Below are 125,868 nucleotides of genomic sequence, written 5' to 3'. Positions count from 1 at the left end.
ATTCTGTAATATAAACTGATGTTTTAAATTTAAATCGAAAAATTTTAATAATTTAAATTGAAAATAATGGGTCTTATCGTCTCGACCGCGCGATTATCTAGCAATCTTGACGACCGAATGGCGTAGTGGTTAGTAACCCTGACTACTGAGCCGAAGGTCCCGGGTTCGATTCCCGGCTGGGGCAGATATTTGTTTAAACACAGATATTTGTTCTTGGGTCTTGGTTGTTGATATTTATATTTAGTATCTATCTATCTATGTATTTGTGTAAATATATCAGCTGTCCGACACCCATAACACAGGTTCTGCCTAGCTTGGGGTTGGATGGCCGTGTGTGAGATGTCCCCACATATTTATTTATTTATTTATTTATTAATCTTTATTATCATTATCTTTTTCGTTTCAAAACAGTTTACAGTTAGTACCCATATAGCAAATACGGTACGGAAAGCTTCATACATTTTTGCCTTGTCAAACTAACATACCGTATAAGTAGTATACCACCAACTCCAACTACCTATAGCTATTTATGGTGCTCACTGTACTTGTGAAAATTGATTACCGTCGTCTAGAGTAGAGGCCATACTCGAATACGAAAACAATATACGAGATAAGAGGACTGATGACACTCAAGGGTGGGGGGTGGTTTAAGTCGAGAGACACTCAAATTGTGTGTTTTGGCAGTTCTTGGAAAGCTAGGCCTAACTATGTCTACCAGAGACCGTTTGTTTGGGGAAGCTGCTGCTTACGTAAAATAACGAATGTAGGCCTATCAGAATACGAAAAAACGTTCTGAATTTAGATGAAAACAAGGTTGTGTTATCTCCTATCGAATCCTTATCCGACCCACACAGTGTAGATAGGTCCTGAATATTCTATTCCCACGAACAAACACAACACCTACGTCTACGTGAGTGAGTAAAGTACGGGAATGAAAAACGCTTACCGCGTGGAATTAGCATTTTAAAGCCATTTCCTCCGGTAAGAGCCGGCGCTCGGTAAACACTGATCGTATCTCGACTACAACGCGGATTGAATATAATTAATACATCTACTTGCATTATTCAGAACGTAACATACAGAGGGGTTTGTATTTTTGACAGTAATGTAGGCAAAGCATAGTAATAACCAGTAATAACTATCTCATAATTCCATGAGGCAAGGTATACTTATGTTTAAATTTCTTGAATGTACAAAATAATGTACCTATCTACATGTGCAGGTACTAAAATGGGAATTTGGAAGCGAAGTTTGGCTGAAGGCTGAGGAAAAGGCATTATGGCAGTCTTTGATAATACGTATATACGTTTACGCTTCTGTCTATAACTCACTGGGCGCAACTAACTATTACGAAACTAACCAACATCATAAATTGACGAAACGTATTGAGTGTACCGCGCGCCATAAAACGACAATTAAAACCAAAAACATCACAGATTAACAAGTAAGAAGAAAGATTAATTGGTACAGATGCCGTATGCTCGTGAGATCCCGAGGGACTTCCGGCTATAATGCCGGCGCGCTGTCTAATTGAGATGTAAATTATTAACTTGTTTTACACGAAAGGGTTGGGTGAGTTAAATAGAAATAGCTATATTTGTATCACGTAAATATTAGTTAACAGTGGACTAGGTTATCTGCCTTGGTGTAGTGGAGTCTACATTGCAATATTCTACCTCCGAGAACACTAATAAGGTAAAATTAGACCTGAAAATTGATTGTGGGACGTACGACTGAGGGGTTTATCGTTAACTAAAAACGGGTTCCGCTCATCTCGCATAATCTTTATTGACCAAAACTCATTTCGCATAACTCGTATGGTCTAAACTTTTTTGGCCGAACCATCACTTTGCCAAGACTTATGTGGCATAAGGCTCGTTTCGTCTAAAACTCTTTAGGCACAATCTTTAAACACCTAAGTTTCGTTTGCTTAAATTTATGTTCGTCTATACGTATGTATAATCTTGTTTCTCGTAATGTTATCTTAATAAATTATATATGAATTATGTAGTAAATGTACAAATTGTAGTATTTTTCTCCTACATCCCGAAAATCACGATATTGTATGATCAAAAAATCGAAAGTTAACGACCAATATAATTATTACAAACCCCATGAGATCGAAACCTAAAAATAGGTGCGACGACGAGCAAAGCGAGGAGGAGCGTGTTAGGTGCACATGTTCATCAAAACCAAAGCGGAGCGCAGCGAAGCGGAGCGGAGCGTTTTCCAAACAGCGGAAACAATACAAGGCACCAGTTTGCGCTATGTAGGGAGACGCTCCGTCAAAGTTAAAGCCAAACGAATATTATTACTTTGTATAAACCTAATAAACCTATGCCATAGCATTATTAGACTATTCAAGATTTGGCCATACCATTATTAGGCTAAACAATGTTATGCGAAATAACTTTTTACTAAACGAGATTTATGCCATACGATTTTCGGCGTAACGAGACTTTGACCAAACCAAGATTAGGCAAATAAATCTTATGCCAAAAAAGGTAGAACCACTAAAAACACTGACACTTACGAAAGTACCTAGTAGTATAGTTCTATCCGGGTAGTTTTTACAGAATATTCTTCATAAATTAAAGTGTAGTGATGTCCAATTACTTAAATATATCAGAGGTCGGCTGGAATCACCAATTTACTTATAAATAGACCAGCTTAAACCACAATATCCTATATTGCATCCAGATAGACTCTTGCCAAGAGATCTGTATCGCTATCGCCATACAGGGAACTCAACATGATATTGTAAAGTGTGGTACAGGGTGATTTAGGAGATCAATCTGAAGAACTTTTGTTATGTACTTATATAATTTGTTAAATATTTTTAACTAAGCTAACCTATAAAAAAATCTAGAATTTCCAAAAGCCGTAAGAGTAGAAAGGTTATTCAGAATAACAAGGCGACTCATCTTTCGCTTAGGTACTGTAATAATATACGGCTTATGCTGTATATCGATCAAATACTCAGACGAGTTGTTACATTTATCTTAAATCTAGGGAACAATGCATGGGAAAATTCGTTCCAAGGGGCCAATATAATGGGCTAAAAGTTTACCCCAAAAATGCCCCAAATAGCCCCAAAATCAGTGATGGGGTGAATGACAGCACGTGCGCGTGATCTGTGCAATTTATGGCTTTCAATGTTGTAAATTTACACGGATTTACAATGTTGCAGTTTAAATTGTTGTATAGTGCCACAAACTTGTCTGTTCCGGTGACAGCGAACTAAATTGATCCATATCTCATTACTTACTTATGAATTTTATATTTTAAAACATTAGATGGGTTTATTAACACCGCAAGAGCGAAATAACAATACGAGCAAACTTAAAATCTTATAGGATTTAGAAATATTAGAGATTTATTTGAGCTGTCACCGGAACAGATAAGTTTGTGGCACTATACTTCATTTATTTTATCCGTGTTGATATCCCGCGGGCATAAATAATTGATGAGATTGCTTTTGTTTTAAAATTACGTACAGATTTTTCAATAGTGTAGCTCTATTTAGTAGTGTAGAACAATATTACAAATATTTTAGTAATTGGACGGGACGTGATAAAAAAATAATTAAAAAGAGCAATAAAAATATGCTCAACATTGAACAACACTACTTATATAAAATACATATATTATTCATGAAAAAAAATTGCCTTGTAATCTCGTCTATTCACTGCCATGACCTTTCAGACCTGCCTTTATATGGCTTCATAAACGCATTAACATTAATATTTACGGACGCTATTTTAGTGATATTACCGTCGTATATTAATAAAACCAATACTTTATGGAAACAAGTACAATGAGGGTGAATTGTAATACAATACCGCTAACTGTACTCGTAGTATCGCTTTTGTTATAATATTCCGAAAATACTATTATTTTTCGATATTACACATATTACTAACGTATATATTCAGACTCACCGAAACATCGCTATATCTACATTGAACATCGAAAATGAACATATTTTATACAGGGTGTCATTTTATCAGTCAATGTATCCTGAGTTGCAAAAAAATAATATCAAGCTATTCAAAAGGGGGAGTGTGAGATAGCAAGCGAGCCACAGTTTTCGCGCGACATCGTACAGTAAAGATCCAGAAAATTTATTTCCTTTAAAAAAAGGAAAAAGAAGAGTTTCCTCAATACTGAAATTCCTGAATCACAATAATGATACACTATTCTCAATTTTCCTCCTCAATGAAACTCGCGTAAACAAAAGTGCAAGTTGCATCGCACAACACAAGCTGTAAATTTTCCGGCTCCAACAAAATTCAATATAGCACGGTTTTCCCTACATTGCTACGCGCCTACGGGCTACGAGCCATAGACAACTGCTACAACACTCGTAGCGAAGCGAATTCCGAATTTGAATCAGTCACACACCGACCGTCAGCGAAGACGCACGTCGATTTTTCCCGTCGCGTTTTCACGCACGTGCGTCCAGCCGCTGTCATTGAACTTTTTAATTAAATTATTCCAATTCAGTAAAAAATATACAATGTGAGTGAGTACCAACAGGATAAAGAGCAGGTGATCCACAATTAATCGGATAGCTATGAAATGCGCCTGTCGGTTTCGGGTTACTCGTAGTGTTTGGTGGTGAAAGTGTGGGTTTGTGCGGAAAATGAGCGGGGTTCGACCGGTGGAGGAAGGACAATGGTGAGGGGGGGATGGCTGCACGCCGGTCTAGTGTGGTGGGGGCTGGTGGCCGTCGGCGGGATCATCGGTAAATTATATAGATGGATTTTTATTTATTTTCCTGTTTACCTTTGTCATTGTAGCATTTTTGAACGTCAGGGATTTTGGCGGCCTCACGTCTATACTATGATGACATAAATGACGAATGGCATTTTTACCCTCAGATTTAATCCCTGCAATTTAGAATGTTTGTTGATCGAGACTAGAACTGGGTGCGACTTCAGGGATGAGCCCTATATTTCTGGACGACTATTAGTGATGTCGTAGTTATTGTGATGCTGCAGCTTTTTACTAGGAAGTTCTATCTTAATCTAATTAGCGTAAGCATATATTTTATTTTTTTATGATTTCTTTGGCGTTAACGTGGCTTAAATTAATTCGCAAACTCAAATAAACACAACAGACTGCACTGTACACCTGTACTGATACCTACTACTGACTGACCACTTTAAAAATACAAAAGATACAAAGCCGAAACTTCTTTAAAAATCATGAAGTATAACGGGTACAACATAATTCTAGCGAAGATTATAATCCAACGCTGCATTCTTATAACTTACTCCCATTGTGATCTAAATCCCGGGGTTTTTTTTAGAATAGCGCATGAATAGGAGCGGTATTAGTGAATATGATCGATTTATTTGTAGGGTGCGGACGCAAATCTGTATGATTATTGGATTGCGCATTTCATTCAAAGGTACTAAAGTTAGGTTACAACAGACTATAATGTTCTCTAAACATTTACATAGGTATGAGGTAAATAAATTGTAAATTTTCAGTGGTTACTATTGTCCTCTCCACAAGACAGTCAAGACAGAATGATAGTGTAAACATGAACTAACATAATTTACAGTTTTGTATGTAACTAATAAATGATCGGTTTCCCAACAGAAAATATCAAGTTCTCTATGTTAGGTTTATAAATTCAGCGTGAAAAAATGCACCAAACCAATGTAGCTAAGTACCTAGCTATACTTGTATTTTATTTGCACATTGCATTCAGAAAGCTTTTAAACACTTTTTCTTTCTAAACCTGCAAAGTGCAATCGCAGTACACCGGCAGCGAGCTTTAGACCGATTAATCAAAGCTTTCTTTATCCTTTGTTTCTGCACCACCGTTTTCTGTTTTTCTCCCTTTTTAAAATCGATAAATCACGATAGTATCCAATGGCTTACTTTTCTTGTTAAAGGAACAAAGCTCTACTTCTCACACCTATACAAATAAACAATGCATATTATTATCTAAGTGAAATCCATTTTACTTACACACAGATTGAAATTAACTCTGCAATGGGTAATTTTCTTTCTTAACAGTATGTTTTCGCATGGCGACAGCTTTCTTGCGTCCTTGGTTTTACTGTGTATTAAAATCTGTGTTCCGTGACGGAACGCCACTTCCGGTGGTCGTTTCCGGAAGTCGCGAATGTCTTTCGACGGATAGAGCGATAAATAACCCTGCAGTTATATGACTGCGGGGGATAAATAAGCTGGTTTTGTTTGATAGAGAAGTTTCTATAAGGTCGCGAATCGCAGTTGTGCTAAAGGCCGGAAGGTTCGTACGATAGTGCATTTACTTTCGAGAGACATCGGCTAGGTTCTCGAAAAAAAGCTTCAGGTGTTCTATATAGTGCAAAAGTGTTACTATGTAGTAAGCCAAAACTATTATACTCGTACTATATTGGTTGTTTTACAGGTGAATTGATCCGATTGATACAATTCTAAAGGTTTATGAACTAGGTCAAGGTCTAATAGGAGGCACTAATTGTGATTCCGTGCCGACCTTCCTATCTCACACCCTCACCCGATGGAACAAGAAGGGGGTTATTATCTGCCATCGTGAAATAACTTCGGGTACAGAAGTCGAGTCTGATTATCATTAATCATATCAACGAATTAGTTGCTGCTAGTAACTAGGGTTTAGATTGCAATGGCAGCGTGAGTCGACTGATTAGTTTGAGTTATAATGTTGGCAGATGTAAAAAAAGTTTGACATGTTGTAGAGTTCTTTATGTCAAGTCAAATTAGATGAAAATTTTATATATATATATATATAAAATTTTGCTGGAATAATACAACATACATACATACATACATATGCTCACGCCTGTCTCCCAGAGGGGTAGGCAGAGACTATGGATCTCCACGTGCCACGATCCTGACATACTTCTTTCGCTTCCTCCACATTCATAAGTCTCTTCATACACGCTCGTCGGTTTCGGAAACTCCTAATTTGGCTACTATACAAATGTTTCAATATTTTGGATGTTACATCGAATATAAGTTGCCAACACCGCAACCTAGGTCATGGTTCAGAGGGTCAGAGGGCGTCCCACCCTAAAACGCTCTAGATCATGTAGGTAGGTACTAAGGCAATGTGAAAAGCTATTGAGTGCTGCCCACACCCGACCCTACCCTTACAAAAACCCCACACTTTATAATGACTTTCAATAACAAATCGTAACTCTGAACCATCAATAGCTTGTCAGCTCAGCTCAGCAGGGTTACTCTATACTGACGAAAAACGAATAACGAGAGCTGTCGTGCAATCGGCAAGTATAATACAACGATATAGAGTCGTAGCTCACGAACTTCGTTTCTCGTCATATATAAAGTGACCCCCAGGAGCTTTTCTCCAGATGATGATTGATGATAACCGCTCGTGTAGGGTTTGAATGGCGATGTAATGGCGGTCCCATTGATAAGGCAAAGGTGTTATAAATGAGGGGATGGCCTGTACATGGGGTCACGTAGTAAGGGCTGTTAAAAGATATGTTAACTTTAATTAAGTAGGTAGTCAATATTAATTAAACTGCGCGTGTTTAAGTCGTTGTAAAGCTTTATTTTGCAGTGAGGTAGGGCTCGTTATGTGGAAAATATGCCGAGATTTTTATTTAGGGGTATGGCTAATAATTATATTCTTAGAAAGCTTTAGGGATAAAATTTAACTCAAGGTACCATGCAAAAAATACAATGATAGTTGTATGTATTTGTATATTGTGTCTGAATTAAATTGTGCTTAATAATTTATAGATTAAGTACTTATAAATATTCAATGTTCTATAAATCGTTTTAACTATCTCTAACTATCTATCTTTTGCATCTGCAAAGATTACACAAGAGCACATTTTAGTTTCTGAAGAGTTTCAGAGTGCACAGCTGTTGTTTCACGCCGAACTTTGGGGGTAGAGTTGAAAATTGTCCGCAATCCTTGCATGTGTTTGGAGATGGGACTCGGGAGATAGGACCAACTTCAGACAGTTTCTTCACAATGCCGGACTGTTAATAATAAAGTTTTTAACGTTAGTTGTTGGCAAAGAAAATATTACAATATTTAATGTAATAATAAATGTAAGTGACCGTATAGATGCCGCTGTTTCTTATAATAACGTCAACAAACACAAACGAAAAATAACATTATAAACAACGGAGTACAGTAAAATCTTTTAAAGACAGCAATGAAAATTGGTAAAATAAACCAATAAATCATTAATATTTTACGATAGTTTAAAGTGTTTTCGTGGCTTGTGGCGGCGCGGCGGCAGCGGCGGCGGCGGTGGCGGTGGGACAATTTCACGGCAATAAACTTTCAGAACAGATTAAAAAGAACACCAGAACATAAGATTTGCATTTAAATGGCTTGCGCAGATGGGTTTTCAGGAATTAAAAAGTGTAATATCCATATTTTTCAAGTATTTTCAGTAGGTTTATAGCGTTTTACCGGGTGCCGTTTGTTATGATTATGTTGATGCTGTAATAAAGATTAATATGTGCAAACAAGGAGCCTCCCTGAGTGTACGTATCAACTGTACATACACAAACCTTATCTTACTACATGCCCAGTGTGGCGCACCCTGGGGCCCGGGATAGTCAGCCACTGACAACATCTGACTTCTTCCCTCTAGGCTTGTGTTGTGACCACGGAAGTAATAAGTATATACTTCCATGGTTGTGATAAAACACAGTTTAGCTTTAGTGTTTGTCTTAGCTAAGAAGAAAAAAACTAATGTAATATCCAATAATATCAAGTCATGCCCCGAGCTGCGACAAATAAAAGTTTTTTTTTAGCTTCAGACGACATTCAAATACTCTTGCGTTGGTGGAATGCACTTTGCTCCGGCTGTCCGCTTTTGCATTGCATTAGAAATTCATGCGATAGCGCCGCCGCCGCTTCTACAAGACATTTCTAAAGCTATCGTGACTTCACGTCGGATTCGATGTCCGATTCACAAGTAGATAACAATATGGACAGGGTTCAGTCGTCTCTTTAGATAGATTTCTTCCAGACAACTTTTTGGTGTGAGTATAAGGTAAATTGAGGTCAGTCTACACTTGCAGTGAAATTTCATTACATTACAAGTACTATTTATTTATTTATAAACTGTTTATTGTACACATACAAAGTTACAAACAAACAATATACAAAACAGTTACAAATTTAAAACATAGGAATAGGACGTATACAAAGGAGGGCTTATTGCACAAAAAGCAACCAACCTTTTCTTCTTTTCTTCCAGCCAACCTACGACTATTACGATTACTTTTACGAAAAGCACGCATACATTTTATGCAAAATCATACAAGTAAAACGTTCGATTAAATCTCCATACCCTAAGATTTTATCATCACATGCCTAGATAAACATTATACATATAGGTACGTTAAAAACACATGAAAACTTAAACTGAAGCATCACGGAATGTGTAACATTTTAAAATTCCTATCCGATGGTTTGGTCCGATTACGTATTCAAACAATGCGCTGCCAGAATATTATTATTTTGTATGGAAACGTTACACAGGGTGACACTAACGAATGTCCGGGGAAGTATCGTACTTGGGGTCGGATAGCCGTATGAGACCGTGTGTGATATTTTATTACCATCACCACGTATATATACTTAAGTTAGTAAATTTTGCAAAGTGGAAACCAACTGGCGAAAAGTGGGTGCAGCAATGCACCTCTGCCTACCCCGCAAGGGAGTACATTAGTACAAGGCGTGAGAGCGTGTTTTTTTTTTTGGAAACCAACCTTTATTATACTTGTAACTTAATAATAAAGTCGTAAATGAACGAACAACAATGTTAGTAAATTAGGACTATATTCACGAACGTTTCTTACTTTTGTTGTCAGTATAATGTGTATACTTGTATACATAATAATATATAACACGTTAAGTACCATCCTACGCGGCTTCAGACATAAACCTCTTTCCTTCGCCACTCAGAAAGCGCTAAAAATCATAACTCGACGAGACGTGATTGAAAAGAAGTCATAACAACAAGTAACAAGCTCGTGGATGTCCCCGACGGACGCGGGTCGTGCCGTATCGGCCACGGAGCGACTCACGGCGCGGGCCCATTCTACTACCGACCACGATTTTTTATTTTTATTTATTAACCTCTAGTGTCCCACTGCTGGGCAAAGGTCTCACCCAGAACTTTCCACTTATCCCTTTCTTGGGCCTGCTCACACCATTCCGTAAAATTGTCCAGGTCGTCCCGCCATCTCCTTTTTCGTCTGCCTCTGCGCCGGCGGCCGTTGTTGGGTATGGGTATCCATCCGACCACGGTATTATCATAAAATCATATATATGCACTCACGACTGTAATCCCCGAAGGGGTAGTCAGAGGTGGCTCACAAGTGATACACCCACTTTTCGCAGCACATTTGTACTCACGTGATACGAACCATGTCGCCGTTTTGGAATAAGTACAAATGAGTGTGAGAAAAGTGTCATAAAATCTATCAGCTCAATTGAACTAATATATATTATTGGTTCAAAGATTAGCTGGAAGAATTAGCACCGAACAGCGGGTATACGATCCTCGGCCGGTGTTTTTTATTTAAAGACGAAGCTAATTTTTATTTCGGTTTTTTTGCTCAGTTTAGTAGTGATCTTATTGTTATATTATTTTTAAAATTATCAAGACCGTTCATCATTAATGATTCTTCAACGACATCGCCGTACCCAGTTACCCAGTAACAATGGAGCCAGATTCTCCCAAAACAGGAGGCAACATCTTCACCCCACTGAGGGTGCTCTAGGGCTTCGCCCCCGCGCCCCGGGAGCCCCGGCGGTCTCCAGATTGATTCCCCTCTCGGCTTCTGGCACACTCTGCCAGAGACTATTGTTTATTTAAATCGCATCTTTTTCGGTTCAGCATCTTATTGTTCGATGTGTAAATGAGATAATTTGTTGATATCGTTGATTTAGTTTTTTGATTATTTTAATTTGAACGAAAGAAAAGCCCATGGTATTTGAAATAATGTAACTTGTTAAATTTTGAAATCGTAAATATAGCATTGTATATGTATATGCTTCAAATTATGTGAACCCCCAAGCTATAACTTTCTATGATTATTTTGTGGTGCTATTAAACAAATTACGGTGTCTAATCAAGAAATTCTCCCTCGAACATGACTCGAAAAAATGGAGCAATTTGTAAGTTACGTGCAGATAATTGCAACTAGTCAAACAGAACATTACGAATACCCCAAAAACCCTTCGTCCATTGTAGTACGTTCAAAACGCACCCTGTCGTAACACACATCATTAATTAATCTAAATTGCATTTTGATCCGTCCACTTAACGTTTACTTTACCTAAATAGACATCCCTTGTTAATCTCACGTCGAAGATTATTGCAACCAAAATATGTTGAGCTTTGATTTCCTACGGCTTGCAGCTAACTCCTTACATAAATGGGGGTCAAAATGAATCGGTTCGAATTGGATGTTTTGGGCGGTTGCCATGGTTACACCTGTACCAAATTGGGGTGCGTTGGAGTAGGAGAAGGATAGCTGCATGCGTTTTCAGTGCAAGTGTGAAAGGGATGAGACGAGGGGTGTGCATACTTTGTACTGTGCATGGTAAATTGCATTAGCAGAACTGAACGGATGTAGCCAGCTCACTTGACTGGTTACTTGCAATTTTTCACTAACTTTTGGCCATTCCAGAACAAAAGTTTGGCCATCTTGAATAGACGAAAGCAAATCTTTCAAAGCTTTCTTCAGAGCAAAGCCATCAATACTGGATTCGCATACCTAACTAAAATAAGTAGATATAAAAATATACTTAAGTACATGAGAAGATTTAGAAGGTCACGAATAATTAATCTTTGTTACAATATTTACAAAACCTTGAAAAGCTGAATGCTGAAATTTCGATAATCCAAATATTTAAGAACTGCGATAATCTTACATCAAAGCAATATCGGCATCTCATAAATATTTATTACATTGCAAATATCTGTTTATTCTGTTCGATATAAGATCTAAACTAGCTAAGTATATTTTTATAACATCGAGGGTTAGTTATTCTATGGCTTTCTAGGACATTTCATTTAAAATTAGTATGAATTGTAAAGAATAATTAAATGAATCTTCAAAGCACACAAAATAATACATCAACTTAAATTAACTAGACATTTAAACAACGTGCCATACAGTTAATAAAATTAACATAATTATGTATTTATTCATTCGTGACTAATACCACTAATAAAATGTTGAATGTCCCCAAAACGGTACGTGCATTAGTAATCGATTGAAGTTAAAGATATAAAAAATCTAAACTTGTATGCACTTTCGGTAACGTCACAATCTCATGGCGTGATGGAATGCTTGGAATAAAGATTACTCCGTCTACACCGACTCCCGAGCCTTTGTTGTGATGTGATTGCATTAAAGAATTACCAAAAAAACTGACTGTATTTATCACAAAAATTTTAAACTACGGTTAAATCAATCGAGCTTTCCGTTTGACAATGGGCCAGCCCAGCACTTAGGTACGAGTATTTGACTGGTAATAGCTTGTTGAACATCATAATATTATATTGGACTTACTAGGTAATCCGTTCAACTATATTATTTAGGTTCATAGGGCAACCTTTCTGAAATTACCTACTAGATTCCTTTTACTGATTCGGTGGGTATAATTGGAGCGGACAGGCTGTGTGATTGTGTGTAAGCAAATTGGATAAAAGGGTATATGTGTAGGGATAGCCTATTAGTACCCCTGTCTGGCTGCGGGTTTCGCACATTCAGTTATCCCTTTGATATACCTAGTTTATCACGTTTGATGTGTTAATTCAGGCACATACATATTTTTATAGCTTTTTTGAATAAATGTAGGTTCCGATGAAGAAATGACTTTGGTGTAGTAAAGATGCACTTTAAAGTTCAAAAGCTCTCTATGATGTTCATTCAACCAGCAGTAACTTTGCAAAAGAAATCGAAAAATATTTAACCACTTGAAATAAATTTTTCGTCACAAAAAGCAAATTCTATAAATAAAGCAGTAACACCGGCACCGTAGTCAGCGAATTTAAAATGAATTAAGTAAGTATATTTTTAAGGATCGTATTGAACATCTGTGACATTAGATATTAACTGAAAGGGTCGCTTTTATAGAGCTGTGAGCATTAATATTAATGGCGGCATAAATTGCAGTTTGTCACCCAGTAATAGGTAATTTGTGTTTTGTCGATGCCTTTGTTACCGTTTCGTCACAGTTGAATAACGAATGCCGGCATTGATGAATGGGTCTCCATGGTGGGTTATCTCATTTTCATTTGCTGACTTACCTCTAGAGAGTTAAAAAAGCTACTACACGAATAAAGTTATAATGCTAAGTTTGAGGTTTTTTATACAATTATTATGCCACAAATATTACACATTTCAACACTCAGTCATATATACTTATGCAGTTAATCTGTGAATTCAGTGCCTTGAACCTTTATAAAATTTTGTTGTTGTTTCAGAAATCGTGGAGGAGCAACAATGCTCCGACTTCCGGTTCCGGCTGACGTGCCGCGACCTGCAGGCGCACATCGCCGTGCTGCAGGCGTGGTGGACCTCAGCCGAGGACCTCACCCTCAACCGGACCTCAGAACAAACAAACGAAACAAACACCTTCCAAATTCAAACTGAATTGGAAGCCGAACTCAACCGAGTGTACGTCTATTCTAGTCCAAATAATAACGGTTTTTATGAGCCGATGAACCATTCCATTTTTGAAAATAACACGCACTGGCCGCTCACGACGAATCTGACGAGTGCAGTGAACGGGTCGTTTTATGGGAATGTGAATGAGACAGTGGAAGTGCCAGTGGAAGTGACAGTGGACAGTGAGAGTGATAATGCGACGGCGGGGTGCGGGGTGCGCGGGTTTGCTAGGAGCTATGCCAGCTGGAGAGAAGGAGATAAAGGAAAAAGAAAAGAGATAAGAGATACCTCTGTCAATTTGAGAGCACCTCTTAGTTACCGGTAAGTGTTTTAATTGCAATAAACTATTTTTTTTTGAATTTATGCGACTACAGCTGATGCACTAAGAGTGCGCTGTTAATTAAGCACTTTTTGCTGCTTTACCATACTAAACATTATACTTACATACAAAAGACTTGAAAAGACACATAACTTTTATTTTCGTCAGCAACGTAATTCAATGAATTCCCAAGTAGATAACGTTTAATGCACCCGGGAATACGGTTCCTTTGTTTTGTTCCTGCCAGGTTCCTGTTATTATTGTCTATGAATCGTATACGCTATAAATAAATCTATTAATATCTAGGTACGTTATTTAAATTTATCGGCTACAATCGATCTACAGGTTGAATATTAGATATACATACTATTATATTAGATATATATACTCGTGGAGATTTATCAGTTTATGGCGCATCATATCGACGTAATATAAAAAATAATGTCCCATTAGCATTATTTTGTCGGTATGTAGAAAGTAAATAGGTTAGAGGTTATCTCCGTACCTACTTTCACATTTAGGGCGAGTGATAAAACAAGGAATGCTTTTATTCGGACGTAAAACTGCGTCATGAGACTGAGCTATTAAAGAAATTAGGAATATTGTACTTAATCAATAAATTAAATAAGTTACTCTCTTTATGCGATTCAGTAGCCAAAATCTGACTTCTGCGGTTGTATGTTACCGACTAATGTAGGGTTCTATCAGTACACGACCAAATAGTGTGACCAACCCTTTTGTGTTCCATAAAAAATACATTGTCAAGTCCATGCTTAGGTACACAGTCAAACAAACTCTGTAATAACTCACGCTGTTTATTAGTTAGGTATAACTATAACATATTCATTATATTATGAAGAGATATCTGTACCTCAAGGGTAGAAGTTTTCGTGAATGAAAAAAGCTCATGTAAAAAAAATCCTAAAACTTCTGGTCTTATCCAATATTTCAAAAACTAATATGGAAGCCTTATACATACGTATAAGACGCATCTATCTATAATGTAGCCGTTGCAGTTATGAAAGCGAAAGGTCAGATCGCCTTTGCGATAGAGAAATGCTTTGAAAATCTTATACTTACAGCTTCTTATAGAAATATGAGTTTAAAGATTGTAGACAGTGGAGTCTCCACCTGTTTTTCTCATATCTTACTTATCCCAGATATTTCGCCTGATTTTGACTCGCGTATAAATTTTATTCCGGTATCTAGTTATACTCGTGTAACGTGATGTTTGGACGAATCCACCCTTATAATGAATAATAAGTTGTACCTACATGACGATGTAGATTGAAATTAATCACGAAGGTAAATGTAAAAAAAAAAAATGGACTGAACTAAGAATGTTTACGGTAATGTTTTAGCGTGTAATTTCAATTTATTTTACAGGTTTGCTTGCTTTTCTATAAAACTTAATGGGATTATTGTGTAGACAAGACACACCCAACTTGATTTTTTTTGTTAGGTAAGTATATATATGTCGCAGGCAACTGGTTTAATCTCCTGTTTGATTGAACCACTAGCCCGTTCATTGGATGGCGCTGTTCAGTTGTATGACTAGGCCGAACGTTGATTGTACAAGCGTCACAAAACGTCCAACTAGTTAGCTGACTTAAAATCAGTCAGGTGGTGAATAAAACAAATATGGCGTCTAACAGCTAACAGCTGACACAAAAAGCACCTATATTGTTAGTTTTTTGCAAATAAATTAGCTTTAAAGTGCGTTATTTGTGTTAAAATAGTATGAAAACATGGATTTACCTATTATTTCGCCGCGGGCGGATAGTTTCAAAGAAAAAAAGTGGCGAAACTGGATAATTATGAACAACAATATGAAGGTACGTTTATTGTTATTGTTTAGTAAATTTTTGCGATAAGAGCTTTGTAACATAGTCTTTTTGTTGACTCTTGTCTGATGATGTTCACCCTAACCAGACATTACAAAGTTGCTATACTATATCCCATTCAACGACTTCGCTGAATGACGTTCAGTCAAGACGTCGAACGTTACAATCAACGACTTGACGAGTTGTCCTTTAGTCATACAACTGAATAGCGCCATCCAATGAACGGGCTAGTGGTTCAATCAAACAGGAGATTAAACCAGTTGCCTTCGACATATACATAGGTAGGTAATTATGTATCCTCATAATTACGTTACTATATACTATATAGTATCATGCAATTTACTATATACTACATAGTAAATTGCATGATACTATATAGTATATATAGTATAGTATAGCAATTTACTATATAATAATTACGTTACTATATACTATATAGTATCATGCAATTTACTATATACTATATAGTAAATTGCATGATACTATATAGTATATATAGTATAGTATAGCAATTTACTATATAGTATATAGTAAATTGCATGATACTATATAGTATATAGTAACGTAATTATGAGGATACATAATTACCTACCTATGTATATATACTTACCTAACAAAAAAAATCAAGTTGGGTGTGTCTTGTCTACACAATAATCCCATTAAGTTTTATAGAAAAGCAAGCAAACCTGTAAAATAAATTGAAATTCTGAAAGGACAACATTCACTGAACAACAAGTAAAGTACGTAATAAAAGTGTTTTTGTCACAAAAAGATATTTACGAGTATCGCCGATTGGTCGTATTTCATGTTTGTTTTCTGAACAAACTGTTTGTTATTCGTACAAATGAAGATAAAATCGATTTTGGGGTTCATAAAAAATATGGCTCTATGAATGATTGTCTTAAAACTTTATGTTCTTATGTGGTGTTGAGTTGACCAATTAAAATAATATATAGGTACATGAATATAATGTATAGCCCCCTACGACAAACATATAGAATGTTTATCACATGTTTAGTGCAATCAAATGCCTATGCCTGACATATACGAGTATATACCTAATGTTTCAAATATCGTTTTAAATACCTTTTTGTAGTAAGTATTTATACTTATAACTTAATTTTGGTGAGATCTTGCTTTATTACACAAACACACAAGATGAACTTTTCTATTGAAGAGTAGTTTAATAACTTCCATAGCTATTTTGAGCACCAGTGTGAAGTTGGCAGCCTAAAGTTAGCAGCCTAAGTGTAGGCGACCAAATTAAGAAGGTTACGATTTGTACCACACATATTATTCAAAATTAAGGCTAATTTCATATTACTAATAAATACAAAGGTATTAAATAATTAAAATTTAAAACATCAAATGACAAAACCGCAAAATAAAAAGCAAAATATTTTTTTAAAAATCTATTCTCCATAAGTGGATGACGTTTCAACCACGAAGGAGTCGGAAAGCCACGACCAGACCTAGTTTAAATCGAAGGCTGGTTAAGTAACACCACCTGAAAGAAGTTTCATCAACATTGAAAGAGGATTACAGGTGTCAGTAAGAAGAAGAATGCTGAAATCTGGGGAAAAAATACATATTTCACAAAGTTTTTTAAAAATTTCAGCCGAAAATGCTGATAAGAACAATACGTCTGCTGCTTTATATGATCGGCAATGATGATAACTGAAAACTATTTTCAGGATTTTCAGCTCACATGAGTACCTCTTCAGTTATAGGTAAATAGGTATTTAGCGGCCCAAGTCAAAATAATACACTCATACCCTCAGATACCCTAGAAGCAGGTGGAAAGCCACGACCAGACCTAGTTTAAATCGAAGGTTGGTTAAGTACCAACAGCTGAAAGAAGTTTCATCAACATTGAAAGAGGATTACAGGTGTCAGTAAGAGGAAGAATGCTGAATTCTGGGGAAAAAATACATATTTCACAAAGTTTTTTAAAATTTTCAGCTGAAAACGCGCACAAAACCACAACGTCTGCTGGTTAATATGATCGGCACTGATAATTGCTAAAAACCATTTTTCAGGATTTTCAGCTCACATGAGTACCTTTCCAGTTATAGGTAAATAGGTATTTAGCAGCCTAAGTCGAAATATTACACTCATACCCTCAGATACCCAAGAAGCAGGTGGAAAGCCACGACCAGACCTAGTTTAAATCGAAGGTTGGTTATGTACCAACAGCTGAAAGAAGTTTCATTAACATTGAAAGAGGATTACAGGTGCCTGTAAGAAGAAGAATGCTGAATTCTGGGGCAAAATTAGACATTTCCCAAAGTTTATTGAGAATTTAGGTGGAAATCCTCATGAATCCCCTAGAAGCAGGTGGAAAGCCACGACTAGATCTAGTTTAAATCGAAGGTTGGTTAATAACCAACAGCTGAAAGAAGTTTCATCAACATTGAAAGAGGATTACAGGTGTCAGTAAGTGGAAGAATGCTGAATTCTGGGGAAAAAATACATATTTCACAAAGTTTTTTAAAATTTTCAGCTGAAAATGCTGATAAAACCAATACGTCTGCTGGTTTATATGATCGGCAATGATGATCACTGAAAACCATTTTCAGGATTTTCAGCTCACATGAGTACCTCTTCAGTTATAGGTAAATAGGTATTTAGCGGCCTAAGTCGAAATATTACTTTTATACCCTCAGATACCCAAGAAGCAGGTGGAAAGCCACGACCAGACCTAGTCTCAATCGAAGGTTGGTTATGTACAAACAGCTGAAAGAAGTTTCATCAACATTGAAAGAGGATTACAGGTGTCAGTAAGTGGAAGAATGCTGAATTCTGGGGAAAAAATAGACATTTCCCAAAGTTTATTTAGATTTTAGGTGGAAATCCTCATCAATCCCCTAGAAGCAGGTGGAAAGCCACGACTAGACCTAGTTTAAATCGAAGGTTGGTTAATAACCAACAGCAGAAAGAAGTTTCTTCAACATTGAAAGAGGATTACAGGTTCCTGTAAGAAGATGAATGCTGAATTCCGGGAAAAAAAATACACATTTAATAAAGTTTATTGACATTTTAGATGGAAACCCTCATGGATCCCCTAGAAATAGTTGGAAGTTGGAAAGCCACAACCAGACCTAGTTTAAATCTAAGGCTGGTTAAGTACCAACAGCTGAAAGAAGTTTCATCAACATTGAAAGAGGATTACAGGTGTCAGTAAGAAGAAGAATACTGAAATCTGGGGAAAAAATACATTTTTCAGAAAGTTTTTTAAAATTTTCAGCTGAAAATGCTGATAAGACCACATCGTCTGCTAGTTTTTATGATCGGCACTGATGATTGCTGAAAATCATTTTCAGGATTTTCAGCTCACATGAGTACCTCTTCAGTTATAGGTAAATAGGTATTTAGCGGCCAAAGTCGAAATATTACTTTTATACCCTCAGATACCCAAGAAGCAGGTGGAAAGCCACGACCAGACCTAGTCTCAATCGAAGGTTGGTTATGTACAAACAGCTGAAAGAAGTTTCATCAACATTGAAAGAGGATTACAGGTGTCAGTAAGTGGAAGAATGCTGAATTCTGGGGAAAAAATACATATTTCACAAAGTTTTTTAAAATTTTCAGCTGAAAATGCAGATAAAAGCAATACGTCTGCTGGTTTATATGATCGGCAATGATGATCACTGAAAACCATTTTCAGGATTTTCAGCTCACATGAGTACCTCTTCAGTTATAGGTAAATAGGTATTTAGCGGCCTAAGTCGAAATATTACACTCATACCCTCAGATACCCCAGAAGCAGGTGGAAAGCCACGACCAGACCTAGTTTAAATCGAAGGTTGGTTATGTACCAACAGCTGAAAGAAGTTTCATTAACATTGAAAGAGGATTACAGGTGCCTGTAAGAAGAAGAATGCTGAATTCTGGGGAAAAAATAGACATTTCCCAAAGTTTATTGAGATTTTAGGTGGAAATCCTCATCAATCCCCTAGAAGCAGGTGGAAAGCCACGACTAGACCTAGTTTAAATCGAAAGTTGGTTAATAACCAACAGCTGAAAGAAGTTTCGTCAACATTGAAAGAGGATTACAGGTTCCTGTAAGAAGATGAATGCTGAATTCCGGGAAAAAAAATACATATTTAATAAAGTTTATTGACATTTTAGATGGAAACCCTCATGGATCCCCTAGAAGTAGTTGGAAAGCCACGACCAGACCTAGTTTAAATCAAAGGCTGGTTAAGTACCAACAGCTGAAAGAAGTTTCATCAACATTGAAAGAGGATTACAGGTGTCAGTAAGTGGAAGAATGCTGAATTCTGGGGAAAAAATACATATTTCACAAAGTTTATTGAGATTTTAGGTGGAAATCCTCATGAATCCCCTAGAAGCAGGTGGAAAGCCACGACTAGACCTAGTTTAAATCGAAGGTTGGTTAATAACCAACAGCTGAAAGAAGTTTCATCAACATTGAAAGAGGATTACAGGTTCCTGTAAGAAGATGAATGCTGAATTCCGGGAAAAAAAATACATATTTAATAAAGTTTATTGACATTTTAGATGGAAACCCTCATGGATCCCCTAGAAGTAGTTGGAAAGCCACGACCAGACCTAGTTTAAATCAAAGGCTGGTTAAGTACCAACAGCTGAAAGAAGTTTTATCAACATTGAAAGAGGATTACAGGTGTCAGTAAGAAGAAGAATGCTGAAATCTGGGGAAAAAATACATATTTCAGAAAGTTTTTTAAAATTTTCATCTGAAAATGCTGATAAGACCACAACGTCTGCTAGTTTTTATGATCGGTACTGATGATTGCTGAAAACCATTTTCAGGATTTTCAGCTCACATGAGTACCTCTTCAGTTATAGGTAAATAGGTATTTAGCGGCCTAAGTCGAAATATTACTTTTATACCCTCAGATACCCAAGAAGCAGGTGGAGAGCCACGACCAGACCTAGTCTCAATCGAAGGTTGGTTATGTACAAACAGCTGAAAGAAGTTTCATCAACATTGAAAGAGGATTACAGGTGTCAGTAAGTGGAAGAATGCTGAATTCTGGGGAAAAAATACATATTTCACAAAGTTTTTTAAAATTTTCAGCTGAAAATGCAGATAAAACCAATACGTCTGCTGGTTTATATGATCGGCAATGATGATCACTGAAAACCATTTTCAGGATTTTCAGCTCACATGAGTACCTCTTCAGTTATAGGTAAATAGGTATTTAGCGGCCTAAGTCGAAATATTACACTCATACTCTCAGATACCAAAGAAGCAGGTGGAAAGCCACGACCAGACCTAGTTTAAATCGAAGGTTGGTTATGTACCAACAGCTGAAAGAAGTTTCATTAACATTGAAAGAGGATTACAGGTTCCTGTAAGAAGAAGAATGCTGAATTCTGGGGCAAAATTAGACATTTCCCAAAGTTTATTGAGAATTTAGGTGGAAATCCTCATGAATCCCCTAGAAGCAGGTGGAAAGCCACGACTAGACCTAGTTTAAATCGAAAGTTGGTTAATAACCAACAGCTGAAAGAAGTTTCATCAACATTGAAAGAGGATTACAGGTTCCTGTAAGGAGATGAATGCTGAATTCCGGGAAAAAAAATACATATTTAATAAAGTTTATTGACATTTTAGATGGAAACCCTCATGGATCCCCTAGAAGTAGTTGGAAAGCCACAACCAGACCTAGTTTAAATCAAAGGCTGGTTAAGTACCATCAGCTGAAAGAAGTTTCATCAACATTGAAAGAGGATTACAGGTGTCAGTAAGAAGAAGAATGTTGAAATCTGGGGAAAAAATACATATTTCAGAAAGTTTTTTAAAATTTTCAGCTGAAAATGCTGATAAGACCACAACGTCTGCTAGTTTTTATGATCGGCACTGATGATTGCTGAAAATCATTTTCAGGATTTTCAGCTCACATGAGTACCTCTTCAGTTATAGGTAAATAGGTATTTAGCGGCCTAAGTCGAAATATTACTTTTATACCCTCAGATACCCAAGAATCAGGTGGAAAGCCACGACCAGACCTAGTCTCAATCGAAGGTTGGTTATGTACAAACAGCTGAAAGAAGTTTCATCAACATTGAAAGAGGATTACAGGTGTCAGTAAGTGGAAGAATGCTGAATTCTGGGGAAAAAATACATATTTCACAAAGTTTTTTAAAATTTTCAGCTGAAAATGCAGATAAAACCAATACGTCTGCTGGTTTATATGATCGGCAATGATGATCACTGAAAACCATTTTCAGGATTTTCAGCTCACATGAGTACCTCTTCAGTTATAGGTAAATAGGTATTTAGCGGCCTAAGTCGAAATATTACTTTTATACCCTCAGATACCCAAGAAGCAGGTGGAAAGCCACGACCAGACCTAGTCTCAATCGAAGGTTGGTTATGTACAAACAGCTGAAAGAAGTTTCATCAACATTGAAAGAGGATTACAGGTGTCAGTAAGTGGAAGAATGCTGAATTCTGGGGAAAAAATAGACATTTCCCAAAGTTTATTTAGATTTTAGGTGGAAATCCTCATCAATCCCCTAGAAGCAGGTGGAAAGCCACGACTAGACCTAGTTTAAATCGAAGGTTGGTTAATAACCAACAGCAGAAAGAAGTTTCTTCAACATTGAAAGAGGATTACAGGTTCCTGTAAGAAGATGAATGCTGAATTCCGGGAAAAAAAATACACATTTAATAAAGTTTATTGACATTTTAGATGGAAACCCTCATGGATCCCCTAGAAGTAGTTGGAAAGCCACGACCAGACCTAGTTTAAATCAAAGGCTGGTTAAGTACCAACAGCTGAAAGAAGTTTCATCAACATTGAAAGAGGATTACAGGTGTCAGTAAGTGGAAGAATGCTGAATTCTGGGGAAAAAATACATATTTCACAAAGTTTATTGAGATTTTAGGTGGAAATCCTCATGAATCCCCTAGAAGCAGGTGGAAAGCCACGACTAGACCTAGTTTAAATCGAAGGTTGGTTAATAACCAACAGCTGAAAGAAGTTTCATCAACATTGAAAGAGGATTACAGGTTCCTGTAAGAAGATGAATGCTGAATTCCGGGAAAAAAAATACATATTTAATAAAGTTTATTGACATTTTAGATGGAAACCCTCATGGATCCCCTAGAAGTAGTTGGAAAGCCACGACCAGACCTAGTTTAAATCAAAGGCTGGTTAAGTACCAACAGCTGAAAGAAGTTTTATCAACATTGAAAGAGGATTACAGGTGTCAGTAAGAAGAAGAATGCTGAAATCTGGGGAAAAAATACATATTTCAGAAAGTTTTTTAAAATTTTCATCTGAAAATGCTGATAAGACCACAACGTCTGCTAGTTTTTATGATCGGTACTGATGATTGCTGAAAACCATTTTCAGGATTTTCAGCTCACATGAGTACCTCTTCAGTTATAGGTAAATAGGTATTTAGCGGCCTAAGTCGAAATATTACTTTTATACCCTCAGATACCCAAGAAGCAGGTGGAGAGCCACGACCAGACCTAGTCTCAATCGAAGGTTGGTTATGTACAAACAGCTGAAAGAAGTTTCATCAACATTGAAAGAGGATTACAGGTGTCAGTAAGTGGAAGAATGCTGAATTCTGGGGAAAAAATACATATTACACAAAGTTTTTTAAAATTTTCAGCTGAAAATGCAGATAAAACCAATACGTCTGCTGGTTTATATGATCGGCAATGATGATCACTGAAAACCATTTTCAGGATTTTCAGCTCACATGAGTACCTCTTCAGTTATAGGTAAATAGGTATTTAGCGGCCTAAGTCGAAATATTACACTCATACTCTCAGATACCAAAGAAGCAGGTGGAAAGCCACGACCAGACCTAGTTTAAATCGAAGGTTGGTTATGTACCAACAGCTGAAAGAAGTTTCATTAACATTGAAAGAGGATTACAGGTTCCTGTAAGAAGAAGAATGCTGAATTCTGGGGCAAAATTAGACATTTCCCAAAGTTTATTGAGAATTTAGGTGGAAATCCTCATGAATCCCCTAGAAGCAGGTGGAAAGCCACGACTAGACCTAGTTTAAATCGAAGGTTGGTTAATAACCAACAGCTGAAAGAAGTTTCATCAACATTGAAAGAGGATTACAGGTTCCTGTAAGAAGATGAATGCTGAATTCTGAGTATCTGAGGGTATGAGTGTATTATTTTGACTTGCGCCGCTAAATACCTATTTACCTATAACTGAAGAGGTACTCATGTGAGCTGAAAATCCTGAAAATAGTTTTCAGTTATTATCATTGCCGATCATATAAACCAGCAGACGTATTGTTCTTATCAGCATTTTCAGCTGAAAATTTTAAAAAACTTTGTGAAATATGTATTTTTTCCCCAGAATTCAGCATTCTTCCACTTACTGACACCTGTAATCCTCTTTCAATGTTGATGAAACTTCTTTCAGCTGTTTGTACATAACCAACCTTCGATTGAGACTAGGTCTGGTCGTGGCTCTCCACCTGCTTCTTGGGTATCTGAGGGTATAAAAGTAATATTTCGACTTAGGCCGCTAAATACCTATTTACCTATAACTGAAGAGGTACTCATGTGAGCTGAAAATCCTGAAAATGGTTTTCAGCAATCATCAGTACCGATCATAAAAACTAGCAGACGTTGTGGTCTTATCAGCATTTTCAGCTGAAAATTTTAAAAAACTTTCTGAAATATGTATTTTTTCCCCAGATTTCAGCATTCTTCTTCTTACTGACACCTGTAATCCTCTTTCAATGTTGATAAAACTTCTTTCAGCTGTTGGTACTTAACCAGCCTTTGATTTAAACTAGGTCTGGTCGTGGCTTTCCAACTGCTTCTAGGGGATTGATGAGGATTTCCACCTAAAATCTAAATAAACTTTGGGAAATGTCTATTTTTTCCCCAGAATTCAGCATTCTTCCACTTACTGACACCTGTAATCCTCTTTCAATGTTGATGAAACTTCTTTCAGCTGTTTGTACATAACCAACCTTCGATTGAGACTAGGTCTGGTCGTGGCTTTCCACCTGCTTCTTGGGTATCTGAGGGTATAAAAGTAATATTTCGACTTAGGCTGCTAAATACCTATTTACCTATAACTGAAGAGGTACTCATGTGAGCTGAAAATCCTGAAAATGGTTTGCAGTGATCATCATTGCCGATCATATAAACCAGCAGACGTATTGGTTTTATCTGCATTTTCAGCTGAAAATTTTAAAAAACTTTGTGAAATATGTATTTTTTCCCCAGAATTCAGCATTCTTCCACTTACTGACACCTGTAATCCTCTTTCAATGTTGATGAAACTTCTTTCAGCTGTTTGTACATAACCAACCTTCGATTGAGACTAGGTCTGGTCGTGGCTTTCCACCTGCTTCTTGGGTATCTGAGGGTATAAAAGTAATATTTCGACTTAGGCCGCTAAATACCTATTTACCTATAACTGAAGAGGTACTCATGTGAGCTGAAAATCCTGAAAATGGTTTGCAGTGATCATCATTGCCGATCATATAAACCAGCAGACGTATTGGTTTTATCTGCATTTTCAGCTGAAAATTTTAAAAAACTTTGTGAAATATGTATTTTTTCCCCAGAATTCAGCATTCTTCCACTTACTGACACCTGTAATCCTCTTTCAATGTTGATGAAACTTCTTTCAGCTGTTTGTACATAACCAACCTTCGATTGAGACTAGGTCTGGTCGTGGCTTTCCACCTGCTTCTTGTGTATCTGAGGGTATAAAAGTAATATTTCGACTTAGGCCGCTAAATACCTATTTACCTATAACTGAAGAGGTACTCATGTGAGCTGAAAATCCTGAAAATGGTTTTCAGCAATCATCAGTGCCGATCATAAAAACTAGCAGACGTTGTGGTCTTATCAGCATTTTCAGCTGAAAATTTTAAAAAACTTTCTGAAAAATGTATTTTTTCCCCAGATTTCAGCATTCTTCTTCTTACTGACACCTGTAATCCTCTTTCAATGTTGATGAAACTTCTTTCAGCTGTTGGTACTTAACCAGTCTTTGATTTAAACTAGGTCTGGTTGTGGCTTTCCAACTACTTCTAGGGGATCCATGAGGGTTTCCATCTAAAATGTCAATAAACTTTATTAAATGTGTATTTTTTTTCCCGGAATTCAGCATTCATCTTCTTACAGGAACCTGTAATCCTCTTTCAATGTTGATGAAACTTCTTTCAGCTGTTGGTTATTAACCAACCTTCGATTTAAACTAGGTCTAGTCGTGGCTTTCCACCTGCTTCTAGGGGATTCATGAGGATTTCCACCTAAATTCTCAATAAACTTTGGGAAATGTCTAATTTTGCCCCAGAATTCAGCATTCTTCTTCTTACAGGCACCTGTAATCCTCTTTCAATGTTAATGAAACTTCTTTCAGCTGTTGGTACATAACCAACCTTCGATTTAAACTAGGTCTGGTCGTGGCTTTCCACCTGCTTCTTGGGTATCTGAGGGTATGAGTGTAATATTTCGACTTAGGCTGCTAAATACCTATTTACCTATAACTGAAGAGGTACTCATGTGAGCTGAAAATCCTGAAAATGGTTTTTAGCAATTATCAGTGCCGATCATATTAACCAGCAGACGTTGTGGTTTTGTGCGCGTTTTCAGCTGAAAATTTTAAAAAACTTTGTGAAATATGTATTTTTTCCCCAGAATTCAGCATTCTTCCTCTTACTGACACCTGTAATCCTCTTTCAATGTTGATGAAACTTCTTTCAGCTGTTGGTACTTAACCAACCTTCGATTTAAACTAGGTCTGGTCGTGGCTTTTCACCTGCTTCTAGGGTATCTGAGGGTATGAGTGTATTATTTTGACTTGGGCCGCTAAATACCTATTTACCTATAACTGAAGAGGTACTCATGTGAGCTGAAAATCCTGAAAATAGTTTTCAGTTATTATCATTGCCGATCATATAAACCAGCAGACGTATTGTTCTTATCAGCATTTTCGGCTGAAATTTTTAAAAAACTTTGTGAAATATGTATTTTTTCCCCAGATTTCAGCATTCTTCTTCTTACTGACACCTGTAATCCTCTTTCAATGTTGATGAAACTTCTTTCAGGTGGTGTTACTTAACCAGCCTTCGATTTAAATTAGGTCTGGTCGTGGCTTTCCGACTCCTTCGTGGTTGAAACGTCATCCACTTATGGAGAATAGATTTTAAAAAAAATATTTTGCTTTTTATTTTGCGGTTTTGTCATTTGATGTTTTAAATTTTAATTATTTAATACATTTGTATTTATTAGTAATATGAAATTAGCCTTAATTTTGAATAATATGTGTGGTACAAATCGTAACCTTCTTAATTTGGTCGCCTACACTTAGGCTGCTAACTTTAGGCTGCCAACTTCACACTGGTATTTTGAGCTTGTATCTGCTTATCCCATTTCAAACATCACTTAGGTATTTGGTTTACCGACGAATTGAGGTCGGTTGCATAAGGTAATCCGAACATGTACATACTTAGATACTGCTGAGTGATTCTGTAAAAAAAATCATTAGCTCATCGACTATACATAAATGACTTGACTTTGAAGCGTGCTAAGGGCAAGGCCCCATTGTTGCGTTGTGCCGTCGCAGTTCTTTTGTTACGCTGATGAGGTGACGAAATACACCAATGGGGCCTAGTAGTCTATGCCGGGCTGTCATAGGTGTACCTTATTTTACCATTTCAGTTAGAAAAATATAATGATTTTTGAGTTGCTTTGTGAGCATAATCATCGCCACTCTAGCTAAGTACATAAGAAATAACCTAAAATATTGACTGGACAAAAAACCAGTAATATTCAACAGGCGTATTATCTAATGTTATGCTCTTATAGTCGAGTCCACTTAAGAATATTTTTACCTTTACTACTGAAGTCTAAAAATATTGAACCGGAACAGAAACATCATGGACCAGAATAGCATCCATTGTGTCTAAACATGCCACTGAACTGTTGACACATGGACTCAAATATCACTGTGAGTGTTGCAGGGGAATACAGGGTGTTGCAAAAAGGGTTCAGTAAACTTTTTTTTTCACGTAATTTGAAATTCAGATTTCATATTCGGGCTTAGATATAACATGCTGCACATGCTGGTTTCGGCTTAGTATACCCTTTTTGCAACACCCTGTATAGACGATTTGAATCACAGCACAAGCTTGCCTGTGTTGGGGTCCACCTTCCCGCACTAGGCCCGTGGCCTAAACCCTTCCTTCATTGGAAGGAAACCCGAGCCCCATCAGTGGGGACTTCATGGGTTGTGATGATGAATATTGGAACCCATACACGTCCGACACACCCCGAGAGGTCAATGACTGACTCTAATCTGACTGGTCAATTCTTTCATCGCTATGAAAAACCCTACTAGCTCCCGTTTCAGTGTTTGTAATCGACACGACAGAAGAATGTAAGTATAACAATTGATTGTTAAGAAAATAATACTAATTACATTTACCTAGTAGAATAAATTAAGGCCACGCTATTGTAGCTGAAAGATTTAACTATTTCTAAACGCATTTAACCTGAAGTATTTGAACAAATTGGATGTAAACAAACCGAGAAGAGATTTATCTGTTACTTATGAGGTGTTCGGTTATTTATTGTGTGTCCTTTGACTGGTCTACTCAATTAATGTTGATATATGATCGTCAATAGTTAGTTTTACCTTTGACCGACAAATAGGGGTGCTAGAAGATTTGTGTGTCTGTGGCTACAACATAGCTCATGAACAGATTACGTTCTTCTTATCATCACAGCATGAGGAGAAAAACGAAGTCTTTGCGTCTAGCTATTTTTGCGAACACAATATTCCTTTTCCATGAAGAACATCCATCACAGATGTATCAAAGCCTATCATTTAATTAAATTAACGTTATTTCGACCACACATAGATACATGCATGCATTATATATGTATATCTATAGATAAGTAATTAGCTAAATGGATGTTAGTCACGCAATCCGGAAATGGACTCCATGAATGAAAATGTTTGGATGACTCCTCATGGGTTTGTATCCAACTATTAATGTACTCCTAGCCGAATTTCGACCACGGCGGCCAATCTCATTTTTGAGATCAGCCAACTACGCAGGAGTAGATTATAGTGCCCAAGTGTGTGCGCAGTACACAGGAGCACTCTCTGTTCCATCACTCTCATAGCCCAATGGGACGGATTGACCGACACGACTGGAGAGAGCTAGGCGCAGGACCGACTGCTTTACATGTCCATCCGACAGCATGGATCGTTTCACTGTTTCGGACATCAGGTGATCAGCCTTCTATGTCCTAACCAAACTTGGAACCACAATTTAGAAATACAAATTGATGGTCCCACCCGGGAATCGAACCCGGGACCTCTGGGTCCAACTATTAACTATCTAACCGAAGTTAAAGAACCTCTGGCCATATAATAGTCATACTGCCGTACTCACAGACAATCATGGAAACAACATAACACTTACTTACCTATAATATCATGGTCAATGTAAATACAAATAAAGATAAGTAATCAGTTATTTTTAATTACGTTAAATGACGTAAATTTCTCATTGATTGAGCGGCTAAATAGAGCAGAAAAACACGAATTACGTCATAATGGCTGAAAATTCTCACGAAACTTAAAAGTTCCCATTTCACAAACCATTTACTGTCCCACTTTAATCATAAACATAGTCTTAATCCTTTCCAGCCGGTCTTACGTCTCGGTAATTAAGCTCATAATGCGTTTATAATGTCGTTACGATCCTTGTCTCCTACAGTACGTCCACTGTATCTTGGAATACTGTTTACAAATCCGATAAAAAGAGGGTGGTTATACTTTGGCCTTTATAACTATCTAAGCGTAGAATTTAAGGTTATCTCAAGGATAATTTAGCTAATCTTAGAGATGCGTTTGTTACTTAAGAGCCTCACAAACTATCAATCCCTTACGTCTAAGGGATTTAGACGTAAGGGATTGGTAGTTCGTGAGGCTCTTAAGTAACAAACGCATCTCTAAGATTAAACAAAAATAACGTCTTATTTCATCATACATTTTGATGTTATGTTACTTACCAATTTTATAAATGAGAGTATTCCCACTATCAAGATAATATTCTTATCTAGGCCTGCTGCGCCCAAATACGACACTAATTTGATCACAATACCCACTCAATAATATCATGATAAAATAACACTAAACTTATTACGAAGAATATCAGTGGCCCTAAGCTCCACAGGGGAGTAACAGGACTATACGTAAGTAGGTAGGTACTTATACTTATTACGTAGGTACTTATAACCAATTTGTTCCCACTGCTCTATCGTTGCATTATACCTAAATACTTGTGATAAATACCGATTGTATGACATATACCTATTCTCACGGGCAATGAAAAAGTTCCACTCACAAAATTCCGACACCAAAAAACTTCAATTTTTTCAAAGATTTAATTGAACATTTTAACAAAATATTGTCGTTTTTAATTTTTTATATCCTGATGCTCTGATAAATGTACTTCAATGTTGCCCAAGGTGTTATTAAGCTAGCTTTTTCCGTTTAGGAGTAATTTGGTGCTTTTATCAGTGGGACCTTTTCATTGCCCGAGAGTGTACTAAGTAATTCGATATTTGTTGTCAAGCTAGAAGGACAATCCTTGACTGAACAACTCTTAAGTAGCTTTATATCTAATAAATGTAGGTTATATGAATACTATAAGGTTCTTTACTGAACAACTAATCTGCTATAGATTGGTATGATGATTTGGGAAAGTTTGATTGAAGGGCGTGGAGGTATTCGTTTATTGAAGACAGCATTTGAAGAGTTTTTCATGTGCTTATTCGGCATAGTCGTACCCTTTTATTTGTAAAGAAAATTGGGCAATGGAAGTTTAGAACTCATTTAATAGTGACTAGAAAGTACAAAAAGGCTGTGAAATATGGCATCTCTATTTATCCGGTCAGCAGCACAAATTTTTACCCGACTTCAAAAACAGGAGGGGGTTCTCAATTCGTCGGGATCTATTTTCATACAAAATGTATACGTAAAACAGATGTTTATTACGTGGACACATAATAATATACACTTTTGTGGTATGACTGAATTAAATATCCTTTCAAAGACCATAGATCTATGTATTCTGAATACTGAATGTAGAGTAACTAAAATTATAGTTGTTGAAACTCTTCACTCAATACAATACTCCAATGGACTGTAATGGCTCTCAACCAATGTTGTTCAATATATAACAATATTAGATATCTGGCTCACAAAACTTTTCATCTACCTCTGCTCCTATTACTAGTACGAATAAGACCCATTTTTGAAATTCCAAAGGTCAAATTGCTGTTGTATGGATGACAAAAGACGATTGTGCACTTTGGCTTGTATCTTCTGGGAATAGTATCTGACAAAGAACTGTATGAGTAGAAAATAGCTACATATTTTATCATATACGATCGATCTCCTATTTATGGTTGTTGTAATATGGAGGTAGGAAATACATTATCAGCATATGGGATGCAATGTAAGATTGTAAAATTTCCTTAGAGCATGGTTTTATAGAGTTTGAAACGTAACGTAACGTAGAGACTGTAGCATGTTTATGGTGCAAATAAAGAGTATGGAATTATAATAATTATCTGTGGAGCACCGATATACAGGTGCTCCACAGATAATTATTATAATTCCATACTCTTTATTTGCACCATAAAAACAAAATACAAATAACTTATAAACTGAAAAGAAATAGTACAAAAAGGCGGCCTTATTGCTTACAGCAATCTCTACAATACAACCTTTGGATGAGGTAATACTACTTAACAAAATGTACTTACTTGTGAGGAAATAAGTATAAATAGAGAAATAAGCAGGTTGACCAATTAAATAACTAATTAACAAAGTAAACTAAATCAGTAAAGCCTCATTGACAGATGGATACAGAACGTGCCCTACATAGTCAGTGCTGGAGGCCGCGCGACCACAGACTGCGGTGCGGGTTCGATGCCTGGCCGGGTCCGAGTGACGTAACACCTACCTGAATTACTGTGCGGTTTAAAGGTACATAGGTACTTAGGTGAGCATTATATGATGGTGCAGTACAATTATACGAGTAAGCGATGAAAAAGTTCCATCCACTAGGTAAGTTGTTGCTATGTTATGTTATGATGAGTAACAATGACACGATAATAATAAATGTACTTACGTTACGTGTATTCATTTGTTTGGGCATATTCGTACACATAATATTGAAATGATCGTTTATAAGATTGCCGCTAATGATATTATTCATATTTACAAATACATCTTAGGTATGTATTTCGTAAAGCTCATCTTCACATTTTATGTCTCAAAGCTTTTAAAAGTTCTACTCAAATGTAACATTGAAGACTAAAATATTTGATAACAGTAAATCATCATCACTTCATCAAAAGAAAGGGAAAAGTAATAGAAGTTCGGTTGGTTGGTATTACTTATAACATAATTGTTTGAAAGTTTTGTTTGTCTTTAAAGTTTCAGGTGCTCAGTATTTTCGTGAATTCTGAGAACTACTTAGTTAACGTAAAGTAACTTAATATCCAGGGACCTAAGTAAATTAAACATTCTGCTCAAAAGTCTACAGTTGTGTTCCATCAAAGTTAGCCCAAAAACTTTTTGAGAAAGGGAAGCTTGGTAGGAAGCTTATTCTGAAGGTGCGAATTGAAAATAAACACTACCAAAACTTCATTATTTGTAAAAAAATCATACGAAATCGTGTATTTATAATACATAGATCTAAAGTAATGCGAGCACAATTTAAAAGGGATTCTAACAAACCTATCTAAACGAACCGCATAATGCATACCAAATGAAGAATCAAAAATGCCGCTTCTTTATAATTCACTTCCCCCTTGTAAACAGTCCAGTCATGTAGGTACTTCTAATTATGGAATATGTAGGCCAAGAGGGCTCTATGAAAGGCCACGTGCGTTGAACTGCGCAGTTTTTTTTAAATAGATTCCCGAAAGAAAACAAACAATTGTTTGGATGATTATGATAAGTTCAACAACCTTTCTTGAAGCTTTAAGTTTGAGCTACGTTTGGTATATATGCAGACAAGTCCGTTTTTGGTTCTACGTAATGAAAATAACTAGCGAGTACAATGGAACATAAAAGAGTAGAGAATAATTGAGGGCGTTGCAATCTAAGAAAGTGGCCACACTATTATAGTATAGAAAACGGACAAAAGTATCACGATACTTTAGCAGAAAAAATCAAAACGAGAAATGTTTCAAATATTTACTAATTATAAAATGCGACTTTTTGGGGAGGTTTATGTTAAGAGAAGAAATTAGTAGGGGAGAGGGGGGCAGTCTTGAATGAATTTCATTAAATCAAATCAACTGTAACTTTTATTTCATTGTGTATTTCATAATGTTTTTTTGCACTGAAACATGTGTTGGTTATCCCATTATGTAATTACTATAGGAGAAAAGTGATAGTATCACACATCGATATTTTATTACAGTTTTTTCTTGCTCAGGAAAAAGTTCAAATGTGCCCCGGCAATTCTTCTAAAACTGTGTTTACCGATTTTCCTGCAACAAATTATTTAATTGGTCAGAAAAGCAGTGACTTGCAAATTATTATGTCTGGAGAATTTATACCGACTCTTACACTGAGTTGCAGAAAGGATCTTTAAGTTAATGTCGGCATTAAATGTATTGTTGCCTTGCTTTGACAGTATACGGACAGAAAGAGACAGACATAGATTTAATGTCCACATTAGCTTAAAGTCCCTTGCTGCAACTCGGCATTACATATTCTTACACATATTTTTACAATAGGTACTCTACACGGAGAGACCGACACACATAGACACCTACAGCTGTAAAACTTATCGATACCCTTTTTGAGTCGGGGGTTAGTAAAAAAGTATCTAGACCTGATGTTTTGACAACATTAGCATCCAGACCCTGATGTCATGTAACGTTTGACACTAGTATTTTCTAACCTCTATAAGAATAACAAATACACATTGAAAGGCATTCTATTACATCAAAATAGTACTTTTTTACAAGAAATATAAGCAATGTATGTTAATGGTTAGAAATTAAGTACCTACTCACCAGTATAAAACGCTGCTCTTTCATAAACATCGTATATATTGACTAATACTTCTCCAGCCTCATTCTCCGCCAAACATCGTAGGTAAACGCTGTAAATCATCTGTCTAGCTTCGCTGCGAATGGTTTTATTCATTTTCACTTCGTGAACAAACTCAACAATCCACGAAACTCCAAAATTAAGCAAAATTCGATTTGTTTATACAGGAACAGGGCGAGTTTGACATTCAAACCATAGAAACAGACCACAAATCACAAGTTTTTTTTTATTGCCAGGTTTAAATCTGTTTAGTTCCAAAAACATTAATCTCTACTCTTTTGTGTTCAGCTGTATATCAAAGTATTCAACGAGAGAGAAATATATTGTAAACTTAAACTCAAAGTTTACATTATATGTGGGAGTGGAACAGAACGCAAGGTGAAGTATCCATGACGACGAATAACAGAGGAGCATAGAGTGAAGGGAGAGTGTGAAAAGACGTAAAGACGTAAAGACGATTAAGTTTGGTATAAATAAAACGACGTGATACATCATTAAAATACTACTTTTTATTTATCCCCACAAATTGGGGGCTCGTCCGGGATAAATAAAATTAAAAAAATCTCGGAGATTACGGCGGATGAAGACGGATTTTTACAAAAAGAACAAGACTGACAGTTGCAAATTTTACAAGAAAATTTTTCTTCGCATCACAACGCCTTCAGGTCTGAACATATACCATTTTAAGACGTAACGACGACGACAAGAAGATGCCACGGACGACGACGGGAGATGACGGGGAGGCAGTCGGAACATCAGGACCGCTCACGTACACGGAGGAGCTGGTAGCTAAGTTCAGTGGGTGCGACCAGACCGATTCCGCAGCACGGTGGGCGCAGGAGGTCGATGACAACGCCGAGATCTTCGGGTGGACGGAGCTGCAGCGGCTGATCGTGGGGCGCAGGTCACTGACCGGTACGGCGGCACTCTGGCTGCGTTCAGAGAAACCCTTCAAGACGTGGGAGGCTCTGAAGACGGCGGTCACCAAGGAGTTCCCAGACACCGTAGATTCCAAGACGATCCATGAGTTAATGAGTAGCCGGAAGAAGAAAGCAAATGAGACGTGCCTAGACTACATGCTGTTAATGAAAGAGCTCGGCAAGCGAGGCAAGATGCCCGACTACGTCGCTATTAAATACATCGTGGACGGAATACTAGACGACGAGTTATATAAGGTGATGCTGTACGGCGTGACGACCTATGGGGATCTGAAAGATAAGTTGAAAGTGTACGAGACCATCAGGCAGAAGTCGAGCGGAAGACGGGCACCGGTCTTCAATCGTCTACCTACTGCAACTACACCCGCAGGCCCCGCAGCAGCTGCACTCGCGCCAGGCAACAGGACGACGGCCGTGCGACTGTGCTACAACTGTGGAGAGAGTCAACACATGTCAGCAGATTGCCCGTACAGACAGAGAGGTATTAAATGTTTCCGCTGCAACGACTTTGGACATATTGCTACGCAGTGTCAACAGAGGCGTTCAATGTTCACCATGCCTACGGAGTTAAACAACGAAAATTCAGCAGCGAGTCGGAGCGACCAACGGCCTGAGAACGTGACAGCCAGTGACAGTTCAAACTGTATGGACGTCAACGTCAAGATGACAGATGCGAATGCAAATGTAAACAAACAGACGGAAAGACGAAAGCCGATGAAGACTATTGAAATTTCAGACTGCAAAATGACTGCTTTAATAGATACGGGCAGTGAAGTTAACTTGTTAACCGACGAATACTACAAACTGATAGGTTCTCCCAAGTTTGACGAGGGACATGTGAGTGCTTTGGTGGGACTCGGACAATTGGAAGTGAAACCCTTAGGGAAAGTCACTTTAAGTGTGAAGATAGATAAAGAACATTATAATAACGTATTGTTTCATGTTGTGAATGGAAGTTGTTTGCCTTACGATGTGATAATTGGTCAAGATTTTTTGAGAAGAGTGGTATTGATTATGGAAGACGGACGCGTGAGTTTACGTATGAAAGATGACGAATGGATGAAACAAGTAGGGTGTTATACGTGTGATTCTGTGGTTGTAGATTACATTGGTGATATCCAGTACAAGGAGCAGCTGACGGAGATGGTAGAGAACTACCAGCCCCTACAGGTCAAGGAGGCTCCCATACAGATGAAGATCGTGCTGAAGGATGATATCCCGGTGGCTCAGCGGCCGAGACGTATTTCACTAGCAGAGCAAAAGGTAGTAGAAAACCAAGTAAGAGAGTGGCTGGATGACAACATTATTCAGGTGAGTTATTCAGAGTATGCTAGCCCTTTAGTTTTAGTTAAGAAGAAAGACGGGGACACCAGAGTCTATGTAGATTATAGATTGTTAAATAGGAAAATGGTGAAAGATAGAGGTAGGAAGGAGAGTCACAAGTACAAGGAGGGAGACTTGGTGGCAATTAAGAGGACTCAATTTGGTGTGTGTCTTAAATTGAAACCTAAGTACCTAGGTCCCTACGTAGTGAAGAAGGTGAAGCGGAATGACAGGTATGATGTAGAGAAATTAGATCCCAGCAGCGAAGGTCCAGGTCGTACTTCTAGCTCTGCAGACCACTTGAAACCGTGGCCAGACCATAAAGAGTAAGTAAGTTCTTATTTTGTTTTGTTATTGCATAATATTCTATTGGTGTCGGTATGATAGTGATGATGAATGAAGAAGTCAGTGATGGTAATAAATAAGTTATGTGTGAGCAGTAAATAAAGTCAATCTAGATAGGTTTTGTAATGATTGTAAGGTTAAGTCTTGAAGGCTTAAGGCTCATATTCTTTACAAAAGGTGTGTTTAAACAAAACAGGTATTATAGGTATTTTGAATAGGTATTTCAAGATGTTGTTTGCATAGAATAGTTGTTTATGTTATTCTGTCTAGACCCTAAGTTGAAATCTAACTAATCTAAATTGTTGTTAACTTGAGTTGCTAAGTTTTTAGTTTTTTTTTGTTTTAATAAGAAGATTATCTTTAACGTTTGATAATGCTATGTTTTATATTGTGTAACCTTGTACGTTACAGTTATTGTAATTAATAAGGCTGAGGGCAGCCTTAATGTCAGGATGGCCGAGTGTGGGAGTGGAACAGAACGCAAGGTGAAGTATCCATGACGACGAATAACAGAGGAGCATAGAGTGAAGGGAGAGTGTGAAAAGACGTAAAGACGTAAAGACGATTAAGTTTGGTATAAATAAAACGACGTGATACATCATTAAAATACTACTTTTTATTTATCCCCACATATATTTCTCTCTCGTTGACCTGACCGTTATTCATACGTTACAAAATTTGAAAACGTCATTTTTTTAAAAATGTTGGTTAAACGATTAGCTGGAATAACACGCACACGTCAAGTAGTTAACCCATCAAAGAGTGGCATCAATACAAATTTGCATAAGAAATGGACTGTAAAAAATACTTCGTAAAACATTTCCACCAGCAACCTTCAAGTACACACGTTTCATTTATTTCTTTCCATATCCTATTATCTCTGAGAAGTTTGTTGGCAAAGACCCAGCGGTCATACTGTGGATTCAGCCAATTGTGACTAAGGACGGACCTGTCAAACGAGTGTCACATCTGCAGGAAACTGTCCGTCTGATCTTTGACAAATCACCTGCGTCTCGGTTCGAAAAGCTCGGTAAAAGTAACGTAAGATGATACTTATGAGTTTTGTGTATGTGTCTGAGATGTATCTGTATGTCATTTGTAACCACCAGACGATAATTCCTACAAGCACGTGTAGCTAACTTTAATAGACTATTTGAACAATTCGAACAAGATAATATTAGAGATATTGCAAGATATAATCTTGCTAGAACTTCGTTTGGCTAGTAAATAATATTACCTATATAGTATACAAACTTAGATAATTGAATTTTGTACATTACAGTACCTACTTTATAGTCAACCTCTTTTTGGTTATGTACAGTAAGGGGCAGAAAGACCTGACCCCTCTCAGAAACATTGTTACTATAAGAGGGGGGTCAGGTTTCTCTGCACTTGACCGTACCTAAGTAGCTCATGTAATCAAACTTTGCAAATCAGATTATACGTATCTATCTTTTAAAGTTTAGTTAAATTTTGTGAAATATTGCAAATAAATGTTCTTATTTGGAAAGAGAATCTGAAATAGATAAGCATGGCTATAAAGTAACCCTCAATATTTCCTCCACGTAGTCAGCTATTACACATGAAAATTGGCTCATAAATTTGAGGAAATCCGCTTTCCGAACTCAGCTTACGGTCGTTGCAAATATCATCTTTGCTCAAAGGCCTTCGCTGGTCAGTTTAAGATTAATTTTCCCTTGTATGAATATATACCCTTAGCATTACATTGAAATGGGTGTTAGATATCCTTAATAAGTGATTTATGGAAAAATACATAAAATATGCCTACATAATAAGAAAATTACATCCGAATAGGCGGCCTTATCGCTAAAAGCGATCAAAGCTTCCATTTTTCTTAATGCGCACTGAATTGCTGATTAGAAAAAACACTCCCGTAACATTTGAAAAAATACAAAGAAATTTCATTCTTATGCTCTGCGTTTTGTGGTTTGAAATTGTTTCATCTAAAACTTCAGACCGAGAGCCGTTTATTTCCTAGCTCTTGGCTGGAGAAAATAAGCTGAATGTTCGTCTCGATTGCCGCTAATTTCTTATTGAACCGGGTTCCGCAAATTGCACAGTTTTGGCGTAACTTAGAGTTCAGTTAAAGTTTCGCCGCCGCATTTTGTCTTATTTTGACGTTCGGAACCTCTTTAGGTTCTTTCCTCCACGCCTCTGCGTGGAGGAAATAAGTGGAAACGGGTATTTTTAGCGAACATACGAAAACAAATGAACCTTTATCATGTTGTTGTTGAGCACTCTACAAGAGCGGTTGTGTCACTTGCTATCCGATTTTTAATAATTTTTGGTAATATTTCTATTTTTCGAGTCTCGGCGCCTCTCTTACTATCTTGCGGTGTGCTCCATATGGACCCGGCGCCATAGTGTTTTGTGTATTGCTGCGTCCCTCTCATCGCCTGCGTCACGCACAGCGGCTACTGGAGCTTCAATTAAAGATAGAAAAAGACGACCGGAGGTGAGGCTCGAACCATCGATCAGCGGCGCGACTACTAGAGACCCAGCCGTGTTAACCACTGAGCCACGGTAACGTGACTTTGGCCGTGCGAAACTTTGGATACCTATATACACACGGACAGCGATCCAATTCATCCACAATGCCGTGCCTTACATGCAAGAAAACTATTTTAGCTAATGAATTACTATGTTGTAAGGATTGTAAAACCCAATTTCACTACCAATGCCTGGACATATCCAAAGTACAATACAAAGAATTATCAGATACTGATAAGAAGATATGGCAATGCCAAGGATGCCGCAATGTTTCTCGTCGCAATCGCAACGACGATACGCCGATTGGAAAAAAACAGGCCCAGAATCATCAAGTATCTGCTGATTCATGTGAGACACACCACTTGACAAAGGAGGATGTCCGGGAGGTTCTGCGCTCTGTGTTGAATGAGGAAATGGCGAAAATGAAATCCGTATTGACCTCTGTAATAGAGTCTAAAATAAAAACAGTAATGGAAGAGGTTGTCGCTTTAAAGACGTCAATGGATTTTATAAATAAAGAGTTTGAAGATATAAGGAGTACATTTAAGTCAAGCAACACTTTGGCTAAGCAACTCGAAAAAGAAAACTGTGCTTTGCGATCCGAAATCGCCGACCTGGGTATGCGCATGAACCAGATGGAACAGCATTCCCGGGCAAACAACTTGGAAATCCAGTGTGTCCCTGAATTTAAGGATGAGAACCTAATCAGCACTGTCCTGCAGCTGGGTAGAGTCGTCGAAGCAAGCATTCACGAGGATGACATACTACATTGCTCCCGCATCGCCAAGATGAAGAATAGCTCGTCCAGACCACGTTCAATTGTGGTGCAGTTCGCGCGTCCCAAGGCTCGAGACGGTCTTCTGGCTTCAAGTTTGCAATACAACAAAACCCACCCAAACGAAAAGCTGAACTCGGGCCATCTGGGTATCGCCGGAGAGAAGATGCCTGTTTACGTAGTGGAACATCTCTCGTCGACTAATAAGGCGCTTCACGCAGCGGCACGAGCAAAAACAAGAGAACTGCAGTACAAATTTGTCTGGGTAAAGCATGGTAGAGTTCTCGTTAGGAAAAATGAATCTAGTGAACACATTATCATTCGTAACATGGAATGTCTTAATAATTTAAAGTAATTGTACACTATCTAAGCTTTTAAAAATGATTAATGCATGTATTTCTGTTCCTAACCTAATTCCAATTCGATTCAACAAAGTTAGATATTTTAAATGAAATAGATTTAGAAGAGGAAATTCCTTGTTTGGTATTTGAGGATCTCTCCTGCTGCAAAACACTAATAAGCTCGAATATTTCCGCAAAACCTCAGTTCAATATACTTACATTTAATACTCGCAGTATATACTGCAACCTCGATAAGCTCCTAGTATTTTTGGAATTGTTGGATATTGAAATGGACATGCTTGTTCTTACCGAATGCTACACTAATAACGATAACACTTTAGAGCCACCTAAAATAAACAACTATAACATGCACTATACGAAAAATAGGATAAACAAAAATGACGGAGTGGTAGTTTACCTAAAAAATTGTATCGAGGCAACAGTGGAAGAGCCAAATTTGGCAGAGGGTAATTTCTTAATAGTTAGGATAGGCAACGAGTATAGTGTGATTTGTTCCTATAGACCACCTTGTTTTTCGGATACATCAACTTACCTAAATTCTTTAAACGAACTCTTATCTAATATAAACTCTAAAACTGTAATATTGACCGGCGATATTAATATCAATACTCTGCACTCGGGCACAAAGCAGAACTCTGATGAATACCAAAATCTAATAGCATCACACGGGTATAGGCAAGGCATAAACAAAGTTACACGACCAGTATCTCAAACATGTCTTGATCATTTCATGATAAAATCTAAAGATAAAGCTACAACTGCAGTTTTTGAACCTATAACAGACCATTGCCCAATCCTTCTTTGCATGGAAAAATCTCCCATTAAAAAGTTTTCTAAGATGTATGAAAAAACCACAATGAACATGAGAAGTATAGGAGACGCTCTGTCGGCAATATCCTGGCATGACTACTATCAAAACACGGATGTTAACATAACTACAAATACCTTGATTTCAACTCTAAACGATGTAATCGAAAAAAACACTATCACTGTTAAAGTTGCCAAGAGAAAATTGCCACTGAAACCATGGATTACAATAGGAGTTATTAAATGCCTCAGAAATAGAGATAAATATCACCAAAACTCAAAAAAGTGTCCAAACGAACTAACCTATAAAGAACACTTTCTAAAATATCGTAACGCTTGTAATAAACTAATAAAAAATCTAAAAAAACAGTACTACAAGTCACAACTACAAAAACACTCTGGAAACATAAAAGAAACGTGGAATATAATAAAAGACATCTGCAATCTCACCAAATCAAAACCTCCATCGACCACATTGCTGGATATAAAAAGCAATCCGAAACATTCCCTCAATCTAGTCAATGAATACTTTACATCCATAGGAGCTGACCTAGCTAAAGTCACTCTCGATAAGCTTGCAACGTCAGAAACATCCCTTGCACAGGTGAGTCAGTCCCGTAGTTCCCCTGTAGGATCAATGGCGCTCCAACTGACGGATTCCGTTGAAGTGTGCAAAACGATTCTCCAGCTAAAACCTAGCAAAGCCAGAGGATGCGATAATATACCTACATCGATATTGAAAGCGTTCAGAGCCACACTTTGTGAGCCCATAGCATACTTGTGCAACTTAAGCCTACAGACTGGTGAATTTCCGACACGTTTCTGTCTGGGACAAAAAGTTACCAACAAATTATAGACCAATCTCGCTGTTATGTATCCTGGCAAAGATATTAGAAAAGCTGGTAAATAAAAGGCTCATTTCATACCTTGAAACACAAAACCTACTAGCTGTGAATCAGTTTGGCTTCAGATCTAACAGGTCCACCGAAGATGCCGTCCTCAAATTAACATCAAACATCACAACATATCTCGACCACGGCGAAAAGTGTGTAGGAATATTCTTGGATTTACAAAAAGCTTTTGACACGGTGTCAATTCCAATTCTCCTCTGTCGGTTAGAAAAGCTCGGAATCAGGGGGACAGCTCTTAACTGGTTTTCAAGTTATCTTTCAAACAGAAAGCAGTCAGTCCGTATTGATCAGTACACTAGTGATAATGCTGCGTGCACCTACGGAGTGCCACAAGGAAGTTCCCTTGGCCCTTCCCTGTTTTTGGCTTATATTAATGAGCTCTGCACAATTCGCGTGCCCCATGCCGAATTACTAATGTTCGCGGACGATACTGTTATTTTGTTTCATGAAAGCACGTGGCAAAGAGTTTCGGAAACAGCTGAATCGGGCTTGGCTAGAGTCTCAAGCTGGCTGGAGGATAATCTCCTAACGCTAAACACAGCAAAAACTAAATACATATGTTTTTCTATGACGGACTCTACCAATCCAGCCGAAACATTTAAAATTCGTCTACACACACATCCATGCAACCGCCAGATTATTCCCGGGGGCCAGCACTGCAGCTGCACAGCATTGACCAGAACAGACGCAATCAAATACCTCGGCGTGATAATAGACAAGCATTTAAAATGGGACTCGCACATAACAACAGTGGCCAAGAGGACTAGAAAGATGATTTACGCATTTAAAAATTTGCGTACCGTTGCAAGTAAAAGACTGCTAATTCAAACCTACAAAGCATTATGTGAATGTATCATCGGGTACTGTATTTGTGCATGGGGTGGAGCCGCGAAAACGCACATGATTGTTCTCGAACGAGCTCAAAGAGCGGTGCTTAAAGTGATGCTGTATCTTCCCAAGCTGCACCCAACAGATGCACTATATAAAGAAGATACAAAAGTATTATCAGTTAGGAAAATGTTTATACATCAGACCATACGCAGATACCACCAACTTACTGATCCACACCCCAAAGCTAACACGCGTAGGCAACCACAACAAGCAGTACCCCGAACGCGCACGGCATTTGCGGATCGGCATTTCAATATCCAAGCTCCGAGACTGTACAATTTATTAAATAAAAATACTAATACTAGAATTCTCAATAGGATTAAGATCAAAAGCGCTGTGGTAGATTGGTTACGTGGTTTTGACTACGACTCCACGGAACGTTTAGTGTGCCCTTTGAGCTAAAACCAATATATAGATTAAAAGGACAAACTACTATGAGGTACTTTTGCTTTGTAGACCACTTCACTTCACATTACTTAATTTTTTTTTTTTATCGCAACAACTTAGGCCTATGAAATGATACACGCGTATCAACCGACAAAGCTCCTGTAACTGGAAAACTGTCTTCTAAGATACAGGACCCTGTCCTAGTTTAGAAGACAGAGTACCAGATCCAATGAAGGCAAAGTGTATTTAGATGTAATGAATAGATATAAGATCTGTATAATGTTACATGTTTTTAAATAAATATATTTTGATTTTTTTTTGATTTTGATTTTTTTTTTTATGTAAGGCTGTGCGTCGCAGAAAATTATAATACTTAAGTTTGTATAATTTCCTGCGATGAAAATATCGCTGTGCAAAAACATTAATAAGAAAAGACGAACTAAAAAAATCGTAGCGCGCTCAGGCCCTTATGACAGGCAGCGAAGCTACAGGAATTGTTCCCAACACGTTCCTGAAATCATCGTTTGTTTTAAAGTGTTTCTCTCATTCATGTTAAAGTGCATGAAAACAGGATCTAAGTAGCCCTGCTTAAAGCTCGGCGGCATTAAAGCGAGATTAATATCTCATCAAGTCAAGAAATTCAATGGCAGTTGGAACATTTTCATTGCTCGTGATCGTAGGTACTTGATTTCGGATACTCTAGTAAAAGTTTTCTGAAGTGACACAGTTGAATTGCAATAACATTTTAGCACCATCTTACTGCCAAGCTCATTAAATAAAACATGCACAATGCACATTCAAACACAAACTGGGTCTTATAAACACGAGAAAAGTTTTACCATTCTGCTATCTGAGCCAAAACTACTTACACTGAAACAAGAACTTTCGTTTCATGAATTAATTATTATATGTATCTGGAAAATCTATCTTGATGTAGTAATTAACGCTACTTATAAAGCCTTCATTAATTAAGAAACAACACGTGTAATGTTATCTTTAACTACACTGCCGGGCAATGAAAAAGTTCCACTCACAAAATTCCGACAACAAACGACCCCAATTTTTTCAAAGATTTACCTAATTTAAAATTGGTACAAAATATTACCAATTTTAGTTGGTAATATTCTGATGCTCTGTTAAATGTACTTCAATATTGCAGAAGACGGCATTAAGCTAGCCTTTTCCGTTTAGAAGTAATTTGGTGATTTTCTCAGTGGAACCTTTTCATTGCCCGTGAGTGTATTATAAAGTTATTTTTTTCCGAAGGCAGATGAACTGATAAACCTGATACGTACAATAATTATAATAACGTACTATATCGTGAGTAAACCAGCACATCTAGATTCTAGTTGTGAACCTTAAGTGTATTGTACTCATTCAAGAACGGCGATACGGCTCCCCATCTATCTCATGAGTGAGTACAAATATAATGTACAGCGAAAAGCGAGGGGCTCGCTTGCGAGTCACCTCTGCCTATCTCTTCGGGGATTACAGTCGTGAGCTGCATATTTTAAGTAGGTACATAGGTACTACATAGGAACATAGGTAATACATAGTTACAAACCTGCTACGTTTGTTTTTTGCAGGGTTCATCGTAAAAACTAAATGGGAGTTTTATCACTACGACAAATCCTTTAGGTGCGTTAAGATGTCGGCCACAAAGTAAGTTAGGTAATTTTATTAGGTACACACGGCAACTCCAAATGGTTGGCAGGGCACACAAACGTAGTGTATGTGTACACACTAACGTGGTCTATGTGTGCAATAAAGCAGAAATCGGTAAATACACCAGTAACAAACCACACACACACACAACAGCACAAACGAGTTTGCGCGTAGGCAAACGCCCTTACACCAGCTGTGACATAAAAATATCAACCGGTCGAGTAAGTCAAACAGACAGAGTTGAAGCAAAATTTCACAACTTGTAGCTATACTCTTCGTAGCTCATTGGTAGTATGTTAGACTTATGAAACATAGGTCGTGAGTTCGAGTCCACTAATGGGTATTTTTATTTTCCTTTATTTAAATTTAGCGTTCATTTAAACGCTGTTGAGTATAAAATAAATTTATTTGAAATTGACAAATGACTACAAGCTGCATAGCTGTCGACTATTTCTCTTCGCTAAAAATATATGATTCGTTCTTCATTTGAGAAGTAAAACCATTCTACCCTCATACAATATGAATAAACGAAATTAGTTTTTACTTTTAGTGACAATTCACCTCTGCGTCTGCATAGTGATTCACTTTGTGATTTGTGAATTTATAATTAATTTATCTTCGCAGTCACTATGGAAAGTCATTTAACCATGTTCAAAAAGGCGGAGATAATTGTATTATATGAACAAAATATTACAATTAGTAAAATCGCAAGACGTTTAATGATATCGGTAAGTCACATAGAACTGCAAATATAATTTTATTTGACTGTTAGAATATTTGTATTTGTATAAGCTAAGTATTTGTTTTTTTTGTTTGCAGAGGAGAACTGTTCAATTATGGGTTCACCGATACGCAGATTCGGGACATGTAGACAGTAGTCGTCTATACGGATGCATCACCACGCCATCGAGAAATCGTAGCTGCACATAGCGCTGATCCGTTCTGCAGCACCCGTTCTACGGCCACAACACATAATCTATCCCTACGAACCGTACGGGTTCACTTGCGTGCTGCTGGGTTGCGGTGTCGGAGGCCGACGAAGAAAATTGCTCTAACCGATCAGCATCGTCGAAACAGAGTGCGTTTTGCGACTGACTATTTTAAACTTTGATTGGTGCAACAATGTGGTGATATTTAGTGATGAAAAGACCTTTAAATCAGACAAGGATGGACGTAAGATATTATGGCGAAAAAGTGGTGAAAATTATAGTTATTGGGGTTAGCTCAGTAATTTTTATTTTTCCATTTGTATAAGACTTTAGTTATTTGGTTAAATACTTATTATTATTTACAATTATGGGTAAGCCAATGTGTTAATGATGTTATTGTTACTGAGGTTGGAATAAGTTATCTTATTTCTAGCTAATTAACATGTTGATTCATATAACTAATGACTTGCCTATTTACTTTAGTAAAACAGCCAGTCCATCCTTTTCTGATGTTTATTATGATTTAAAACTGCTAATTGAAAATTTTCCTTATTAATATAGTTAAACTACAACTATGTTTTAAAACGAAAAACAACAAAAACGTAACATCCTTACCCCCTTATTCATAGAAAAGTTACAATACGTTTTAACTAATAAACTGTTTTGTCCCTCTCTGTCAAGAAACAAATTGTTCTTTGTCGGAGAGGGACAAAACAGTTTATTAGTTAAAACGTATTGTAACTTCTCTATGAATAAGGGGGTTAATGTTTATGTTACGGGAAGAATAAATTTGGTTATTTTAAAACTTAATAACTTGTTTCATTTACTTTCTGTGTTGCTTTTATTCGTATATGCTACAATACTATTATTAACCAACTTAAAAAATTAATTAAATCTATAAAAAAAACAAAAAAGGAATATTGTAAGTTCAGTGGGATTTGAACCACCATACCGATTATTGTAAGTCTTGTATCATACCAACTGAGCCATTCAATCTATTACACTGCCTTGCAAAATTTTGCTTCATATCATAAAAACAATGAATCATTGTCACTGGCACAACTACATGCTTACAATATCCATGTGTGGGTTGCCCAGAACTAAATAATTACGTCGACGTCGCCGACACACACATACACTACCTACGTTAGTGTGCCCTGCCAACCCTTTAACGTTGCCGTGTGTACCTTAGAAAGTAGATAGCTACCAAGGTACCTACTTACTTTAAAGGTAGATTTACAATAGTAATAAAATGAGTAAGATAAACCTGTTCTTAAAATAATTATACAAAAATCCTTACCAGAAATGGTCTGTCAAGAGACGTATAGGTTTATTTGGTGAGAAATTATTCCAACCCTTGTTCGACCCAAGTTAATTTTTATACATAACTTACTTATTTTATAATAAACATTGGTAGTAGAATGTGTCCAACAGTGGACAATTACGAGCTTATGATGACGATAAAGATTAAAAAATCGTTTCAAATATTAATTTTATCTAAGTATATGGTAACTATGGGAGAACACCATAAATACAAGGAGAAAAGGTAAATAATTTCTTGAAACAGTTTTCATAATTAAATACCTACCTATGTGGAGTGGTTTCGTGCCTTATGGTAACTCTACCTACCTCTGCCTAATAACTTTTTATATTTTAGTGCTACACTTAATAGAGGTACTTTTCGCGACCTCTTTATGTTTTATTGTTCAGTGTAAACGTGTTCACGGTAAAAATTGCATTTGCATTTCTATAGCAGGTGGTTCGTTTATTATGTATGTTTGTAAGGAAAAGGTAAGTAACAAATGATAAAATTCCACAATCTTTTGATAATGTAGTAGGTACTTATGTTTTATTATTCTTCATTATTTTATTTATGATTACCAGATATATAAACTTATTTTACCCGTTGCAAAGATAGCGTTTCCGTCTCTACACTCTACACCCCTCTGATTTGGAGAAGGTTTAAGTATTAAGTATGATGTTGAAGGCGTTAGAGGTTACAAAGTCCATCTTGTCCTTGTCACACAATGCGCATTCGTCTAGGCAGGTTCTAAAGTTAGACTCCAAAAAGAAGGTCAAAAGCTAAGGCACAGAAATAAATTCAGTGTTTTAAAGGAAGCAAGTTTGTTGTTGAATAAAAGTGCGACGCCGTTACTTCATACATTTGTTTGGTCCGCTACGTACTATACCGATACGTGGATAAATCTGTTATATTACATAAGTTATCATAATATAAAATGAGTGTAAACCAAACTCAGTACGCGTATCTTTAAAAAACTTGAATCGAAGCCACCTTTTTATTGAAGATCCCCTTTCAAATAGCTCAGATGAAATGGAATATTAAAGATATTTTTCCTTCAGGGATTTATTTTACCAGAAACCAAAATGAGTATACTCAATAGTAATTCGGGAAAACTACGTAATAATGCCGGCTCGAGCCCTGGGAAAAGATTTTATTACTTTTCCAATAAGCATAGTAAGTATGATGGATCCCGTGATATTATTCCTAAGATTATTTGCAGGATTGTATGTATATCTAAACCAGACATTGCCTAACTTCCTATATACTGCAAATAGTCCCGGGTTCGTTTTGGTTGTAATACAACAATTGCAATAAGTACTCTTTATTTACATACATATGATCAAGACTGTAATCCCCGAAATGGTAGTCAGAAGTGACTCAAAAGTTCGAAAGTTACATTTGTAAGTTTTTATTACATTTGTCGGTCAAAATAATAAAGATTCCCAACAATTTACATCATTTGATTTAGCAATTAATCAGCTTCCTGACTCTTTTGTTCTGTAAAACTAAAACATTAATAACAGTCGGTCCCGCCCTGTTGATATTTGTTACAAAATCAGGGCAAAGTTAACTACCTACCAATAAATGGCTCTTAATTACCCATAACTCGAAGCTACAAATGATTGATTATCCAAGATCACAGCCACACCCTTGTAAGATGTAAAGGCAAGAGTTGAAAAGAACCAACTGATGGCCTTAATATCTTATTTATGAAACTGCTGTAAGTATATTTTGAGATTTCGGATCTGAATCGAATCACATACTTATAGGAACCAGCCCCACCTATCTCATTTGAATCTAATTATACGCACAAAAGTATTTGAAATTGTGTTACGGTACACTGAATAAAGCATAAGCCACAAACCAGACTAGTTTAATGAATAATAACGGAAACAGAAATGGCGACAAAGCTGAATAGAGACCAATTTAATAAAATTCTCCACTTTCTCATCCGATACACTTTATTTAACTTGCCAAATAAGGTGACCCTCGCCTCTTTATTTGACAGGATATTAAAGAGTTCCCATTCGTCATCCACCTGCGCAGGCGCCACTCGGTCACGTGACTCGCCGGAAGCGCCGCCATGTTTGTTAATGGCTGGTTCCGGTTGGTGCGCGCGTGCGCATAATTTGTCTATGGTTGTTCTTTTTTTAAAAGCGCTACGGAAAGATTAATGTCGAATTTATGTTAAAAGGGTTTGTTTTGTTCAGTTAAGTGTCTCGTGTAATTAAAGGGTCGTAAAATGTTGCCAGTGCGAGGTGTAATTATAGTTGTTTGGATTTGTTTGATGGAGACAGTTAACTGTTAAAGACAGCTTTAATTGCGATTGAAATATGACATTGGTACCTATGGATTTAGGGCCATCCACAGACCTTGCACCTCATCTTACACTCCTGATTTGCCCACAAGAAACCATTTCAAATAACTAAGATAAGTACAAAATTTGCCATGAGTTATAGTAGAATAGAATAGAATATAACTTTATTATACGCCACATAAATTACACTCACAAGAAAAATATACTTACAGACTATAATAGAAACTACGTATAAAAGGCTGCCTTAACACTAAGAGTGATCTCTAAGAGGCAGCCTTGATACTTATTTATTTAATCCTTTATTGCACAAATATAAACATAAGTATACAAATGGTGCACTTAATGATATTAGGTATGTATAAGCATTTTCTCAGTAAACCTACAGGAATAGCAAGAAAATTATATTATAGGTCAGACTTATGTCACAATCTTCTGTCGCTATTACCAGCACAGCAGCCTCATAATAACTAAAAACATGTAACTGACAGTACCCCTTGTCCCCAGCTGCACCGGCGTGAACCACTGCAGCTTCATCCTGCCGGCCGACCACGCCGCCGCCGCCGCCTGGCCGCCCGGCGCCGTGTACATCAAGTACGCCTGCTTTGATGGTGAGTTGACCTAAATCTTCTTCTTAACCTGCGTACAGACCGGCTAAACGAACACCAACGAACGGGTTTCGTTGACCTTCGTTGCTGAAATCTGCCCTGTATTATGTATGATAATAACCATCGTTGGGCGTAGGGCGTGCAAAACCGGACGGTTTTCTAAACCGGTTTTGAGTTTGCGGATTTCAGCCTCAAAACCGGTTACCGGTTTTTCACCGGTTTTGATCTCACATGTATTTTTATTTTCATACAGTACAAATTAAACAAGAAACTCATATTCTTAGATAGAGATATCCACAAAACATACGAATAAACCATTTTTTTATAATATACTTACCTGTTTTTAATCAACAATTTATGACAAATCAATAATTTTGTTAACATGAAATATAAATTAAAAAAGAATTATCATAGTCTAAATCTACAAAAAGTGTGTGGCACTAATGGTGTTTTTATATTCGTTCTGTTATCATCAATAATTGTATATTTTAAACATACAGGCAGATTTTGAAAAAAAAAACATTTATATTCTGATTCTTACGACCACAGTCCACACTATAGTAGCAGTAAGATGATGAATGTGTTTTTTGTTCATATCAAGATTATCAAGGCAACGAAAGAAAGCCAAATACACAAATTGTTTTATTTTTAGAGAATATCGGTTCAACTTCTAATGTATGTTTTTACATAATATGTATATAAATACGATAAAAACCGGTGAAAACCCGGATTTCGGTTTCCGGTTATGAGCCCCCAAAACCGGTTATGAAAAACCGTGAAATATTGTCCGGTTAACCGGTTTTCGGAAAAACCGGTTAAGCCAGTCAGAATAGCGTCAGTCGCTGACTGCCCAGGGTGCGGAAGTATAACATATTTGTCGTTGCACCCACGCGATGCCGGCCAATCTGTACCTAGGTATTTCATTCTAGGAATCATGTCCCTGAATGCCGTACCTAGGTAGGTGGAAGTATAATACCTAAGTATTTGGTATCGTAGCATATCGTGGTATAAAGTTTGATTTAATTTATGGATTTACAGTAGGTAGCCATATGTTGTATATTGCGTACACATATTTCATAACAAAGAGCGTAGGCTTCAAGAATACTGATAAGGGCGCATATGAAATTCAACAAAAAATGCCTTGACAAAAAATATATATTATGGTGGGGAAAGAACTTCAATGTGAGCCTTTACTTAGTAAGATTACAAAAATATCTAAGTAATAGCACCTATCTACATAAAAATACTAGAGAATACTCAATGAATACCTACTATAATTAACGGGTGAATAAGGGTGTTCTAAATTTAACGTACGTATAGGTTTCCCTTTTAAAATAAAATTACGTACGTTACGTTTCTGTTTGATAATTATTAATTGTACCTACTCAAATTAGTTAAAGGATCTACTGTCATTTATCTTTCACCCAGTCGTAGGTTGGCTGGAAGAAATTGCTTTTTGGCAATAAGCCCGCCTTTGTATACGTCTTGTGTTTTGATTTGTAACTGTTCGCTTTTATGTTTGCTTGTGTATGTGTACCATTAAGTGTATATAAATAAATATAAATAAATAAATACGTTTACGTACGTTATGATTTTATTAACATACTCGTAATATGTTTCTACTTAGTAGCGGTAATACATCACAGTTGTCGACGCGATGTCCTTAAAACTAGATTTATTTGCTCCAAATTACACACATGTTGAATTTAGGTCAGGATCTCAATCCCAGCCATAATGATAGCATGACCAACCATTCCGAAGCATCATAGTTTACTCACTACATACCTAGTGTACTATGTGTATAAAAAAATCAAATACGGGTCCTCTAATTTTTTATAAACTTTCCGAATAGCTAATATAAAATAATATTAGGTCCTTACATATGAAATTGGCGTTTTGTCGTACTGGCCACTTTGATCTCAAATATTACCTTTATGGTTAGGAATTCCAAATTCAAATTCATACAGCTATTTACTCATGCATTTGTGTTTCAAACCCCCTAATTCATCTGTATTTTCTTCTTTTGTTTTTTTCTTTGTGTCACTCTGTTTACAAAATGGAAAACTTGAAATATCGCGTTATTTACGAGTATGAGTTCCACCGTGGCACCAGTGCTGCAGAAACGGCTCGAAGGATTAATGATGTGTATGGTGACGGTGTCGCAAAAGAAAACACAGTGCGTTTTTGGTTCCAACGTTTTCGTTCTGGAAATTTCGACCTGCAGAACAAGGCTCGTGGACGGCCGGAGACCAAAGTTGATAATGAAGAATTGAAGGCTATTGTGGAAGCGGATCCATCGCAAACCACGTCCGAGTTAGCTGCAGGCTCCGGTGTTAGTGATAAAACTATTCTAATCCACTTGAAGCAAATTGGGAAGGTGAAAAAGCTTGAAAGGTGGGTACCTCATGAATTGAGTGAAGCAAACCGACAAACGCGCGTCGACTGCTGCGTTACGTTACTCAACCGGCACAATAATGAAGGAATTTTAAATCGAATCATTACCTGTGATGAAAAGTGGACGATATATATCCTTTACGATAATCGGAAGCGCTCATCGCAATGGCTGAACCCTGGCGAACCAGCCAAATCCTGCCCTAAGCGAAAATTGACTAAAAAAAAGTTGCTTGTAAGTGTTGGGTGGACTAGTGCCGGTGTCGTTCACTACAGCTTTCTTAAATCTGGCCAGACGATTACGGCAGATATCTATTGTCAGCAACTGCAAACCATGATGGAAAAGCTAGCTGCTAAACAACCGAGGCTGGTCAATCGCTCTAGGCCACTGCTGCTTCAGGACAACGCTAGACCACACACTGCACAACAGACGGCTACCAAATTAGAGGAGCTTCAATTAGAATGTCTTAGACATCCAACGTAGGTACTCTCCGGACCTTGCTCCAACAGATTACCATTTTTTTCGCAATTTGGATAACTACTTGCAAGGAAAAAAATTCAACTCCGATGGGGCAGTCCAAACCGCCTTCAAAGATTTTATTGATTCCCGCCCGAATGGTTTTTTTAGTAAGGGGATCAATGAACTACCTATGAGATGGCAAAAGTGCATACATAGCAATGGTACATACTTTGATTAATTTAATATATTTCATTTAAAAAAAAAACGACTTTATGTTCCTCCTTTAGAAAAAGGCCAATTTCATATGTAAGGACCTAATATGTTGCAAAAAAAATATGTTGTCCATTGTACTTATCAAAACACGTTAGTATGTAAGTACCTGCACTGTAGCACGTACCGATTGCCAATCTATTTACTCAAGTCCATTGTAGGTTCCTGGAAAGTAGGCAATGCTAGTTTCCTCTTATTTCCCGAGAGGTTCGGTATCGTAATCACGTATTTCTGTTCCTCGAGTAAAACTAGTAAAAGAGTTACCTTTACAAGGTATCGAGTCTGATAAAACAATATCGTCATCTCAGGTAACATAATATCCTTGTTCGCACATCATTGTAATAAAGGTGACCCTCCTTAGAGTCTCCTGATGGTAATAAAACGCACTTGTACTACATTTCTCCCCCAATGTTCCCATCGTCTCGCGCAAGTCCCTTGAGGCTGGCAACCCCAGTAAAAAACGCACAAACTACGATCAACACGGTAGATTAAACGGAAATAACTAGGTTGAAAAGGGTAAGAACTCCAACTTTGTGCAATAGAACACACTGTACTACATAGGTGGGATAAAAGATTCATTTTTCTATCCTGACCGTGTGGTAAGGCATTTTTATCTACGTGACTACTCTTGTAATGCCCGTGTACCTACTAGTCCCATCATCTGATATTTTTCTAGAAATACGTTTTAACCGCTATAAATATATTAGGCGAAGTGTGTGTAGGTACTTAGACGAGAAAGCTTGACAAACGACTTTTCGATAAAACCAGCGAAAGCTATGAGGACACGTGCGCGATGGATGACGTATGAAGCGAGACGGATGAATGGGGGTGTAAAAAATGCACCCCTAATGTTTTTTATGCAGTTTAATGTTTGGAGTGCTTCGTTGATTCGACACTACTACAAAAAATATCCAGTGCGAATACCCTTTTTCAGTAACTAGGTTAAAGTTGGGATGATTTTCAATCACGAGTCATAAAAAAAGTTCAGTTTCAGTCATATGAAATTCAAAATTCAAGTGGTTTAATCGACGTAAAATTTTACAATTATTTGTCGATAGTCATCTACCACCATTTCACAAAGGCCCCGTCATTGAGAAGGAAAGAAATGGCGAAAGAAACTCCTCGAGCATCTTTTCAATTTTTTCCTTATATATCTATTACAATTTTTACTTATATCTAGTACCTACAATTTTACTTAAGTACCTATATCCATTTCATTTTTTCAATAGCCTTAGCTGAGGTGGACAAGACCACGCGTTTTTGTCGTTAAAATAATCATTTATACTATAGTAAGCTTTAGTACATAATGTAGCTTTATAACATAATTCTTAAATTTTTGCTCAGTAAGGTTTATTGCTTCATTTGATAATTTATTATAAAAACGTATACAGTTCCCCATGAATGATGTGTTTGTTTTCGAAAGTCTGAGTGTGGGGAAAAGCAACTTATTTTTGTTTCTGGTCTCAATACCGTGAGTGGCTCCTACTTTACTAAATGAATTTAAGTTTTTACGAACATACATAATATTTTCATAGATATATTGGCATGGAACAGTTAGTATACCTATTTCCTTAAACGTATCTCTTAATGAAATTCTAGACCCTAATACATATATGGCTCTAATTGCTCGTTTTTGCAGAACAAAGATTTGATTAATGTCAGCCGCTCGTCCCCACAATAGAATTCCGTAAGACATAACACTATGAAAATAACTAAAATACACAAGCCTGGCTGTATCTACATCTGTTAACTGTCTAATGGTTCTAGCCGCATAAGCTGCAGAACTCAATCTACCGGCTATGCTCTCAATATGGGGTCCCCATTGCAACTTTGAGTCAATTGTAATACCCAGGAATACCGTTTCATTTACTAACTCTAGCTTATCGTTATTCAATGTCAAATATGTCTCTACTTGTCTTACATTAGGCAAAGTGAATTTAATACATTTTGTTTTCTTGGAGTTAAGAGCTAAATTATTTACAGTGAACCAATTAGCAACTATGGAAAGAGTACTGTTTGCATTGTCAAAATTGACTTCTTGTCGCTTCAACTTAAATATAAGTGAAGTATCATCAGCAAACAATACTATCTCACATAATTTATCTACAAAAAACGGTAAATCGTTAACATATACTAGAAACAAGAATGGTCCTAAAATCGAGCCTTGGGGAACACCCATACTGACAGGACAGCCAGCCGAACGCACTCCATTTATGTCAACTAGTTGAGTTCTGTTGGTCAAGTATGATTCCAATAATGTAAAGAGCTTTGCCAGTTAGCCCATAATATTTAAGTTTCATAAGTAGAGTGGCATGATCCACACAATCAAATGCTTTCGATAGATCGCAAAATACACCCACAGCATCAAGACGTTCCTCCCAAGCACTAAATATGTGTTTGACCAACGCGACACCAGCGTCAGTTGTAGATCGACCTTTGGTGAAACCGAACTGTTGGTTATGGAGAAGGCCGTGAATACTAAAGTGCGAAAGCATTTGATGCAGCATAATTTTTTCAAAATCCGCTTCCACAATAGCCTTCAATTCTTCATTATCAACTTTGGTCTCCGGCCATCCACGAGGCTTGTTCTGCAGGTCGAAATTTCCAGAACGAAAACGTTGGAACCAAAAACGCACTGTGTTTTCTTTTGCGACACCGTCACCATACACATCATTAATCCTTCGAGCCGTTTCTGCAGCACTGGTGCCACGGTGGAACTCATACTCGTAAATAACGCGATATTTCAAGTTTTCCATTTTGTAAACAGAGTGACACAAAGAAAAAACAAAAGAAGAAAAAACAAATGAATTAGGGGGTTTGAAACACAAATGCATGAGTAAATAGCTGTATGAATTTGAATATGGAATTCCTAACCATAAAGGTAATATTTGAGATCAAAGTGGCCAGTACGACAAAACGCCAATTTCATATGTAAGGACCTAATAATAATTATATATAATTATAATATATAATAATTATTTACCTTAAAAATGATGACATGAATTTTAATGTAAAAAATTACATTGTTATTAGCTCATTTAATAGGAAATCTTTAGACAAAGGAGGATCATTAATATTTGTAAAGAAAAATTTAAAATGTAAGGATAGGAAAGATATTGTAAAATTATCGGTCGAAAGAATAGCTGAACTAGCTTGTGTTAAGATGGACAAGTATATAATTCTAAGCGTGTACAGGCCCCCCTCTTCTGACTATAAAGTATTTGAGAAAGTGATGGAGGATAGTCTTACCATCTTATCTAAGAGCTCAAAACCAGTGGTTGTGGTGGGAGATTTTAATATTGATTTATTAGTTGAGACTTCTATGAAATGTTGTATAATTAATTTGTTCAAGTCATATAATTTAAGTAATGTCTTCCTGGAACCTACCAGAATTACTACCTCAGCCACTTGTATTGACAATATTTACTGTAATTGTGATTTTACTAATCATTCTGTAATCAATTGTTTACCATCCGACCACAGTGGGCAAATTGTTACGTTTCCTTGTACTTTTAAACGTAATTCAGCCACTTTCAAGTTTGTTACGAACTTGAAAGTGGCTGAATTACGTTCATACAGAATTGATAAGTTTAAATCTCGATTGAACAGTAAACTTGACTACTGTAGAAGCTCTGAAAGAAATCCCAATGATGCCTTTAAGGAAATATTTCAAGGTTTGTCTCAAGAATTTGAAAACGTGTTCACTAAGAAAGAAGTAGATGTTAATTGTAAACTAAGTCTTAATGACTGGGCAACATCGGGAATTTATAAGAGCAGACGTAAAATATATGATCTCTATGAACAGCGTACATTTACTCATGACGATAACTTTAGAGATTATGTAAACATAAACATAAACATAAACATATCTTTATTGTAATAAGTAAAAACATACAAGGTGGGGTAGGCGACCGAATGGCGTAGTGGTTAGTGACCCTGACTACTGAGCCGAAGGTCCCGGGTTCGATTCCCGGCTGGGGCAGATATTTGTTTAAACACTGATATTTGTTCTCGGGTCTTGGGTGTTGATATTTATATTTAGTATCTATCTATCTATGTATTTGTGTAGATATATCAGCTGTCCGACACCCATAACACAGGTTCTGCCTAGCTTGGGGTCGGATGGCCGTGTGTGAGATGTCCCCACATATTTATTATTATTATTTTATTATTATTTATTTACTTCTTCACTAGATGAAACAATTTTATCGTTAATTTTAAGTTCAAAATTTAAATCACGTGGTTTATTCTTCCCGGTTTCAGTATTAATGATATTCCATACGGTTTTAATCTTGTTATTAGAGTTTTTAATCTTTCTATTTATATAATCTGATTTAGCTTGGTGGCAAACGGCTTTGAATATCTTTGTATATTTCTTTAATTTTGTATGTCAATAATTGTAATACTTAATTAACTAGAATTGTTCACTGTTTGGAAGGAACTGGTTCCTGACACACAGGTCACCCTAGTTTAGGAACCAGGGCTACCCCACCTTGTATGTTTTTACTTATTACAATAAAGATATGTTTATGTTTATGTTTATGTTTACATAATCTCTAAAGTTATCGTCATGAGTAAATGTACGCTGTTCATAGAGATCATATATTTTACGTCTGCTCTTATAAATTCCCGATGTTGCCCAGTCATTAAGACTTAGTTTACAATTAACATCTACTTCTTTCTTAGTGAACACGTTTTCAAATTCTTGAGACAAACCTTGAAATATTTCCTTAAAGGCATCATTGGGATTTCTTTCAGAGCTTCTACAGTAGTCAAGTTTACTGTTCAATCGAGATTTAAACTTATCAATTCTGTATGAACGTAATTCAGCCACTTTCAAGTTCGTAACAAACTTGAAAGTGGCTGAATTACGTTTAAAAGTACAAGGAAACGTAACAATTTGCCCACTGTGGTCGGATGGTAAACAATTGATTACAGAATGATTAGTAAAATCACAATTACAGTAAATATTGTCAATACAAGTGGCTGAGGTAGTAATTCTGGTAGGTTCCAGGAAGACATTACTTAAATTATATGACTTGAACAAATTAATTATACAACATTTCATAGAAGTCTCAACTAATAAATCAATATTAAAATCTCCCACCACAACCACTGGTTTTGAGCTCTTAGATAAGATGGTAAGACTATCCTCCATCACTTTCTCAAATACTTTATAGTCAGAAGAGGGGGGCCTGTACACGCTTAGAATTATATACTTGTCCATCTTAACACAAGCTAGTTCAGCTATTCTTTCGACCGATAATTTTACAATATCTTTCCTATCCTTACATTTTAAATTTTTCTTTACAAATATTAATGATCCTCCTTTGTCTAAAGATTTCCTATTAAATGAGCTAATAACAATGTAATTTTTTACATTAAAATTCATGTCATCATTTTTAAGGTAAATAATTATTATATATTATAATTATATATAATTATTATTAGGTCATTACATATGAAATTGGCGTTTTGTCGTACTGGCCACTTTGATCTCAAATATTACCTTTATGGTTAGGAATTCCATATTCAAATTCATACAGCTATTTACTCATGCATTTGTGTTTCAAACCCCCTAATTCATTTGTTTTTTCTTCTTTTGTTTTTTCTTTGTGTCACTCTGTTTACAAAATGGAAAACTTGAAATATCGCGTTATTTACGAGTATGAGTTCCACCGTGGCACCAGTGCTGCAGAAACGGCTCGAAGGATTAATGATGTGTATGGTGACGGTGTCGCAAAAGAAAACACAGTGCGTTTTTGGTTCCAACGTTTTCGTTCTGGAAATTTCGACCTGCAGAACAAGCCTCGTGGATGGCCGGAGACCAAAGTTGATAATGAAGAATTGAAGGCTATTGTGGAAGCGGATCCATCGCAAACCACGTCCGAGTTAGCTGCAGGCTCCGGTGTTAGTGATAAAACTATTCTAATCCACTTGAAGCAAATTGGGAAGGTGAAAAAGCTTGAAAGGTGGGTACCTCATGAATTGAGTGAAGCAAACCTAGGACCTAATATATATTTATATTAAAGTATAATAATTAAAAATTTAAATGCAGTTATGAAATAATAATTTGTAATGCTGTATTTTCATTTCAATATTATGAGCTCCCACCCACAAATAGGCTAATTTATGATGTACCTACATAGTACCTTTTACCAAAGCCCCAAGCAGTAATTATTTTCAAAGCCCACCTTAAGCTGGTCATGCGATAAATAATAAAGGCAAATATTGGGACCTTCTGGTCCGTGAAATTGTTCACATTGTACCGCCAACACCGCCGTGCCATGTTTTGCTTGCCCAACTGATTAAAATGGCAGCTGGCTCAGTAATATACAGGGTGTTGCAATAGTGGTATAGGTAACTCTAGTATCCTACATAGCAGGGTACGCGGATGGAATTAAATTTTAGGTGAACTTTCACGAACTTTATGAAAAATAGAAGGTTACATTACAACGAAAAGTAGATTTTGGAAAGAAAGTTGATGTTTTTGATACTATGATTCTGCAGAATTTGCTGTCCTTTACATTTATCAACTTTTCTAGTATCTAGTAATAATACAATTAGTTAAAGGAAACCTAGAGAAGTACCTATATACGAAATCTAATTACATTCCTACAAAAAACTTACTTGGAAGGAACTCAGATTAAATAAGTTACTTAATTAGCTAGCATTTACTGTAGCAATGAATCCTTGTAAGTAATTGCGAATTTCTACTGAATGAATGAATTCAATGAATAGATTTTTCGAATCGAGACGTAAACTGTATTTTCGTGTAAATGATTTAATTTGATTTTAATCCAAACAGCCTGCTCTACCTGTATAATTAGGTATTTAACATACCAATTTTGAGAACAGTTATTCTGATATACCTATGTACTAGTTAGTAAAGATAACTAGAACTACCCTCAGATTAATATCTACCTGCCTGCCTGGACGGCGCCATTGCCATCGCTAGGTCAAGGGCGCGCGCGATTATCTAAAGTGTGTTTGACGTTATTTATGGTATTTGCATACATACGTGGTCTACATAAGTGGGTATCCCACTTATGTAGACTAGAAGGTGGTAGATGGATTAGAAAATACTTACTCCACCCATCTTGAGACATGTGATGGATTCGATACAATATTTTGTTTGAATTTTTTGAATTTTGAATTAAGGCGATTCTCTCACTGCATCACGCTGAGTTTTCGTCAAAAATACCCATGAATGCATGAACGCAAGTAGATGCATTTTCTGTGTGTGGTACTGTCCTTGTTTTCTATACAAACAGAGTTACTTATAAGAACCTTTCGGACACGCATTCACACAACTGCAGTGTGTTAACCTGTAAACCACCAGTCTTCACCATCTTTTTCATAAAATATTTTTTTACGCTATCACATTTCCTTCCTCCAGACACCCTCTCAATCCACTACTGCAACCGGGAAGTCTCCATAGCCGCATCCGGGCCGGACAGCGAGGGGTACATACGGTCTCCGGGCTACCCGCACTTCTATATCGGAGAGGACGAGTGCGGTTGGCGACTGACCGTGTCGCCCGAGCAGAGGATACGGGTCACTCTGCTGGATGTTAGCTTGAGAAGTGAGTAGTTTATGTACCTAAATGGAATGTTCTGTGAACATTTCGTGTCATTGCAAAAAGATACGTGTAGCAATTTAAATAAATTTAATGAATGTTTTGGTAATTGAGACCCTTGATCAGTTAATTAATGAGCGGTGGTTCCATAACTAAAAAACGTTTCCTTAAAAGTCCTTTTTGATAATCAGCTATCATAATGTTACTGCCACGAATTACGCGATATACTTAAGTTTACTTTTCATCATCATCATTATCAGCCTGCATCTCCACAACGCAACAAACTATAGTTTACGTTAACATAAATTCATATTTTACAGGTATCGGTCCATTCGAAGAAGAATGCACCGACTACGTCACAGTCCGGGAGTCGAACGGGGAACCCCTGCTGTCGTCCTGCGACCAGGTGGACCTGCCCCTGCAGCTCGTGTCCAAGACCAATGCAGTGGACATCACTGTCCAAGCCAGATCTCAAGGGGCCTACCCGAAACGGGGAGTTCTTATTTATTATAAAAGTAAGTGCTACACCAGTCATTCCCAATCGTAGAATATTTTCTTAGAAAAACTGATCAATCAAGCAATCAATCTTCTATTTGAATCCTATTAAAAATATCCCCAACTTCCATCTTTCCGAATACAATATGAAAAAGTACTAGTGCTGCCATCTATGTAATTAACAGTAAAACTTTCAGTTTAACGCCATCTGTTTGTTCTAGGTATAGACTGCGTGACGCTGCCAGCGCCATCTGATGGCTACCTGGTGTACCGCAACGCGCACGTAGCACACTACATGTGCAACGTTAATCATGTTTTCGAGGATACCCACGAGAGGGCGCGGTTGTTATGGTGCTATGACGACAACAGATGGAACGATACGGTACCTTCTTGTGTTGGTAAGTAGATCATCTACTTTTATTCTATTGAAATCATGAATGAACATCATTTTATGTAAATGTAATACATTTTTATAAGTACCTACCCTATAACCAAAACTGAGCGAAAGTTACTGATAGGTAATAAGTACTTAGAATAAGTACTAGACAGGTAAGAAGTTTATAAGAAGTTTGAGAAAACATAAATTTAGTTCGGTGTCTCTATCGCTTGAATATCAGCTGTTATCTTTTCAATTCTTTTGATTATTTATCAATAGACTCTTGGACATAATAACCTCATTTCAGTCTAGCATTTTGAGGTTAACTTTGTAACAATGAAAACAACATGCGAAACAAAACTTGACATGCGCACTGAATCCCTTTTCCGTCTCTTTCCCTCTTCTAGCCACCAGAGTGCAAGGGAAACATCTCTTTCAATTTTCAATTTCGTGATTTACGACTGTGTTTGTAGTGTAGATAGAGTTCGTTATAGCTTGTCAAGTGGTTCCTCTTAGGGTTATTCAATGTTTGTTCAGTTTGTCCCCTACTGTTGGTGTTTCCTTCAGTTTGTGTTTGTGCGTTGGACTGTGAACTCGTGTCTCTGTGCTCTTTCTCTCGGATTCTCCACGTGCGTGACTTGTAGAAAGTGAGTTAATATTTTTCAACTTTTTTACAACATCGTGCGTTATACATTGGAGCTATTTTCAGCGATCTCTTAAGTGGTTTCTTTTAGTGCCTTTGTTATTAACCTCTTTTTTATTCAAACTTCAAATCCGTATTATTAGAGGGATGGAAACGTTGTGTGAGTTGAAAATATTTAAAAATGTAACGTAGTTACCAACCTCACTCACTATCTACTTTATTTAGCTAATGAACACAATAGTTAAAATGTCGTTTGTATTCAAGTTACAGTTGAACTCTCAAATTGGTCATTCCAACTGGCCTTATCAGTGGTCAGTCAGTAATACTATAGGTACTTACTAATAATAATACTTAATGCACTCCTCTTTGTTTTGTGTTGGTGTTTTTTTTTGTTACTTATTGATAAGTTAATGGGCAGACACAACACGAGCCATTGGCATAAAAAAGTGTTGTTAATGCTACTTATTTAAACCCTTGTATGGTGAGACAGTATCCTAGGCCAATTCTCGACCAAGTAACGGCTCTCCATTGACTAAGTACTCTGCTGAGGATACTGTCTCGACCACTCTACTCGGTAGGCGTAATCAGGGTATTAGCAACCCTACCATTCACAAAATCTTCAAATCACCCTCCATATTTTTATTTCGGTCTCACTCTCTCCAGCAAAGTAATTAATTAAAGAAACTCTACAAGTGGGCACGTTTACACTCGCGGGCGCCACCGCTCTGTTTCTGTCGTCTATTTTTGGCAGCGAAATGATTTGTAAATGGTGTCAGAGTCACACAAAAACATAGGCCAAACTTGTGGCCTAAATATTTCCCAACTAGGTATAGGTACATTTAGATAGGTACTATTATAGTAAGTATCATAAATAATATTGGTATTAGGGCATGCAATACCGTAATACCGGTTTTCGTAATACCGGTATCAGGGACCAAATCCACGCTTTTTTCAATACCGGTATTGAACGTTAATACCGGTATTGAAGTAATACCGGAATCGGACTTTTTTAGGCTATAATAAAGCGATTAAGATATAGTATTCCTATGTACTGTGAAAGCGCACTTGTTTCCAACCGTTTGATGCAGTTTTCGGCCGTTTGATATCTACTGTTGTCCATGCGTAAACGGACACTGGATGTAAAAATAATAATTTATTGTAAAATTTTAACTCTAATACTCAATTCTCGTAAAAATCTATTACAAAATACTGAATTTGATTGCTTTTTCTCGTTTTATTTTGACCTATACGACCTTTAATCACAATATATGCCATTTATTACAAGGAAATCTAATACCGGTATTAATACCGGGATCCCGGTATTGAGTTGCAATACCGGAACTCAATACCGGTATTGAAAATAGTTCCGGTATTGCATGCCCTAATTGGTATGGTAAGTATTTCATCGTCTTTTCTACAAATTATAAACATTTAAAAGATTAATACTATTAGGTACTATATGATTATAAAGCTTGACTGAAACCTTATAACTTCGTTGACCTCTCGCAGTCAGTCTCGCTAGGTACTCTAATATCTATTACCTACTTATCTGGGTTAAATAACTACATATACCTACAATCGTATATATTTTATATGTAGTTTCCAGCAGCTGTGGGCACCGACAGCAAGATCCTCTGTATCTTAATTGATGAATTAAATTGCCCTTTGAGTCATCCATTCAACTTCAATTATGAGTTGCTTGCAGTGCGGTGACGGTGTTCTTAGATCTATCTATTATTTATGAATTTATCACTCGATTCATAGGTCATGACTATTTTGAACTCATGACCTATGTATGGTTCTTGATTTGAGAAAGTTCTATAAGGTCTCTTAATCTATATCCCCGCCATTTGCCACAAGAAAGTAGTAATGTGATAATGGCTTATAGTAGTAGTGATGGCTTATATTCATCATAATAATTATAAATATCAATTTAAAAACATTTATTAATAAATTAAGCAATAAATAACAAAAACAATACCACACAAACGACACACGACTCCCTCTTTTGCTGGTGGGTTAATAACGCTTTTCTGAAGTTATACTCATCGTAACGCCGATTACGATGAGTATAACGATAACGGAATATTGAACTAGCGCGCGCAGAGTTCTCCTACTTCGTTACTCGCAAAATTTAGTTACGAGCTAACGGTTCGTTACACTGTCGTATTCTGGTTAGCGATTGAGGCTTTGAGGCGTTAGGCAAGCGGTCTAGAAGTTTTGATTTCATATGATATGATAGGGATTTCAGTTAAAGAATGCATTGCCTGACTCTCTAATTCATTATCATTCATTTATTTTAACCATCGTAAAATATCGAGAACATAGAACGATACAAAGTAAAGATACTATGCTCGGTGACTTCGCAGCACGATATCGTATTAGAATTGTACATAAGCCCAAAATAAGGCGTAAGGCTCATGTATTATTCCCCCGAATTATCTGAAGTTTGGTATGACATTTTTTTCCTTCAAGCATTATAAATTATTTGAATAAAAAATCATGTTGCGTTCAGATGTAATTGCCGTTTAAACATTATTGTTGGGAGCTTTTGATGAAAAAGGCTAGGCTATTCGTAAAGGTAATTTAATGAGATTATCTGGATTAAGGATTTCGTAAAATTTTATAAAAATTAAGACGGATGATTGATATGGAAGTAGGACGAGCACAACAAGTAAAGTCAGATCAGAAAATTGCCAGCAAAAGTGGGCTCGTTGTGAAAATCCTGAAAAAAAGGAAAAAAAGAAGAAGAAACGTCGACACTCGTACTTTTTATCCTGGAATCCCCTAGGATGCTCATGCTCCAAATCAAGGAAAATTACTTAATTCTCATATTATGAAGAAACCTTAGGGTGGTGGTTTCGGGGTGCATGAAAGGAGCCTATACGTGACGTATCTACTATTATATAAATATGAACAATCATCATCATCTCAACGCATCATGTCCCCACTGCTGGGGCACTGGTCTCCTTCCTATGAAGGAAGGGTTTTAGGCCTAGTCCACCACGCTGGCCTAGACAATCAATATCCTAGCTCAAGTGTTTGTCACTCAAACGCTAAAAAGAAGAATAAGTCCCAGTTTCACCATACTCTGTTAGATCATAACAAGGGATTAGTTGTTGACTTTTGACACATCTGTCAAGAATTTAATATGGAGGTGATGTATAATTGATGACATAACAATTTGACAGGGGTGTTCATGATCTAACAGTCTATGGTAAAATTAGGCATAAAGCTTTTTTCCATGACTCTATTTTCACAAGGCACTCCTTTCAGCTGAATGTGTCATAAATAGTTACAATAATAAATAACGGTTAATAACTTTTCTCCTTGCGTGATTCAAACCCACTTGACCCAAAAAAGGTTTATTTCCTCACAGAAACTATGACATAAACCCATAAGACATACGTGTGTGATAGCCGCGCCATATTTATGTGGATACATGGTGTTTTCATTTCATCATTGATGAATACATCATTTTATTTTATTATTTTATTAATCAAACATATTTTTACAATAAAGACTTAAATACTAACCCCCTTATTCATAGAGAAGTTTCAATACATTTTAACTTACAAACTGTTTTGTCCCTCTCTGGCAAGGAATAAATTGTTCTTTGTCGGAGAGGGACAAAACAGTTTGTAAGTTAAAACGTATTGTAACTTCTCTATGAATAAGGGGGTAACAGTGTGACAAAAACCAGTTTAGGTGTGACCGCACACTGGCACTCACACGACATTTCTCATTAATAAAAACTATCTTAGGGTACTTACAGATAAAGCTTACATTCTAGATACACAGTGACATTATTGGTGTAGACACACTAGGTCGTTATTTTTATCGATTAGTTATTTATGATACTTAAAAAAAAGGAATCTCAGTCGACTCGTGAAGTTGTGACATTATTTGAAATTCGAATAGGCGTTGGTGATAGTTTCCTGTAAAAGTAGCTTGCGATTCAAAAAAAAACTTTTTTAAAATTAATAGGTATATTCAATCAGTTAGCTGATTGAAAAAAAACGATATAATTTTTTTTACTCCCTAAAACTGCAGCGGTTTTCAAACATCCTGTAGGTAGATATAACATACGATTGCATGACCCATGACGTATGGCAGCTACATCTCGCCTTGTAACTGGTAACATGCTAACCAGCTTTTTTTAACGTAATTATAAAAAACACATTTATTATTTTTAAAAATAGAAAATCTAAGCATTTATTTTCAGTTAGAGTTACCACTTCTATTTCTGCACATAATTTGCATTTCGATGTGAAAACTTTCATCGTGAACGTGAAGTAGAATTCATCGAGTAATTTTGTATGAAAAAATGAACAGCGCACCTGGCGGTCGGTAGCAGAACTAAAATTTACCTACAAAATTCACCGAGTAATTTTACTTCACGTTCACGATGCAAATTCATGCTAAGGGGTCAGGTCATACGTTTGATATTAGATAACCGGTGTCCACGCGGTCAATGAAAAAAAAACTTTTATTAAATGACAGCCGATAGAGCTGAATATATTCTACACAGGCAAGTACTGTATAAAGAGTTGGTAAAAAAGAGCAAATGTCCACCTGTTCAGTAAAAAAACAGAAAGTAAGGACTTGCCAACCTAACGTAGTGTAAGGCCCGGGTCTCCTATTTACTCCGTAGGTTGCGTCAAGTGTCACCGCCGTAGGCCGCGTCACGATACTCACTACGTCGGCGTGTGAGGGAGACCGCATCAGTACATTTCTATAGTGACCATCGTGACGCGGCCTACGGCGTGACGCTGGACGCGGCCTACGGCGAAAATAGGAGACCCGGGCCTAAGAGACAAAAGCTTTTGTTCGTAACTTGCCGTGTTCCATCAGCTTTCACCTGTAAATGTGGACTGTGTAAATAATTGTACTTATAAGTGTTTACGAAAGTATGATCCATTCGAAACGGGGTACCTATTGCGACGTGAAAACGAAATCATTTACCAAGTCATCATCATAATCAGCCTATGTATAACAGTCCACTGCTGGACGTAGGCCTCTCCCAAAGCACGCCACTGGATGCGATCTTTAGCTTTCCGCATCCAATCATATCCAGCCATCTTTTGCAAGTCGTCACCCCATCTAGCCGGAGGGCGTCCCACACTACGTTTGCCTAGTCGCGGCCTCCACTCCAGAACACGTTTACCAAGTAATTAGTGTCAAATCCAATACATTTTGAATACGAAAAACGTTGTCAATTAAGTTTGCGAGAGGTAAGTACACACGCACAGGGTTATAAACAAAATACCCTAAACATATAAGAGCTTGAATCACGTTACAAAACGTGAGTGTACTTTATCGCAGTGACCGGTATTTATTCTAGTAACTAATTATTAGGCATCCTATCAATGAGTGTGTAACCTAATTTGTTTGGATCCCCGCGTAAAATATCGTATGACCTAGTGTACTAGGTTTATATTTCGTTTAATCATATTATATTTCATAGGGCATATAAATAAGGTATGAAAAAGTCAGTCGTTGCGTCATCTAGTATTAACCTCACGGGCAATGAAAAAGTTACATTGAGATAAACACCAAATTACTTCTGAACGGAAAAGGCTAGTTTAATGACGCCTTCTGCAACATTGGAGTACATTTAACAGAGCATCAGGATATTACCAAATAGAAACAATAATATTTTGTAAAAAAAAATAAAAAAAATTGGGGCATTTTGTGAGTGGAAATTTTTCATTGCCCGTGAGGTTAATACTAGATGACGCAACGACTGACTTTTTCATACCTTATTTATATGCCCTATGAAATGTTATATGATTAAACGAAATATAAACCTAGTACACTAGGTCATACGATATTTTACGCGGGGATCCAAACAAATTAGGTTACACACTCAATAGGATGCCTAATAATTAGCTGTTAGCTATTTTGGTTTTATTTAGTCGGTAGGTAATTCATAGGTATATTTGATGCAATAAAATCAATAATCTTTATTGGACACAAAAATATTGACATAAATAATGCATACCTACAGATAGGAAAACCGCAATTGGAGCTCTTAATACTAAAAGTAATCTCTTCCATTCCATACCACCAGGACATAGGTGCATAGCCACTTTAGAAAACAAAGGTAGATTCTCGACACACTTCACAATTTGTTAAATTGCATCTGGTCTATATTGTGTTAGCTTCAACTCCGGGCGTGGGGGCAACCTGCTAGACTGAACCATTTGTATAAGTGCATTGGCTGTGTGTTCATTTGCCTTAGTACATCTGTAAACATAGTACCCACATACATATAAGCCGTTCACAAAACATTTTTGACTAGCTGTTGCCCACGAGTTTCGTTTCTTATTATAAGGAAATTTCCTGAAATCAAATTAGAAACCGGGACTTCCAAAATATGCCAAAAGGTCTAGCCGTTTTCGAGCTTTAGCTAGACTCCCAACAGTTTTATTATCGAATAACATAGATCTTCCACAGTTCAAAAAGCTCCATGGCTTCCACAGTCCAAAAAGCTCATGAATATACATAGATCTAAAACAGTCCAAAAAGCTTCATGGTTTCCAAAAAAAGTCTTTATTTGCATTAGGTATTTAATCGGCAACTAAACAATCGATACAAATAGCTAAATATATAAAAAAATTGTCATCAGCTTAGTTTAATCTGCTTCGTAAAGTACGATCCTGTGTTCGCCCCGCGTCGAATGATGGGTGAACCATTTCGATGGATTCAATTTGTCACTTCGCATCGGACGCCGACATGAGAATAGGCGCCTGTTTCCTGTTTATTATCAACGAGCGGCCATGTTTTAGCATTTGACCTCCACTCGTGACCTGTCCAGTGTTGCCAGAAATGACAATATTAAATTTATATGAGTGGTTAATATATCAGGAATGGCTGGAATATAGTATTAAAAAAAATCATATGTACCTACTTATTCAGACTAGGTTGGTGGAATACTGGTGGTTGTTCTATTACTCGTATCCATGATAACTATTTTGAAATCGATTGAAATTATATCTATGTAGGTAGAAATTATATGATACACGTACGGTGGCCTGCGCCTAAAAGTATACAGGCGGAGTTTTTAAAATAGCGATCCCTGATGATGAAGGGACCAGCTACATCTGTTATAAATCCGGGGACGTGTTGTGTGTGATGTGTGTAGCAGTGGTGTTTATGTGGATGTGCTTGAGCAGCACGTGAGCTTGAGATTGGTCCGAATAGAGCAACTTAATTGTAATAGACGCAAAAAATACTACAATACTTTTCTATTATCGGTTAGGGATGACACTAGGCTTACAACACTGCCCTCCTCTCGTCATTAAATATGAAGTGTACTTGTACTTTGAGAAGATAAACTGACCATTATCCATGAGTAAGGCCCCTATGACCCTTGGTCGTGATGATTTAGGAGTCCCTTTGGTAATAAGAATAAAGACTATATTTGTCTGGAATGGACCAGCAGTCAGGGACAATGATAGTTTGGAATATATTATTAGTTTTACTTTCAAAGGGCGGAAGGGATGAATTCGAGGAAAAATTGAAGCTTTTGTCATTTGAGTGTTGTTACCTGTTTCGGAACATCTGTATAAATTTGTGAATGGCTGATTTTTTGTAATAGAATCGCTCTTTAATATACCTAAATAATGTTTATTTTCAATAGTACTTACTGTTTGGGTGAACCGTACAAAATAAGATAAGAACACTATCGAAAACTGCCCTAAAAAGTGAGTTAGGTAATTTTAATTCTCAAAGGAACAACATGAGAGGTGACAGGGAGCTGGTACATAGTAGCTTATAGTCTCCAATAATTCCTAAGAGTACAACAACAGGCAGTTTCTCATATTAACCACGAACAATAAAACCCTATTGCTGTTATTTACGTAGACAAACACAGGCGGCCATTAATATTTACGCCGAATTCAGGAACTGTTTGCAATAATAAATTATTAATTTGCTTCCGTAGTTAATCATTAAAAAAAATACTTAAACTAACTGTAACTTTTATTACATATACATACATACATAATGCACTCAAGTCTGTAATCCCCGAAGGGGTAGTCAGAGGTGTCTCACGAGCGAGCCACCCACTTTTCACAGCACATTTAGTGTACTCGTACTGACGTGATAGGTTACGAACCATGTTTTAACTTTTATTTCAATCTGATATTTAAGGGGAAGTACCTATAAGGCCAAGTATTGAAAACCCCCATCAACTGAAAAAAAAACATAACTTCAGTTTGAAAGCGAAGCTACTTAAATTTTTAGAACATATTTCCCTACATCCAGTATCTAGAATCCGCTTCTGGCGGAAACGAAATTTTATGTTAAAATCAATATTCCTTTTGCTTAGTACAAAAACGCATAACAACCGCCAGCCTCCCCAGAATAAGGCGGCAGACTAATCAACGCAGTCGTGTGGCCGCTATTCCCCTCGGCGGCCATCCCTCACATTAGCTATGGACCCTCCAGCAGGGGTCCGACCCCTGTAGGGGGCATATGGGCCCGTCTGAACCCTGGGGGGGGGGCAATATCGGCTGTTCTCATGTGCTGACGTGGTATACCTACTCGCGTGCAATGAACAAGTTCCACATACAAAATGCCGACACCAAGAAACCGCTTTTTAGGGTTCCGTAGCCAAAATGGCAAAAACGGAACCCTTATAGTTTCGTCATGTCCGTCTGTCCGTCTGTCCGTCTGTCTGTCTGTCACAGCCGATTTACTCGGAAACTATAAGTACTACAGTGATGAAATTTGATGGGAATATGTGTTGTATGAACCGCTACAAAAATATGACACTAAATAGTAAAAAAAAGAATTGGGGGTGGGGCCCCCCATACATGTAACTGAGGGATGAAATTTTTTTTTTCGATGTACATACCCGTGTGGGGTATCAATGGAAAGGTCTTTTAAAATGATATAAAGTTTTTTAAAAAACATTTTTCTTAAAGTGAACGGTTTTTGAGATATCAGCTCTCAAAGTCGTAAAAAGTATGTCCCCCCCCCTCTATTTTTATAACTACGGGGTATAAAATTCTAAAAAAAATAGAGGTGATGCATGCCAATTAACTCTTTCAACGATTTTTGGTTTGATCAAAGTATCTCTTATAGTTTTTGAGATAGGTTGATTTAACTGTAATTTTGCTGCTACGGAACCCTTTGTGCGCGAGCCCGACTCGCACTTGGCCGGTTTTTTTTTATTTAATATTAGATTTTTGTTTGTAATATGCTGATGCGCTGTTAAATTTACAAACTTACTTCAATATTGCAGACGGCATCATTAAGCTTAGCCTTTTCCGTTAAGGAGTAATTTGTTGGTTTTATCACTGAGTTTAAAATAATTTTAAAGAAATGTCAGAGTTATTATTGGGTGTACGTTGTACGATGTGGTATTGTATTCCGAAAGTGTGCATAAACTTCCTGCTGGTTGAGTGGTGCGATATGTTTTTAGCAATAAGTTCACTTATTGGTACATTAATACTTCAATCTTCTTATTATTATTATTATCTTCATATTATTTTTTATATTACGAATCTAAATCTAAGTTAGAAGATTAACTTCATTTTGGTACAAAGCTTAAGTATTAAAGATAATTCTGAAATGAGAATAGCCCCAGTGATCTAACCTTCCTCTTATTGTAGGATGCATATAATTATATCCTTACTATATAATATTATAAATGCGAAATTAACTGTGTCTGTCTGTCTGTCTGTCTGTCTGTCTGTTACGCTTTCACGCCAAAACTATTGAACGGATTTAAATGAAATTTGGTATACATGTGGTCTAGACCCTGGGAAAGAACATAGGCTACTTTTTATCCCGGAATTCCCACGGGAAAACTTTTTAAGGCGAAGCGAAGCGCGCGGGAACAGCTAGTGTACATATAAAGATGGCTCACATTATCAATCAATCTGTATATGACTGTATCAAAACAAATATTTATAAGTAGTCTCGGTACTACTACATATTTTATTTGTAGCGGCTACAGTTCTCTCTTTAAATGTTGTATCATTTCTTAAACCATTAATCCTGAGTGTAAAACAGTCATTATTTAAAGTCGCAAGTTATAAATATTAGGTGTTTGTGACTAAAATTGCAAAACTTTCATCTCCGGTGTTCTCGGAACAATTTCTCAAAGTTGTTTCAACTGACACGGGTCTTCCTCGATTCTGCTAATACTCGTGGCTTCGAAATAAAATGATGTTTCTTTGGCTAGGCTCGTCTGTTTGATCTCATATTTTATAATGTACTAGCTGTTCCCGCGAGCTTCGCTTCGAATAAAAAGGTTTTCCCGTGTGAATTCTGGGATAAAAAGTAGCCTATGTTCTTTCTCAGGGTCTAGACCAAATTTCATTTAAATCCGTTCAGTAGTCTTGGCGTGAAAGAGTAACAGACAGACAGACAGACACAGTTACTTTCGCATTTATAGTATTAGTTAGGATTAGGATTAGGATATATAGTACACTAGCTGTTCCCGCGCGCTTCGCTTCGCTTTAAAAAGTTTTCCCATGTGAATTCTGGGATAAAAAGTAGCCTATATTCTTTCCCAGGGTCTAGACCGTATGTATACCAAATTTCATTCAAATCCGTTCAGTAGTTTTTGCGTGAAAGCGTAACAGACAGACAGACACAGTTACTTTCGCATTTATAATATTAGTTAGGATTAGGATTATTCATTGTATGATAACGGTTCTACCGGTGACAACGTTAACATTCAAATACCCGGGGGGCTTGTCGCTCACGTCCGTAGGTACAAACCCTAGTTACCCTACACGTGTCCCCTGGGTGGTGCTAACGAGTGACAACGCCGAATGTCGGGCGGCGGTAAATCGACCCGACCTCCTCTCCTAGCAGAGGCGGCGATCTCCCGCCGTAAAAAAGGAGAATCACCAACACGCCTGCCAAGCGCGGTGATTATGGCAAATAAACCTCCTGATGGAAAAAACAAAGCCCCGGCCCCCAGTCCCCGGCAGCCCCGCTATCCCGGACTCCGGTAGCGGTCACGGTAACGGCGGGGCAGGGGGTGCGAAGAATCTCCGGCAGAGAGTCGGCTACCAGCCCAACCGACCCTTGCACCTGGCAACATATAACGCACGGACACTGAGGGAAGACGTGAAGATAGAGGAGCTGGAAGAGGAAATCAGCAAGCTAAAATGGGACATTATAGGGTTATCCGAAGTCCGACGAGAGGGAGAGGATACGGAAATTCTCCAGTCCGGAAACTTGCTGTACCACCGGGAGGGCGACCAACTGTCCCAAGGGGGTGTCGGATTCATCGTCAACAAGTCCCTCGTCAACAACATCGTTGAAATCGGAAGTGTGTCGGCACGGGTTGCGTACCTCATCCTGAGAATATCTAAACGATACTCAATGAAGGTCATACAGGTTTACGCACCCACATCTAAGCACACCGATGATGAGGTCGAACTTGCGTATGAAGACGTATCGTCTGCCCTGCGTAAGCTCACTACTCATTTCACGGTGGTGATGGGAGACTTTAACGCGAAACTCGGAAAACAAGAAGGCGGCGAGACGAAAGTGGGGTCACATGGATTTGGAGTCCGGAACCATCGTGGGCAAATGCTGGCTGACTTCTTGGAGAAGGAGGGCCTCTATATGATGAACTCCTTCTACAAGAAGAAGCCACAAAGGAAGTGGACGTGGATTAGCCCCGATGGGAAGACTAAAAACGAGATCGACTTCATATTGACGGATAAGAAGCACATATTCAATGATGTCTCAGTGATCAGTAGGGTTAAGACCGGCAGCGATCACCGACTCGTAAGAGGCACTTTGAATATAAACTGCAAAATAGAACGCTCCCGTCTAATGAAGTCCACGCTCCGCCCTACTCCTGCTCAAATCCAGGATCCCGAAAGCTTTCAGTCTGAGCTTTGCGACCGCCTGATATGTTTAGAGAATTGCGTTACAGTTGACGATTTAAATAATAGGTTTGTGGAAACTGTCCGAGAGGTAGGATCGAAATATTTTTCGTCCCGAACCAACCGAGGACCTCAAAAACTCTCAGATGGGACTCTGAGTCTCATAAGAGAACGGAGAGAAATGAGGTTGCAGTCTTCAGTTGATATGGTCGAATACAGACGTCTAAACAGACAGATCGCCAAAGCAAGACGTTGCGATATGAGACGCTACAATTGCAAGCGCATTCAAGACGCAATAGAGCAAAACAAGGGCTCCAAAGTCTTTGCTAGAGATCGACCTGTTCGGCAGACTCTGTTGACCCAACTGAAGACCGACACTGGCAACACCGTTTCATCAGTGCCCGAAATTCTGGGAGAAATTGAGAGATTCTACGGACAGTTATACACCACAACACAAAACCCTATTACCAGCGGTGCTCACGACAGCCGAGCGCCACTCACCCGACACTATACCGAAGATATTCCGGACGTCAGTCTAGACGAGATTAGTATAGCTCTCAAACAGCTAAAAAACAACAAAGCTCCGGGAGATGATGGAATAACGACAGAACTTCTGAAAGCCGGCGGTAGACCGATTTTAATAGCACTTCGGAGGCTGTTTAATTCCGTCATACTCGAAGGCACAAGCCCGGAGGCATGGAGCAGAAGTGTAGTGACTTTGTTCTTCAAGAAAGGCAACAAAGCCCTATTGAAGAATTATAGACCCATTGCACTTCTGAGCCATGTGTACAAGCTGTTTTCGAGAGTTATTACGAATCGTCTCGAGCAAAGACTCGACGACTTCCAGCCACCCGAACAAGCCGGGTTCCGAAAAGGCTATAGTACCATAGATCATATACACACGCTTCGGCAGGTTATACAGAAGACCGAGGAGTATAATCTACCTTTATGTCTAGCGTTTGTGGACTATGAGAAAGCCTTTGATTCTATTGAGCTCTGGGCGATGCTTCAATCCCTTCAGCGGTGCCATATAGACTATCGCTATATCGAGGTGTTGAGATGTATGTACAATGCTGCCACAATGTCAGTTCGATTACACGAACATAGCACAAAACCGATCCAGTTGCAAAGGGGCGTGAGACAGGGAGATGTTATTTCTCCGAAACTGTTCACCTGTGCACTGGAAGATGTTTTTAAGCTTGTAGAGTGGAAAAGACTGGGCATTAACGTCAATGGCGAATATATCTCTCATCTACGATTTGCTGATGACATAGTTATTATGGCGGAAACGCTGGAGGAGTTAGGCGAAATGCTCACAGACCTCAATGATGCCTCTAAACAAGTTGGGCTGAAAATGAACATGGACAAGACAAAGGTCATGTCGAACGAACATGTTTCATCATCGCCCGTAACTGTAGGAGGTGTCACCATCGAAGTTGTCGATCAGTATCCCTACCTAGGACAAGTGATCCGATTAGGTAAATCCAACTTCGATAAAGAGGTAGCTCGTAGAATCCAACTCGGATGGGCAGCGTTCGGGAAATTACGACACATCTTCACTGAAAACATACCTCAGTGTCTGAAAACAAACGTTTTCAATCAGTGCGTGTTGCCAGTGATGACTTACGGAGCCGAGACGTGGTGCTTCACCAAAGGGCTTATCCACAAGCTCAGAGTTGCTCAACGTGCTATGGAAAGGGCTATGTTAGGCGTGTCCCTGCGAGATAGGATTCGTAATGAAGAAATCCGCAGGAGAACTAAAGTTACCGACATAGCCAAAAGGATTAGCACGCTGAAGTGGCAATGGGCTGGCCACGTAGCCCGCAGAGCCGACGACCGCTGGAGTAGAAAGGTTCTGGAGTGGAGACCCCGTGTCGGCAAACGGCGTGTCGGTCGCCCCCCAACCCGTTGGTCTGATGATCTGCGGAAGGTAGCGGGAAGCCGCTGGATGCAGATGGCGGGTGACCGTTTGGGGTGGCGATCGTTAGGAGAGGCCTATGTCCAACAGTGGACTACAGAAGGCTGAGAGAGAGGGTTCTACCATTTAGATTTATTTTCCTAGTCCCGTCTGCTTTTTGGAAAATAAATATATTTACGATTCTTATAATAACGTTTGGCACAAGTATCGTTTCGCTGCAATTCGTATCGTATTATCTCGTGTTTACTAAACTTAAGTATATTATTTTTGCATAATCATGTGCGTCCTAATTAATATTAATGCTTTGGAATCATTTTAATTCTATTTATTCATTTGGCTGCCATTGGCGCTTCTACATAGCGCAATAAATTTTCTAGATTCTAGAAATTACCCTGAATACACATCTGCCACTGACGTTTTTTAACGATATGTAATTGTTAACACACTATCGTAACATTCGTAACCACCAATTTTAATATTGGTTTTGGCCATTTTCGACCCAAATTAATCTTTTGTTTTCCTCGCGTTAAAATTAAATCTATTCAATAATGGAATTATTAATTGAATATCCTTAAAGTTGGAAGCTTTGTGCTTGTTCTCAAGTTAATATCCTGTATTTGAAAGCTCAAAATAGCTTTCCAAGTTTCTATGGAAATGGGGCTCTCTACAAATACGGTGTCAATATTAATTATCATACCAAGAGGTACTCGTACATACAATACAGTATCAGGGTTTGTCCAAAAAAAATCAGGCTGAATAATTTCCTGATGACGGGAGATGAGGAATGCAGTGATCATAACATTAAATAGCGTAGGAAAAATAGTTACAGTTAGAGCAAAGCCCCATTGCTGCGGTGCGGTTTTTTTATGAAATGGCACTGAAAATAATACGCAATGGGGCCTCTCCCATACTGGTAATGGGATTTCAAAGCTTTCCATTTTCAGCTCGAATTCTTATGCCCAATCTTCTTAGAGTTTTACAAACACCAGAGCAATAGACTAGGGTTTGTCTTCATATAAAAAGATGTTAACTCCCAGTTCAGCTTGCATTGCTCCATCTATTTCGAAAGATCTACAAACCCAGTGCACAAACTACACAGTATTAACTGATTCAATTTCCGCCTCCATTTAGCGTCTCTAGTGTGGCTTAGTTAGGTCAGACTGTGGCTAGTGTACCTAGACTTTGGTCTAGGTCAGAGGTGTAACGTATAACAAGCTAATAGATTAGTCTAACACACACAAACCATGTTGAGTTGTGTACTGAAGTACGCAGCTTACTAGACCTCAACGTTTGTGCAAACAATGTATTTTAGACTAGCTGTTCCCGCGCGCTTCGCTTCGCCTTAAAAAGTTTTCCCGTGGGAATTCCGGGATAAAAAGTAGCCTATGTTCTTTCCCAGGGTCTAGACCGTATGTATACCAAATTTCATTCAAATCCGTTCGGTAGTTTTGGCGTGAAAGAGTAACAGACAGACAGACAGACAGACAGACAGACAGACACAGTTACTTTCACATTTATAATATTAGTTAGGATTAGGTTTCCTAGAGACATAATTTTACGAGTGCTCCTGAGAATTTACTACTTTCTGTTGTTGGATTTTATTTGCTTGGGAATGGGAATCGAATTCGTACCTTTGTGAACTTTCAGGACTTATTCGCTTATTTAAGATGCTATGTTACTTTGAAGAGCATAATGCTCATGAGACTCTTTTGATCAGAACCTACAGTTCTGTTTACAGTCAATGTTTAGCGGGTTCTATTCCCGTCTTAGCCATTATTTATTATTGTTTTTGAAGTAAATATAAATTTCGTTCCAGTAAAATCCCTATTGTCAGCCGTTTAAGCGTTTATAATTCCTTATGTGAGAGGAATCCTGTATGTGAATAATTTATATACAGATTATATGACAGCTACCGTTACATTCAAAGCTATTTCGATAGATAACGTACACGGATAATGTTGTAATTACATATAAGCTCATACGACTCAGTTTAATCGACACTAACACCAGGAGGGTTACTCTATGCTGACAAAAAACGAACGAACGAGAGCTGTCGTGCGATCGGCACGTTTAATACAACGAGATAGAGTCGTGGATCGCGCAGCAGCGTTCTGAAACTTAGTTTTTCGTCATGTAGAGTGACCCCTGGCTGGCTGAACCGCAAACTCTTGCTTTGGCTACATTACACAGGCGACAAGGTACACAGTTCAATACTATTTGGGTCGAAGGGCTGTTCCGAAATGATCACCTTTGAATAACAAAAAATGAGTAACTACACATTCTATCACAAGGGATGGTGTATACAGAGTCCGAAAACGTCCCAAAAGGCTGAACCGATTTTCGTTTTGTTTTTTTAGAGTCTTAGGTAATGTTACCAAGAGTGTTCTTAGACATTATTACTTAAAAAACGTAAACTTTTATAGTTTTCGACAAACTATAAAACATGTCATAGACGTACCGAGTGAGAAAGGTAACCTTCAGACTCTGCCCCAAAGTTTGAGATTTAATTGTGGTTGGTGACAACGAGTGATGAGATTATCGGATGAGTTGGGAACAGGCTGAGATCGAGAGGTTCACTCGACGGCTCGAGTGCTAATTTGCAGGAGGGACCTCCTACCTCCACTGAAAGTCGATTTCTGAACGCTAATTCTACTAAGTACTTACTTTTGGGAATGATGAGGGTCTGTATCTGATGACCTTTAAAATTGAGGTTTTATAAGTTTGACCTAATTGTTGATAATAGGATGATAGGTGGTTTAATTTCATTGCAACGTATTATCCTCATTAGCAAATAATCGTTGACTGCTGGACATAGACTTATTTCAAACGGCGCCAGCGACATACTTTGATTTAGGTCTTTCTCATACATTTACTAAACCTATTATGTGTAAGGAAAGAAGCAGTGCCACACGATAGAATAGAGGTTCCCGATTAAGGTTCTGTGAAACACAGGGATTCCGTGAGAGGCCCGCGAAAATTCAACCATACTGCGGGGTGATTCATGGGGCAAAAAAACACTCTCGTTTTACAAATAAGTAGGTACATATTTTTGAAAATGTCGTATTTCTTTCGTATCGCGATCGCATCGCTTTACAAATGTTTCGGTTGATCCATGAATCGCACTGCTGTAACTAAGCACTTCTAGCGCAAATATATGAATGGTACCTAAAACGTTCAAGGCCTAAGCCAGGGTTCCGCCACAGAAACAAAAAAGGGTTCCGTAACGAAAAATATTCAGAACCGCTGCGTTAGAAATCAATCAATCTTGATCAAAACGGAAAGTATCTATCTAACTCAATTAGTCCCTCAAAAAGCCAACAGTTAGCTGTCTGAGAGTCGTTTCACTCGACCGTCATAAATTCATACGGTGATGTGAATTGATCCTATTGGCCGAGGCTCCATCCATCATGGTTAAATATTCACAGCGCCGGCGAGGCCGCCTATTCACCATGACTACGCGATTCTAAAGAGATCTCAATACGGCACGGTTTTTCGACTGTAAATTTTGATAGATTCCGCAAACTAAAACGACTTGAGTATGCGAATATAGAATAGAGTTATTGCTTTATTGAACACCACATAAAATAAAAGGCACGGACATAATAATAATTATAGTCTGTGGAGTGATAAATTTAACATTTAAAAAAAACATCACATAATTCAGACATAGAAAAACATACCTACTTAGAGACTAGAACAAGATTTTTAGATATTTATAATCAATAATAAATAGTCAATTATGTTATGCAGATACTGGACAGTCATCAATCTTTTTCAGATTCCCTAAAGTTTAACAATCGTTCACTTGCTCAGAATAGTCCACCGTAGGTTAGAGGATAGGATTATAAACGATCTATTAGAGGGAACAATATACAAAAAACCTCTTACAATTCGCTTCTATCCTTATAAATTTTAATAACTGTATTTTATGGTATTTATACTAAGATTTCTGAGTACAAGGTGGCTAGGTAGGTAGGTACTTACATTGAAAACAGGCTTGGTTTTGCTGAAAATCAGCTCTGACTCCTTCTATTCACATGATAATTATGTACATAGATATACATGCATACTTATCATCACCCGTTCATCATTTATAATTGCCATTAATATTTTTTATCATAAAATTAGTAGTTATTTCTTATGCTTTTCCGTGTTAAATTTATTATACTGCTATAAAAATAAAAGGTCGACATAAAGGTTCAATGAAAATAGTCCTGAAATATTTTTCTTTTATAATATTTGCGCTGCATAAATGCCGCTACCTCGGAAATTCGGAATGCTTTGGCAAAAAATATACGCTTTTATACTTTAAACCCACCGATACATTATCGAATTTATGAACGTTAAACGTTTTCATGCACTTTTCATAGACTGTGTTTCATAATATTATTATTTCTTAAAAATTATATAATTTGAGTACTTAGGTACAAAATTGTGTAATAGCAAGTCATTCGTTTATTAGGATTTGGTCAAAGATCAAAGAATATAAACTAGTACAGTGTGCGGTATAGAAACATTACCCCTCTGAGATCGGCAATGTTTCAGAGTGTGTTCAAATTAAACACAACAAAATCTGTGTTCTGAGAATTTACCCATAGTTCAAAATAGTTTTGGCTTTTCAAAAATGACATTTAGGAAGCTCGTTTTAGAATCAACAAGGAATATGATTTTATTTTATCGTCTCTCGAGTAGTGGTTTTTCCTCAGTGCTCTAGACCTGCAAGGTAAAACCGTTCCGTTTCTAAATGCAAACCCTTTTCTCCTTTCTAGCTAGACTGAACATTAGGAGACCTACATGCGCTATATCATCATCATCATTTGTTGCCAATGATACTGATCTTCTTCTAAGTTAATTCTTACCTTATTGTTGTAAACTTACGTGATTTTTCCACATTGTTCCAGAAGAAACGGCGCTAAAAGGCGTCGAGAACGTACTAGGAGCGAGTGAGACAGAAGATTCCAAACTGCCGCACACGGAGGCCAACATGCTCGTCGGTAAGTACTGGAAGAGATCTAGAATCTAGATCTACGCTAAAACACTGGGGATCGGCCGGGGGGTTACCGCAAAGCTCAGAACCGTTTATAGGCTGCCCGCAGATTCCCTACAGACTTGCACGAAGAGTTGCACACGGGTTGTTGTTGTTGTTTTAAAATCGGCCAGTATAGATTTCCGGGATTTCCCCTATGGTACATATGTCCTTATTATAAAGGTGATAATTACATATAATTGTTTTTTTTTGTATTTTGGCTCTAAAAGAACCTAGCTAGGGCTGTAGTCATGAAGTCTGTAGTTTCAGACCTAGTGGTGTAGTCTACTTTTTATGGTGGAATTCCCATAAGATAAAGGATTCAAAGCTCGCCTGAATCTAGTCATATATAAAATAAAACTCCTGAAATGTCCGCGACATTCGTTAGTAGGATTCTACTAAGACCTTACACTCAGTGCGCCGTACAAGGCAACTTAAATACCTAAACTAAACCTAAACTGTTTCAGTCCTTTAGAGAACTATATAATCTAGATCTACCGTAGGTATTAAGTCGCCGACACCCTGAGTGTAAAAGGTGGAGCAATAAATGTTTGGTAGCGTAGAGCTATGTCTCGTACTACATCTTGTACATAAAACTAAAAACATGCATCGGGTATTAAACCGTCCATGATCACATGGACAAGGATGTTTTATACTGAATATACCTAAATAGGTATGAATAATATTTATATACTTGACGTTGTTTTATGATCACAATTCTTCATTTCGTTGGTCGCAAAACGTATACTTTCTATCACTTAAGAAACGCTAGGTTTCACAAAATAGGGTGCCCGAGGTTTCAATTTATATGCTGGACTGGATAAAGACATTGGGGAGTATCTATGATATACAAACTTACTTATTTGTTGGTAATAGTATTATATGAGGTAGGTTTATGTAATTGTCTCATTTATTATTCATTGATTCTTGTTATACTTAGACCGGTGGGACTGGAGCTTGTAGCAAGACGAATATTTTATGTGGAATACAAAACTTGTAATGCTGAAGTACTTAATATTTATGTGCCCAAAAATATGTAGCGTAGAATTTCATAGAAATATATTTATTCTGTCTTTTTATAATTGTTAAATTGGTCTAATTACATATAATATATTTAATTATTTATATTATATTCCTTCATCATAGTTTTTAAATAGAATTGAAGTACACTTCAATTCACTTAAATAAACTTACAACAGATACGGATAATCTTTAATGCCGTCTCACAGACATAATATTAGAAAAATTATTTCGACTATAATTACTACGACTACTCGTATTATCCTATTAAATTTTCTTTTTTCATTGCAGACATCGTGATCCCGTCGCTTCTAATAGCGGCGCTGTTCATTGGAAACGCTTTCATCGTGCTCATTATATACAAATATAGGAAACGGTACGTTTTTACAACTTATATTATATAACACCTTTATCTGGAGGCTATCTCAAGCAAGACACTCGTAATAGAGCCTTGAGAGCCCTTTGTTCTTTTTATGTACTTCTATTCTATTCTATTCTATTCTCTGTGGGGGTAACAGTACCTGCACCTGGCTCTCTCGAGTGGAACCTTTGTGCATATCCCCAAGGTCTAAACTGTCTTCCTAAGCTTGGACCATTTCCCACCACGCTGGTCCACTGCGGGTTGGTGGGTTCACATATCTAGATGTGCTAAATCTAGATATGCAGGTTTCCTCACGATGTTTTCCTTCACCGTAAGAGCGATGGTATAAATTGTACTTAAATTCAGAAAAGAACTCATTGGTACATGTCAGCGCCGGGATTCGAACCCGCATCTCTGGCGTGAGAAGCGGGCGCTTACCCGACTGAGCTACCACCGCTCTGGTTTATGTACTTAAATCAACCTTCAGTACTCTATTACAGGTTTGATAGTTTCTCAAAAACTATAAAAGAGTACGTTTTCTCGCATACAAACAAAGTGGCGGTAACTATCATGAAACTCTTTACAGATCATGTGTATAAGCTGATAACAGAAGCAAACCTCAACTGTTTTCGTAAATTGCAAAACCCGTACTCAGAAGCTCTGGAACACTTGTTTCGCCACTCGGGGAGGCTTCTTTCGTGCACCTACTTATCAAATATATTATTAAAATAAATGTGTTTCATTGTTATAGAAAAACCGATGACATCGAGGACGAGTTTAACACCATCCCACTGAGTGTGAACGGCAACGTGCACACCGCTGGCAACGCTGTGTAATTGCCACGACACCGCCACGATATCGTCACGACATCGTCACGATGTTGCTGCGATATCGTCACGACATTGTCACGATATCGTCACGCTGTCGTAACAATATCGGGATAGTATTGCGACCAAGGGCCTACTCCGTCTCGGCGAATACGAAAGTTGCTCGCAGGAATAACCATCTATCATGCTGAACACCTTTGATTGTCATGTTAGAAAGAGACATCGCGAGTATCGTGACATTTCAGGGAACTTTACCATCGACTTCGTATTCGTTATTCGGGAGTAGTTCTTCTACTTCGTAAATACATCGCAGTGGTAACGTTAGAAGTAAGCACATGTGATGGGTTGTGGGCACTCGACGCTCTGAGGCTAACCGGGGTAACTCTATATGACGAAAAACTAAATATTTTAGAGCGCTGCTGCGCGAGCCACGACACTATCTCGTTGTGTTATTAAATGTTCATTCATTTTTCGTCAGTATAGAGTAACCCCCCTGTAACTTTACACGTCACACCGGTAGATGTCAGCGCTGCCGTGATTAATTTCAGCCAATGAGGTCTCGCGCTCTGACACGGCGCGGCGTTCTGATTGGTCAGAATATTTTTGTTTCAACAAAATGAAGAATTGTTTCAGTAGTTTTTTTTATCCTGCAGATTGAGAAGTTTAGTAATGTTAAAACTGTTTTCAAGTAAGTACTTTTCAAATGGTAGATAATATGTAAAGGTTAATAATTAACATGACATTTATGTATTTTATGATAGACATTAGTAACAATAGTTACCAAAGTTGTATTATAAGGTTTAAGGATTTAGTATTCGAAATAGATATTCATAGTTTTGTTATTGTAAAGCTTTCTTATACATAGTTGTATTTAGCTAACTATTTAATTGTATGTCTGTAGTTGTGCCCACAACCTTAGTACTAAGTTATAGTTTCAAAAAACTTTTTTCAGCAAATTTGTGTAAAAAATTAAAATAGCAATATGAAGTACTACTCATGTTCATCTTTCTTTAGACCTTTTAGGAGTTAAGTAAGGACTGATATTGGTAATGAGGAAATACTGGAATGCTGCTAATTAGAGACATAATAGACATACAATACGGCGGGCCTTATAATCATATAAGTATTTTAATTTCACGAAAATATAATTTATTTTTAAATTTAAGTTTAAACCCGCCCGTCGCGACGTGACCATTCTATTTATTTAAACGTAAAGCACATAACTTCACTGCCTTGCTTTTGTCATTGTATAACTTAAGTCAATTACTTTTATTTTGTACAACAAAACCTGTAAATGAAAAAACCATCACATATTTAGATTTAGCATTATAGCTACATACGACATGTGTACTTCCGAATTGTTATTTCGCCGGAAATAGGCCAAGCTCTTTATAGAAAGTAATGAATAAAGCACTTTATCTTTAAACGTGTTCGTATTTTATTTGCCTGTTTATTTTGACAAGCCGTAAAACATACATAGGTATGAATACAACATACCAGCATTAATTATTCATACAGAACTAAATGGAAAAACCAATAAGATCTAACAACAGTTACATATTTCATGGTAGACTGCTTCTTATGAACTTTAAATAAAACAACGTGATATCCCTACCTACTCATTCCATTTCATCTAGGTACCTACTTATGGACCACTATAAGTCACATTCAATAAATACATAACTAGGTGTTCTATAAACTTTACGGTCAACCCGACATATAAACATTTCAGGGACCCTAATCCTACTTTAGCAACACGAAGTTTGGGAAGCATCACTCTTGAGGCTGAAATACACGACGACACACGACCACGACGCGGCTCTTAGACGGACAATATACGAACTAGATGGTGAGAACTGTGTGCATTTGGTTTACTGTCAAACCGTTTTAATTTATGTTCAACGTAATGACTTTATTTAAAACAAAAATAAACGCATAAAATACTGTGTAAAATACTTCAAGTCTGTGTATACTTGATTCGACCGCTATTTTGAAATTACTACATAAATTATATAAGGGTGTGCAAAATGGCGTATAGAAGTTTCTAGAATTTTTATTATTTTTTTAATCATTTATGTCGATTATATCATTTATAGAGGGGCAGGGGCATGTAATAGACGCATTTTTCCTGAAATAAAAATGACATATTATGTATCTAGCCTATCTGAAACCTAGTTAAACATTGTGAGATATGGCGTTTCGACTTTCTCCGTGTTCGGCATCATAAGGGTCACAGTGACAGTTAAATAAAGTCCATTTTTCTCTCCACCTTTAATTTGCAAGGTGCGGGTGCCTATATAAATAGAGTGAGTCGCCCGCGCGCCTCAGTTGTAATATCACCATGCAGAAATGACTAGGTTTCAGATAGGCTAGATACATAATATGTCATTTTTATTTCAGGAAAAATGCGTCTATTATGTAGTCTGAGCCTATCTGAAACCTAGTTAAACATTGTGAGATGTGTTTATTATCGCATGGTGGAGAGAAAACCAACTGTGACCCATAAGCTACTGATGAGTATATCAGTAGATAAATATTTGAATCTATAAATTTATAATGCATAGATTTCTAGGTAGTAGATATACTAAAAAGAAAGGTATAAGCATACATAAGACTTAAGTACTTCATTATTATTCCTGACTTGTCAGAAAGTTATGGAAGGTATGTACCTATACATATAGGTAGGTATTATACATATGGATACACACAGTGCCTCTTCGAAAGCAATACTTATAAGTAATTATTTATCAAAATCTTGTTATTGTCAAGGCAATATTTTTAACATACACTAGCCGAATGGATGGAACCAGTGAAATACTTTGCAACAATATTTAAAAGCTGTAAAATGTAGAATTTTGATCCAGGCCGCTGGTGCTCAGGCCAGCACATGCTGACTAGGGTATGTAATTCTGGACTGACCTCAGAAATGCAGCAGCCGACCCTGGAGCCTCGTGGACCTGCTCAGTCAGCCCCGTACGACGACACGGCCTGCAACACCTGGCGCGGCATCTAGTCCTTGGAACGAGGAGTGGTGCTTGAAGGGAAGATAATTTTACTAAATATCACAGCCTCATCAGCTACTGGAAAAGATTAGATGAAGGCTGTGACACTGGCGGATAACTAAGTATTCAGTTTTTCAAAACATGATGCAGGTCACCATACTCGTATTCATATTCTAGATTGACAAGTAACACACAGTCTAATTTTGTATTCTAACTAACTCGGCGGTTAACGAGTTCCTGTGCAGTCCTACTAGGAAGGAAAGTTATTTTATAAGCCTTTGCACCGATTTTGTTGGCTACTATCATTCTGTATCATCATGTGTGAATATTATGAGCTCTGGCAGCGTTCCTTGGTAGATGACATCAATTAATAAAGATTGATTAACACAACAATAACAATTATAATAGTTGATAAATGAAACCCGGCTAAAATGTCTTAACTGCGTAAGTAAATGATCAGTCATGGCACCAGGATAAGTAAAATGTTCAGTACTTCATATGAAAAACATTAACAAGGTCGCCTTTAGGTATGTTCGTCAATACCAAGGGCAGGTCCCGGCCAAAACCTTAATTTAGGCTTCGCCTTGTTGCAACTTCAAAGGTACGTAGGTACCTACTTACATTGTTGTAGGTTATGAATGTTGAAATGTTAAGTAGAATACACAAAGCTTTCTGGTCGGCTCGATTTTAAAACCATTAAGTCAACCAAGACAAAACAAAATAAAATAGCTCGATTAAATAAAGATGGTACGTAAAGATGTTAGTTGTACCTGATAAGACCTGATGCAACGACAGCCAACATAGATTCTCTAATCTGTGGAAGCAACAATCATGGTGGCGGGAACATGGACAATTGGACGAGCCACCTCGAGCCTGACTTATCAATCAGACTCAACGGCAGATAGCTTGCGGCTATCTATAGGTAAACTTAGGTAGTTAGCTATACCCAAGAAAAAGTCTTTGGACATCGATATGACAGTGGAACGGCGAATAACTGTGACATTCTTTAAAACAAAAAGGCTTGTTGTTGTTGTCCAGCTAAGGAAGGTTACCTACTTCAGCGACCTGGTATTGCATTCTGAAAGAACTGCGAAGAGTTAATATTATGACTAATAATTATTACTTATTTAGAAAGTTTTCAGCAAACTCTAATAAATCAAGCAGCTACCACATCACCGCTGCCCGGTTATAACTCTGTACTAACTTAGTAGGTATATATACCAGTCCTAGCCATCAGCTAGGGGCCAGAGAGCTCCTAAATCAGATGCGAGTACGAGCATGACACAAGCAATTTTTTACTTGGTAACCAGTTACGTAACTAACTGAAAGATCCATAACACAATTGAAGATTATTCAAAATGGAATTGTGAAAACGGCACGTCTGCATCTTAACTAGTCAGTCTAAGTAGTTTCAGCAGATACAGTGTTGAAAAATAGTTATGAAACGTTTGCGCCAGAATAGAATTAAAAATACATTTTCATTAGAGAAGCCGTTTAGGCATGAATAGGTACTTTCTCCCTTTGAATTGTGCTTAAAATGATGACCTTCGAAATTCATAGAAATTTAATGACGACTGCCATTGTTTATTATCTAGCTCCGTACATTGAGTAGGGCTACGGCTACACGTGATGTGATACACAGTACACAGTAGGTATATGCATGTTCCCAGAATAGTGGAAGTTATAATTTTACCAAAAGGTAGTCGTCTCGTGCAAGAGCACCGTTACTCGATTTATTCGATACACAGCTAAGTAATCTAAGCCAAATAAAGTTTTTCTTTCTTTCTTTAACTAGTAGACAGCTGCAAGTTCACCCTTTTTTCAACGAAGAGCTCGGACACACACTCACAATCCACTGGGACATAAGGAAGACAGTTAATATGGTGCCACTCAGAAACCGCGATGACACTCTGATCATGATCACCCGACAGTAGGATCATAATAAATTCTGTAACTTGTGAAGCGGTATGGTATAGCAACAGCGACTTTCACGAAATCAGGAATTAGCACAGTGCTTTCAGGTTGAACACTCGCCGGTGGGATTCACTTTGCTCAAAGCCGAGAAAAGAAAAGACTCAAAGCTGGAATCTGCCGATGTGTCAAGACACTTAAAGATAGTGTCTGGGGGGTCACTTTATATGACGAAAAACGAACTTTCAGTGCACTGCGGCGCGAGCTATCTGTTTGTATGTATTAAACGTGCCGATTGCACGACAGCTCTCGTTCGTTCGTTTCTCGTCAGTATAGAGTAACGCTCCTGTACTTACCGTGCGTCACCATTCCCATGAGCAGTCCAATGATCTTTAGGCAGTTTAGAACAAAAGCTGCATTAGACAGTTTCTTCAGCAGAGACATCGAAATAAAAATAAAAAATTCTTGCACAACTATCCCCAGGAGCAGTCTACAGGTCACTTTGGGCAGTTTAGAAGAAAGCTGCTTTAACAGAATACCCTACCTCAGCGGAGGCATCAAATAGAAGTGCTATAACACTTGTAGAAGCGGTGCACGTTACCCGATTTGTCGTCATCCATGCCGATGCGGCTACGGCGACTGCAGGTGGGTACTCAGGCTTCGTTGGTGTGCCCTTGTATGGCTAACATGACCAACCTTGGCAGTAAACGTTCGTCCGCATATGCCGTAATCACTGATGAATAGCGCACGTTACCCGATACCTTCTAAAGAAGTCACTAACAATGAAGGGCTGATGATGATGATCATGATGATGACCGTGCTAGCAATAGTGCAGGCGGTTCCGCTGAGCATAAAATCTCTTCCCAGACAGGGGGCGTTTGGATCTGGCAACCAGAACAGGAGTGCCAGGTGTGCGCAGCGATGCAGGTGGGACAACACAGCCGCCAGGGCAGGAGTGCATGGCTGGGTCTATGCAGCGGTGCAGGTAGTACAAACCGGTGGCCAGGGCCAGGACCGGGTGTACGCTGCGACGCAGTTGGCACGAGACGGCGGCCAGCGCAGGAGCGCAGGGCCGGGTGTACGCTGCGACGCAGGTGGCACGAGACGGCGGCCAGCGCGGGAGCACAGGGCCGGGTGCAGGTTACACGAAACTTCAATTTCACCGAATCGGCCTGCCTACCCTTCAGCGGGTAGGTACCGGCGGATCACATTACTCGCCGCACATGCCACAATGTCCCAACATACTGAAACTCGGAGCCACGTGCTTCCTGTAAAAAATCCTATGACGGTCCTGGAAAGCTCCTGTTTGTAAAGCCTTACATAAGCTATAACCAAGTGCATTATTGTAATAGCAAAGTTTTTATCAACTGTTTTCTAAAAATATTAGAAATTGAGGGTAGAAAAATATATTTTTATTATTTTTTCTTGTATAAAATAAACATTATGCTTTACTTAAAGCGGTCATTAATGTAAGTATCTAGCTCAAGCGCCACTAGTAGGACCGGAATATGTGATCAATCATCACCACGACTATTGAATCGGACCCTACTGCGTGGGATAAAAACCCCAAGCGCCGGAGCATTATGACCAGTGGCTGAGCTTTTAAAAGCAGTAATTAATAGCATTTTACTCACGGCTTATCCGCTCAAACCTTCGTTGCGAAATCCTCAGCAATGGCTGCGTGCGCAGCAGCCGACAGGTCCCGCTCCCCGACGCCACGTGTCGCGGCGGCCGCGCCCCGCGCCGCCTGGTCCGCATCACGCTACAGCTCCCGGCAGCGAGGACTCCGCAAAATCAATATTATATTTTTCCCCGTTCGGAGCGAAGCCGACGAGAACCGTGGCTACATTGAGCCATTTTGCCGAAGTGTTCACTTCAAAAGTCAAAAACCAACTGAGGCGCGCGGGCGACTCACTCTATTTATATAGGCACCCGCACCTTGCAAATTAAAGGTGGAGAGAAAAATGGACTTTATTTAACTGTCACTGTGACCCTTATGATGCCGAACACGGAGAAAGTCGAAACGCCATATCTCACAATGTTTAACTAGGTTTCAGATAGGCTCAGACTACATAATAAATTATGTTTAACGCGATACCGTTGTCTTTGTTTCAAACTATAAGATAGATGTAGGATAAGTTGGTTTTCAGTCGTAAACATGGATAAGAAAAGGTTCTGCCGGTTTTGTGAAGTGGTGAGAGACCTGTCTCCAATGCCGAGAGTTCAAGATTCTTCAGCTCTGGGCTGAAATAGGTAAGTATACTTATTGAATTTCACCTGCATAATTATTTACAAATACCTAAATAAAGTTTCAAAGTTTTGTCAGTAGTAAAATACAGGCGTACGTGAATAGGGTAAATAAGAATGACAGGGGTATAGGAAAAAGATCTGCTAAATTAAAGTAGATAGATAAACTTACCCCATTTTACAGAACTAAGTTTCTTGTGTGTGTTGTTTTAGAATGGCGAGTTATTGTTATTTTGGCTTTTCATATTAAGTACCTTCAGTTTTTCCAACACCCTGTATTTTTCGTTTTTAACCAACTTCAAAAAAGACGGAGGTTCTTCAAAGAAATAATTAAAATAATGACAGTTGCTAAGTGCGTCTACAATTAGGGTAATTACTTCTCACTTCCAAGTTTACAGACATTCGCGCTTAAACTTCGGCCAACTAATTAAATGATCCAAAGTGACTTTTAAACCTAAACGTTAATAATACAGCTATTTATCAAAAGTTAAGGTAAGTATAAATTATATCATATAATTTTGTTAAACTATTAAATAACCTACAACCTACAACGCAACCTTAATTTGAGTACCTACACAAATCTTGAAGGTGTATTGAGCAATTAATACAATTTCTCAATATTTTTTAGTTGTTATATATTTTATTATAGATTTAATCGATCACACAACTTATGACTTATGACTCATTCCTTACGAAAACAGTTGTAACAACATTAAAGATGAAAGGTACAACCGTAAACAGGGAAATTAATTATTTATCAAGTCAATCTTCGTTAAGAATTTAAATTGTACGTGTTCAAATTATGGATTGGTTAGGGCGCACTTCCACGGTAATGTTGGTTAATATTTAAATATTATTATTTTTCTTAAACGTTTTTTTTTTGTACCATGGTTGTGTCTCATTGCTGGGCAAAGGCCTCCTTATACTTAAATTAAACGTTTCAATATTTTTAATTATATTTATAAAACAATTTTTAATAAACCGTAAATTTACCCGTAAAATTACGGGTTGCGATCACGAGTACGGATCGAAAGATTCGATTCGAATCCATTAAACGTCAAACCTATAAGTTTTTTTATGTGCCCATGGATGATTTTTTTCGAGTGAAATATCACATTTCTTCAGCCCGCTCTGGTTAGTCAGCCACTGAAATGACCCTAATCTAACCGTTCCATCCTTTCACCACGGTGACAAACCCTTGTTGCTCTTCTAACTGGGGGGTCACTCTATATGACAAAAAGCTCAGTCCCGGAGCGCTGCTGCGTGAGCTGCCACAACTTGTTGTATTAAACGTGCTGATCGCATGACAACTCTCGTTCGTTCGTTTATCGTCAGTATATAGAGTATAACCCTCCTGACTGAATGTGAGGCGGTGAGGCCAACATTCACAAGAGAAACAGAATCTTGGACGGCTACAAATTAGCCCCCATAGAGGTCAGGTCTCTCCCTCCCGGTAAAATCATGAGGTTTATAAAAGACCTGGGCCTGGAGAGTGAGATTTGACTCGGCAAGGGGAGTCACAATAGATCTTTTAGGTCGCAGTGGCGAATGGGCACTGGTTGCCCTCCCCTTTTCTATAACTATAAACTACATAACCCTCCTGACACGAAATTAACAGCATTGACTCGCAGCGGGCTACCTAGCTAGTACTGGAGCGCAATCCTCACACAATAATACCACAGAACTGTGAGAGGAAAGAAACCTCGGAATGTTTTGTTTGTTCGTCCCACCCTCCGAAGAATGAATAATCGAGCGGTTCTGTTAGCTTATCCTACTCGTCGATTTGGGAATGGTCACGTTTTGCATTATACATCGGAATATTGCCTGCAAACAAAAAATAGAAGGAGGAAAAGCGTTATGGTTTTAACAAAAATGTTGGTTATTGTCATTCCTTATTTACAAGGTGGCTTTATGAAAAATGCATGGGTTGTTCATTCGCGTTATTTCTTGACTTGTGTTATGTTGTGACGTATAAACCGTATTTTGCTTATTTAGATATAATCCGGTTATTCCGGTCTGTTACCCTAGGGTAAGCTCTGGAAACGTATGTACGGGAAGTTACCTTATAAATCCTAGTAGTACTGTAAATTATCGGACATACGTTTCCCAGAATGCACTCTATGGTGACTTTAATGGTTAAATTTAGCTATGTTTAATTATGTACTTCCTGAACGACAATCTCGCAAAATTATTCATTTACTCACTCACGGTCCGACGACTCATTATGCGCGTATCCAAATGTAACCGTCCATTAATAGTCCAGTCTAAACACTAGACGCGGCGTTATTCCTAGGCATGCTATCCGGTTGACATAACCCACAAGCGGCTGAGTCAACAGCCCGGCCGGGAAATGAACCTGGGCCTTGTCATGCAAATGCGCCTCCTGTCGGACAGAAACTTTATACGACAATTTAAATTCTAAAGCCTTTTTGAGACGGTCTTTGACGGCTCTTCATTGTGGCGCGGAAAGACTGAGCTCTTGAAACGTTCTCTGCTATGGTCGGTGCACAGGCATGCGACTACAGTAAGGCAGCTACAGACTGCTCACGTTATACGATTCGGCATTCGTCGTAGAGAAGGCTGTGAGAAGCTTGAGCCTGCAGCCGCTACACGGGTTCGTTATCGACGTCGATAAACTCGTTAATGCGCGTTCCACCAATCACAGTGCCTCAAGGTTTTTAATTTTCTATCCATATTTTATTTTATATCAATAATAATAATATAACATATATTATATGAATTACAAAGTAATCCTGATGACTTGCAAGTGTATTTCTTCGACGAGCATTTTTTGAGACAGTTACATTTTTTGAATCCTTGTCCTCCAGTCAACGACAATTTTCCAACAACTTCTCGAAGACTCACTTCTTTATCTTTAGCGACTTCTTCTATTTTTTTTTATAAAATCTTCAGAAGATGTGGTGAACTGATTCTTTGTGTAAAGCTGCTTTGATACTCCAATTTTGGTACCCAATTGGTAAAACTCACGGCTTAACGTGCCGTCCGAAGCACGAAAGCATCCAGAAAAGAACCACTTGAAATCGGTCACCCATCCAATGGCTGACCATGCTGGTTGTTGCTAAACCTCAGTGATCAGTTACGAATGTTACGATCACTGAAGCCCGCTCGACTACGGACGCTTTTTCCGACTACCAAGCTTGACCACATTTTGTCGCTGCGACGTGGTGTGGTTGTGGTACGTGTGAATTGACGCTTAACGTCGCAGCGACAAAATGTGGTCAAGCTGCGGTTACGTGTGAATTGTGTGACAGCGGCTTTTTGCAGTTGCGTTTTGGCAGCGACAAAATGTCGATGTGGTTGCGTTGTCGCTGTCATTGCGATGTGGTAACCACGTCGTCGTGTGCAGTTAATACGGAAAACAGGTTGCCGCGGTGCCGCCGCCGCGTGGCGGCGTTGCCGTTGCGATGTGATTGCGTTGTGGTTGCGATGTGGTCGTATTACACAGGTGGTCGATAACAACGGCAAAATGTGGCACGTGTGAATTGGATTATTCATTGTCAATACAAAATATACGCCCGACCACATCGCGTGGTTGTGGTGTGGTTGTGGCTGTGGTGTGGTTGTGGTACGTCTGAATTGACCCTAAGTAGCACTGATCTTCATTCACTTCACTCACAATCATTATCGGGCCATAAGTTGGCAAAACAGGGGGAATGTCAGGCAATTTGGGCCAAGGGGCCGTGAAGCGAGCTACGCTGTACTAATCGCCCCGGTTCCCCTTAACCCCGGGATGCTTTAGGCATTACTGTTATCGGCCGCTTACTTTACACGTTACTCTCCTGAGGCTATGTGCTCCTGGTACTTTGATAGAATGTTTGTTCCATTTCTATTTTTTAAACCCTGACGCAAAATGATGGGTGCTATAAGTCTAACGTGTTTGTAAAGCGGAGTAAGCTTGATCGAAATGGTAAAAATAAAGAAAGTATTGTATCTGTTGCCCGAGCACAGGATTCGAAACCTCCGTTTACGTTGCGTATCGTCAAATGTCACTGTCAAAATGTAAGGCAAAGTTGTTAGTTCTAAAAGTGGCATTTGTTTTTTCCATGTTAGGAGGAATTTCACCAAACGCTAAACGTATTTAGTAGCCTGTCATACGTCGTTGGTACAAAATGTATTTAAAATTTGATTTAAATACGTTTCGCGTTTGGTAAAAGCGACCCTTCGTGTAGATTCGAAAATAGTATCGAATCCTATGCTCGCGCCTCTGATCTTCTTCGCGTGTCGAGACTAGAGTTTAGACTAGGGTTTATCACCTTGGTGAAAGGATTGGCCATTGATTATGGGAATGATGAAAAATTATAATAGAATTATATTAAATTATGAATTATATTAAATTATATAATAGATAAAAAACCGACTTCAAAAAACCACTAAAATGTAAGAAATAATTTAAGGTTTACACAAATTCTACTCGTATGAGACAGTACAAATATACCTAAGCAGGAACTGTTCTTTTTTGATGTTGGTGCGGTGACAAAGTAATCTGAAGAAATATGGCACCAACTTCAAAAAAGAACAGTTCCTGCTTAGGTATATTTGTACTGTCTCATACGAGTAGAATTTGTGTAAACCTTAAATTATTTCTTACATTTTAGTGGTTTTTTGAAGTCGGTTTTTGAATTTTTTTAATTATTATTTTATTTAATAGTTTTTAGTTTATTTGTAATAATTTTCAATCAAAAGTAAGGTGCAAATGATACCAAAATGTCCTACTAATCAATACGAATCATTCAAGCCTAAACACGAAGTAGTTGCTATATACCGTTGAGGAGTTCCCCTGACTGCCTTCCGTTTCCATCATCAGATCAGCTCAAGGTCACCATCATATTTTTTTGTTATAAGAACTATATTTACGTTCTTAATTTCATTAGAATCGGTTAATATGTGCCCAAAATTGAAATTCATACCCTGTTTTTACCCCTTTACCCACCCTTGGGGGTGAGATAAAATTCTGAAAAAAAAATGGGACCACCTGGAAGCTCAACCCAATACAACAAAAAAAGAATTTTCAAAATCGGTTCATAAACGGCGGAGTAATCGGTGAACATACATAAAAAAAAATATAAAAAAAAAAAAAAAAAAAAGATCCCGACGAATTGAGAACCTCCTCCTTTTTTTGAAGTCGGTTAAAAATTATAGTAGATTTTAGCCGTGGAAACGTGTAAGACCATAATTTTCTCGAACAATATATTTTTATAATGCAAAATAACATTGTTTAGTACTTCACAGTGTCGGACTCGGAGCAGTTGTTACGTGTCGTGTAATAAATCACCAGCTACACAAGTAATATGTATGGCCTACCGTGCATTGTTGGGGAAACTTCAAACTTCGCTGCCCGATTCTGCTGATACCGGCCGCGGCACGGGTTCGTTATTGACGACGACAAAATCGTTCAATGCGCGATTTTTTTTAGGGTAGCAATAAAACGAGTGACTGTAAATTACAGTTCTAAGTGTCAAAATTAATTAATTTGGGTTATAGAATTACTAAGTGAGCGACTGACTGCGAGTGACGAGAAATCAACAGAACAGCAACTTACAAACATTAATTTGAGTTACTTAAAATACAAAATGAGCAGCTTCATAATGTTTGAGCGACCTAATATTTGTTTGAGTGTCAACGTTACGTCCTGCATTTTTTTCAATATTTGGCAAATGTATTTTTTATACTGAGCAGCATTTTATTTTAAATGAAGTGTTTCGAGTACAAAAACCATTTTGAAAAATACACTAATAAGCAGAGTATAATGAGCTCACATTTAAAAAATAAAAATAATATGAAATAACTATTTGAAGAAACACTATTCTATTAGTTGAGAAATTTTATTATTGAAATATAAGGGTAATTAATTAAAACAATGTACTCCGTAAAAGTTAAGTAATATGCATGCATTTATTTCAATCAAATGAACAAAAAATAAAATAAGACGCTTCAGTCAACTAAAAAAAACTTCTTATTAATACTAAGAAACATTGATAGGTATGAGGAGCCCTACTACGACTCACCTGACTGCAACGATTCGTCGCCCCGCCCGCGCCCCCATTCGAATTCACGCGCATTTAAAAATCTGTAGTTTTCATTAAAAAAGCGTATCTAAATAAAAAACATAAGCCCTCAAATAGAATATTAGTAACCAATAATCATTAATAAAGCAGCATACAAAACTTTGCTCAAAGTGAACTTTTTAGTAGTTCGCTAAGTATAACCTCACTTAGAAAAATCGAATCCATATCTTAATATTGAAGTTGCTCTCTCTGTATTTCCAGTCGCTCACTTAGTAATTTAGTCGCTCGGATAAAATTTTAATATCTGATATGGATTTATCACAATCCACTTTTTGTAAGCTCGTTCTGGATTTTATTATAAATCAATATTCGTCGTCAGTTTAGTAAATTTTTCGCTTACTCAAATTCATACCGCTCAAGTTATTAAAACAGTATGTCATCATCAGTCGCAAAGTTTTTTTTTGTTCGCTCGTTTTATAATTCCCCTTTTTTTTATGACAGCGCTGTATTAATGGCAAATTGTGAAATGGTGGTGTTTATCTACATCGATAACGAACCCGTAAAGCGGCACGGCAGCAGTACCATTTAGTGATAGTTATGAAAGGACAATATTCAACTTCAATAAAACAAATAAAGAAACAATAATTCAATAAAAGATAATAACAGCCAATTTTAAATTTCAATTTAGTGTGACTCTAATAACCAAACAAATATGTCATCATTTCATCAAGTCATCAAGATTTTATCGGATTTTTCTTCAATGGTGCCCCACGCTACGTCGTCGTGCCAACCTGGATAACTCAAGGTAAGATCATATTTTTTAAATCTGAAACATCATCGGACTTTTTTATTTTGCTTTTTGAAGTTTGTAGGTGAAGTGCATTTTTTCACGTTTAAATTATAGGTAAGTAGCTAGAAGTTGGAAGTGTAAATGACCATATTTTGGACTCTCAATATCAGTAAAATAGGATTCAGCGGCGCAGTTTGATGTATTTTTTATTGGTATGCAGTTTTATCTTCGACTCGTTTCTTTCATTTAATAATTATGTTCTCAATTTTTACAAGTGCTGAAAAATTGGGGACATAAGGCCTAGGCCGTAGGACGGTCATAAAACTCCCTTTACGCTAGTGCGGCTTCTAGGGAGAACACGAGGTAATTTCTCCTATGCCTTCTCGTGCGTCCCGTGCTAGAGTGCCTGATCGAGATATACGTGACTTTGTTCACCAGAATCGGAGCCCAGATTAAGTATCCAAGTTACCAGTAGCTGTCGAAACTTGTCAAGTACAGATCGTAAATCAATATTAATAATAAATCCCAGTCACAAAATTGTTTGCAAGTTTCCAGCGAAAACGGAGGACAATATTAGGGGTAATACTGGTAATAATTACTTTCCCTCCAGTTGGGTAACTTGTGAAGTTGTGAAACGGGGGTTTTGGAGGAGAGCGGTGTGGCCGTGGCCATGATTTATACGCGTTTTGATGGAGGCGATTGGCGTTTGTTTTGGGGGTTTACCGATTTACAAACATCCTGAAGTAAAGCACTGAGCGAGCGGTCACTCTAACTTACGAAAACTGAAGTTTATATATCTAACGTCTATATCGTAGTATTGAATCACGTCTTCAATAAACGTGACTATCATCGCATCTCCTCGTAAGAGATAACCCTCTTAGGCGCTCCGCTCACTGCACGAGAGTCGAGGCGCGACGGCAACAAAGAGTGGCGTCGCATCGGGCCCTGTAGCACGGGGCGCTATTAAGACGTGACAAAAGTTCTCCGTCGCGCTCGCTCTTGAGGCTGCGTGAAGTGAGTGAGCGGGACGGAAAACTCTTGTCACGTCTTAAATGCGCCCCGTACTAGCCCTTCTGATATAGAGAAGGCGCGCGGCCACCACGACGCCACCGCCGCGCCGCCTCGACTGGAGCGCTTCAGGGTCTTTGCCCTATTCATCGGAATAGTATTTCTGCGTAATTCGGAAAATTTAAAACTGTCACTGTAATCATGTTAGCTGAAACGAAGTACAGGTGTAGCTGTCGGCCTGTCGCGTGGTGTGATCAATATGTACACACGGGCTGCTTGACGTGCCCTCTTGTTGACATGATCGATGCAGTGTGGCTGGAGCGTTATTTCATGTCACCAAGATACTTTTACATACTTTTGCAACTTTGGTTATGTGTGTATAAAAATATACAGGATGTTAGAAAATAAATCATAGACGTGGTAAATTGTGACTAGGTTGTACCTTGAATAATACTAAAATGGCGGCCGGGCTCATTCGTTGGTAGGAAAATAGGTACCTACTGCTTCCCACCCCATCATCATCATTTAATTTAATTTACGTAGACTATGACATACTTAGCTACTGAGAGATTATTTAAATAATATGTGCAAACAAACATTTTGCGAAAATTTGTGTCTTGTTAGCAAAAGGCAATATTTATGTAATAAATTTAGCTTTTCCAGGAAAGCAGATTTCGATCGTAAATTGCCATTGCAAATATTAATTAACATCTTGATTTATTTAATTGAACCCAAGCACTTAATATTAATTAATTGTCCCCTTTAAATTTACTTATGATATAAATCCAAAAGATTATAAAAAACTAAAAAAGAAACTGAGGTTCTGACTGTTTGTAGTTACGTCACGGTATGTCCTATTAAAAGTACCAGGGCGGCAAAAGTACTGCGGACGTTTCCTTATATAAATTTAATTAAGAAGGCCCTCTGTCGGTTGTTTGTTCGACGTATTTCATTCTTCCAAGCCTCGTTTACACCCAGGAAGAAACCTTGAACCCACTGTTTGAATGAAACTTAACTTTGTGATTCTATTATTATTATTACCGTAACAGCGCTGAAACCTTCCTTTTGTTGTATTGACAAAGCTGGTTAAATGAAAAAGGTTTTTCTTTAGATAGTAAGTACTTGGTAATGCAAGCTTATTGAATTAAGTAAAATGCAGTTAGATCCGTGCTTAACCGTTAGTTTTATCGACCAACATAGTTATTCTAATATTAGCTTGTTTCTTATTTTCTATAATTTTGCTCTTTCAGCAGTTTTACTAAATACAAGACAAAGAAAACAGATATCAGTAATAGATTTACCACCAAATATTTTTATTTTGCTGTTTCTTTAATTTTTTTTCTTGCTCGGGTTGATCTGCTCAAAGCCTCAAATCCAATTGTTTAATATGCATGACATCCTGTGAGACAGATTTCTGCAGGTTCCCGCAGGGCTATAATATGAAAAAATAAAAATATTACAAAAAATAACAAATACTTTTGATTGTAAAAACTAATTTTGATTACAAAAATCAACGATTAAGTATTATGGCGAAATGAACATAGCAGGCAACAGCTATTCAATTAATAAGTATACCTACATACTTACTTGTTAACAAAATAATGAAATTGGTGTGAGTGTAACTTACCATCTTTACATATATTTTTTTCTTTTTCTACGGTCTCTATCAGTTTCTGAGGAAAAGTTGAGTTAGACTTGTCGCGTCTGAAGCCGCATCCAGCACAACCAAAGAAGTTTAAACATTTCCACAGTCCTCCGCATACATCACGTTTACCTTGATGATATAATCGTTAGTTATAAAGGTAGAAAGATTAAGATTTATATATATTAAGATTAATTAAAGATTAATTGTCAAGTATACTGCTAAGTTGCTCAAAGGAACTTTAAGCTATGATATGATACGATAGAATATGAAGTGACATAGTTACATAAGTTATTTTCTGCAACTCGGCATGAAAAACGGCAACGTACAGTAAACACTTTTTTGTTACTATAAAAATCAATTGCTATAAGTAGTACCAATTAAATAATAAATGTATAATTACCATAGTAGCTACTTGGTGGTGTAATTTCCATATTCTGTCTATAACCCTTACAGTTGCAGTAGTCGTATGGACATGCACAGACCTTGCCTTTTGGAACTTTACCCCAAGTCAGTTCGAGAGCTTCAGATGTTAGATCTATTCCATGCTTAAATTACATTGTTTGTTAATTAATTTAAAAACCAATATGGTGGTTGGTAATACAGTAATACATAGTACAAGTTATAATTATCATCAGCTATGCAATTCAGTCGGCTAAGTGCCAATTTCTCCATAGTCGGTTAGAGCATAACCAGGGAGTAGTGGTTGACTTTTGACACATCTGTCATGAATTTTATATGGAGATGACGTACCTATGTTGATTATTGAAACCGATTATGGAGAAATTGGCACTTAGTATAGGTTATTAATTAACAATCGAGCAGTGAAACCTAACGCAAAATTGTATGTCGCGGAACTAGTCTAATTATATGTAGGTACTAGTTAGTGTAAGTTAAGTACCCTAGGTGGCGTGTCTCCCGCGTCATACAATTTAAGTTTACTCGCCGCTTCTCCAACGGTGTCAAAACTCGCACTAACCACACAGAGTTATGTTTTTCGCCCTTAACGAAATCAAAGATGAAAGCGGAATATGGCGTAATTTATGAGGTCCAAAAGTTAAAGATATTAGTAATCAGTGAGCAGAGCAGTATGTTGCAAAGAATCGATCATTTTTGGTTTCGTCTCGGGCAGAATTTATGCTGAATCACCGCACAGATAATAAGGTGTCACTCACATATGGTCCCTGATATGTTTTTCCTTTGGCAGTATTAAATACATTTCCAAGCAAAGCAGCTTCATTATTTTCTTTATATCTGTTTGGGACAATACCGAGAATCCTTTCATAGTTCCAGTTAATCATATCCAATTCAGGATTTTTACGGTTTGCTCTTGCAAACATCGGACCAAATCCTTCGTCAAAAATATTTGTTTCTTCATCCATATCCTTTTCATCTGCTAATCTCATTCTAGATCTTTTTGTGTTACTTTTCATGCGGTATATCAAATGATTAAGATATCCATACTCCATTTTCGAACAAAACTGAGATGATCTAAATGATGCAACGCTAGGTTGAGGAGCTGGCGGTCCAAACACATTTACTACTAATGAATTGGATGATTTAGCAATTAGATCATAATAAGAATTAATGCGTACATTTTTGGATAAAATACTGGCACCCTGCGTGGAGGCATTTATTTTGTCACCGCTAGGATATTTAAACCTCAACGGAAGTGATATTATGCTTTCAGTTTGATCAGCGTGGATGTCACACAATTGCACGGCGAATACTTTGTTCATTAATTGCACTAATTGTTTTCTTATCTTCTGTTTTCGTTCATTGTTTTTACTGGCTTCTTCCAAAGATTTTTTATGATCAATTGGAAATCCTTCTGTCACCTTGTCAGCGCCAATTTTAACTGATTTCTTATTAAAATATAGGTTTGGTTTAAAGTTAATCAAAGTTTTTAGGGATATGTATTTATGTGCTTGTGAGTGTTTTACTTGAGTTAAACCATCTGTTTTGTTATTACTTAATTTCACCCTCGTAAAATTATTGTTGGTTTTCGGTAGTCTCTTACTTAAAATATTTACATTAGTTATTGTGTCCATTGAATCATAAAATTCATACTCTTCGTGAACGGTTGGCAGAATTTTGGTAGATCCCAACACTGATTCAGCATTGTAAACAGAAAAAGATGCAAATTGCGTATTACTCCCGCTAATAGTTTTAGCACCAAAACAGTTCTGTACGCCAGAAAGATCGAACTGCTGTTTCGATCTATTCTTCACGAGGGCATGTATCATATCCTTTTCTTTTCTCTTATATGACGCAAAATTTTGGCAAATAGATTTTCCCCATTTCTTGAAACATAATTTATTATTAATGTTAACAGTCTTAGTTGTATTATCTAAACTTAATGAGCTCAAGGACGAATTAATAATTTTACACTGTATCCTTGGAGAAATATGTTTAATCCATAAATTGAATTGTTTTTGTTTTGCGTTGATATTATCTTTAATATCGTTATCCGCTACATTACGAGATTGTAAGCTTGAGAATTGTTTCCCTTTTAATTTATCTTCATTCTGTAAATGAACATTACTTGTCTTACCATCTTCCTTTGTTATTTTTGCTACAGGAAACAAATCCATACTTAATACTTCTTGGGGATCTATTTTACTTTTAACATAACACTGTTTCAATTTTGTTTTCAATGGTAACATTCTAAAAACTGCATATTTTAGGTTTATATTGGAGTGGAAATGTATAGCTCTTCCATGAATATATTTTAAAAGTTTGTTTCTTCGTTTATAAAATTTATCATTTTCATGATAAGAATGTTTCAGTTTCAAAAAAGTCGGGTAATTTAAGTTCAGTACATTCCTTGAATTTTCATATTCCTCTGTATGTGTCTGACTTGCAGTCAAATTACTCGGGGTAGATAGGCTTAATGTTTCTATTTCAGATTCATTAAAAGATTGTGTGCGAACAAATATGTCTTTGATCACAAGATTATTTATATTTCTTTTCTCACATTCTGAACTAGAAGTTTTGTTTTGCACTTTTGATGTTTTCTCTGTATGCACATTGTGCCTCTTTAGCCTTCGTTTTCCCTTTTTGAATAGCCATTTCATTAAATATTTATTTAAAATCAAGTGGTCACAAAAACACACATCAAACAACAGTAAATGTTCGTCTCTCAATTTTATGTCGTTTTCTGCATTTATTTTTATAAGATTATTATTTATGTTAAATCGCTGAGTATAATTTTTAGATATCAGTGCAGTGCTTGCTGGCAAATTCATATGATCATGTGGAGCCGAGTGATTGCCTATAAGTGATTAAATTATAATATGTAAATCATGTATGTATTAGTAAGTACTTAAGGATTTCTTCTTTATTAATTAATAAAAGTATGAAACTTACTATCGCTGTGGATTTTATCTTCGACCTTTTCTTCTTTCTAATGGGAATACACATTAGATAAACATGCATCTCTTATTGGCGTCCGTCCTTCCAAATAACTAAACCTTTGTAGTCGTAATGATGGTCACCGCGTGCGTGCATAGCTGTATGGCATCATATTAAGATAGACGTTAAATACATGTAAGTAATTTTAATATCTTAATGTAACAATTTAATATTTTTACTAAAATTCTGAAACAGACGAATCAAATACCTATAATCACTTGACAAAATGTACTAAAGTACTAAACAAGTCCAAAGACTACAATATTATAACGACAAGTGGTCTGTATCTTCCTGAGGTATCTTCTTATCTTCTTGCTTCTCGAGAAGTAGAAGTATTATGTTCCTTGGTCTGTGTGTGAAAGGCCGCTATTATTCTGAGATATCTGACAATACTCACAGGGTAAAAATATTTAAAAAGTACCAAATGACAATGGGCGTTTTCGACCTATAGTGCGACAAACTTATCTGTTCCGATGACAGTTAACTAAATTGGTCCATATCTCATTATTTACTAATAAGTTATATATTGATTTAGATTAGACGGGTTTATTTACCAAAGTCATACCTATACCTAAAAATATTATTATTACGTTTGTACCTATATGTAGTAATACTAGTACCTATAACGCATTAACCTCTCTGTGTATTTTTCTAAATTGTTAACGACTGTGTAGCATTAATACTAACCTTAGTGGTTAAAATATGCTAGTAAAATGTATTATAAAACTAAGATTTGTTATGATAAATAAAAAAAAAAAAAAAAAAAAAAAATTAAAACCGCAAGGGTAAATTAACATTACGGGAAAACTTAACATCTTAAAGAATGAAGAAATATTAGACATTTACGTTAGCTCTCACTGGAACAGATAAGTTTGTGGCACTGTACTCCATTTTCCAGGGGCAAAGACATGGGTGACACTTTCAAATTTTCCATTTAACCAATGACAAAGGAATAAAGAGAGGACATGGCATATCCACGAAAAAAATGCGCTTACCTAAACTTTGGTTTCAATTAAAATGGCGGCTTTTTTCTTGAAAAATGTAAACAAACAAATTGTTTGACAGCTGAAGTACCTTGTGTTTGGATGTCAATCAACATGGCGACCGGCCGCAATGTTGTAATTTTAGGCAAAGACAAAACTACTGTTGTCCTTTTTTACGTACGATAACACCAATAAGTTAAAAAGAGACGACGATATATTTTTAAGTACCGATTTTTTTGCCAGGTCCTCTCTTTATTTCTTTGTCATCGCATTTAACGCATGAATACTATTGCAAAATCTGTCATTTTATTGACAATGACCACAGATAATATATATTTCTAGAGTACGCACTTTGGTTAAATGGAACGTACTAGAGATGCGACACATTAAAGTCGACATTCTGAAATCGATTAAAATTTATATATTAGAATTTTTACAACATTGAATTATACAGGTTAAACATAACTTTTCCTTACATATTCCTATTCGAGATATCTTTATTTTAATGACACTACACTAACTGTACAGGTTCGGAACACTTCTGCTAGGTATATGACTTTAAGAAATTCTTAGTCAAGTGACCAACAAATTTTATATGAAGAACCATTTTTTCTCGCGAATTATCTGGTTAGAGTTGTAAAACAAAAGTTGTTAAGAAGTATCGGTTAGATTTCACTCTCGGACATCTCTAGAACTGTCAAACTCAAAACGTCCCACATATCATAGGCTCTGAAAAATGGTGTATGTCCAATAAAGATGAGTCATACATGGTCATACTGTTGGAGTTTAGTTATTTACTTGTAATGTAACGTACTTAGTAAACACATTCCTAACTGTCATACGTCAAATGTCATCTTTAACTTTGACAAGCTGTCAATCACTTATAACTCTCTTCTCTCATGGTTGTAATGTACTTATGCCGGTGTTTAAATAAATCTCAGTGAATCTATAAAAGTTTGTTTGCTTTCCACCAAAATATCCAACATGGTAGCAGAGCGTGGTTGGTAAAAGTGGAAAGTACTTTTATTTTTCAGATTGAAATTCAAATTAAAATTTCCGAAATTACCATAAATACATAACCTCAATCATAATGACGACTTCATCAAACGGTTCCTATACGGTGGAAAAATTAAAAGGAACTGAAAATTATTCCACTTGGAAGTTTTCAATGAAGATGGTGCTCATTCATGAAGAATTGTGGGAATATGTGGAAAAGGAAACAAGTGATGACAAAAAGGGCAGTAAGGCATTGGCGCGAATTGCTTTATCAGTTCAACCATCTGTTATTCCGTACATACGAACAGCTAAAAGTGCCTACGAAGCTTGGAACAACTTGAAAGATACGTACGAAGGCAAAGGTCTGTGCAGAAAACTAGGCTTACTCAGGAGTTTGTTTGGAACAAAACTTGCAGACAGCAATTCCATGGATGACTACTTAAACAAAATTAAAGAAGTTGCACATCAGTTAAGTGAAATTGAATCCCCATTGGACGATGAATTCATCGCTGTCATTATACTTCCGACTATGATCCATTGATTATGGCTATCGAAAATTCAGGCCAAAAATTGACAACGGAACATGTATCTGCCAAATTACTACAGGAGACACAGAGAAGGCAAGATAAAGAAGATGGAGTGACTGCCCTCGTCACTCGGAAACAAATAAAGTGCTTCAGGTGCAAACGTCCAGGGCATTACTCACGTAACTGCACAGAAAAGAAGGCTTATCATGAAAAACAGACAACAAAGCATGAAAAACCTAAGTCGAAGGCTCTCGTCACAGCCTTGTCTGTTAAAGTTCACAGCAATGTGTGGTATATAGACTCAGGAGCCACTAACCATATGTGCAACAGTCGCGACATGATGGTGAGCTGCAATCCAAATAAAACTGTGGATGTGAGCGTGGCAAATGGTGAGAGGTTATCAACAGCTGGACTTGGTGAAGTTGAAATTAAATTAAAAGACTGTGTAAGAACAATAAGTGAAACTTACTATGTACCTAACTTAAGTACCAACCTATTGTCTGTTAGTGCGATGACGCGCAAGGGCTATGAAGTCACATTTAATCGTAATTCTTGTACAATTCGTGATGGTAATGAAGTTCTAGCTACTGGAACTCAGGTGAACGGTGTGTATCAACTTGACACTGTGTCGGACAACGCCAGTACTGCTGCTGGCAATGCAGCAAAGGTGGAGGAGTGCGAACTAGTGGCGGCAACAGCAGCTGCCTCGACACCCCAGGAGTTGTGGCACAGACGTCTTGGGCATCTGAATGCGAGAAGTATGAATCTTCTCCGTAAAGGTATGGCCGTAGGTGTTGATTATAAAGATTCAGATTATAAACACTGTATACCGTGTATTGAGGGAAAACAGAGTAGACAACCATTCCCTAAACGCTCATTTAGTAGGGCAAGTGATGTCTTAGAACTGGTTCATACAGACCTGTGTGGGCCAATGCAGGTTCCATCTCTAAGTGGTTCCAAGTACACATTGAGTTTCATAGACGACTACACAAGGAAGCAGTATACTTACTTTCTGAAGTCTAAAGATGAGACTTTTAGGTATTTTCAGGAATTTAAACAGCTTGTGGAAAATGAAACTGGGAAAAAAATAAAGGTACTTAGGAGTGATAGAGGGGGAGAATATATGAGTTCTATTTTTCAGGAATTTCTCAAAGCCAATGGTATCAAGCATCAAAAGACTATACCGGATTCTCCACAGCAGAATGGTGTTGCAGAACGAGCCAACAGAACCATTATGGAGAAGGTGCGATGCATGCTGATGGATGCCGGATTGGGGATGAAATTCTGGGCCGAAGCGGTGAACACAGCCGTCTACCTAAAGAATAGAAGCCCGACTAAGGCTGTTCTTGGTGCGACCCCGGAGGAAAAATGGAGCAAGAAAAAGGTAAATCTGAACAATTTAAAAGTATTTGGATGCATTGCCTATATGATGGTAAAGAATAGAAAGAAGTTAGATCAAAAGAGCAAACCATACATATTTATGGGGTATAGTGAAGAATCAAAAGGATACCGGCTTATTGATCCAACTAATCCTAGAGATATTAAGCATTCTCGAGATGTTGTATTCTTGGAGGATAAGTTCTATGTTAAAGACATGTCGCATGATGATACTGTAGATCAACAATTATTTGTTGATATTAACTTGAATGAAAATGTAATTCCTCAATCGGAATCATCCACTGTAGATACTGATATATCTGACGACAGACAATCACAGAATATAAACAGAATCAGCACAATTACACTTGATGATTCCGAGAGTGAGGACAGCACAAATGAAGGGCCAGATGATCGCTTGGACACTACTTACGTTCCAGGGAGAGAATCGCTAGCTGAAGCCGAACTGACTTCAGACTCCAGCTATGACGATGTTGCTGAGTCTCCGCTTCGAGCCAACTTTGTCAGACTGGCTGACCATGATCCTGATGAACCGCAGACAGCAACTGAGGCATTGAATGGACCAGAAGCAGATGGTTGGCGTAAAGCGATGAAAGATGAGTATGATTCATTTATTAAGAATAAATGCTGGACTCTGACAGAACGAGACCCTGAACATAAACCTGTAAAATGTAAATGGGTATATAAGAAAAAGTATGGCCTGAATGGAGAGTTACTTAAATTTAAAGCTCGCTTAGTAGCTAAAGGTTATTCTCAACAATATGGTATAGATTACCAAGAAACATTCTCACCTGTCGTGAGATACTCGACAGTTCGAATGCTGCTTGCATTGTCAGCAGAATACAACATGTCCATTGATCATCTTGATGTGAAGACCGCTTTTCTCAATGGGGAACTAGAGGAAACAGTCTACATGGAACAGCCGGAGGGTTTTGAAGTACCGGGGAGTGAAAACATGGTCTACAAGCTAAACAAAGCAGTGTACGGCCTAAAACAAGCTTCCAAATCCTGGTATGATAAAATCACTAAGGTATTATGTGATAAATTGGACTTCAGCCGTTTATCTTCGGAACCATGTGTATACTTCAAATATGACAAGAATGACAGTCGATCAATGATGATCATAGCTCTGTATGTGGACGATTTAATTGTGTTTACATCTCCAGAATTCCAAGGAAAGGAGGAAGTAAAACGTAAATTGCAGAATGAATTTGATATCACAGATCTAGGGCCAGCCCAACACATCCTCGGAATGAAACTATCTAGAAAAGGTAATAATATTTCACTTGATCAGTCAAACTACATAGAAAAATTACTGAAGAAATACCGAATGGAGGAATGTAAGCCTGTGGGTACGCCCATGGAGACTGGTTTAAAATTAACCAAGGAGAGTCAAAGTAATGATACCTATGATTACAGAGGTTTGATTGGCTCACTGATGTATGTAGCTGTTAGTACGAGACCGGACATCAGTCATGCAGTGAGTTAGGTACCTCAGCCAATTCAACAACTGCTTTGGAGAAAGTCATTGGAAGGCCGCTAAAAGGATTTTAAGGTATTTAAAGGGAACTATCAATTTAGGTCTTACATTCTATAAAAGCGGGTTGGATATAACTGCTTACGCTGATGCAGACTGGGCATCAGATAATCATGATCGCAGGTCGTATACTGGGTATGTGTTCTGTATAGGTGACTCAATAGTATCTTGGGAAAGTCGCAAACAGCGCACTGTTGCTCTGTCAAGCACGGAGGCGGAGTACATGGCGTTGTCCGACACATGTAAAGAGTCTTTATTTATAAGGAAATTTATGTTAGAAATGTTTGCTATCACGCCTAAAATATGTATATTTAATGATAACCAATCTGCTATAAAACTGTGTAAAAACTTTATGTTTCACTCCAGAACCAAACATATAGACATACGTCACCATTTTATTAAAGAAATTGTTAACAATGGTATTGTGCAAGTGAGATATTTGTCAACAAATGATATGTTAGCTGATGTTTTAACTAAAGCACTTTGTAAGGAGAAACATTGCAAATTTGTGAACTTAATGTTAAAGTAACTGTATTTCAAACTTGTAGTTGTTGGTTTTCTAGTATAAAATGTTTTAATATGTTGAGTTAACATGGGTCAGATTCATGCATTTAGTGTTCATGAAAAACTGTTCAGTAGTCATTTACTTTAAAATAAGACTGTTAGGATTAACTTATTTTGTTATGTACTTGTGTAACACTTATGTAAGAGTTAGTTTAACTGTATAAGTACATAGTAGGTATTTTATATAGTGCATTTTATTTATGGTTGATGTGAAAGGTCTAAACTCATGTTAAATAGTTATGTATGTGTTTAAGGGCCAGTGTTGGAGTTTAGTTATTTACTTGTAATGTAACGTACTTAGTAAACACATTCCTAACTGTCATACGTCAAATGTCATCTTTAACTTTGACAAGCTGTCAATCACTTATAACTCTCTTCTCTCATGGTTGTAATGTACTTATGCCGGTGTTTAAATAAATCTCAGTGAATCTATAAAAGTTTGTTTGCTTTCCACCAAAATATCCAACACATACATCGTTGGATAATATACTCTAAGTGTAGGGAAGACAGAGGTTCCCCCTACAGTATTTAGGTCGGGTCGTGATGGAGATTGAGTGAAAGACGCCTGTTACAAGTCTATACAATCACTGCTTTATTTCTATCTTTAATGGTATTTAAATATGTGCATTACGTGCATCAGCATCATTATTACTATCTAATGTTATTACTAACTAATCTAGTGTACGATTGTACGTGATAAACCGTACACTAAGATTGGATAGCTCTTTTCAAGTGAGAAAAAAAATATTATGACGACAAATCCGAATAAGTTGTCCATTTTGAAATATATTCGTCGGAAGGAAGTATTTTTCTATGGCATTGAACTCTCTCCTGATGACAGTTAGGGCGTAATACACGTAAACACGTATTATTAAAAAGGGAGAAATTATTTTCAACTGGTTTTATTTTCTGAGATAGGAAACAAATATAATATTATAATGAATGATGATCATTTTGTTATAAAAATTAAAAATGAATGTGAAAAAAATTGCAAAAACATTAAAATTACTGAAATAAAATATAAAAACTTTCAAGGTACGATTATTCTAATTGCTGGACAGTAAATCGGGACTAGCGCTTCCGTTATTCATATTCTGCAAAAAATACCTTTTCAACGACGTATCACTCATTTCTATTGGTGATGGTCCCAGCTTCCATATATTTGTGCCCATCATCATTTGGTATATATTTACTATGAAATTTTTACAGTCCACACGTCAGGGGGGAGTCAGTGCCTTAATGGCTGAACTTTTAGTAGAAGGTAGTGCCATCTCTTTATATTACTCTTACTACCAAAAAAGATGTAAGATGGCGTTATAAACAAGACCATAGAACAATAACAAGACACATAGATAAGTAGTATTTGAATGTTAACATTGTCATGATCTATGGCTTTTATGAAGAAATTGCGTGTCAGTGTCAGTTCAGTTGTCTTACAATGTCTCGCAAACTCCTCGCAAATAACATTTTTGTAATAAAAGCCTATACTCTCGGTATATCGTTATTTATAAATTTTATATACCTACAAATAAAAATAAACATGGTGTGTCAAGAAAAAGCATCTTTATCCGCAAAAAGTGTTTTTATGAAATTCTTGTGACCTAACAGATTCCATATGGAACCAGGTTCCATGTGGTTCCACGGGAACCGAGCTGAAATGGCGGCACTGGCAAAGAGCGATCGACATCTTCATATCCGCTGAAGATTAAAATACTATGTGTACCAAACTGATAAATGTCGTCAAAGATTTGCCTCGCGAGGATAAATGATGCACTATTGGACGAAATGACTTTATCACCACAAGTGATAAGATTTGCTTCTCTTGGGAAACATAAACTAGCAAAACATGAATTGGTTTTCATGGTGAAAGGAATACACACACCCACTCGCATATTATTTTACAAGTGACATGAACAAAACTGAACTGAAACATTGTTATATGCGAGGTAATAAATAATTATATAATAATTTGTTTTTTATTTATTGTTGCATGTAGGTAGGTACATAAATAGATTGAACTTAAATTTAGCTGATAAATGTAATAACTGTTGTGTGGTGTAACTACGTCAACGCAAATATGTCTTATATCTTTATAGATTGAAGTTAATAGCCGGATCCCCACCAGACGATCCAACGCGATCCGATCGCGCGATCCAAGGAATCTTACATAATTACTAAACTTCTTGGATCGGGCGATCGGATCGCATTGGATCGTTTGGTGGAGATCCGGCTATTAACTTGTGATAACAATATCTATATATACAGGGTGTCCCAACAGGGCACCCTGTATGTATGTACAATGAGGTTGAGCAATATAAAGAGATGGCGTTGTAGGCTCAGTATGACGTATAGAGTATGACAAAAAACTCCTCCAGATGGCACTCTTTACACAATTGTTTATTTTTTCTCTATGCCACACGTTTGAAGATTGGCATAACATTACATCTTTATCTAAGGCTTCTTTAAACGTTCTTTTTATTATTTCCGAAATAACCAATAAGAAAATAATAACACAAAACTCTCCTAAACACCGCAAAAAACAAGATCGGTCCTCAAAGAAAATAAAATAAACGCTATGGATTAAAACAAGTCATAACCTCACAACACAACAGGGCCTTCAAAAGAGCAACCTGTTACAATAATAAAGGTCAATTTTCTCTGAACAAGAGTGCTACAGCTCTGAGCCACTTCGCCTTTTAATGTGTCGCTTTGTGAGAAGCTGTGCAAGTAAATACCGCCGTAAAGAAAAATAACGTTCGGTTAAGTCTTGTTGATAAAAACATTTTTATGTATCCTTAAACGTTACGAGTAAGCCATAAATAAAGCTTTTAGCCTTGTGCTTCTTTTCAAGATAGTTTTTATGGCCGAGATAGGTGTTTGAAATGAAACATTGCAAAGGGTACGTAGGGTAGGTATTTTAAAATATTTTGCGCATTAAACATTCGCGTTTTATTTTAAATACCTAACTTTTTATCTCTGCCTGTTATGCCAGAGTATTTCTGATATACTTAGGTATAAGGAAAGACAAAACTGTAATGTATACGTATTGATGCATAATATGAATTAGTTATTTTAGCAGTCGTCAGTTTGATGCAGAGTTGTTATCTACGTCATTATAAGTAATAATGATATTTCAAAAACAAAACTACTCAGATCTGGCCACTTTAATTTTCATTTATAGCTTCAGACTCTACTCTACTTTAATATTGGAATTGTAATGTTTCCATCAAAACCGATATAATTCAAAATTTCAGCCTATTAACAGTAACTTCAAAATAAAACAGTCAGTTATAATAATTTTGCAAGAGACCATTTGGGTTAAACATTTTCGCTCATTTTGCACCTCGATTTTCTATACCAACCGACCGACCGACGATTCTAATAATTTTAATTCCCTTTAATGAAAGGGGATGATTATTTCGATGAATGCGGAAATTCATGCACTTCGTTTTTTAAAATACTATGTTACTTCGAAGAAAAATATTTTCTTGATTGACGTCACAATAAAATGATAACTTTAAGTATCGGATTACCTACGAGTACCTACTTCCTTTCATGTGGCATCTAGCATTGACGTAGGACAGCCGGTATAGTAATAATTTTGTATAATATGGACAGAGCACGGGTTTGGTTTGGTTTTGCAATTTACGAAAAAAAGTTTTGGTTTACTTCTGTCATTTGCTTACATTACTTATCTATCAAAAGTTTCATGGTACGAGTAGTTTCCGCTAGGGGCACTGCGTATGAGAGAAAACGTAACTAATCATCACACCATCACTAGACGTACCTACAGTATAGCAGAATGGTCCCCACACCTGACATGTCATTATGACAGCCGCTGAGTGCGATGAGGTGGCCAAACTGTTGTCTGCTGTGTTGCCATTGTTATAAACGAATTATTAACAGAACAATGGCAACAAACATCGCCCATTTCCTCCCGGTCTCGTTTTTAGAGACTCTTTGTGTAGAATAGAATATCGTTTATTTGTATGAAACATAGGTTTACAAGTTAATGTCTTAAATATAATATCTGAGCGCTATGACCTACCCCTAAGGTCGCACAAAATATTGAAATTATGAATTTATAATTGAAAGGCAACGCAAAATAATTTTCGTACTGATTAAATTGTATCCGTGGCCTCTGTTATTCATAGGTTCATAATAACACTAGATAACGTCACTATATTCATAACTGCTAAGCAGCTTTTGGTAGTAGAGATTCGGACACTCATTATATATCATTGATTATTATTAAATTAATATTCCGTACTCCGTAGTGACATAAGCTACTTTATATCACGGAATTCCCCTGGGAAACCCTATATCCACAAAAAGACAAAGCAAAACAAACGTGCTTATTCAGAAGTGCTATATAAAAATTATTTACGAAAATACCCAAAAATAAAACCATATTCAAAAGTGCTATTACATTTATAAAAATATTTACGAAAACACCCACATACCTACCTTCATATATGAGCTCCGTCCTCGCCAACCTTTTTTCAGCGTAAACAAGTCTGAAATGACTAAATAATTAAATTTCCTGTTTTCCGCCGCAAGCGGATTAGAACGTAAACTTTAGTCACGCAACAACATGACTACATGTGTGTGACCTGTGTATTTACACACACACACACACACAAAATTATGTATATTTTTTAATATTTTTTTTGGGACATCTCACACATGGCCATACGACCCCAAGCTAGGCAGAGCCTGTATTATGGGTATCGGACAGCTGATATATCTACACAAATACATACATAGATAGATATTAAATATAAATATCAACACCCAAGACCCGAGTACAAATATCTGTCTTTAAACAAATATCTGCCCCAGCCGGGAATCGAAGCCGGGACCTTCGGCACAGCAGTCATCAAGACCACTAACCAATACGCCGGTCGGTCGTCAATCGTTATTTTTCAAGATAACTCGATTCAAAACATCTTTATTACACAGCGTACCTAAACTCAAAGGTAAATCATTGTTAATTACGAAATCATACACAGTCAGTGTAAATTACTGTTCGTGATAGTTCGATTGAGAGGCAGACGGCACACAGTACCCGCTGTGCTGAAAACTTAATTAGTATCTCCATCGAAATTGAAATAGATCCGTATTTCAACTGATTGATATCCACCCATACTGATGCACGTCACGACGGCTCCGTGGATTGTGCATATTATTTCGTTAACATTACACTGGCGAGCAGACAGTTCGGCTCACTGCATGAGTGATCAGAAAGTTTAGTGCCGAAGGTCCCTGGCTCCAGGTTAGACAGAAGTTAGGTGGTACAGGCAGCCTTAAATAAAAAAATCCTGACACATAGCGTTATGACCGAATGGCGTAGTGGTTAGTGACCTGACTACTGAGCCGATGGTCCCGGGTTCGATTCCCGGCTGGGGCAGATATTTGTTTAAACACAGATATTTGTTCTCGGGTCTTGGATGTGCCCGTAAAATGGCAATAGGCCCGCCCCCTATTACATTGGGACTAACACAACACTCTGGCGAAAAGTGGGTGTAGCAATGCACCTCTGCCTAGTCCGCAAGGGAGTACATTAGTACAAGGCGTGAGTGCGTGTTTTTTTTTTTGTTTTTTATAGCGTTATTACCTAACTGCAAAGAAAATGCAAGAGATCGCAGACGACCGAAACTTGTCCAATCTGACGTAACTGGTATGAATACAACGCATGTTTCACAGGTCAGTTAAAACTAATTGTCGGAGGAGGTACGGTAGCTAAAAACATTTAAACCAGTATTTTTCATTTTTGTTACAAACGCTCACAACCTTCAACCCAATAAATAGGTTCATAAAAAAGTCTGGATCCCGAATGATGACTAGACAGCAATATAGCAGAGGGTAGGAGGTATGTGGAAACGCTTCAGTGGAAAAAGTGAAAAAGGTTAACTGGACCTCATTATTCAGTAAAAGTGTTAGGACTCTTGGAAAAATGTCTGCGTTTTTGGAACCCAGTCACTTTCTTATTCCTGGGATAAGAAATAAAAATCCTAACTAATATTATAAATGCCAAAGTAATTGTGTATGTCTGTCTGTTACTCTTTTACGCCAGAACTACGGATTTGAACGGATTTGGTATACATATGGTCTAGAGTCTAGACCCTGAGAAAGAACATATGCTACTTTTTATCCCGGAATTCCCACGGCAAAACTTTTTAAGGCGAAGCGAAGCTCGCGGGAACGGGAACAGCTATTAAATAAATTATGTACGTATTAAAAGTCGAATGTCCACCGCCGACTAAAATAAGTTGAACCTGGGACCTTAGACATAGCAGTCAGGGTCACAAACTAATACACAATCCGGTCGTCCGTAATGTTTATTATAAAACATCAGATTTAATGATCAACATAATAATGATGATTAAATTGAAATAATTTTGCAAATAAATGAAGAATTGTCAAATGAAAAGTAAGTATAGTGCCACAATCTTATCTGTTCCGGTGGCGACATCGCTGTGATCGAATCCAGTGATGCTTTCGATAAAATTTTGCCTATTTCTGGTTTAAACGATAATGCATTTCTGCTATTACCTATTGTAATAACGTAACGGCACCAGTAATGGACATGGACCCAGTAATGGACACTTACAAACTTATTTTGTCTAAAATAAGAGTATGCATAGTTTTACGAAAATTGCAACACCTTAGTTTCAAAGCCTAGACATCCCTTCTTGTTATATAAACAAGTTATTTATTTCATCCATTTAGATTCAAAATTGTGTGGCAAAAAAGTTCATTTGACGGGGGTTCACAAATAAAATAGAGATTTGTTAAGAAAATCGTTTAGGAAGTAAGTGTAGAATATTGTTGGTAATTTCGTTTTATTATATTTTATATTGAATAGCTTGATTTTATGGAAACTATACTGAATTACGCACATATTTTCAAAGGAATAGGACAGCTTACGTATATGAAAATTATTTCAGAGGGGATGTTCATTACTGGTTTGCAAATTTTCAGTAAATCCAGTTATGGACATGTGTCGAAAATAATGTTTTAAGGTAATGTTGAGTTTTTTAATTTAATTGTCTTTAGAATTTCATAATTATATAGGTAGTTTTTGTAAAACATGAATAAAATTAACGATACCAGTGTTGTACAGGTGTCCATAATTGGGTGTCCATCACTGGATTTTTCATATTTTCCATGAAAAACGAATATACTTCCAAGTACATGGGAGATGCTATTATGGATGTACTGGATGGCCACTGCAGCCATGCGTTATGGAGACACAAACATGTTCCTCATACATCGATTTCTAGTGTTCCAGAACAAGTATTGATCCAAGATGCACATGAAAATCTAAGTATTCACTGGAGTGTTGTGGTTGTAGAAAAACACGCTCACAGAATTAGAATGAAATAAATTAGTAATATAATAGTAGTAGTTAGACATCTAAATATGTGAATCCACCAACCCGCAGTGAACCAGCATGGTGGGAAATGGTCCAAGCTTAGGAATACAGTTTAGACCTAGGGGCACAAGCACAAAGGTTTCATTCGAGAGAGCCAGGTGCAGGACTTACAGCCCCACAGATAATATAAATAGAGAAATAGACAGTGATCCTGTGACAAATAGACCAGTGAAGCTTGGTAAGAATACGATAAGAATTTGGAAAAAAGAAGCTTTAGGAGGAGAAGGAATTAAGAGCAAAATTTTGGTAGAAAAAAGGGAAGTGAGAGAAAAGGTTCTGAAAATAAAAGCTTAAATTAAAAGCATTTTCTGGCTGGTGCATTTAGCTTGCATTTAGCAAGACCTGGATAACCAAGACGATATGATATGAGGTGATGATTGTGGGAACTAATGAGGTTGAGACGAGAGTGTTGTTGCAGGAGATGGTGGCATTGACCTAGATGTGGGTGCCCGTACTAATACGGTCAACGGTACACCTCTCCATTACAGTGAAATATATTTATCACCAACGTTACTTAAGTCGGTACTGTTATACGCTTGCTACACCTGGTAGACCACAAAGACGTATAGACACACAGAAGCTACAGGTCTTCATTAACCGCAGTCTCCGGCGGAACTTGAAGATTTTCTGGCCCGAGATGATCTCCCACATAGATCTGAGGAAAAGCTGCCATGAAGATGCTGTTGGTTCACAGGTAAAATGCCGCAAATGAAGTTGGAATAGTCATACCCTGCGTAGAGACTAAAACCAAATCCTGAGACAGGCTCTCGAATGGAATCCGCAGGGCAAGCGTAAGCAAGGCCGATCTAAATAGACCTGGCGGCGCTCGATCAGACGGAGATGCGGGAAGTTTGAATCACGTGGTCCGATGCAAAGCTGGCTGCTGTCAACAGTCTGGTTAAAAAACTGTTCCTTCGCCCCACTGGGGGAACATAATGATACCAAGAAGAACAATAAAATGCAGGAGGACAGGATTTATAATGTTTTGAATTGGAAATTTTAGTGTTTCTGTAAAACTTTTTTTTTCAGAAAGTTAAATTAGCCGTCTTTGATGGTTCCCATAGTGTAACTGGCGACCAAGCCTGTTTGTGTAAACGGTTATGATTACTAATGATCGTTACAATTATAATAATATAAGCATAAAATAATATTTTATACTTTTATCCAATAAAAAATCACTGTCCAACATTGGGTGTCCATAACTGGAGGTTGGGTGTCCATTACTGTGGTTTTAGGACATATTTTACAAATATGCAATTTCCTGAAATACCAATAGTTTAAATCGAGCTAGTGTACATTCATCTTAAACGGCAAGATATTCCTACGATTCATACCAACTTTCAATATTCTAACTCAAAAACTGAGCGAGTAACAGCCAAATCAGTTGTAAAAAATCCTTAAGGTGTCCATTACTGGTGCCGTTACGTTAATTAGGTACATTCATAAGTATAGTACTATAGATAAATCAAAATATAGGGTCGATAGTAAATGAAAATGGATATAATATATCAAACGACATTTGTTTCAGTGTAGTTCTGATTATGTTCTGCTTCTGATATAGGAGATTAAATCTAGATTACAATGCTATCCTAACTAATATTATAAATGCGAAAGTAACTGTGTCTGTCTGTCTGTTACTCTTTCACGCCAAAACTACTGAACGGATTTGAATGAAATTTGGTATACATACGGTCTAGACCCTGGGAAAGAACATAGGGTACTTTTTGTCCCGGAATTCCCACGGGAAAACTTTTTAAGGCGAAGCGAAGCGCGCGGGAACAGCTAGTAGGTAATATATGTGGGTCGTGGGAATAACGAGATAGATAGACTTAAAAAAAACAATTAATTAAGTATTATTATTATTTTTGAACACTTTATTTTACATTTTCTAAAGTAACAAGAAACAATAGCATACAATTAAAATAAATTCAGACAGTGTGCAAAGGCTAATACATCATCATCATCATCTTGACCCATCACGTCCCCACTGCTGGGGCACGGGTCTCCTTCCAAATGCTAATTGCCAAAAAGCAATTTCTTTCAGCCAACTCTTGATTGGTTGGGAAAACAATGACATGTCATAAATCATCATTATTTCGTCTAAAATCGCTGCAGGTGCGCGAAATTCTTCTTGGTATACTGCCTAAGATTTAAAGTATCATGTCATGTCATCACACCTGTAATCAAAGAAAAATAAAGATTATATAATTTTCATCACGAGTATCATCACGACTCATCCCGTCCCCACTGCTGGGGCACGGGCCTCTCTGGAAAATATTACATAAAATTACATGGAGTGTATGGGTAAAATTATTCGTCTTATTTGGCAACACTAACCTGTAGCCGCTGCAACTCGTTCTTCCAATTTTTCAAGCGGAATTAAAGGCGCCTGAATACGTTATTCTTCCTGCATAAAAGCCAATATATATAGTACTACTTTTCTTGCATTACATTACAGCGCTTTTGGTAGTATTTCACCCAGAAAATCACAAAACAAATTAAATAACAACAATTGAAATTGACAACTCAAATAACGCACAGAGTATGAAATGACGTTTGACAATGACGTTTCGTTAGTTGCACATTTTGACCACCGGAACAGATAAGATTGTGGCACTATATCCTATTTTAATGGCAAGATGTGTAATTCCAGGCTTTATGATCCATTCCATCCATCTGACATGTGGGCGAATGTCATTTCATTACATTAATTCAACGTTGTAACGCCAGAGAGAGCTAACGAATGAATCTGGGCCTCAAGTCTGCTATTGGTTATAAAAAATATCAATGCAGATATCCTATAGAGACTCAATAGAGACTCCATTGTGATTGGCCCAAAAACGGTAGTCCCTACGACTCACGGCCAGTCTCGATAAAATATAAATGCTATTGACACAGAGTGATCGTGACGTCATCTTGGCATATTATCAGTGTTGCCGCTTTTGTTAGAATTGTAAAGCCAGCATGCACGGATCGTCCGACTTGGGCTTAATTTGAAGATTTTTCACACTATTTATTTAAAAGTATAACTGTTTTATCTGATTCGATGCTTTTTAAAATCAATAAAAGACGTGTTATGGCATTTAAATATATTTTTCATATATTAAACTGGCTGTATAATTAAGACCATAGGCAAAAAAAAAAACTCTATTGTCGTGTCGATTTGTTTGTTACACAGAGTAGGTAATATATATGGTTTTGTTTCTTATGTCAACTTTAACATTGTATCGTTTTGTTTCGGTTTTCTCTGTTAGTTGTGGATAAAAAAACATACAGACGAATTCGTTCATTTCCCTGTTGAAAAGTGATCTCTTCGCGAAATTATCGCAAATATGGATTATTTATCGATGAATGTGCAGTTGTGCACGCTTTGAAAGCTGAATTAAGGAAAAGAGGCGCATAAATAAGCGGTCTCAAAGAGCACCTAATTCGGAGGTTAGTTTGTTTACTGTTTACAAACTTATTTTTTACCAAATGTATGCTTGTTTGCTTAGATAACAGTTATGTTTTTTCTTTTTACAGACACCAAGACTATGACCGTAACAGTAACTTGGTTGGAAACGTAGAGGACAGCATCATACAACAAAATGATTCAGTGTATACTGTTGAGTGGCCTTCAGAAACTTTGTATAGCAGTGTGAACACTAAAAATTAAACTCCAGATCTAGATATTGTCACCAATGAGTAACTACTTTGGAATATATCCCTGATGATGAAGGGACCAGCTACATCTGTTATAAATCTGGGGACGTGTTGTGTGTGATGTGTGTAGCAGTGGTGTTTATGTGGATGTGCTTGAGCAGCATGTGAGCTTGAGATCGCTATTTTAAAATCTCCGCCTGTATACTTTTAGGCGCAGGCCACCGTACATACCATCGCTCTTACGGTGAATGAAAACATCGTGATAAAACCTGCATATCTAGATTTTCGAACCCACAAACCTGCAGAGGACCAGCGTGGTAGGAAATGGTCCAAGCTTAGGAGTGGAGTTTAGACCTTAAGGCGATATGCACAAAGGCTCCATTCGAGTGAGCTAGGTGCAGGTACTGACACCCTCACAAATAATAGAATACTTAGTATACTATACTACCATTATTTAGTTTCAACTAACAACTCAACCAGCATTCATTGTGTGGATTACTAATGTGTTATATTTTTTGTATAGCAGTGTGTTTAAACGGAAAGGATAAATAAAAGTTAAATCAGTGTGTAACTCTTTTATTTTTATTGTATTTATTAAATGCCTAATCCATATTTACATTATGTTCTTTCTGAAATTGGTTATAATGATTTTCACAAACACGAGATTGTCGGATAATAATAATTTCACAAGCCACTGTTTTAGAACAGTTTTATTACTTGGTAACATATGTCCTCCTTTTCTTTCCGAACATAACGGATCTGCACAACAATGCGGGATAGTAACTCGATATGATGATAGTTATTTTATAATTAATAAGCTTATAAGATTCAAGATTTTAAAACTTTATTGAGAACCTGCTCCTTTTTTCGGAGTATGTTAAAAATATGGCTAAGAGAATAATGCAATGAGTATCTGAAACGTATAATAAGTATACCTAAGTATTAGATAGTCTTCTACCATCCAGTTCAGAACAATTTTTTGCCAAATTATAGACGGCTCCAAACCTTCATAGATATACCATCTTTCCTGCGTTCTTTGGCTATCAGGGGAGTTAAATCCGCGGCAATCTCCTTCACCACATGCTTACTGAGGCGAAATGTCCTCACAAACTCCGAGTCCGGCAAACTCACGAGAGGATCGACATTCCGGCTCATGAAGGCGCGATTTCGACGCCGCTCGTGCGCCGCTCCTTCAACTCCCGTCGACCTCTGTCCACTCTGTCTGCTAATATTAGCATTTCCCACCGCAAATTTAAATTATAATTCCGATCCATTATGACAACATCTGAATAATACGTGTATATTAGGTGTATCTGCTCAATGGCCTCAGAATGGTAATTTTTGACAGATAAACCGTAATGAAGCAACTGACGGAAACGTCAATAAATAGTGGACTACGCAAATTGTCACCCGAGAGACGATATCGGTGTGGCACTTGTCAGTGGACTAGCGTGTTGTTCAATGTATTATGAGTGGCTTCATGGTGGCTTCCATCCAACTTCCATCGAGCTGACACTATGGTCTTAAAAAATACAAGACTGCCAAATGTGTAATTTTGCGCTGTCGACATACAATCGACATACAATTATACTCTAATGCATTTAGTAGACTTGGGGCCCTGACACAAAAATTAAGATAATTTTACAGTCAAACGAATTCACGTTAGCTACTCTGTATAAATGGGGTATCATTTTAATTACGTTGCTAGTAAATTGCAGTAAGTACCTACCTACACATTAATAATTGTGAAAGCAGCAAATTTAATTTAGGTACATCTTATTTATTATTATTAAACATTTATTTTCAGATATGACATCCATAGTGAATTAGTAAAACATGTCGAAAATTTATAGTCAAAATTTTAAAATTTTAGGTACAGTATGCAAAAAAGTCTGGATATAAAAAGAAACTTTAATCTTTAAAGCAATCAAACTTACTATAAAGTTTCCAACACAGTATAAACAAAATAAGTCCCTTGATCAATTCAATACTATAAAATTAATTTAACTGTCAATAACGAAGAATACTTTAATTATAGACACGAATTTAATTATATATTAAAATATTTGCCCTTTTGACCTTTGTATCTTACCCTTATTAGCCCTATTCTTCGTCAATGTTAAGGATTATACAAATTTAAGTAGTTTTTTGGTACGTTTAAAATTGCCACCCTGAAATAGGAAATGGAGAGTTTAGTACTTGCCTTCCATATAACAAGTGTTTTTTTACTTTGACTTAAAGTGACGTGTCTAACTTTTTACTATGCGTTATTTTCACGAATAAAAATATAATTATAATAGTAATTTGTGGTTATATAGAATCACCCTCTGAGCCACTCCCTTTCGGCTACTGCCATTTTCAATAAGGCTGTGTCCGCACAACGAATATTTCACCGCGCGAATTTTTATGTGTCAAAAATGTATGATAACAGGTCGTCTAATTATAGTACGAGTTTCATAGTTTGTCGAAAAAAAAAAGTTTACGTTTTCTCAAATACAAAGTGGCGCCTCTAGTGGAAACTTCCATGAAACTTTTGACAGATAATTAATGGAGATGACAGAAGAAAACCAAATCTTTTTTCGTGTACGTCAATTGCAAAACCTGGACTAGACCTACAGTACCTAACTGTTAGGTATCGATAGATAGAATATTGAAACTGGCAGTTAGTATACCACTTTCGGATCAATTTGTATTATAATATATGCTCTGACCTCACGCTCGCACTACAATATTTTGAACGCTAGGCACATTAGGAACTCGTTCATCCGATTGTAGTTGCTGTAGTTGTTATTTTACATTGTACAGTTAAAACGAACAGTGTGAAATATGTAAAATAACAATCCTGACTTAACTTTGCACATCAGTGTACATAAAGCCCTTATAAATTATGAAAACGTTCTTAAAAGCACTAAGTTTGTGTCAAAGGGAATGCTGTAGAGCCCTTTAATGTCACCTTTAACGTATTCAACGCTACATAAAGATAAAATTGGATGATATTACAACTCAGTCAGAGCATTCCCCACTAACATAAAGGTACAACAACAGTACTAACTGAGGTGTTATGCAATGTGTTACATACCGATCATTTTTATTTATTTGTACTGCATGATATGCGTTAAAAAACCGCAATTTATTTTTTTGAAAAAAATATTGATGCTACGGACGCTACGCTGCTACGGGTGGCTACGACGGACGTTCGTAGCTGCTACGAACTATGACGTAGCATTATAGAGGAGCGTAGCATGACCATATGCAGTACAATAAAAATCTAAAATAAAGAGTCCGATGCAAAAGCAAAGATGATCTGAGCTAAAAATTTTATACAATACGAAGAATCGCGATGGCTATCATTTATTTCAACACCAGAACTTTACGTGTAAGTAATGTTGTAGTTTATTTATTTATAGTTTTATACCTATGAGGGTTCTTTACCGCAGATATACTTAGTAAGTATATATATTATTATACTTATACAATATGAATAATTAAAATATTTGATAAAATATATTTTATTTCAATTCTACTTACTTTAGACGTAAAACACTGCATCTAGTTGCAATTGTATATTTTACAGTAAAATATAACCGTAATTTTAAACATAAAGTACCTAAAATATTTACACACATATTATAAATACCTACTTAACCCCTAAAACTAAATAATTTTATGTACACAAAAGGCCAAGGTACCCTAAAACAAAGCTAATCTCGTTAAAGGCATAATTTAGTTGAAATGTGGCGCCATCTTGTCAAGCACGCCCATTTTGTTGACTTATGGTCCTTCAGACCGGATAAGTACGCAAGCGATTTTTAACACTATTCCCTAGGACATTAGGATTAAAGTAAATGGTTTGGTGAAGGGTGCATGAGCAGCAGTGATTATGTGGAGTGCCCTTGTTGTCTTTCCATATGTATTTTCCAGCGAAGTGACTTTTGCATTTCTATTTTAACTTTTAGTCCTTAAATATTTTGCCATTGCCAGTTTTGTAAAGAAAAATTGCGAATTCTCCGTTAAATAGATGTTTAGTGCGTTCAAATACTTTACGTAACCGTTAAAGTTTGTTTATGTTTGTATGTTTGAAGCTGTCATGCATACCTGGAAATCTGGAAATGTATTTACGCCCTGAAGATTGCCTGTGGCATTTCCATCGACATTAATATACTTCGCTTACTATATTGCAATTGTATTGTGGCTTCTCCACAACTATAGAACTCAACATCAAAAATAAACTTTATATTCAAAACTAATTCGCCTAGCCAGAAATGTGAATGTAAAAACCTTTTCGTATACATCTAAGTCATAACTTTCAGCCCACATAATTCTGTTTTGCCACAAAAACAGGAACTTTATAACGAATTCATAATTCGGTTTGAGTACATTCTAAATTCAAATCTTCCGAGTGAAACGAAACGTTATTTAGGCAGAGTTAAAGTTAAATTGGGCAAAGTTTTGCAAAGTTGCTAAATGCTAGTGACTAGAGGATATTCATAATTACTGTAGCTATTTAGAGTATATATTTTATATTTTTATTTTGTGGCACATTATAGTATATCATACTTATTTCAAATTTGAGAAAGCTATGTGATAGGTACATTGCAAAATAATGTATATTAGATCAATAATCATTATTCATAGTGTGTAATTTTCACAATCCAAAATTTTAAAAGCTACCATGTCTGGATACTTTAACTTTAAAACGAAAAACTTTTGAACCGTCGTTTTACGTAGACCAGTGTTCAATAGCCTGTTCTTCCCCGCGCTTCTGTAATGAACACAGGGTAAAATAGTACATTATTTTCACAAGTTTGAGGCCACTTTAAACTGGTTTTTATGAATTTGGAAACAGTTTCGCCATGAAGTTCGATAAATTGAATCTACGATCAAATATCATGATATATCGCGTGCTAACGGGAAGCTATTTCCTTTATTGCTTAGCAATGTTGCTTATTTTTTACGTAACTTACCTATTATATTATCTTACAGTTTTACTCATTTATTCTGGACTACATCAACATAGGAAAGGAAACTTAATAGTATAATTATTTTTCAAGTTCAAAAACGTCTAACACTGATCTAGACACTCAAAATACCTCGTTTTTAATTTTCGCTGGACTCTAGCCAGATTACAAAAACTTATCTCTAATTAAAAAGGATCCATCGAAGCCTTAACAACATGTTTGCCGCAGACTCACTATACCGTAAATTTCATAATATTTTGTTCAGGAATGTTTTATAAGTACTTACTCACCAACATTTATAAATTAATATGTTGCTGACGGTGAAAACAATATGAACCTTTAAACGAGCACGGATAAAGATTTTAACACGGATTCTACATAAAGTTGAAAATGTTAAATATTAAAGTTTAAAATATACCTATTATAAGCACATTCTACAAATCCACGTTAGGCAAACTGGGAACGAGGGTGAACAAGGAATGGTTGCTTATATTTTTATTTTTAAAGGATTAGAATAGAATAGAATACTCTACATTTTGCACCTTTAAAGAAAACATAACAA

General features: G+C 37.2%; 2 protein-coding genes across 4 annotated transcripts; one reads left to right on the top strand and one right to left on the bottom strand.

The window, feature by feature from the left end:
• The first annotated feature begins 4,391 nt into the window (after positions 1-4,391).
• Positions 4,392-84,649, top strand: LOC105389730. Of its 2 annotated transcripts, none has more exons than XM_048627924.1 (9): positions 4,392-4,747; positions 13,482-13,986; positions 49,893-49,996; positions 60,514-60,699; positions 61,014-61,208; positions 61,410-61,586; positions 80,894-80,983; positions 82,327-82,411; positions 83,148-84,649. In XM_048627924.1, exons 1-9 carry the CDS (start codon positions 4,678-4,680, stop codon positions 83,230-83,232), a joined length of 1,497 nt encoding a protein of 498 aa, XP_048483881.1. In that variant the 5' UTR covers positions 4,392-4,677; the 3' UTR covers positions 83,233-84,649. The 2 variants fall into 2 exon arrangements, with proteins under 2 accessions (XP_048483881.1, XP_048483879.1); XM_048627922.1 differs by having other exon boundaries at positions 80,891-80,983.
• Positions 84,650-99,499: 14,850 nt separating this feature from the next.
• Positions 99,500-103,483, bottom strand: LOC105389732. Of its 2 annotated transcripts, none has more exons than XR_005254932.2 (5): positions 103,219-103,483; positions 101,025-103,123; positions 100,253-100,387; positions 99,835-99,981; positions 99,500-99,639 (listed from the first exon to the last, which is right to left on the bottom strand). XR_005254932.2 is itself a non-coding variant. In XM_011560900.3 (5 exons), the coding sequence occupies exons 2-5, from the start codon at positions 103,095-103,097 to the stop codon at positions 99,590-99,592; spliced, it is 2,415 nt and encodes an 804-aa protein (XP_011559202.3). In that variant the 5' UTR covers positions 103,098-103,123; positions 103,219-103,473; the 3' UTR covers positions 99,500-99,589. The 2 variants fall into 2 exon arrangements, 1 of the variants encoding a protein (XP_011559202.3); XM_011560900.3 differs by having other exon boundaries at positions 100,253-100,397; positions 103,219-103,473.
• Between the last annotated feature and the right edge of the window lie 22,385 nt (positions 103,484-125,868).

This window comes from Plutella xylostella, chromosome 4 (assembly GCF_932276165.1).
Source record: "Plutella xylostella chromosome 4, ilPluXylo3.1, whole genome shotgun sequence".
NCBI classification, from domain to species: domain Eukaryota; kingdom Metazoa; phylum Arthropoda; class Insecta; order Lepidoptera; family Plutellidae; genus Plutella; species Plutella xylostella.
This window is presented reverse-complemented; position numbering and strand designations above follow the sequence as displayed.

Coding starts and splice junctions, on each gene's coding strand:
- LOC105389730 (XM_048627922.1), top strand. CDS start 4,678: ATGGTGAGGGGGGGATGGCTGCACGCCGGTCTAGTGTGGTGGGGGCTG. Junction 13,987..49,892: donor AGAGCACCTCTTAGTTACCG/GTAAGTGTTTTA, acceptor CCTTGTCCCCAG/CTGCACCGGCGTGAACCACT. Junction 49,997..60,513: donor CAAGTACGCCTGCTTTGATG/GTGAGTTGACCT, acceptor TCCTTCCTCCAG/ACACCCTCTCAATCCACTAC.
- LOC105389732 (XM_011560900.3), bottom strand. CDS start 103,097: ATGAATTTGCCAGCAAGCACTGCACTGATATCTAAAAATTATACTCAG. Junction 99,982..100,252: donor ACCACCAAGTAGCTACTATG/GTAATTATACAT, acceptor TATATCATCAAG/GTAAACGTGATGTATGCGGA. Junction 99,640..99,834: donor AAAAAATATATGTAAAGATG/GTAAGTTACACT, acceptor TTCATATTATAG/CCCTGCGGGAACCTGCAGAA.